A 144,179-nucleotide genomic window follows, 5' to 3' on the forward strand; every position below is an offset into this window, starting at 1 on the left:
TGGTAAAAAAAAGTCTTACAGGAATTTCTGATAATTATTATGCTTGTTTGTTTGTTTATTCTTAACGCCATTATATGGCTACATTCATGGTGAGAACTTGTTAAGTAAGTTAATCCATAGATAATTATTATGCAAAGAATGCACAGTTACTGAATAATACGAATCATATCTTGATTTCTGATTCTCATTGTGATAATATTTCCTTTGATAAATTTGGTAACATTTATTGTGCAAGGTGCACCTGTATTGATGGCTTTTGCCTTTTGTTATCCTGTACTTAAATTTTGGGTGTAGCTTACGAGTGACACAATTTAAGAACAAATGATAACTTGTGGTGGAAGTCATCACAAAGTTTAATTTCTGAAACTAGGAAAGATTTGATTGTTTTTATTTATTTTAATGATATATATATATTCATGATGCATATTAGAGGTTAGTCAGGTCTAAAGTAGTCATACAAGAAAAATACAATACATTAACTTGATGTTTTCCTTTTAAAAGAACACGTCAACCTGAAACACAATGAAAAAGTATTTTAACCCGTTCTCCAGTTAACCGAATATGTTGCATAACTAACTTGATTCATTGGAGTTAGGACTACTTGTTGGATTAAACCTGTATTGCTGAAACTGGGTGCGGATTTCTAGTTCCCAACGTACTTTTTGCATGCATGAGACTGAAAGTAGTTGTCGAAATAAAGTGTTATTTTATGCTATTTTTAATACGATGAAAACAGGATGAGACATTTTAATATTCAGTGTTGTGTTCTGTTAGTATTTTAAAGTGTCTTTTTTGTTGGTGTTTTTAAAAGGTAGCTACTGTGGTGAAGAAAAGAGGAACAGCCTCAATAAAACCAAAACATGTATATTGCTTTGATCCAATGCTATCTCATGGCAACATGTATATTTTTGTATTTGTATTAACTTGTACAAGCACATTCGTACATTTATTACACAATTTGCATTTGCCCCTGTGATGTTGGGCTTAAGAGTGGAGACTGTTTTAAATCATATGTTTTAATATGATTCATTGCATAAGAATTAGCCACCTCATAAAATACATAAAAATTCTTCATGATGTAAAAAAAAAGATCATGATGTTTGATCAGAAGGCATTTGTTAATGGCTTTGATGTCAGAAGACATTACTTATATATTTCATTCCTAAATTATGTCTATATTCTAGAGACTATGACAAATATCCCAAAATATTTATCAGACATCACTTATGTAAGAAAGGCTGTTGGGTTCTTGTGCAAGCATGCCAAAAGTCTGAACCATTCACATGTTTAAAACTGTGTCAGCAGCTCCAGCTAGTGGTAAATAAAAGAAATGATACTGACATTAGTGTTTATCTTACATTATAATTATCCTTGTAATTTGCCTACTAATTATTTCTCATTTGACATAATAATAATGACATTCCAGGTATGGCAAGTTTTTGATAGGAAAACTGTTACAAATTTGGAAACACATGCAACAAAGCACTGACACATTAGTTTTTGTACAAGCAAGTGTAAAAAATGGGCAGTTTTCCAGACAGGGCTTAAACCTATTTTCATGTTTAAAACGCCTTGGCAGCTTAACTTAAAATCAGTGGTGGCTCGTGACTGCTCATCCGACGAACACAAATTTAAAATGTGTTCGGAGTGTCATGTGTATTACTTGTGTTTTCGAAATATGTGTTTGTTGCGTCATGTGAACCATGTGCATCACGTGTTTTGTCAAAATAAGTGCCTGCTGCACACACGTCAAAATAGTTTATGATAAAAGAGACGCTCACGTTCACAAAATACACACAAGACACTCCCTTAACAGTAAACTCTGATTACGCATGAGATTATTTGAGTATCTGGCAACCCCGAGCGTCTCTTTTATCATAAACTCTTTAGACGCATCTGCAGCAGGCACTTATTTTGACAAAACACGTGATGCACATAGGGTGACTCGACGCACCGAACACATATTTTGAAACGATGAACCACACACATGATGGGCTACATAAATGTTGTGACGAACTTCGCATTGTGCGCCCTCTAAAAAAGAAATCACCGGCCACCACTGCTTAAATTATACACTCTTAGAACAAATGTGTTAAAAACAACACATTAGTGTTGATTCTGGGACAACACACTAAATGCATTGTCCCAATCTTTGTGTTATTATTGAAACAACACGTTTTGTGTAACTTTTAACACAACTTGTGTTATATTTTAACACAAAATGACACATAATGTGTTAAAAGCTTAACGCACAAAGATGTGTAAAAAAATTAACACATCCTTCCTAAGAGTGTATCAGTGCCATTGTTTTATATCAAGATGCACACCAGTAATGTTTTTGTAAGGTATGTTTGTAAAAACTAAACGTGTCCTGTCTTAATCTAAACCCTGTCAGGGAAACCACCCCCTAAAAGGCATAAAGAGGATGGGCATCAGATAAAAAAGGCCACACTGCTGATATGAGGAACGTGAATGTGAGACATTTTTTAATTATCAAAGCGCCCCAACCTTCATTGTGAAATTCTAGTAACATGGCGGACTAGTTATGCTTGATATTAAACACACATACAAAACACACAAAACGAATTCTGAACATGAAAAGTGAGTAAACAGACAGTCAAAATGATAAATTCAATTGTTTTTATTTTTTACTTATTTGCATTAGTGCATACAGGTTATTTCAATTTTCCAATATCAAAAAAAAAAAAAAAACAATTTCACAGAGAATTATCTCCTCAACACAACTGATAAAATTTTATATCTGATCATCTTAATAAACAATGCAAATAGAAATAGCTGGTTCTCAAAACATAATATGTCAAATTATATTATACAGTTTGAAAATGGACTTTAAAGCATTTTTAGAAAATCTGTACAATTCATAAGAACAATGAACTGTAGGCAACAGTTTACATTTAAGTATAACAATTCTAAATCTACAATTCTAAAACAAAGTATAATAAAAAATATTAGAAAACAATACAAAAGAGAAATATAAATGTATGAAGAAAAAATATGAATTTCAGTAACAAACTGTACCTTAAATCTGGCTGAAGTATAGTCCATTTTTTACTTGTACGCCGAGGTATGTGACACACTTTTCTTTATCAGAAAAGTGCACGTGTACTGTACGCGCACAATTGGATTTTTCAAACCCTACGTAAATTGTACACTAAGGTTGCATATATGTCTACAGGGCAATGTAGTATGTAGCCCAGGAGATGCATTGCATTTTGTTGCTTTCACATGCGTTGAACGTATGCTACACATAGCAGTCAAACTATACTTTGCGTCTGTGTTACACATAGGAAAAATAAAAAAAGAGAGACTATACTCCACGCTTTATATTTTATCAAGCACAACTGAATGCATACGCATGACAGTACATTTACACAGCAGTGGCAGAATCCACACAATGCAATGCTGGTCACAAAGCATGGTATAGTTACAGGGTATGAGTACACTTTTCTCCATGCCACTATCCACCTTGAGGGCATTGCATAGAAATGAGTAAAACACTCATCAGTGGAAACGTACCAAGCGGCATGGACTCGCACATATGCAAGCATTCAATTGTACGCAGACATACACGCCAAACAACAGCATGTTCTTATTGGTGGCTAGAAATGAGTCATTGACCGAACACAGAAACTGGCCAAAACAAACAGTTCACAGTTACAGGCAGTTCTGTCTGTTTTGTATGCAAGTTCCTTTTTACTAAATTGGAAATTAATTTATTTGATAAAATATTACTAAATTGACCCTTTTACAAAGCTAAGAATATAAATGCTGTATATTATTCACAAAGTAACACAAGGAGTTTTGCTACCTTCCTCCAAATGGTTTAGTCATTGGACTTAAACCTCTGTGATATCTGTGTCAAGTAGTAGAACCATTTTATGAATGACAGTCCAAAGAAAGCACCGTTAACTTGCCAACACACTCACTGATAAAAATGTACCTTTACCTGTACCTTAGGTGTTAAAGCACTTATGGCTCAAAAACACCTAAACATTTTTGTACCATATAAACATGAGATTTTGAAGAGCATTAATCCCCCGTTCAGACCACCAGCAACAAGGAGTAGCAGAGCGACATGATCTCATTCATTTCAAGCTTGTCAACTTCCAACGGCACGAGCGACAGTGACCGTTTGCGACCGGATGGGGGGTGTCCAGCAACGTGAAAAGAAAAGTTTAACTTTATGCAAATAACAAACGACTTTGGGAGCGACTACCAATGAGTGGACTTCACATTATCTGTCTCACGTTAGTTACTGCAGAGGACGGTACTCATTTATGATAAAGAAACGCCTAACAACCTCACTGAAAGAGACAAGTGACACACAGTCGTCTGAATGGAACATTCTTCCTCCTAAAGCACTCACAAATCTGACAAACAATTAATCATGCTTTGTGTAGACCAGCAAAAACGACTTAAAACTCATCTTTGAGCATCATAATAGTATATGTAAACGTTTTTTCATAAAAGTATTTTCTTCATGCTGTTTAGCTTAAATGTAACTTTACACCTTTACCTCAGTTAGGGCCAGATTTACCGCTCACGCCAGCACAAAAATCAAGATCCAAGAATGCCCACCTCTGCTTTAGATACAACATTTATGGGAGGAAAGTATTTAAAATAATCACGCATCCCGGTTTACTACGTTTTTACTGGTATTTGCGTCAAAATTTTTTTGTGATTAATTTTTTTAAATGAAGTGATGAAAATTATTATTCAATTATTGCATAACTTTGTCAAACAAGTACAACAAGGTACACCAGGGTTTGTTTTACTTTGTATTTGCGTCATTATTTATTTACTTAAAAAACATATCTTAGACCCTATGCTAATTTGTGCTGCTCTTGGTAAGGGCTCGTTAAAGTTGTGCGTAGGACCTACGGTGTAGCCGCGATGGCGTAGGTTCTGCGTCGGTTTTCATTTATACTTTTGCGCCATCGTACACATGCGCAGACCATCAATAAAGAAGTTATCCCACAAACGAAGAAGAAACAGCAACTTGTTGTGTATTATTTGAGAAGACCAGCAGTGATAGAAGTAAATTAAAGCAACACTATGTAGTTTTATTTACTTTTAAATAATGTCTCTAAAATTATTTAAGTGATAGAACAACTTTTAACTGGACAAATTGTACTGTTGCTGCAACCTGAGCAGCCTCCTAGCTGCTACAAGCACACTCTGAAAGTGGCGGTGGAGGGTAGGAAACACAGCCTCGCCCCTCCCCCTGCCTGCAGAAGAGTGTCTGATACCAGGCACTGTTGCGCTTTTCAACCACATGGGGGAGCTGTAGTTCATTTGTACATGGAAACTACATAGTGTTGCTTTAACAGCGACTTTTGTTGCAGTTTGAGTTAAATCATTCCTCAACTTGGCTCATCTTTGTTTTCACCGTCGCAAACAGAAATACCTATGACGCAATTTTTTACCTGACGGGAGGGGTTCTGATGGACCAATCACAGCGCTTGCAGTCCGCGTAGAACTGACGCGATTTTAAAAATTTTGCGGGGTACACATCAGGCTACGGACAACCTACGCTGTAGAGCTTACACACGACTAAAAATTGGGCTGTAGACTGCATGGGTCATTATAGAAATTAGATTTTTGCGCCTGTGTTCTTTATCGTGCGCCTTGCCAGAAAATCACCTGCAGAAATGTCCACTCCCATCTGCACTTTTTTGAAATTGCGCTTTCACACATTTGCCCTTTTTAGTAAATCTGGCCCTTAGTATACGTGGATCCATGACTATGCAAATTAGTCCCCGCCTCTACTCAATCAGACCAGCTCAGACCATAGATATACATCTATATAGATTCTACATTCAAGAGTTTTAAGAGACATAGCTGCTAAGTCCTGTTTCACAATGCATACATATAAATATATATCATGATGTCATGATGTGATTGGTTACATGTTTGCGAGGTAGGAGGCGGTTTTAACCTGCATATGTTTTGTCTGTCTTTGGAAAAATAGTCAGCATTTGTGTTGAATAATGAATATGCAGATGGTTTGTCTTAAAGCACATTTAAAACACCATTCAGACATATTAACAACAATAAAAACTTGATTTTCACCACATGGGGACTTTAAATGAAGATAACCTCAAAAGCATTACTCTGACTGACTGAACTTTGAATTTTATCCACAATCATCATATAAAAATAGAAGTTCAGAAAATCTAAGCTTGGATACATATGGATGCAAGTTGTGTGTGTAGTATAATCACAGTAGTACATTCATAAAACATTTAGTATGCAAATTGCATTGGTTCTAGGAAACAGAATACATCCACGCTAGCAATGTTTTGACAACTTTCACAATTTCTTACTTTAACATAGCTTAAGCAAACAAAACTTGCTGTTTTTGACAGATACTTTCTTGACCCTTTTATTTTCTACCTCACAAGTCCCCTCCACCTTCCATTTTTCCTTCTCACACAGATTCCTTTCTTTACTCTCATCCTTTAAACCTCCATATTCCATCTTTAACCAAACTTCTTTACCATTAACCAAACATTATTACCATTGGGTGTTACTTTTTGCCAAAAGCACACAGTATTGAGATTTTATCTCATACTGATTCAATAGCACTCCATCTACTATCGCTCAAGCCTTCCAACTCCCATTGGGTTCCTGTCTTTTCTGTCCTGCTCATCCTCACTGCTGTTGTACCTCATCTTCATTGACGCCCTGGGCTTTTATCTCCTCAAGTACATTGTCAAGATAGCAGGGGTCTGGATAGCCATGTCCAGTAAGATTGGAGCCAAATTCTGTCTTGTGATGGATCTCATTCCAGATGACAGTTTCCGATTCTCCTGTGGTGCTGGAGGAGCCCACCGAGAAGATCAGCCTGCGATCCCACGCCACCAACAACATGCTTAACACCTAAGAATATGGTAGAATCAAATGGATATCATTAGAAATGTGAAATAACATAAATATAAACTGGTCAAGCATGAAGAAGCTAATTTTGTCAAGTTTACATGTCCTAGAATTAACATCTAAATCAACTGGCTCCAATGATCAGTGTGTTTTTCTTCTGCTGATCTAATGGAAAAACCCTGAAGGCATCTGTGATTAAATGCAGTAGAAACTGTACAGGAACTGTTTGTTGAGAGATCATACCTTGCGTCCTTTTTCATTATCTGGGATATAGCAATGACGAGGAAATCCTCTTGAATTGAAAGGCTTCCCTGGGTTTGGATGCCCAGGGCCCTAGAGAAAGAAAATGCTATTAAATATAACAACAAATACAAGTTTCGTCAAGTGGCCCAGTCAATGTTAAAGATATGAAGGTTATATTTGGATGATTTTATGTATAAAACAGCAAATTAAAAAAATATCTTAAGCAGGGTTTTCACAGACTGGGTCACATTCAATAATTGCAATTCTTACATGATTAAGTTAATGACACATGTACTAATCATACCTGTATGCCGGGCGGTATGTTGTAGATGATCCGGATGGTTTTGCAGTCTGGGTGTCCTGGCAGCGAATGAGGTATAACATGGTACTCCATCTTACCGGGTGGCTGGTTGCCTGTTTTTACTCCATAAATGGTCTTGCACGTGGGACACTGCATGCTGCCATCTTTATTGCCATTGGTGTACATGGCCACAAGGCACTGCTGATGATAAACATGCCCACATTTTGTCAGTCTTCCTACTGACTCTGTACGTGAAGCACTCGTCACACCTGGACCCTTGTAACCCGACGGCCCTCCCAGAGCTTCCATGCATATAGTGCAATCCTGAAAGAATAGACACAATGCTTATACAACACAACCAATAGCCTAAATTTTTTGTATTACTGCAGGAAGAGAGCAAAATGCAACTTTCATGTAAAGGGACCCGAGGCGTATGTAGATAAAACGGCTCATTCTAAGGTAATAAATACACCACTGATAGTATAGTTGTATAAAGTACATTATATTGCATTTCTGTCAAGAGATCCTTCTAAAAGTTACACAATGCATCTTTAAGAGAAATGAAGAAATGTTCAAAGTAAATAAATAGGCAGTGTATCCTTTATATTAGCCGCCTACTCGCAAATCACCTAGTTTTAAGGCCAGTTACATACAGTATAAATCACAGAGGAAGTTCTAGATCGCATAGAAATAATGAGGATGTCTTACTTCTTCTGGTGGATTCCTGACCTTCTGCAAATAACTTTTCACCACCTCCTCTGGTGTTCCACCTGAAAAAACACCAACTAGGTTTAACTGCATAACATCCATATTTGAGTATGTCTGTAAGATGATGTACCCAAGGATTCTTACCTTGGCGGGCTTGTTTCTTGGTGGTCTTGCGGCAAAAGTGTCCAATGCCAGGAACTGGTTTGATGTCACTCTTACTGACAGGTGGGGGATGTAAAACTTGTTTAGGTAAGCGTGTCAAGCATACGGGTAGTCCAGCTGCACTCATCAGAATGCCAGTAATACCTGTAATACATCATAATGTCTATGTTTTAAAGCAAAACTTGTGAATAATGTAGTTTCATGTTGTCAGTTTAATAATTAATTATTGTTCATTAAGGGTGGCTCTGATTTTCCTACCAGCTAGAGCCAGATGAACAGGACCGGAGTCATTAAGGTTCTTCACGGGAACTGTTGGCACCCTAGGAAATCAACAACAACAATATAACTCATCCTACAAGTTTTACTAATTAGTTCAGACATGTATTTTGTAGTATTTTTAAGTGGTATAATGGTTGAAGTGGCACACCTAGAGTTATTATGAATTAGAGAGAGACTGTTACACATTACAGACAAATTATAATCACATGTCATTTTGACAACATGAATCATAACATGAACGTAAAGTGTTTTGCTTTTATAATGTAACTAAACTGTGCATTTATTATATTACTTGGGCATACAAATCATAAACGCGAACAATTCCTTAATAATTTTCTTCCCAATATTTCTTTATACTCTACTTGCTGTCCCAGTGACAGGGGACTTTACATTACAGCTTTGCCTTTTGTAAATCTTGAGTCAGCTTGAGCTTTGCTCGTTCAGTGCAATAGATTTTGGAAAATATATGGTTTATTAATAATTATAGAAAAGAGCCAGTTGTTATCGCAATAGAAACCGCAGGCACGCTGAAACTGCACGCGAGCTTTAGCGCGGTAGCGCTCACGGCCATTCTCCGTTCGACTCGGGTTTTACACACAATCAGGGCATGAAATTAACACCCGACCACGCGCCAAATGCGGGTGGATTTTGCAATTGGCGGGTAACACTGTCAATCTACCAGCCACATTGGCGGGTAGCCAATGCGAATCAGTGATGCGCGGGTCATTTTATAAACAACCCACTCCCGACAGACATTTTCAACTAACGCGCCCGCAATTGTTCAAAATAGTTTTTAAACTCGACCGAATGACCGCGGCCAGAATATCATTAAAATATTTTTGAATGACTCGTAACCGGCACCCGCTCATTTCTTATCAACCTGCGCATATCACCGATGCAAATTGAGTGATTCATTGAGAGGATGCGACTGCTGTTTCGCAACGTTCATGCGATTGGAAAGAAGATGAGGCACTTCTCTGACTACGTTTGGATGTGCGAGTAAGTATTAAACTGTTGGTGAGATGGGATGAGAATGTAATGCTGACATAGGCTACAGTATAATCACAGTTCCACAGATGTGTAGTGCTACTGTGGCGGATCAGAACTCTTGATGTGTAAACTTTAGAGAGAGTTGCGCTACTGTGCTTTATACTGTAGTACATTAACATACATTTTGCGAATAGAGTAATGAAAAACAACGTATGTGCGGCGTTTATGTGCGCAGTTTGTGCCCCCTCCGTCTCTGTATGCGTGCGCGGGTTTTAGGGCACTCAATAGGGCACATCGGAGAGACGCGTTCCTAAAAGCAAGCGTACATAAACTCTTTCTGCTCTTGACAGGGCACATATAAACAAAATTATTTCATCAGTATTCTTTTTCTAATAAAATATTTCTTTATGTCTTAAGTGTATGTATTAGAGAGTCAAAAACCAGTCTGTGCTGGTCTTAAAGAGACAGTAACCTCAATTAACCTACTTAAGTCTGTGTCATTAATTTTAATCAAACAACCTAAGACAAAGAGAAATTCACTTTTGTATCTCTAAAAATATATATATATTGAATTCATACAAAAAAGACAGTGTTATCATTCACTATTCAGGCAAAAAAAAAAAAATGGCTGGTAAAGTGTCTCTGTGGCAGGTGGATTTCTAAATCCACCTGCCACAGTGGCTGGTGGTCAAAAATGTAAACTTCAGGCCCTGCACACAATATTAATCAGACTTGGTACCCGAAGTAATTTAACTTTGACTGACCCGGACCCGACTGACCATTTCAAATACAAACCCGGAACCATACGGTCCGCGGGTGCTCCGTGAAGTCCTTTAATGTTAAAACTCTGCTCAAGTTCAGAAACATGAAGGATACAATGTGACACGAGCTTGTTCGCGTCGCATCCCAATTCATTGTGAAACAGAGAGCACGTGAACTTATACACCGAACTCATCATTTCGCACACAAAATGTCATTATTAAAGAGTGTCATTATCACAGAAAAACAAAAAAGATAAAATTTGATGCCAGATATACTTTACTGTATACGTTACATTATTAATATGCTCGCTTACACGGTTTTTTATCCTTAGCCGCTATATTCTACTTCTTATACTATGTATTGATTTTCAATGTTCTCCTCTACATCTACTCATGTAAAGCTGCTTTGCAACAATTAACAATTGTGAAAAGCGCTATATAAATAAAATTGAATTGAATTGAATTGAATTGAATACTTGGGCACTTGTTAATATAACTGGGCAGCGCGCCCATAAAGTCAATGTGTGGTAAAGACTGACAAGAGTGTGCAGGCGTCAGAGTGAATACGACTGAGATAAACTCATTTCAGGACAATAGTAACACGGCATTACAAAAAAAATGTATGAATCGATTTTTATTATGCTATGAATCGATTCGGAATCGGCAAAGCTTGAATCGCGATTCACATGTGAATCGATTTTTTTGCACACCCCTAGTTGCAGACGCCTACTTTAAATGATTATCTATGGATAGTGTTGTGCGTTATGCAAGCTGTTTATGCTCGCAGAACCCCATTGCCCACATGCCACAGCATGCGTTTATGAGGGAGATTTTAAATGGAAATCGATCAAAATTGAGTCACAACCTCGAATAAAAAAATGGAATCGTCGATGCTGCTACAGCCAGTCAAAAGATAGCATGGCAGATGCAGGAGACACACCACGCAAGCTGCTCATTACATGGGAAACAAAAAAACAGCCAGCGCCTCCCGCCTTCAGCTGAACTCAATCAGAACAGAGCATGCACTAGTGCAGAACGGCGTTGTTAAAGTTTCAAAACACTTATTTCAGTTGCTTAAGAGTTATGAAAACAGAATTTAAACATGACTTATAGTGGTATAGTCTCACAATCTCATCTGACGGTAACAAAGCATGTTTTTTTATCACATATGTGCGTGTACCATATTTTTCCACTGGCAGCACGACTACAGATGCAGGGCATCTCTGGGTTTAAGGTCAGATATTATATTTCATAAAAGTCTAGTCTAAAAATGGCATAGCAATTTTTGTGCTTTCAAAAAAATGTAAAAAACAAGAATCGCAGCGGATCATGACCTTAGAATCGTGACACCCCTAGTAACATATAACTGTACCTGTGCATATACATGCACTCAATGTAAAGGGCTCCAGACTAACTTTTTTCACTAGGAGCACAGTGGCCCCAACTGAAAATTTTAGGGGCGCAACCAAAAAAAATGTAGAGGCACACAACGTAAATCAAATAATGACATTTCTACAAATTTCCACTGTATTACTAATAAATACTTTGATGATAGATGCAGAAAGTACAATGTGCTGTTTCAAATTCAGTGTCACATCACAAAAAAAAGGTCAAATTTACTGGTTGCACATGTGCGACGATGTAAAATTCAGTGGCACACTCTCAAATTTTGGTGGCAAATTGCTACCATTTGGTTGTCAGTCTAGAGCCCTGATGTACATTGTAAATTGTAACATATTTTCTAGGGATGCACCGATAGGATTTTTTGGGCCCATACCGATTTAAACAGACAACTTCTGGCCGATACCGATGCCGATACCGATATTAACCACTTGTATACAACACTATAAAGCTGGTCTATAAGCTAGTTTATTTCTGCATCAAATTATTTTTACTGAACATGGATTGGATCAAATTAACATTTAACTGACCAACATAATAAGAGAGGCACAAATTAAGCAAAAACTAATATAATAAGACAGCATGACAACCTTCAAAGGTGGTTTTTGCTATTCAGCATTTATTTTATTAACAACATTAACTCATTTTTTTTTTTACATATAATGGATTTCTTTATGCAGTTAATTAATAAACAATCGGTATCGGCCTTTCCTGTGCTATTGCCGATGGTTTCAAATTCATCAAAAATCGGCCGATAAATATCGGCGGCCGATACATCGGTGCATCACTAATATTTTCTCCTAACATTGTACACTTTGGGGCTGTTTACACTTGGTATTAAGATGTGTTTTCCTCGATAAGATCACAAGTGGACGAGAGAGACACATCACATTTACACCTGGTATTTAAATCCGTCTCTTTTGTCCACTTTTGACCGCTTCTGCCCTGAATACTGTGAGGGGGTGGTCTGTCGAGACTGTGGGCGAGTCCCTCTTGTCATTTAAACGCGAGCAGGAGTAATGACGAGTTTATATGGACGCAAACTAATATTATGTCAGAATCCGCTGCTTGTGTTGTAAGTAAACATGCTGCACAGTGTTTTCTACATGTATATGTTAGAGCTTTCTCTGATATTTCAGCGCAATTGATGAAATAAGATCGCACAACTTTCACACGCTTGCAAAATGAAACTACGCAGAGATCAGCCACTTTCGTTTTATTAATGAAATGCTAAAATTACTGTACACCGTGTGTTTGTGCCAGAAGTCAGAAATGACGTAAAACATTGTGCTCAGTACCTCAGATTAGATAAATGGGTGGAGAGAAGGCAGTCTCCTGTGGCTATTCAAACACATTCAACCACATGTGGGTTTACACTACAAAAGCAATCTGATCGAAAGGATTTTCGACTACCTCTGAATATGGTTGAAAGTGGTCGAAAGTGGACAAGCTCAAAAAGTTTTGAACACCTGGCATTAATGTCGTCCACTTGTGATCCATTCGACGAAAAAGCATGTCAATGCCAAGTGTAAACAGCCTCTTTGTCTTCAACAAATGTTATTTTCACATGAAAGTGAGAACTGAAAGTATGATTAAGTGGTTAAGAGGTTAAAAAAGGGGACATGCTTAAAATGATGACATGATTGTTACTAATGCATTTTGGTCAATAACCGCTATCACTGCACTAGTTTTAATTTCTTTGCTTGTTTTGTTCTGCTTTCCATTGAAATGCTAAGAGTTTGTAAGGGTGTCTGATATGGGAGGGTAGAAGGTTGCTCAGCTAATGGGGAAGCTTTTGACCTTTAATGACCCTTGATCTTACCACTACAACAGACTTGTCTTTTTCTTTACTCTCACACACATGCTCAGCAACTGCTGCTCTCTCTCTCTCTCTCTCTCTCTCTCTTTCCAGATGGCTTTAAGACACAATGTACTATTAGATAGGCTTGCAGCAGACAAACCATTTAATATGCTCTTTTGAATCTGAAACACACATGTGTGCCACAACACCTTTAATAGACTAAAGCTGCTTGCTAAACATTCGAATCACATCTATCATTACAAATCTGCATGTAAATTACTTATAAAAAATACAAAAGGGCATGTTCCTGTTAAAAAAACAGAATTAACATGAATGAAATTTGACAAAATGTTGCAATCGTTGCGTAAGACACCAAAAACTGTGTCTGTATTAATGCTATGTCAAGCCCTAACTATGCATACAGCTCAAACAATTTCTACACCGCACACCTCATAAAACGGACAGAATTTTACAACTGAAATCGTCAAAACCTTCTGCTTATAATTTCAATCAATTCTTAGACTCTCACGCAGACACAAACACACACAGTCTACTAGGGTAAATGCTTCAGATGGGGCAGCATTGTGTTGCTAATGCAGACGAGTCCTTGTCATTTCAACAAAGGTTGCTGCAGAAGCCCAGTGTGAACGCAAGATTACCACTGAGAGCTTAGGGGAAAAAACACAGAAACGGCTATATGCACGAGAGGGGGGCATTCTGTCCCCAGATGGCCATCAAATAGCGCAGACGGGGGTAATTTAGCGGAGTAAGAAACGTGAGAAACACACTCCCACGCAACGAAGAAATAAAACAAGCACACAAAGATTAAGGAGGTTAGATGTTGTGGTCCAAAAGAACTTCACATTGAAAATCTGTCATTTAGTACCAGATTAAACTTAAACTGAGAAAAAAGTGAAATGAATGAATCTGGGACAAGAGGAATGATCTGGTTTTGAGCAAGCTTGTATATCTTATCCTGACCAAAAGGGAAGCATTCAAAATTGAATACGATAAATTACTATATTAAATTCACTCTTTCGTTCATATTGCATTGCTGATATCAAAGAAAAATGGTAAACAGAAAAGGTAAATAGAAGTCTGGATTATTAAGTGACAAAATTTAGTAATTTTTTTTAAGTAATAGTAAACTCTGTATGTTGAGTAGTAGGGCTGTAACGATTAATCGTCCAAAATCGCGCTTTGTAAATGAATGAATTTTAATAAATTACAGTGAAATCCCAGCACATCCAAAAGCCAGAGGGCGCTCTCGAGAAGAAACTCCATTTGTGCCACAGAAGTACCACCATACGCTATTCCAGGAAATGTCTATAAGAATTTTTATATCACCGTTCTTCAAATTGTTTCAGGTATTTTCATGATAATAAAGGATATGTTGAATGATTTTGTTTAACGAGTGTTGCTTTTTTAAATGCACGTTTATGAACGACTCAGACTCGAAATGATTTTAGATTGAAACGCCGTAGTAGGCCTACATGCACAAGCTGCGCATGAAACACAGAATCGCAGCCTTGTGATTCAGAATCGATTTTAGACAGATTTGTGTTTTTGTCGAACACATTTTTACGAAGTCTGTGTGTTCAGGACCTTGAGATATCATTGTTGTGTGTAAACAAAATGAATCAAGATTACAATTGCAGGTGAAACAAATACATAATCGCCCAAAACCTCTATCACAACTGTCCAATTGTACTTATTTCTGTACATTTCGGCAGTATGTTTGGGTATCATATACAGTGACGTATCAGAGATTTTTAAAATTAATAAGTTGAGGTGGCGTTTAGCAATTCGTTTTAAATTTTTTACTGAAAACATAACTCCCATAATTATTTGTCATTATTACACGGCTCTCTGGAATGCTTGATTCTGATTGGTCAGTTGAGACATTTGCAGGTTCGTTCTTTTCAAATAATAACCGCTCCAAAATAATAACGCATAGCCGGACTACTTGCACGAGTAAAATCGCTCCGCGCCAATAAAGATTACTGTCTGTTTGGCGCCATCTTGTGACAAACACGACAAGACACAGACAGCTTACTGAGACTGAACTTGACAAAATAGAGCATGACAGCTACAAAGCCAACACACAAAAAAATACAGAATGGGCATTAAAACTTCTCAAAGACTGGTTAAAGATAAAAAAATGGAGACAGACAAGTATGAAGCAGAGGATCTTAATAAGGTATTCGCGTCGGGTCCTGATCACACTGTCGGGGCTTATTTCCCAATAACTAACGGCTGCCTCTACATTATCCCTTACTTAACATTATTTTACTTAGTATATTACTATACCACGCGCATCACGTCAGTAATGCTGGTTCCTTGATTAGTATTAAATTGCCAACAGCTGCTTTCAGATTGCGCGACATTAACTGCACAGAGCCGTTGTTCCCTGACAAGCTGGGCCATATCGCAGGCGATACGTCCGCGATAATTAATGTGAAATTGCCCTGATTGTCAGTGAACTACGGCTCTGTGTAGTTAAAGCTGCTCCATCTGAAAACAGCTGATGGCAATTTAACACTTATTAGGGATGCTCATATCAGTTAATTTTCCCGACCGACAACCGTAGCTTCTAAACCGAACATTAACCGTTAACTGATAAGATTTTAATATGAAATTGTCATTGAGTAAAAATACAGTTGACGGTTGTCTGTGAACTAGTAAAAACAAAACATTTAATTTGAACATGCAAACAGCAGCCACAGATCAACAACAGAACCAGGTTTCTTACATTATCAGATATTCACGCAACATTACCTTATTAAAAAGCACGCGATCGGTCCAGTAGATTAATATCCAAAGGACAGATTGTCTCCGTTTCATCTACCACAGTGGTCATTTCTAAAGCAGGACGCTTTTCAGAAAGTTTTGGTTTTGCATCGTCTTTGGTTTTGCGTCGTGCAAACAGCAGCCACAGATCAACAACAGAACCAGGATTCATACATTATCAGATATTCACGCAACATACCTTGTTAAAAAGCACGCGATCGGTCCAGTGGATTAATATCCAAATGGCAGATTGTCTCCGTTTCATCTACCACAGTGGTCATTTCTAAAGCAGGACGCTTTTCAGAAAGTTTTGGTTTTGCGTCGTCTTTCTCCGTTTGTCCAAAAAGAGCTAGATGTTTATGGTTAGGGTCAGAGGCCATCAGCCAACGTCTGTCCGGATGTGCGCAGACGGACCGCGTCATCTTGCGCGGACACGCGCGCGTCTCCGTTCAGCTTCCAAACACGCATACAAATGATTTCTCATACAAATGATTACTTTATCAGACCGTCAGGGCAGCAATCATTTGTGTCATTTACAGGACATTCACAAATTAAAGATAGAAAAGTGGCGAAATGTCTGTCGGCTCATGACGACACACACCATGTATTAACAAATATTTTTTATTTTAACTGATAATGTTAATCGGTCATAATGTCTTACCTTCGGTTAACGGTTAAACGGTCAATGTGAACATCCCTAACACTTATCATCAAGGAACCGGCATTACTGACGAGATGCGCGTGACAAACACATGCGATTTATCATGCAGCCCTAATCCAGTCGCACATGTGCGACCAGTAAATTTGACCTTTTTTTGTGATGTGACACTGAATTTAAAACAGCACATTGTACTTTCTGCATCTATCATCAAAGTATTTATTAGTAATACAGTGTATTACTTAGTAGAAATGTGAATATTTGGTTAGCATGTTGATTTACGATATGTGCCCCTAAATTTTCTGGTTGTGCCCCTAAAATTTTCAGTTGGGGGCCACTGTGCTCCTAGTGAAAAAAGTTAGTCTGGAGCCCTAAATATCACTGTGAATAATCGACAATTATGATTTTTCATAATCGTGCACCCCTAAACAGCATAAAAAGTTTTGCTGCACTACTCTAGACGCTATCCAAATTATCAGAGAGTTAGATAAAAAGCAAAAAAAGTCTTAACAAAACAACACAATTGTATTTACACATTAGTCTTGATATTGAGGAACTTTCCAAGAAAAAGTGAAAATAGCTTTTCTCACCCAGAAGCAATAAGCGCCTGTGACTGTGCCCTTGCGATTTTTTGCAAAGCAGGCTGGCTAAGCCCTGCCAGACTGGCACGAGATGGTATAGGGGCAGCATAGGCAGCAGAGCGTTGTTGGGGTAACGTTGAAGAAGTTGTGGACGATGTGGTACTTGACACGTTGACGAGTGTGGCAGTTGGCACCAATGCTACTGAAGACGCTGTGTTTTGTGTGGATGAAGAATGCTGATTGGAAAATGACAAAGCAGGAGTCGAGGCTAAAGGTGGAGGCAAATGGCAGCTAGATGACATTGAGAGAGTGGCAGTGTCCGGAGTAAGATGGGAAAATGAATGGGAAAAATCGCTAGACTTCTTGGTTTTTCCAGAAGGGGAGTAGCTTAATGGCAAACCATCTGGTAGTGCATGAGAATACGAATTTAAAACAGACAAAGATTTTGAGTTTTTTGGAAGCGTCCCAAAACTGGGTTTAGGTTTCGTTGCATGAGGTTTGCGTCCTAGCGTTTGTGTTGCTGTGGCATTCGCCTTTATACTCATCACCAGCATGCACTGCTGGCACGCACACGGTTGTCCAACAGGGGCGAGGGATGACACTGAAAGTGTCCCGCTAGGGTAAACCATACTTCCTTTTCTACTCAGGGTAGACCCAGAAATGCCTATCCCAAGAAGGGCACCGGTAGAGCCCCCACCTGATGTAACTCCTCTAAGCGTCCTTTCAGTTTTTGAGCCAGTACTCCAAGCCTGTGTAGATTTGGGCAGTGTCCCACAGATAAATGGATATGGCATGTCAGAGCGTTTCTGGATGCGCCGTTTCCGTTGCGTTTGCTTGTTAAACTGGGTCATGTTCTGAAAGTCCACGAGGTAGCAATAGCCCAAAGTTGTCAGGTCCAACCAGGGTTTCTGTTGATCTTGTGCTGCTTGCAAGGCAATGTTTACCTCCATGTCATACATGGTCCAGGAACCAGAGTCATTTTCCCACTCCCATATCCAACCTTGGCCTGGTGCTGTGGTGGGGTCATAGAAACTCCTTCGCACTGGTCTTATTGTACCTGAAGGAGGTAAACAGAAACATTATTAACTAAATAATAAATAACGTGTGCAGATACATTCCAAAGAAATATGTCACCCTGCCAGTAAAATCCAGGTTAAAGTCTCATAATCTAAATATGTGATAAGGAGCATCAAAGTTTGATTCACAGAATGTTCTTTACATTATTATTTGACAAAGAGTAGTCTTAATCACACTTTCTAGTTTATAATGTAACAAATCAATCCTACTGGTATTACTGGTTTAATAATCACGTGTACTCATGTACTCTGATGAATCCATTCACATTGTTTGTGATACTTAGCCTCCCTTAAACAAGCCGAATGACTATTGTTATGCATACTTTGAACTGAATCTATTCATCAGAATAGACATTTAGTTCACTCTTAGACACAGAAAAGACATTAAGTTCATTCTTCCCATGAGAATGAATCTGCTGGGTCCAGATCAAGTTCTGAAGCTATTTAGGGAAGCACTTTTCAATCAAACTGGGTGTACCTGGGTGCAACATACACAACATTCACTTAGCTTAAGGCATAGCAGCAGTGCACATAATACAAGTAGAAATTATTAGTTACAAAGTATTCGATACACACACAAATAATCCAAAGGCATACTTAAGACAAATTGCTGACAAAAATGCCATCATGTTATCCTCTTATATGGGCTTCCAAATGGAAAAGCCCCCAAAAGCACATACAATTATCATTAAAGTAATCCCAATGACTCGAGGTTATCTTCTAATAACTAATTTTTAGCTTATTAAGCAAATTAACACATATGGAGGTATGCTGATAACTTTAACACTCGGTTGTTTCTGTGACGAAGCGCATACATTATAATTAGTCATGAGACATGCGAGAATAAATACGACAAAATTATTGTTTATATTTTTGAAAATAACTCAATGCTAAACGTTTCATGTCACAAACATAACATGTAGCTTCAGAAAACATGTATTAACTCATTGGAGTCGTGGATGTAGCAGCTATTTTTTTAAGCTTTACCATTTTAAGCAAATTACGGCAATTTAACATTAAATTATAAATCATATTCATATGGAATGGCATGAGGGTGAGTAATTTATGAAAGAATCTTCATGTTTGTATGAATTTGCATGATGTTAATAAAATTAAAATGAAATGTATTCAAATTATAAAGGGTGTTCCAAAAAAATAGGTGAAAGAAATTGTTTCGTGTGCTTTAATTACTCTTCAACTGTGTCTCACCTTATTTGCCCTGCCCCATACCAGAAACAACTGTCTCCGCCCAGCTTTTTGTATCCATACTGACGTTCTTTTATGAATAGACAACAATAATGCATGCTTGCCTCCCTTCCTTGCACTCTAAAAAATGCTGGGTTGTTCCAACCCATTTTCGGGTCAAGTACGGGCAAACCCAACCCGTTTGGTCAAATTAACCTTGATTTTTCTAGGTTATTTTTAGTCCAGTGGATAGGGTTGTGTATATTTAAAGGGAAAGTTCACCCAAAAATAAAATTAGCTGTTTATTTACTCACCTGCAGACTGTCCGATGTTTGCCACAACCACCAAACACCACAAGAACATCATGCTGTACAATGTTCAATTAAGAAAAATCAATCGATTGGCTTCACAAGATGTCAATATGTCACCATTATGTCACCAGGAGTCATGGGGATTGCTTTTGCATTGGATTTATATACTTTTTGAACTAAATATAAATGCATTATATGAATTACAGAGCACTGTGGGTTTCTGCAAATGATATTCTTTATTGTGCTATTGAAGAAAAAGGCCAATATATCAGATGGCCTGAGGGTAAATAAACAGCATTTTTATTTGTGGGTGAACAATCCCTTTAAGAGATGAGTTAGTTGTTGAGTTAGGGTGATCTTAAAAAGGATGTGGAAATCAAATTTAGCTATTTTGACATAAAACGGGTCACTGCACAAAAGGACATTAGTTCTTTGGTAGAGATTCTGGTTTTCGTGGCTGCTGAAGTCACAAAATAAAGTTTGTATAGATAAAACTAAATAATATTTTGACTCCTCTGCACACTGCAGACACAGCAACAGATGGCCATGTCCACAATCACATGCCAGCCATTTAGGTTTGCATGCTTGTGCAAGTATGTGTGGGAGTAAAAGTTGTCCCTCAGTAGATCATAAACTGTGAAACTGGGTTAAGGATCCCAGGACCTCTGCAACAGCAGCACAAAGCCCTACAGCAGGTGAACGGGGTCTATCCATCTGCTCTATTGTCGCTGGCTCTTTGCCTCCATTGAGGCCCCCGTTTTTATTTCCCTTTCCTTCCCAAAGGAAAAAAATTGCTTTTTCTATTTTTCCTGTTTAAACATTTTAATTTTTTAAATATACCACAGAAAGAGTTAAGATCACACAATATTGCATTAAAGTAGGTTACCAAAATTATCTAATCATTGACTTCAATTACCAATGGTGGATGCATATAATGTAACTAGTCATCATGAGACATACAAAAACCAATGCAATCTGAAGTTTTCTCATTGTGACACAGTTTTTGGTTTCAATTTTGATGAGATGCGCTTAAAATATTGTTTTTTTTCTCAATACATTTAATAAACGTATGGTGGTGAGGGGATTGCTTAAATAATGGACTTAATGATGGATGGATAATCTTCTGTATTGTCTTTAACATGTTGGTTCCCATGAAAAGACAGTGACTGCATATTTTTTATAAAATATTTTTTGTTGTTAGATGAAGAATATACTTCATTTTGGCTCTATTATAACTTCAAAAATGAGAATGAATTAACTGTTAGACCAGCGCTTTAGTTACTAGATAATCCGCCTCTGTAGAAAATGTATGCTATGTATTTTATACTTGCATACTTTTAGACTAATTATTAGGGATGCACCGATAGGATTTTTTTGGGCCGATACCGATTTAAACAGACAACTTCTGGCCGATACCGATATTAAACACTTGTATACAATACTATACAGTTGGTCTATTAGCTAGTTTATTTCTGCATCAAATAATTTTTAGTGAACATGGATTTGATCTAATTAACATTCAACTGACCAACATAATTAGAGAGGCACAAATTAAGCTAAAACAAATATAATAAGACAGCATGACAACCTTCAAAGGTGGTTTTTGCTATTCAGCATTTATTTTATTAACAACATTAACTCATTTTTTACATATAATGGAAAAAAAATTATGCAGTTAATTAATAAACAAAATCTGTATCGGCCTCTCTCGTGCTATTGCCGATTTCAAATTCATCAAAAATCGGCGGATAAATATCGGCGGCCGATACATCGGTGCATTACTACTTATTATAATTAATGTCATTTCAACTGTCTTTGTTTATTTTTTATTTTCTAAGGTTATGGCCTTTCATAAACAATTTAAACAGTGCACTGCAAAAGGGAAAATTTAGCAAAATGAGCAACAATAAAAACTGCAGTTTATGTGAGTGTTTATGAAAGTGAGCGAAACCACCAGAAACCATTCACAAAATGGTGAGCCAGAGGCAATACAACAAATCTGAACATTCCCTTTACTCTTTAGCCCAACCATGTGAGAGTCATTGGATCAGGAGAAACACAATCCAGCCTTGTATGTGTGTGTGTGTCCAGTCTGAAAACAGAATAACTGACGGCCCCAGGGGCCAGAGTGGATGAAACTTCACAGCCTGTTGCACAATCACAACCACTCCCCTTTCCCTAACTCCTCTATCCATCTTAACAGTTTCGTTCTTTCACCTAGAAGTGTGCTTAATTCCCTGAGTAGTACATAATGGAATGTGAGTTTGTGTAAAAAGTAACTTTGCAGGTTCCTGGGACAAGTCCTGACAAAGTAGGGTTGTCACAAACATCCCTAAAACCTTACTGTCAGTGTGTCATAAACACAGTTCTAGTAGTTCAAGCTTTGCCCTAAAGGATTCATTTTCCCAAACATAAAAATCCAGTTTTTTTTCTAACCCTGACGTCATTCCACTACTCTGTATGTGATCAACGCATCAGGGTGGATCTGTCTTGTACATTGACATGACAGTTAGAAGTACATCCTAGACGTCATACAAATGTCTTCTGAACAAGTAATATACGGCAGGTAAAATAAGTATTGAACGTGTCACTGTTTTTTTAGTATATTTATTTCTAAAGCTGCTATTGACATGACATATTCACCAGATGTTGGTAACAACCATCAAGAAATCAACCCATAGATGTCCAAAAGTTATGTGTAATCATGTAAAATGACACAAGCAGAAGTAATTAGACCCTGAAGGATAAGGTCTAAAAAGCCATGGAAAGCCAAGGCAGTCAGTAATAAAAAAGCAATCCTGACCCTTGTCAGTGTAAATAGTAACAGCTGGTTCAGTCACTGATGGTCTATAAAACAGTGTCTAATTACCAGGGTGTCATGCAAGAAACATCTCATGATGAGTTAACAAGGGCTGCAGGATTCTTGCTAAACGTGAATTCTCTATGGACAATGAGATCATGATTCTCTCACACGATTCTCATTTTTTCAACAACAATGTTTTTTTAATGTCTTAAAAGTCTCTTTTCCTTATTTTAGACAACTTAAGATTAAGATATGGGGCTCTATCATACACCCGGCGCAATGCAGCGCAATGCGCGACGCAAGTGTCTTTTGCTAGTTTCCACCCTGCGCAATTATCATTTTCATGTTTAGCGACACATTGTTTAAATAGCAAATGCAGTTGCGCCCCCTTTTGCGCCCATGGGCATTCGGGTCTGAAAATGAGGTGTGATCAGGTGCATTGTTGGCGCCTTGCTATTTTGAGGCAACTAAAATAGACTACGCCATTGAACAACAAAAACCTGCTCTAAAGTCTAAAGTCAATGGCGCAATATGTTTTTTGTTATTTAAAGAGCGCATTAGTAATATGCGCCTATAAACGGGACGACAACGCGGGTTTACTTATCACATACATGAATGCGCAGCAGCACAAACACGCTTTTAAATATGAAAGATTAAAGGATTTAATGTAAAAGATTATTATTGAGTCTCTTGGATATAAATGAGGACTAATTATGAGACGTTAGAAGACGCCAAGAGCTGCTTCACCTGTAGCCTGGTAAGTAAATAAATGCTTTGCTTTAAACAAATGCATCTGTTTTTAAATGCTTTTTTTAAATGCTACCTCATGGATTTATTGTATATGATGACTCTGTACCTGTGGATATGGTGAGATGAGAAACATTTTTAAGTAATGCTTAAAAAAACTCATGAAGCTGTCAGAGTGCTGAAACGTGCGGAGAACTGTTTGTAAATTCTTTATCTCCTGTTTGTTACAAATAAAGTATTTTTAGAGTACAAACCTTTTCTTACATACATTATTTTTTGATGATATTGGATAGCCATATATTTAAAGCAATTAAAAGCCTGCTTTTTACTTGCATGACTAAAAGAAAACAATTTCAATACAAGTGAAAAACAACATAATTATTTAACATTAATCTTAAACTGGGGATCTTCTTCCTCAGCTTAATTTTTCAGTTTACAAAGTCCGTCATCTAAATAGGGATTAGACATAGCACCAGCGCAAGTGGCTTTTAAAGGGGATGAGAGCTGAGACTCTAATTGGTTTATTGCACGTTATGCCCAAAAATACTCCCATTACTCATTGAAAAATAGGACCAACCCTTTTCGACCATGCGCTTGGCGCACAAACCATTTTTCCCGTCGTTAAATTAGCAAAAGTGGATTCGGACACGCCCATTTAGATGTTGCGCTGTGCGCTTTAGACTAAGCGCTTAGATTGTTAAAATAGGGCCCTTGCTGTTAAACATAAACAATGTTGACATTAATGAATAAAAATAATTAAAATAAATAGCACCAGTGCTTTTGTACACTCAAACTGGCCAACCATAAAACTTTAAAAACACGAACCCTTTAAACACTTAACGATCAATATTTTGAGGCATCAGAGAGAAACACTGGGCATGTTACAATGTTCCCCTCATGCTAAAACCCTTTCTGATGGGGAACTTGTGGCAGTGATACAGAGGGCATTTGGGTTTATTTTTTGAAGAATTGATGCACATTTTTTGAACTTGAAGGAGTGGACCCTGTAACTTTACATTTGCTTAACTTAACCTCCAATTTTTTAGTTGCTTGCACCATAATACTTAATTCTATGTAACTTGAACCTGCGGTACACAAATGTGGACAATTACAGTGCTTCATGTCCAATTAAAAATATTTGGTTATTATATTTATTTTTTCAAAACCAATATTGTTACATCTTCACTCTCTCCCCACCAGGATTTTCTGCAATGGTGCTTGTTTTTCCTCTTTTGTGTGAAAATTGCTGCTCCAAATCCACCAAGTAAACCGACTGTGTTTAGGTCTGCCGCAAAACGCAAATGAGGAAGAGAGAGGAGAAAAACGATCGGGTCTGATTAGTGAATGAATAGGGTTTGGGCTTACGCTGTGTGAATGTGAGCAAGTTTGACTGAAATAGCATCCTGGATTGTAATGTAAATACGTAAACATGTGAATGGAGCATCTGTATACAGGGTATAAATATATGCAAGTGAATCACCATCATTTAGAAAGAAGATCTCATTTATGTATAAATTGAGATCGTTATTCTTTTTTTTTTCAATTAATCGTGCAGCCTAGAGTAAACCCAAATCCAAACACACAGCCAGGAAAACTCAACTGGTTTCAGAGAAAGAAAATAAAGCTGCTAGAATGGCACAGCCAATCACATGACTTGAATCCAACTGAAAATCTATGGAAAAAAACTAAAGATCAGAGTTCATAGAAGAGGCCCACAGAACCTTGAAGATTTGAAGATTGTTTGTGTGAAGAATGGGTCAAAATCACACCCGAGCAATGCATGCAACTAGTTTCTCCATAAAGAAGGTTAGCGCTGGGCGGTTCACCGTTTCATACCGAATACCGTTTTTTTTTTTTGTTATAATATTAAATTTTACTATACCCCAATACTAGTGGTAGCTACTTAGGGCAGCATTTTGGGGGGGTGGCAAAAATTGGAATGTGCCACTGTATTTTTATCACTCATTTGCACGACTCGACTCGTCAATAGTTTTATGTTACCATGCGCTTAGTTAATCTACCGATGGGTTTACACAGCCCTGCATTAAGTCGAACACAGAGTCAACCATAAGAAGATAATTTTACATGTTTCTCAGTCACACTAACTCTAACATGCGGGAGGGTAGAGTTAGCCACTAGGGGTGGACATCGCTTGGACCCTCATGAATCGATCCAGAATCGATTCTTAGGGTCCTGATTCGATTCAGAATCGATTCTTGACATACTAATTTGCATATCTGTGACGTCATTAGTAATCATTACATCACATTTGCTCTCAAAGCCAGGTTAATGTTTGTGCTTTTGCTTCTAGTCTCTGAACTGTCATATACTGTACTTTAATGCAACTAAGGGATAAATAATGTCATTCTTATATACATATACGCCCACGTCCGAATCGCGATTCATGTAAGAATCGATTTTTTTGTCCCACCCCTATTAGCCACGCCCACTTATTTGCATTCCGCGAATAGAAAAACTGTTACGTCTGACATTTTATTCCGCGATAACGGAATATACCGTCATACCGCCCAGCCCTAATGGTTACTACATTTTTACTATAGTAAAAGCATGGTTCATTTTCATTGGGGTATTTTTTGAGTACAAAATACGTTAAACAATAGTTATACTATAAACTTTAAATATTTTGACTTTAAAATAAGTAGCTTTCGTTACACATATTGCACATGAACGTCAGAACCAGCTGCCTCACAAACGACCTGCGTTTGGTTCTACGACGACGCCTGTTCACTCCTCTATTTGGTAGAACACATTGTAAAATGTATTGTTAAAAAAAACAATGAGAAAAAAAGATGGGAATGGTAAATAAAATTATATTGGACATAAGAATGAATGAAATATTGTTAACAGTCGTGGTGTGCGTAACTAGGCAACCACGTTTTCGTTCACGTTTCATGACTTCATTTGAAGTATGTCCCAGAACGTGCATACTCTTTTGCTACACACTCAAAAGTATGTACGTTTTCCTCACAAAAACAGTACATACTTTTAGGTCGTAGTATAAGTAGGCGAATTGGGACTCAGCAGTAGTCTACGCCATCGCAGCTACACTGTAGGACCTTCGCACAACTATAATGAGCCCTAATTATGAATGGTTTTGTGGTCCAAGGTCACATGAGTGATACTTGCAGATGTAAACACTTCATTCAAAACTGCTGAATGCTTGCTACAAAACTATGTTTACAGAACATACTGACTAAACACTTTTACAAAACTTGCCTGTTAACTTGTTTACCACTGAGTGGTTAATAAATAGTTCTTATACATATAAGATCTTTATTTCTTCATTTTCTGCCTTAAATTGCACCGTTACTTTGCTACGACTGACCAACATATTCATTGTTAAATCATTGTTTAAATAGTTAAATCTCATTTTTTGTTAAGGTTTTACTGACCATCAATTGATTTGTTATATCAGGTTAAGCACTGGTCACAAAATATTCACACATGAAAAACACTACAGTACGGAATTTACTATATTAAAATATTGTACATTGACGTATACTGTTGTATACAGCAATTTTAAAACTTTGTCTCTTAAATATTTAATTGCTTAGTAATTAACTACTGTAGTATATTTATTATACATCTAGTGTTCTTGAACCTCACCACAGTATTAGGATTTTTTTCACTTTTCTAGTTTAATATCGTTAACTATTCATTGTACTACAGTCACTTGTTATATGTTCATCTTACCCGTGTCTTGTCTGAACTGATGCATGGACTGTAAATCGATGATGTAGGGCGACAGGCGGTTGTCAGCTTGGCCTAGGACGATGCTGCCGCCGCGGGGATCGCTTCGTATCACCTCCTCTATGTGACGAGACACCGCCGGGCTGTACGGCTGCCAGCGCCCGTGCTCGCTGAGCCATTCCCACACGACCACAGCTGAGGCCAGTAACATCGCGTCCCTGGAAGTACAGAAAACTATTACTTTTCTCTTCGCAACCGGACTTTTGAGATGGCTGAAGATGAGAGTAGCTTATGTTAACACGGTACCACAAACAATACTCATACTGGTATGCAAGACATCGCTAGCTAACTACAAACCATCGATACATTAAGCCAAAGTACTTAAGTCATGCATGAAAGTATAAAAAGTAGTATACTCACATTTATTTAGAGAAAATATGACGGGAGAGATCGCGGCATCAGGGCAGAAATCTCCGTATCGCTTCCATGACTGGGCACAAGAAGTCCCAACAACTCCGTACGAGTAAAACTCTCAGACGGTCTTAATTATTTAAATAATCGGCGTTTACATATCTATCTTGTACTTCTTAACTCTCGGCTTAGTATCGTTACTTTATTGCGAAATGAGGTGTGATTTATCCAAAATCATGTAAGCTTCGAGTCAATGTGTTTTCGCGAAGCGCTCGTGGTTTGCCGTGCATCGCTCTGAATTGAAAAGTGACACGCAACACCCCCCGCGACCAAAACCTGTTGGATTGGTCATGTTATTTCATGTAGTTTGGATGGTGAACAAATAACGACAGTTAAACGATGAAATCTGTGTATTGCCCACAAAGAAATTCAAGTTGACTCTCACTTGTTGAATAAAACTTGTAATCATTTGTCAAAGCTGGATTACATACAACAATGCAAACCAGAAATGTGGAGTTTTATTTATTTTATTTTAGTCCTATACATTTTAATAAAAGAACATGCCTGATCATAAATCCCATGTACGATTCAAGTCGTGTTAAAATAAGGCACAAACATGCAGTGATTGTAAACAATATGTAGAGATGAGAAAAATATATTACAATCCCATGAGTTTTTAAGATAACGCCCCAAGGTGACACTGATGATCATCTGTCAGTACATATTTTATATTCCTTCAGCGCCATCTATCGTCTTTAGAGATAAAGGCCTCTCCAAGGGGTTTTGCGCTGACGTCATCATTCGAAGGAGTGCCACTCACCCAAAGATCCTCTTTGTAATAAAAATAAAAAAAACGATCCTCTTGTAATCGACGCCTTCACGTACTGTGTTCTGTTTTTCAGACAAGAGTTTTAAAGGGCACTGGCTGATGTAATAATTTAAAAAATACAATTGCAAACTATAAAACGCATCTTTTATGTCTCACTACAGTATATATCAAAACATTAGGTTGTAAATTATTAAAACTAAGCGGTATACTATTTAACAGAAACATAAATAAACGCCCTTATGTTTTTATGTATTTTTGTCTTGTTAAAATGTATGGTATATGTAGCATGATATGCACGCTGCGTGGTCAAGTTGAGTTGTTGGTTTCTATCAAGTGGAATTGAATAAGACAAAACGGATGTCAGGCCCCAGCGAGATTTGAACTCGCGACCCCTGGTTTACAAGACCAGTGCTCTAACCCCTGAGCTATGGAGCCGTGTACAGTAAACCCTGACATGTGGTTTTTTACAGTTACAAACTGTACAGTAACAAATATTTATCTTCTACTCTTTTCTGCTTCTTATTGTAACCTGCTCATGGTTAACATAATAATTAAATGAATAGATTTCTCTACTACTTTACTTGGTTACTTTTACTATACCCAACCTATAATGAGATTGTCTGTTTTTGTTGCAAATTTATAATGTTTACACGCAAACTCATTTTCGAAGCCCGGATAGCTCAGTCGGTAGAGCATCAGACTTTTAATCTGAGGGTCCAGGGTTCAAGTCCCTGTTCGGGCGGATTGTTCTTTTCTTTTTGAAATGCTTGCCTTAGCTCGCATTATGCATAATGCGCCGTGCATTCCTTATAACAAAATGGCAAAAGAGGATTCCCAAAATGTAAAAAGAACTCAATAAAACGATGGCGGCACGAAACCTCATCATTTGATAAAGAGCAAATATAGTAAATCATTTTACAATTATGCACTGGCACACTGATTAAAAACATGATTATCTGCTATATGTTAACACTGATATATCTAAAACAAACAAAATAATACAGATGAAGACATGTCATCCTGCGTGGTGAAAAAAATGGCCTGTTACTGTAATAATTGTAAGTGAAACTATTGTTGTCACCGCTTGTCATACCTCACTATGTCCAGTAGGGAGCAGAAATAGGTCGTACTGCGAGCAGTAGTCCAATAATAGTCAACCGGAAGCAGATAGACTCGAGGTCTAGTGGAAGATTCTGGAAGTCTCTTCTTTCTATACGGAGACATAGGACGAGAAGAGACTTCACAAAATTTCACGGTAATCAGCGATTTAAAATAATATACGTGGATAACGTGGTGTGCTCTATAACCATTTGCTTGGTTTTGTCTTGTTTTAAAAAAAAATACAATACATATCTAGAGATGTAACGTTAATTCAGCACTATTGTAAAACAAAAATAAGTTTATGATCTTGTAACATAAGTAAGGTCTATAATTTTGACATTTTTAAAGTATTTTTGTTTTAATAAAGCGTGTTATTTTACCAAACCGATTTGAATCATTGTTTCTAATAATCATCACTGTTAGTTGTCCCATATGTGACTGATGATGTGTAATAGATGAATAGTAATTAACGTCACTTATTAACTAAGGGTCACAGTGTACCATGTTTCTTTTCAATTAATTTTAAGCCTTTTTCATTTGCCTAGATTGACCTGTTTTGTGGCAACTATGGTAAAGGAGACTGGTTTTTATGATATGCTGGGTGTAAAGCCCAATGCCAGCCCTGAAGAGTTGAAGAAGGCCTATCGTAAATTGGCATTGAAATATCACCCAGATAAAAATCCAACAGAAGGAGAAAAGGTAAGACTCCAGTCCTCACCCATTTACATTCATCCATTTGGCAGATGCTTTTGTTCAAATGTAAACCTGGTGTATTTAAACTATACATCTGTATGTGCTCCATGGGGGTGCAAACCCATTACCTTTGCATTGCTAACACAATGCTTTACCTATTGAGCTACAGGAGGAACACTCCACCCTTGGTTTCTTATTAAAAGTCAGTTATTTTGCTTGTACAGTGGTAACCACAGACATTGCTCTGGTGGTTATTTTAAAACTAATTAAAAATAATGCATACACGTGGAACATTTCTTTAAGGAAACACCAACTTCTATGTAAGAACATAGTAAAATATTGAAAAACGGTGGTGTTTTCCTTTAACCAATCAGAATAAAGCATTCAACAGCCCCGTGGCCGTGGTATAATGTTTAATAACCCACTTTTTCTTATTCCCAGTTCAAACAGATTTCCCAAGCATATGAAGTTTTGTCAGATGCCAAGAAGAGGGAAGTGTATGACAGAGGGGGCGAGAAGGCCATTAAAGAGGGAGGAAATGGAGGGCCAAGTTTTGGTTCACCCATGGACATTTTTGACATGTTCTTTGGAGGAGGGGGGATTCACAGGGAAAGGAGAGGTATGTCACATTTCTGTTATAGCTAGCTACAGGTTAGATATGCTAAAAATATGAGGCAAAAATACATACCCTTTTCTGGCATTACTGGCACTGTATTTGTCATACAATAATATATGAAGAGTTTGGTTCCAAAACGCAATAAATCCATTTTGACTAATTTCGGTAAAAACATGTTTGCAGGTTTCTTTTTTCAATGCCATCAAAAGTATTATTTTGTTTTTGTTTGTTTGTTGATCGTTGAGTAAAAAGTAGACGAGGAAAACTAGGATTCCGTGTGTATTCAGCGTGCCGCCATTGTTGTTTACAATGCGCGGAATGGTGCGCTGTGATTTGTTGAGCGGATTTATTGCGTTCTGCAGAGAAGGGGGACTGGCGTTTATCACGTTTTGGGAAAAAGGGAGAAAAGATGACAGAATAACACCGCAATTATTAGATTTTGCGTAAAATGAAGAATTAACTTTTTAAGAAAAAACAATAAAACCATTAATCATTAGAAAATTCTAATGGTTTTATTGGGAATTTTACTGGTTCTAATGGAATATAGCCCAAAACACACTACAGTGTATTGTTTTTGTTGGTCTCTAATGGTATGTATTGGTTCTATGTATTGGTTCTAATGGAAAATGTATTGGTTCTAATGGAATATGGCCCAAAACACTCTACAGTGTAGTGGTTTTAATGGTAAAAGCTAATGGTTCCTATTGGTATTTTAATTAGAATTTTCTGTAATGGTTTTATTGATTTTTTTCAGCAGGGCTTATACAAACTGATTTTGGCGGTAACTCATTTTTAAAAAAAAATGCAGTTTGTCGTGCTTTGGAACCAAACTCTTCATATGTTCAAATTGAAATTTAAGGCAAACTTGATATTATAGTATGTATATCCAGACCTGTCTTGATTCTACGTAGGTAAAAATGTGGTGCATCAGATGTCAGTGACTTTGGAAGACCTTTATAATGGAACCACAAGGAAACTGGCTGTCCAAAAGAATGTCATCTGTGGAAAATGTGAAGGTAAAACTTTTAATAATCTTATATTTAAATGCTAAAATAAAAAACAAATCGTATCCTGATGGTTTTTACATTTTTTAAATGTTTGGATTTGAACAAAATGTTTACAGGTCGTGGAGGCCGTAAAGGAGTGATTGAAGTGTGTCCCTTATGCCGTGGGGTGGGTGTACAGGTCAGGTTACATCACTTAGCACCTGGCATGGTACAGCAGATATCAACAGTCTGCGCTGGTTGTCAAGGGCAAGGCCAGCGCCTCAGTCATCGTGACCGCTGCAAAACATGCGCTGGTCGCAAGATACTACGACAGAAGAAAATTCTCGAGGTGCACATTGATAAAGGTAAGGAAAAGGATTTGAAAAGCACAGTTTAGTCCAATAAATTCTTGTTAGTAGGAGTTTTTTAATTTTGTTTATACTTGATGTGTTAATGCAGGTATGAAAGATGGACAGAAAATAGTATTTCATGGGGAGGGGGATCAGGAACCTGGCCTTGAACCTGGAGACATCATCATTGTCTTAGACCAAAAGGCACATTTATTGTTTACCAGGTAAGAGCAGTCTGGATATGTGAACGTAGAGCTAGGTTAAAGTAAAGTATGCATTGTTTTGTAATAGAAATGTGGTCTGTTCTGTTTCTGTTATTGAATAACTGCAGTATTTTAAGAAATGGGACCCAGTCTATGAAAACCCAACTAAATTATTTCTTACAATTTACTGTTATCTACATAAAGTCATCCTACATAATATAAAGAACATTCTGTGAGAATATAACCTTGATATCTTGAATATTGACTGAGTAAGGCCAAGTCAAGGATTGGAATTAATTTGAAGTCAATGAATGAAATCAAAATGCTCCAAATCACACAATCTATGCCTGGATTTCACAGACAGGGACAGGGTCTTATTTTCATACCAGCTTTAGCCTCCTAGAGAGGGCAGCACAGTCTGGTTAATTTTTTTTAGCACTGTATATATCACATCTAGCCTGGTCCAACCAGACTCTCGTACATTCATTTCATTTGTACAGAGAGTCTGGCCACGCTCCATTGCAAAGCGTTACTTCCGTTAAGGAGGGTCCATTGTTGAAGTTTAAAACTATTGGATCTGCCCAGAGTCACTCAGGATCTGCCAAAGCCAATCGCTAACGTGTGGTCGTGACGTATATCATGCACCGAAACCGTCTGGAAACAACAAGTCAGAATAATCAGACAAACAAAACTTAGCAAACCTGGTTGTTGCTCCGGCTTTAACTTCTGTATATTCGTCAGTTTTGCAACAACAGACCGAATAGCTTTTCTCACGTCTTTCTCCGCTGCCATTACTGAACTACAACTCAAACTGACGCACGACCTCTATGTCATCGTTCTTAGCCACCCCCATCTGTTCGCTGATTGGTCCTGCAGATTTTTGCAGGAGAAAACGAAACTCTATAGAGAAATCCCAGACGTACTGCTGAAGCGAAAGGAAAATTAAGCGGAAGCACGTAGGAGGGCGGAGCCAGGCTATATCACATCATGATTCAATGCTTAAATTATTTATTTAGGCAATGTGCTTAAAAAAAAGATACTAACATGCTTGGCATTCCTCCTCTCAGACAAAGAGAGGACCTCTACGTGACCATGGAGATACAGTTGGTAGAGTCATTATGTGGTTTTCAAAAACCCCTTAAGACACTGGACAACAGAACTCTACTTATCACATCCCATCCAGGTAAATGCTTCTTCATACTGGTGTGAAAGCATTACATGCAGGTTTCCATAACATCAAAACAATGAGGAGTCATCAATAAGGAATCAGTATATCATAGCATGATGTTGTCTTGAATCATTATCCACTTTTACTATCTAGCCCGGTGGGACAAGGACAGCGTGAATAGCACGTCACCCTGGCAGATGGCACGCCTTATGGTCGTTTTCATAATTGGAATATATTGTTTCCATATATTGCCTTCTGCAGAGACCAATTGAGTTCCTGATGGGCATTGATGGTGGCATGTATAGTACCAGACATTGAAGGATTAAGCTGTTTGTTGCAGTTTTTTTAAGCAGTAGCTGGTCCTTTGATGTCATTTCTAATTCTGAGCCTTTCTTTTGTAATTTTACATTGTGGCTAAGACTTCTGCCAGGTGTTTGCTCTGTCATGTTAGTCTGGTGCTAGATTTTGTTTATGCTTCTCAAACCTTTTTGTGAGCAAGGGCTACCACAATGGATATGGATGTGTAGAGCAAATATTCTCTTGTTCTTTCCCGTTTTAATAGGGGAGCTGATCAGACCTGGAGATAAGAAATCTGTTCTGAACGAGGGAATGCCTATGTACCGCCGACCATTTGAAAAAGGCAGACTCATCATTCTTTTCAATGTAAGCATTACTTTTTGATTAACAACGTTAATTATTACATTACTTATGAACCAGTCGTCATTTGTAGTGATTTACTGTTTTCTACATAGAATCATCGGTAACACTTTACTTGAAAGGGTGTTCATAAGACTGACATGAAACCTTCATAATCTTGTCATGACACGTGTCATGAACATGAAGGAAATTTTCTGCATGTTTATGACAACTGTCATTAAGTGTCATTTGTTCAATTATGTCATTTTTAAAGCAAAAACGACATTGTCTTTATGACAACTTGACAAAAATCAATACATCATAACTTCTCATGACAACTTGACATTACCAAGACAACATAGCTGACCACTTTTTACCAGTTATACAAATTGAATTTGTCATTAAAATGTCATTAAGTGTTAATACTCTGTCATATAGTTTTACAACAGCATCATGAATTTTTTTCTTGACCTCAACTAAAGTGGTATAAATATGATTTGGCATTAAAATGTCATTAAGTGTTAATACTCTGTCAAATAGTTTCATAACAGCATCATGAATGTTCTTAAGTCCATATTGTTGTTTTAAAGGAATAGTCTACTCATTTTCAATATTAAAATATGTTATTACCTTAACTAAGAAGAGTTGATACATCCCTCTCTCATCTTAGTGCGTGCACGTAAGCGCTGGGGCACGCTGCGACACTTCGATAGCATTTAGCTTAGCCCCATTCATTCAATGGTACAACTCAGAGATAAAGTTAGAAGTGACCAAACACATCAACGTTTTTCCTATTTAAGACGAGTAGTTATACGAGCAAGTTTGTTGGTACAAAATAAAACATAGCGCTTTTCTAAGCGGATTTAAAAGAGGAACTATATTGTATGGCGGAACAGCACTTTTGGGAGTTAAAAATAACATTACACAAATGAGACTTAATGACATGTCATGATTATGAAGGTGTCATGTCAGTCTTATGAACACCCCTTCAAGTAAAGTGTTACCTCATCATCTTACATAGCGTAAAGAGAATTTTGTGAAACTATAACTTTGATATCTTTAATATTGACTGAATTAAGGTCATGGCAAAGATTGAATTTAAAGTGAAATCTCATAATTCGATTATGATACTTTAGCCTGACTTTCATAGACCGGGTCTTCATTTTTGCAGTTTATTGATTTTGTTATCAAAATCAAATCAAATATTGTCACATTAAAGTTTAAATGTTTCTTTATACTAAACATGAATATATATTTTAGAACAGGGGTTCCTCGCTAAAGGTTCATCATATGTAGGGGTCATCATAAAGTTTAAAACCCCTGACCTAGACCATATGCTGTCTTCTCCAGGTTGTTTTTCCTGAGGAGAACTTCCTCCCGATGAACAAGCTGAAGGAACTAGAAAGGTATCTACCAGAAAAACAGGCGAACACTGAGCCCGATGGCATGGATGATGACCTCTATATCTATGCTGACCTTGAGGACTGTGACCTAACCCAGGAGCGCCATCATTACCAATTTATTGAGGAGGAAGACTTTAACCCCCCTGGAGGTGTACAGTGTCAAACCTCATAAAGGTTCTTATGCCTTTATCCTCTCACATACACAAAAGCTACTTCTGATGCAACAAAAGATGACATACTAGACCAAAAGGAAGAAATGTCATCGCCTCTCAACTACAACTGTGCCTGAAATAAGACCTTATACTGCCGGGCTCTTGTAGCTACGTTTACATGGACAGTTTTTAAACCTGAATGGGATCTTTCAGGTTGTTGATTATATATGTACTGTTTTCATGAAGGATAAATAAAATTGTGTATGTTTTTATATGTCCCAAACATACTTCAGATTAGATCTTCTGACATGGTACACTAAACAAATCCTCAAGCATCCCAGTGGACCATTACCCAACCGTTTACCTCTGCCATTTTCTGTTCCTGTGGATGGTTTATCAAAAGGTTATATCAGGGTTATATACCCTTTTATCCGCGCTGATAGTTTTTCCCACGGGAACATGTTTTTTTTTTTTTTTTTGACTGAGCTACCGTCCATGTAAACGCTGCTATTGTTTGGAAATAATATTTCGTCCAAAACGTGTGCACGCAGTTAAAACGAAGAGGATATCATGGCACAAAAAACCTTGGAGGGTGAGTAAACAATTTTTGGGGTGATCTGTGCTTTTAAAGTTTTGAGACTTGGTGCCATAGAGTTTCCAAAAAGAGGGTTTGTGGAAAGGATGTAGCAATTGAAATTGATAATTTAGAGGTTAGGAAGGTTGTGCCATAAACAAAAAAAAAATAATCTTTTTGATTTACTTTGAAGATCAAATTTTCATCACTGGTTTGACAAAACATTTGTCGTAGTTTTTTATGTTTTATTTGCTGGTTAATTGTGTGGTACATGTAAGATAATTTGTTGATATTGATGTTATTTTGCTAATTATTGCCAGTTTGTAAAACGTTTTTGTCAAACTTTAACTAATGAAAGCTGAAGTACCTCCTCAATTGCATTAAAATGCATTCAAATTGGAGGTGGTTGTAATATAAAATAAAAATGGTAGACTGCAATGTTTCTTCTGCTGTTAACCCACTGGATTGTATTTTTAACCTGGACAAATACCAACAATTTACGTTACAACTCTTACCATGACTTATAAAGTGCGTGTGAAGTCTGATGTGAAGTGTTCTCAGTTGGTCACACCACAGAAAATGTGTTAACCACCCAGCCAAATTTGAATGATAAATAACCGGCAAGTGAAAAAAACAAGTTATTAAAATCTTGCCGTCTTTTTCAACTTTCAAATACCGCTACAACCTAAATGGGTGATTGTGTTGGGACGGAGCCATGCTCGGTGGCTCCAGTGCGTCATCGAGTCATGATTTTAAGACCACGTACAATCCTGAACTCCGAAAATCAATACAGTCTTTGTAATGTGTTTCAGAAATCCATAATTTCTAAAATTTTTAGGGGTAGTTTCCTGGACAGGGCTTATCTTAGTCTCAGACTAAAATGCATGTAAGAACAGCCCAATCCCCTGTTTAAACGAAGGAAAGACGCAGATATTTCCCTGCGGTTTGGCCTCTAATTTACACGAAAACCCCTTTTATCACAGAAAACGATTATTTCTAAAACCTCCGGCCAAAGTGGAGATTTCTGATAACCCTGATTATGTGTTGCCATGTAAACTGGGAGAAACTGGGTTTTAGGTTCTGAAACGTCACATTATGCGCCAGAAAATGTGCTCGTTTTATTAATTGGTGTCGATTCTGAGGATTTTGATTGGCTTGCATGGCTTTATTCCTCACCCTACACTGCCGCCCATAGGTTTGGCAGAGTAATTATGGCGCTCGATGGCGTATTTATGCGGGTTGATGTAAATGACACGTTTTTGAATACGATGTTGTGTGCACGATGTTATTATTGAAAACGGAGGCGGGGAAACATTTGTTTCTCTAAATACCCGGCTATGTGTAAATGTGGCTTTAATTTAAAAACACGTTGCACTGACATATTTTAACATATAAGTTACAATGAAAAAAAAAGATTCATTGAATTTTATTACATTTTTTAAGGTAAGTGGTTGCAATCAAGCTACATTTAAACAAAAGTTTTATAGTTTATTTTACTTTACTAATCTTTTTTTTTTATATGTATCTTAAATGAATTGATCAAATTAAATGAATCATTTTTTTCAGTGTATAGTGTAGGGTTTGTGTGTAAAAACTACTTAATGTCCTAAAATAACTAAGGCCTAGTCCTGGATAATTTAAACCCTTTCCTTTCTGGGAAACCACTCCAATCATATATTTAGAAACAGTTCTTTGAATAAACTTCACACAAACTTTAATTATGGTAACACGTAATAGCCAAGGATTATTAAAGCCTTATGTTGCTTTTTTGTGCAATCCACGGCATAAATAATCGAACCCTATTTATTTTAGATTTGGAAATGACAATTAATGGCGATGCACATTTTAGGCAAACTATGCTATAAAGTGTTTTGCAGAATATCTTTGTATAATGTTTTTCCGAATCTTCTTCTTCTGATCAGCTGTGTTCTGGTCTACATTTCAAAAACCTTTTTGAAGATGGCAAATGCACTTTTAACCCTATTATTGTTATTGCATTGTTTTATTTCTGTTATGTCTGCCAGCAGAAAAGCCTTTGTTTATAATTTGTGTTAAAATGAATTGCAAATATTAAGTATAACCATAATCATTTACATTTGTAGTTCTATTTATAAAAATAAATGTAACAATGTTATTTAATCATTTGTGTATTTTTGGGCTCCAGAGGAATTGTTTGTGGGGCAATTAAGTTAAATAGTAGTATGTAATCCTTTGCCTGCAAAATAACCTTTGTGTGTTTGAATAGTCAAAGGTCCAAGCCTAGTGGTTAGAGAGTCAGGATTGTAACCCGAGAGTTAATGGTTCGAGTCTCATGGCTGGCGGGTTGCGACTGCCCACTGCTCTGGGTGTTTGTGTGTTTACTACTCACTGGGATGGGATAAATGCAGAGGTCACATTTCGGGTATGCATTATGTCTTTACCAGATGTCTACTTATTGGACAGTGTTTGCTGAAAATCTACAGCAAAAATCAAGCAATTAACACCTGACCACTTAATGATGCAATCTTTTCAAGTTTGTCATGGATTATTCATGCTTGAAATTTAATAAAATTGAACGGCAGCAATATTACTACGTAATTTACCAACACGGTAGGATACTCAGATTTACACTGTAAAGCAATCTTATACCAATATTCGAAGAAGTTTGAGAATATCCTTGATAAAAATAATTAGTTATTTTCATAATATAAACCACACAGGTAACCCATACAGTATTGCAATAACTGCATAAGATGTTGTTTTGCATGCAGTACAAGTACCACAATGTGCTCGGTCAAGTGTTAAAACACACTAAACCAATATAATCAAAACAATATTGTTTCACATGAATTCTAAGCACATCAGAATTCTAAATGTACACAAGTACAAATATGTGAAAATGTCCTCGATGAGTCTCAATACAACATGTCCTTGACATTCAAGGTCACATTCTGAGAAAGTACACACTGAATATTTGCCTTTGGTCAAATGATGAATATGAACACAGACAAGATGTTAAACTGCAAGAATGGTGAGGAATGAAAACTGGTACATAATATATCACGTTAGTTTCGATAGGATTAAATCTTGCATGCAGGTATCATCATATACAATACTATAAAGCCCTTAATAATATTAATAGACCAGTACATTCATGCAGTTTTTAAAGGGGAAAGTTAGCGTTCTAAAATCCGATGCTGTTAGTTTTAGATTTTGAAGATGTCCTGCATCTTATCCATGATGATTCCAGGCCAGATATGCACCGAATCCAGGCCAAAGTAATCAGATCCGGTGCGAATCCGTTGCAGCTCTGGCCTGGAGTCGTCTGCCGTCTTTCAACACACAGGCATATTTTGGCTCAGGGAGCAAAGATTCAATTAAAAGGTAATTGCGACTTTTCTTTGCAAAATGTTCAATGGAAGATCAATTTCATAGCAGGCTTATAAACCCAAAGACATAAGTGTATGCAGGGGTACCACAAATCCAGTACACAGTAACACAAGGCAAGTGTTGAGAGTCCATAGTATGAAGAAAGGAAGTCAGGGCTTCCAGAGTTTGAGCAGACCATCCTCACTGTATGTGGCAATAAGATTTTGATGGGGGTGGTGAGTTATGCCAATCACATCTTTTTCATGTACCTGTGTAGAATGAACACATCAAATGATTATTTTTGTCACAAATTTAGTATTATGTTAACATAATTAGCATGTACTAATACTACACCAAAACATATGTAAAATAGGGGCTCTTTAAGCAGATTTGAGAGCATTCGGTCAATGTCATTATTTTATTTTTGACAGAGGTGGCGACGTTTAGCAACTCTTACATCTGAGCTCTTTAATTTCAATATCCTGGTTTGTTAAAACGTTGCAGCTTCCTCCTACTGAACTTACAGTTCACCTAACTAAAAGTAAAAACTCTGGAGGCTGAATATCTCTTATCTATGCAGCACATGGTATGTGGGCGGACGGTACCGTGAGGGTTCTCTCTAGTTTGCCAGTGATGGCGCTAAAGCAGTACAGCAGATAGTCTTCTCCCACGCAATATATCCACTCTCCACGCGGAGACAACGTGCAGCAGACAAAGTCTGCCCCCTCTCTCACGCCTGAACAGAAACTTCTCATTACCTGAAAGAGAAGGGGGGTGAGAGCATGCGCATTGCAGTGGAGCCTACATGAAGAGGTTAAAGGCATGCTTCAGAGAGAGACAAAATACATGTGACTGAGTCAAGAAAAGAGTGGGTGAGGCTGCTGAATATGGCTGGATATGGTTTAAGTGCCTATACATTATATATGTGTTAAGTTTACATCACAACACACATTACATACTTTAACAAAGCCAACAGTAGTGGTAATTATTAACAAGCCTTACTATCAAGTAGCAAATCACAGCCAATTTTAAGTTTAAAGGTGCCAAAGAATGCTATGAAATATTATGTTAAATTGTTCTTTGATATTTACATAAACGTTTTTACATGTCCATTTACAACCTTAGAATTTGTTCTTTGAATTCAATTGTCTATTTTTTCCCTATTTGGAAAGGTCATGAATAACAATATTGAGGTCTGCTCTGCTCTGAGGCTAATGCCAGTAGCTCACATTAGTAAACATATGTTTACTTATATGTTTGAGTCTGTATCAGACGAAAATACAGATTTTGATGAACAACTAATTGTTTGGAGATTGTTAATGGACGTTTCTAAATGGTAAGTTTGTGTTTTTTTAGGGCCGTCAAAATTAACACGTTAATAACGCGTTAACACAAATTCATTTTAACGGCACTAATTTATTTACGTGCGATTAACGCAACACACAATTTCTGTTTGACCCTTGGTCTAGCCCAGTGGTTTTCAAACGGGGGGCCGCGAGATGGTGCCAGGGGGGCCCCAGTTTTATGACATTTTATAAAATACATCAATTTATCATGAATTCTGTGTAATTAAACCTAAAAAATAATAAGCCAACTAACCAACAGCACTACTAGGTATAATTTTATATGTTTTGTTTAATTAAAATATTACATTTTAAAACTGTTTTTGTCATAAATTTTCTTTTGGGGGACCACTGGTCTAGCCCACAGCTGGATGAATTGAGACGCAGCAAGTGACCCGCGCTGTCTAGACAAGTTGGAGGTTTTTCTAAAAAAAAATAAGAACATTAAAAGTGTAGCGGAGGATTTTCACGAATTTAAGAAAAGAACCGCCTCTTCACTTTTTTTAAAAATGCAATTGCGCAACACTCCTGATTGACAACTAGGAGGAGCAATAGTCTTGATGATCCACCCGGAAAAAGAAAATCCTCCGCAATACCTTTAAACTCTCGTCTAGCGAATCCAATGCTCTAAATGGTCATTAAACATCTAAAATGATCTTTATCTGTACGTTTCCTGAGAGGTGTACCGTCCCAAATCCATAATCTAAAGCAAAGATGTGTCTTCATACACTTTTGGTTTCGTTTTAAAGCATGCAGAAATTATAGAAAATAGACTGCAGGACTTGCTTGATGTTAAAATAATTATTAAGAGAGATAAAGTTTGCGACCTGTTTGATGTTAAACGAGTTATTAAGAGTGACAAGACTCAAAAGCGATCTTCCTGACGCTGACGTCTGAACCGCATGCATACAAACGTGCGAGATATCTACACAAAATTACTGTTTTAAAAATATCTGTTTTGACAAGAATTCACGCAGGTAGTAGGATCTATAATCTGTTATATGTGAAGTGAATGTTTGGTTAACTGTTAAGGAATCAGTTAAGTATCAGTTTTGTAACATTATATGAAACCCTTGCATTCTGTCTTAATGTCAAAATGAAACAATAAAAGAAAAACATATATTTAATACATCATGCATTGTTTTTAAGTTTTTTTAATAGAGAATGTAAAATATAAATATCTAATTTTTAAAAATTTGCTCATCCCAACTCAATTTGCCCGCACATTTCACAAATGATGCAGCAGGAAACACATATGGAGAAAGAACAAGGTCTTCTAAAGGGAAAATCATACATAAAACTATGACTGACGGTTCTGTTAAAGATGTAAACAGGTTGTTGTAAACATACATTTGCATATAGCATATTTATTTGTCCAAATCCATTTGCGATTAATCGCGAGTTAACTCATGAAATCGTGTGATTAATCTAGATTAAATATTTTAATCTATTGACAGCCCTAATTTTTTATTTTTGGTATGGACCTGCAAAACACAACTAAAGTCAATAGCAGAACTTCAGCCTAAACGCTAGCATATAGCATTAATTAGCATGTAACGCTAACTCAGCAGCCACAACTAGATTTTTCTTTTTTTACAACTTTGTAATTTAATGTTGGGGCGTACATCTTGACTGTGACATCACAGTCGGTGTTGTGTTGAGATTGGCCTGTTTTCCAGCAGTCTTTTGCATGCACAAGGTTTACATAAAAATTAGGAACGTTTTTTTTATTCTATGGTGGCACATTTAATCAATTAGGATTAACAAGTAATTTTAACTTTTCATTCTTTACTCATTCTTGAGTTGCTGTAACTTATTAAATTAAGTTAAATTTGCTTTAGTTATGTCAACTTAAATGAAATTAAGTTACAGCAACTCATCACTAGTCAGTACAGTTTAAATGACTTTTAAATCCAATTTGATTAAACTTAAAAATTGTGCAAAAATATTTTTTACAGTCTACTTAATATAGTATTTTTCTTTATGTCAGTAATGTAGCATCGCATAACTGTAACTTGTTCTTACCTGGCCATGAATGTTCGTAACTACAACCGTGTTGGTCCTGTTACACACCACAAAATGCTCAGGAGTTTTCGGGATGAGCATAACATTGTTAACAGTGATGTGCATACCCTCAGGAATATCGGGGGTTTTAATTGTGCAGGTGCAGTCCATTGTCTTCATGGTCCAAATCTGATAGACAAGCCATTAGGAGAGGTGATTCAAGAGTATAAAGAAATATAAATGCGATATAAAAAACAACACTTACCTTTACTGTTCCATCTGCTGATGCACTAATGACATGCTGGCCATCGTGTGAGAAGATAACATCATTTACATGAGCAGTGTGACCTCTAAACTCCTTCAATGTCTTTCCTGATTTCAAGCCATGAAGTCTAATCAAACAAACCAGAATAAAAATCAGTGATGGGTGTAATAATCACTACTAAATAATTACTGTAATTCAATTCTATTTCTGTTGAAATAATCAAGCAAGAGATTAGTCCTCAGTCTTCTACAATATTAAATTTAAAATGCCTTTATGTGAGTTTGATTTAAAATGCATTCAAAACTTCAAAACGGAAAAGTATAATATTCGCAGCTTGTTACAGGATATTTACAGTTTTTCTCAATTGCTAAAACACTAAACCCTATTGTCTGAACCAAATGCTCAGTTGCCTGAACCCACTGATTGAATCAATCACTCTTTTGGCAAAACCATAAGCACTTTTCACTTGTTTAGACACAACTTGCCAACACATTTTCATTGTGATGCACCCGTGCTGCAAAATGGTGAGCACAAGTGACAAAAGTCAAACACAATGAAAGCACAAGTGTCATCACTTGAACACACCAACGCAAAAATTGATCACACTTGTGCCTAATGATGTGAGGGAACATATACAGTAAGCCAGGTCGAGGTAATCAGCAAAGACGAAGATCAGTAATATCTGATGAAATCAGAGCTACTGTGATTGACCATTTTCTGCACAAGATTTCTTTTTTGTCTTTTTGTACTAGTGCTAAATGCACAGTTTTTTTTTTTTTTTTGGCAACATGCATTTAGCCTACAGTGAACAATAAACATTTGTTTCTCAAGCTTTATGTCCTGAGCATTGTGTTTTCTATTTCTCTACGTAGTGTTTAGTGACTGTTCCGTAGCGTTTTTAATTTTGATTGACTCGGGGCACAATTTTAGAACATAGTTCAGTTTTGAGCACAAATTGAACTGTTTTGAGGTGAAAGTTTGGTTTTGCAAGAACAGTCTGAGGTTTTGTGAATGTAGCTTAAAAGTTGGGTTTTAACGTTAATGTTTGGTTATAAGAATGTTATTCAAAACGGTTTTTAAAAGGTTCAGTCTGTTGTTATATTAATGTTCTAATTAAAACGTTCCATTCGCCATTATATTGATGTTCTCAGAACGTTATTCTAACGTTCGTAACAGGTTATAAAACATTATGTTTAAACGTTCTTACAACTTTCTTATTAACATTATTTTTTGGTTATAAGAACGTTATTCAAAAAGTTTTTAGAAAGGTTCAGTCTGTTGTTATATTAATGTTCTATAATTTTATTAATGTTCTCAGAACGTTTTTTTTTAAAGTTTGTAACAGGTTATAAAAACATTATGTTTAAACATTCTTAGAACGTTAAAAGCGTCCAGTTTTTTAGACGTAGTATTAACGTTATTGTTTGGTTATAAGAACGTTATTCAAAACGTTTTTAGAAAGGTTCAGTCTGTTGTTATTCTATTGTTCTAATAAAATTTTCAAAAACTTTATTGAAACGTTCCTTTCGGAATTAGAGGGCTGTAATACAAACCGGCTGTTCGCTGTAGGCTTTGAAAAAGGAATTCTATTGAAGAAAATATATCACCTGGCAGTGAACTTTGAGATTTATCATTTTACAGGTATTATTTATACTATTATAGCAACACTACACACTAACTAGAGTTTAAAAATGGGATCAGGAAGAACGTGACCTTTAAGAACGTTACATTACATACACAATAGTAACGTTTTCAATGCTAGGGTATGAAGAACGTTCTGCTAACTATGCAATTATAACGTTTTTAATGTTACCGTTTTAGGAATGTTACAACATACACAATAGTAATGTTTTCAATACTAAGGTGTGTAGAACGTTCCACTAACAATACAATAATAACGTTTCTAATGCTAACTTTTTAAAGCAACACTATGTAGTTTCCATGTAAAAATGACTTACAGCTCCCCCATGTGGTTGAAAAGCGCAACAGTGCCTGGTATCAGACACTCTTCTGCAGGCAGGGGGAGGGGCGGGGCTGTGTTTCCTACCCTCCACTGTCACTTTCAGAGTGTGCTTGTAGCAGCTAGGAGGCTGCTCAGGTTGCAACAACAGAACAATTTGTCCAGTTAAAAGTTGTTCTATCACTGAAATAATTTTAGAGACATTATTTAAAGGTAAAAAAACTACATAGTGTTGCTTTAAGGACTTTTTTTAATTGCAGATAATGTAAGAGAAATGTTCTACTAATGTTATTGCAAGAACGTTTTTCGATAACTTAAGGAGAACCTTTAGAGAATGTTAGCCAAAGTTACAAGAACGTTCCCTGTTAGCTGGGATGCTTGCAAAAAAACACCTCCCTATGTTTTGCTATGCTCGCAAGCAAAACAGCGCCAACCTGATGATAAAAAACATGTTGGATATTTAGGATTTTAAATCAGGATGATTACATGAGTACTTTCACAATAGCCAATGAGAGACTAAGGTGAATGACTAACCTTTTGAAATAACCACAAAACAAGATTAAGAAACGGCTTGTTGGGAAATGTTTAACGTGTCTGTGAAAACATATCATGCATGACAAAAACAAAAAATAAAGACAAATAACCTTGGTTTTAAACACACTTGATGAGTGCAGAAAGAAATGTAATCGGGGCAATTTTGCATTAATCGGGGCAATTTCGCATTCATTATCGCGGACGTATCACCTGCGATATGTATGCGATATGGCCCAGCTTGTAAGTGGACTAAGGCTTGTTGTAGTAAATGCCGCTCCATCTGAAAGCAGATGATGGCGATTTAGGAACCGGCTTTACTGAAGAGATGTGCATGACTATCGCATGCGATTTATCGTGCAGCCCTATTTAAAATTTTGGTAAAGTGCGCGTCAGGCTACGCAAAACTACGCACAGCCTATGGCGTAACCTACACACGAATATAAATTACACTTAGATATTCATTTTCGGGTAAAATGTCTTTTTCATTACAAATGTCTTTGTAAACTTGCACTGGGGAAAGAATGACAACTATAACATTAGATAAGCAAATAAACTAAACCAAACATGATCTCATAAAGACAAAACCAAAACATATCATGAATCCATTATCATCATAACACAAACAAATTGATGTCAAACATCAAGGTCATTACAGAAAACACATAACCTTTGTCTGCAACTTGCAATGTGATTCAAGCGTCTTAAAAACACTGTTTCCACTGCACATAAAAATTCCACCCACATGCACTGACTAGGCACACGATTCCAGCATTGCCGCCCAGCCGCAGAACTGCTGCAGTAAGGACTGAGAGATAAAGCAGGTGTGTGTGTGTGTGTGTGTATGTGAGAGAGTTTGGGTCTTGCCAAGTTACAGAATATTCCTAATGATGCTTAGCCCACGTCATGTTCTTTAGAAATTTGTCTACATCATAAACAATAACAACAATGCAACATGCATGGGTAAATAGAATACATAAATCGTCTTGTGTGATGTGCACATACCGAGGCAATCGTTGATATTAAAACACACAAAATATTTATGCCAACTAAGCCAGACATGAGCAATTATGCACATATTTACACAACACATGAAAAAAAAACTAATTTTTAAAGCTAAAAAATGTATACATCATCTTTAGTCCCAGCCTGGCAAGCACGTGTCTGCCTCACACACTACATAGAGGATAAATCCAATCTATTGCAAAACGGGTGGGGCTAGTGTTTCCCAATAAGGGGCCAATCGCAGTGAAGCTTGCCACTTCACCCTCCCCTTTCCTTTCCGACTAAGAAGCTAAAATTACCAAACGTCCGCCTCAGTCAGCCCCACTTTGCTCCTTGGGTAGCAGAGCATAAAGCAGAAACACATTATCATGCTTTGACTCTCTCTCGCACGTGACCAATCACGCTTCTTTCCACCCACATGAGAACCTAAAACTGACATCCAGCTATACAGGAACTGCAGTCAGGCCTGAGAGAGAAAAAGCAAGAGATACTGAGTCTGGGCTTGCGATGGAATATTCCTGATGATGCTTTGCATCCAGACCACCATTTAATATTTCCTCCCCGCCTTCGCAGTCACAGTCAAAGCGTTTCAAAAGGTAGCCTACAATTTGTCCACATTTCACTTATGATCACAGTGTGAACAGGAGATTCGTTTAATGGCATTAATCTGTTAAACACGCTCGCTGAAAAAGATCAGCGCTAAGCAGCTCAGTCACTTATTCTGAATATCAAAGCAAAATGAATACAATTTGGTCACTATCTGTTTAATGCACCTGCAAACCATGACCAGACTGAATATACAAAAAGATGTAAGGAATTACAAACCATCTTCATACAATCCAGGAAAAATAAGATGGAAACAGTGCAGGGCTTGCAAATGATGAGATTTGCAAATGAAATAAGATTTTTTGCTTAATAATGTAATAATAGTAAATAGACCTGATGACTTGGTCAAAGGAGGCACTTAGCAGTTGACTGCTGTCCTTGTTGAAGCAGACACAGGTTACAGCTTTGCTGTGAGCTCGCTCAAACCTCCGCAGGCACTGGCCATTCATAATCCTCCATACCTGGAACAGCATAGTGATCATATCAGACATCAGGCAAAATGGAGTTGGATTAAACTCTTTTAACTGGGCTGACTATATGATCTATTTGCTAATAACATGAGATTTTTAGAAGGTCATACTGTGCTTGTAGCACTCTTTGTTTTTGCATACTAATGAAGAACTGCAGTCACAACTATACTGTAAGTAGATGCAATGCGATTAGAAAGCTGAACATTTAAGAGATTCGAGGGCTTTAATAAGGTTTGCCTACAGACCTACTGCCATATGAGAATAAGGTCCCTTACAGTGACCTCAAGCTATACAGTAAAAAGTGGTTTTCAGTGAATAGTTCAAATAATGCATTTTGTTATAGACAAATATTATAAATGATATTTATATATATATATATATAGATATATATATATATATATATACAGTCTTGTTCAAAATAATAGCAGTACAATGTGACTAACCAGAATAATCAAGGTTTTTAGTATATTTTTTATTGCTACGTGGCAAACAAGTTACCAGTAGGTTCAGTAGATTCTCAGAAAACAAACAAGACCCAGCATTCATGATATGCACGCTCTTAAGGCTGTGCAATTGGGCAAGTAGTTGAATTAGTTGAAAGGGGTGTGTTCAAAAAAATAGCAGTGTGGCATTCAATCACTGAGGTCATCAATTTTGTGAAGAAACAGGTGTGAATCAGGTGGCCCCTATTTAAGGATGAAGCCAACACTTGTTGAACATGCATTTGAAAGCTGAGGAAAATGGGTTGTTCAAGACATTGTTCAGAAGAATACCGTACTTTGATTAAAAAGTTGATTGGAGAGGGGAAAACCTATAAAGAGGTGCAAAAAATGATAGGCTGTTCAGCTAAAATGATCTCCAATGCCTTAAAATGGAGAGCAAAACCAGAGAGACGTGGAAGAAAACGGAAGACAACCATCAAAATGGATAGAAGAATAACCAGAATGGCAAAGGCTCAGCCAATGATCACCTCCAGGATGATCAAAGAGAGTCTGGAGTTACCTGTAAGTACTGTGACAGTTAGAAGACGTCTGTGTGAAGCTAATCTATTTTCAAGAATCCACCGCAAAGTCCCTCTGTTAAAAAAAGGCATGTGCAGAAGAGGTTACAATTTGCCAAAGAACACATCAACTGGCCTAAAGAGAAATGGAGGAACATTTTGTGGACTGATGAGAGTAAAATTGTTCTTTTTGGGTCCAAGGGCCACAGGCAGTTTGTGAGACGACCCCCAAACTCTGAATTCAAGCCACAGTACACAGTGAAGACAGTGAAGCATGGAGGTGCAAGCATCATGATATGGGCATGTTTCTCCTACTATGGTGTTGGGCCTATTTATCGCATACCAAGGATCATGGATCAGTTTGCATATGTTAAAATACTTGAAGAGGTCATGTTGCCCTATGCTGAAGAGGACATGCCCTTGAAATGGTTGTTTCAACAAGACAATGACCCAAAACACACTAGTAAACGGGCAAAGTCTTGGTTCCAAACCAACAAAATTAATGTTATGGAGTGGCCAGCCCAATCTCCAGACCTTAATCCAATTGAGAACTTGTGGGGTGATATCAAAAATGCTGTTTCTGAAGCAAAACCAAGAAATGTGAATGAATTGTGGAATGTTGTTAAAGAATCATGGAGTGGAATAACAGCTGAGAGGTGCCACAAGTTGGTTGACTCCATGCCACACAGATGTCAAGCAGTTTTAAAAAACTGTGGTCATACAACTAAATATTAGTTTAGTGATTCACAGGATTGCTAAATCCCAGAAAAAAAATGTTTGTACAAAATAGTTTTGAGTTTGTACAGTCAAAGGTAGACACTGCTATTTTTTTGAACACACCCCTTTCAACTAATTGCCCAATTGCACAGCCTTAAGAGCGTGCATATCATGAATGCTGGGTCTTGTTTGTTTTCTGGGAATCTACTGAACCTACTGGTAACTTGTTTGCCACGTAGCAATAAAAAATATACTAAAAACCTTGATTATTCTGGTTAGTCACATTGTACTGCTATTGTTTTGAACAAGACTGTATATATATATATAAACTTTCAGAAAGATCAATATAGTTGCTACGGATTGGTGAGGGGATACCTGTATCTTTCCATCTTGAGCTCCAGAGGCGATCATGTCTGATTCATGACTTACTGCCAGACACAGAACGGCCTCATCCATCATCATGAAATTGTCTTCGGCTTGGTACTTCAGGTCCTACATGCACAAGAAACAACCACAGAAAGGCAAATGATCATAATCTTCCGTCACACATATACTATGGATTGCGTCTAATAATGGAGGGATGATGAATACATTTCAAAATCATTCAAATGTAAGATCCAACACATGATGAAATATACAAACGTGTTATCATTCTCATTGCTAATAGAAGCACATCATCACATATAGCCTTATACAGTAAACTGAAAGATCTAGCAACTCTTACACACTTTAGTGCTGATGTTTGTAAACAGGGCAATAATTATTTTTGGCTTCATCATGCCTTGACTCAACCAGGTTTACATCATAGAAGGTTGCGGTGACCCATATTCTAGACCTGTGAGGTTCAGAAACCAAGGCACTCATGTAAATGAAGATGTAAACTAAATGTAAAACTTTTTTCAGCTCTACAAAATGAGCCTTGGATGGCACACGTGTGTTATCCATTCTATGTGTCAAGGTGATGTCCTTGAGCTGTATGATCGCGAGAATCAGGTTAAATGCATATTAAACAACAATACAGACTATGGTTTATGTCTATATAATCATACATTTCCATTAATAGCTTTCAAAGAAGTCTTTCATTCATTTCTCTCACTAGAGGAGTGGCCACTGTTGTCAAATGAAAGATGCTTGGATGCACTAAAAATTAAACAAAATAGGGAAAGCCAACATCAGGGGTAGTTAAGGTTTATGGTTAGAGCAGGCTGCTTTTTAAACTTTATGATACACACACACACACACACACACACACACACACACAAACACACACACGCACGCACACACACACACACACACACACACACACTCACCTAAAGGATTATTAGGAACACCTTTTCAATTTCTCATTAATGCAATTATCTAATCTACCAATCACATGGCAGTTGCTTCAATGCATTTAGGGGTGTGGTCCTGGTCAAGACAATCTTCTGAACTCCAAACTGAATGTCAGAATGGGAAGGAAAGGTGATTTAAGCAATTTTGAGCGTAGCATGGTTGTTAGTGCCAGACGGGCCGGTCTGAGTATTTCACAATCTGCTCAGTTACTGGGATTTTCACGCACAACCATTTCTAGGGTTTACAAAGAATGGTGTGAAAAGGAAAAAACATCCAGTATGCGGCAGTCCTGTGGGCAAAAATGCCTTGTTGATGCTAGAGGTCAGAGGAGAATGGGCCGACTGATTCAAGCTGATAGAAGAGCAACTTTGACTGAAATAACCACTTGTTACAACCGAGGTATGCAGCAAAGCATTTGAGAAGCCACAACACGCAAAACCTTGGGGCGTATGGGCTACAGCAGCAGAAGACCCCACCGGGTACAATTTGCACAAGCTCACCACAATTGGACAGTTGAAGACTGGAAAAATGTTGCCTGGTCTGATGAGTCTCGATTTCTGTTGAGACATTCAGATGGTAGAGTCAGAATTTGGCGTAAACAGAATGAGAACATGGATCCATCATGCCTTGTTACCACTGTGCAGGCTGGTGGTGGTGGTGTAATGGTGTGGGGTTTTTTTGGCACACTTTAGGCCCCTTAGTGCCAATTGGGCATCATTTAAATGCCACAACCTACCTGAGCATTGTTTCTGACCATGTCCATCCCTTTATGACCACCATGTACCCATCCTCTGATGGCTACTTCCAGCAGGATAATGCACCATGTCACAAAGCTCGAATCATTTCAAATTGGTTTCTTGAACATGACAATGAGTTCACTGTACTAAAATGGCCCCCACAGTCACCAGATCTCAACCCAATAGAGCATCTTTGGGATGTGGTGGAACGGGAGCTTCGTGCCCTGGATGTGCATCCCACAAATCCCCATCAACTGCAAGATGCTATCCTATCAATATGAAATAAAATTTCTAAAGAATGCTTTTAGGACCTTGTTGAATCAATGCCACATAGAATTAAGGCAGTTCTGAAGACGAAAGGGGGTCAAACACATTATTAGTATGGTGTTCCTAATAATCCTTTAGGTGAGTGTGTATATAATAGGATATATATTTGGTAACATTTAGAGTAATGCTGAACTGTAAAAAATTATTTGCTGCCTTAATTGACTAGAGATGAGTTGTTAAAAGTCATCTTGATTTTATAAGTTGTAGCAACTCATCTATTGTCAAGATAAATAATAGTAAGTTGAAATGACATGTGTTTACTACTCACTGCTTTGGTTAAAGGGATAGTTCACCATTTACTCATCATTTACTCATCATTTACTCATCATTTACTCATCCTCATGTTGTCCATTGACTTTCATAGTAGAAATAAAAAATATGATGGTATTTAATCTTCATCATTTATCTCATTAGTTCCAAAATATTTTTTTCCTACTATGGAAGTCAATAGACACTATATGCTGTGTGTTTACAATAATTTCTCAAAATATCTTCTTTTTTGTTCATACAGGTTTAGAACAACATTAGGATGAGTAAATGATGACAGAATTTTCATTTTTGGGTGAACTATCCCTTTAAATGCAGAGTTCACATTTCGAGCATGGGTTACCATACTTGACCATCACGTCACTTTCACTTCAAAACAACAAGAATCAAAGACTTCTCTTTAGCAGCTAGAGATAAATGTTACCATCTCTTATGGTTTCTATTATTCAGAGGAAGGTGATAACCAACTGATTCTCTTTTGTCCACTCTCTGAAAACTAGTTACCTCATGATGTCCAGAAAAAGAGAATTTATGTGAAGCCACCAAACCAACACCTTGCCTACTCTAATGCCCTTTTCACACAGAGATAACAGAATATACACAGAAAATGCGTGGCCAGGATCGTTTAATTTTTGTTCATTCACCCTGATTTTCCGGAATCCATGCTACAAAGACACATGACGTATTTACAGTCCTACACTGGGTAGGTTTTTCCACAGCGTCTGAAGTTTGCTTATTATCCGTGATTTCTCTCTCGAGAAACCACACGTATGCATTTTTCATCATAAAAGAGAGCATGACGTGTTGTTCTTTTATACTGGTGAATGATCTCAGCTTCAGAGCGAATCGTGACAAGCTCCCTGATCTCTGCTTCAGTCCAGTTTAGGGATATTTCTTCTTCTTCTTGATCTATACTTGTCCTCACTACGGCACGCTGCTTATGGCATTGATTCTGCATTTTGTTCACACAGAACGCTTTCCATTAATGTTACGGCGATGTTATAGGTACCCTTTAGGGGAGCGAACGTGTTTGTGTCCACACAGAAGGCTCTCTGAAAATTTTATGGAAGTTTTCTGAGATCAAAGTGTGGTGTGAATATGGTTTAAACCTTCTCTGGTTTATGATAAGATTTTGACAAGATTTGTTTTCATAAAATGCTAAATACTTAAATGCTGGATCCTTTACCTTTAAAAATACTGGATCCTTTCCCCATGCAAAGCTTGGTTTCACAGAAACAAAATGTTATATTTTTTAAAATGAATTGGTTTTATATTTTATGCTGGATATATAATTGTATGTTGTCATGTTTGTATAATTGCTTTTCATCTTGGCCAGAATACTCCTGTAAAAGAGGTTTTACATCTCAGCGAGTTGTTTTTCTCCTGGTTAAATAAAGGACAAATAAAATCAAATTTAAGACAAAAACAATAAGCAGACACAATATATATATATAAAAACATTTAGCAGATGTTTTTTTCCAAAGTGACTAACAGTGCATTACAATGCATACATTTTATCATATGTGTGTTCCCGGGATCGAACCCACTGAGCTACAGGAACACTAATAATTGCAAGTTACTTTCAGTTCTATAAAAGTTACATAAAAAAACATCTGAAATTCCACATACAGTATACCCTGAATATACACTGACCTTGTTGTGAATGCAATCAGTTGGTTATACGCTTCATCGTTTATCATTTATTAGGGTTTCTCACATACTCACCTTCCTAATTTTACCAGTGGTGAAGTTCCAGACCTCAATGAAACCATCAACAGAACCAGTGATAAGGTATTGTCCATCAGGAGAGAACCGAGCACACTCTACATGAGACTTTGGCCCAAACTATATAACAGATGTACACAGATACGCAAACAGAAAATTCAAAACACTGATTAGGTTTCCTTTCACAATATCTCTAAACACTTCAAAGTGATCAAGGTCACCTAAAACATGCCAGCTTTGCCTTGAGTCACTAGTAGCTCCTTAAAATGTTAGCACATTGACATTATTCCAAACGTGCAGTGTCACAGTGAGCAAAGTAGAATTGGAAGAGTACAGGACACAGAGAAACCCCTCAGGTCACAAAAGCAATTAAAATTTGCATATGTTGAGATAGTCACGTATGACCATCTGACATGATGTCTACTTGCTTCTAATGCAGACGGGCATACTGTAATATTCATAACATATTTCTGCTAAAACAGAGATACTACAACATCTCAATGCAATTGTATGAACGAGCCAATTTGAATGAATTCGTAACACTTTACCCCAGATTATACTAAAATGTATGAATCAATATGAAATTCATACAAAAAAGGGCATTACTAGTGATAATTATGACATGACCTGTGTCATAAAATCTCCTTCGTGTTTATGACACAGGTCATGTCATAATTATGACTATGTCATGTCAGTCTTATGAACACCCCTTCAAGTAAAGTGTTACCCAATCTCCTTTTGCGCCAGTGACTTATGCTTAGGGTTGTGACTTTATTATTGCCTTCAAATAATCATACAAGTTCATGCAAATAAGCCATCTTAGTTACGAATTCCCATGTGATCAGCCAGAATATTACACTGTTGTGTTACTGAACCTTTATAAGGCGACTCAGCTGTGTAGGGAAATGCTCTTCCTCCATGTCCTTTAATGCACCTTTGCCGCGGAACAGATCCAATGACATACCCGGAGGTAAAAGTCCCTGGTGTTGTTGCCACTTTAAAGACTAAATTGTAGAAAAAAAACAGATGGATAAACAGATTTTTGACGTACTAATACACTGAATTGGTTTGGGTGGAACAGGGGCTGTATAGTTGGGAAACACTGGTCTAATAAAAGAGATTACTCAAAATAATATACATACCAGCATTGCTAATGACCCAAACTGCCTTAGTGCTTTGGTCTCTTGCAATCTGTAAAGAGCCCCCTCACATATACGGCCCTATTTAAAGCAAACACAGGTGTACAGGCATCAACGTAACCAGTCCAAATATAAAATAATAAAAGATCGAGAACATACCTGGCCCAGCAGAGCCATGAGGCGAGACGGTGGCACCAAACAAACTTCTCCAGCAAAAGCTTGAGCGATGGCCTGTCTGCGTTTCTCTTTGCTACTGCCCGCTGGATATGCCTGACGAGAAACAAGTTCAAATATAGCTGCAAGCAGCGATACCGGGGTCAAGCCAAACATGGCAAAAAATGATTCATACGTGATGACTGCCATGATTTAACATCTAAGTTTGCATTAGTTTTATGAAAAAAGCAATTTATTCGTATCTTGAGACCACTAGGTGGCACTGTGCTGAAAGAATAGATGGTGCCTCAGGTCATGACTGTGATGACACAAACCAAATTTAGTGTAAATACAATAAAGCGATACGGAGATATAGCCTTAAATGACTTGACCACTAGGGGGCACTGCCCAAAAATAAATTGTGACTCAGGTCTTGATTGTGATGACACCCACCAAATTTGGTGTGAATACAATAAAGAGATGCAGAGATATAGCCTTAAATGACTTGACCACTAGGGGGCACTGACCAAAAAATAAATTGTGACTCAGGTCTTGTTTGTGATGACACCCACCAAATTTGGTGTAAATACGATAAAGAGATGCAGAGATATAGCTTCAAATCTCTTGACCACTAGGGGGCACCGAAAAGTTTACAAGTCCTCCCAGAACATGTTGCTGATGAACCATACCAAGTTTCATAACAATACGCAATTGCGTTTCTGAAATACTTAAACTTAAAGAAAAATTCAAAATGGCCGACACACAAAATGGCCGACCAAAAACCATTTGGTATCGTTTGACTCGGCATGCCTCATGAAATCTAACAAGACCAGTCTCATAATTTTACATTCAAATTTGCAGTAGTTATAAGCAAAAATAGACATTTTTTTATATATCGTGGCCAGTAGGGGGCAGTGTGGCGAAATGGTGCATGCACCCTCAGGGCATCACTGTTATGACATTTACCAAGTCTCATATTAATACGCATAAGTTTTGCGAAGATACAGGCTCAAACACATTTTGACGTGCTCGCTCTCGCATTCTTTGATGCGTTATACGACAACGGATAGGTCTACCGAAAATCTTTTGATAACTTTTTGTATAGAGTGTCTATAGACGATGCATACCAAAAATCAAGCCAATCACACGAGCGCTCTAGAAGGAGTTCGAAAAAGTAGCTGTTCAATATAATTCAAAATGGCCGACAGGAAGTAGGTTTGACTCAGACATATTTGGTACAGTCGGACTCAGCATGAGCCAAGGAATCAATAGAGTGAAGTCTTATGTCATAGTGGCAATTTAATCAAATGATATAAAGATTTTAAAAAATTGTTTTACATATCCTGACCACTAGGTGGCGCCGTCCTAAAGATTTATAGGTGCGCTCAGAACATGTCACTGATGAACCATGCCAAATTTCGTAGCGATACGCCATTCTGTTTGTGAAATACTGAGCTTAATGAGAAAATTCAAAATGGCCGACACCCAAAATGGCCGACCGAAAACCGTTTGGTATCGTTTGACTCGGCATGCCTCAAGTAATCTAACAAGACCACCTTCATGATTTTAGACTCAAGTTTGAAGTAGTTATAAGCGAAAATAAGCATTTTTCGAATCTCGTAACCACTAGGTGGCGCTGTGACGAAACGTTACAGGCACCCTCAGGTCATGACTGTTATGACATATACCAATTTTCGTGTCGATACAATAAAGTTTTGCGAAGATAAGGCCTCACGTCCGTTTTGGCGTGCTCGCCGCCATATATTTTGTCAATTTATATGAGAACGCATTGGTCTATCAAAAAGCTTTTGATAACTTTTTGTCTTGGGTGTCTCTAGATGCTACATACCAAAGGACATGCAAATCGGACAAACGGTCTAGGAGGAGTTCGAAAAAGTAGGTTTTTCAAAAAATTCAAAATGGCGGAAAGATGTGCATGACACAAATGACATCAATGTGTGCATTTGAATCACCATGAGTCAAGGATTCAGAGGAAACAAGAATTTTGTTTCTAGGACTCATGGGTCAGAAGTTATGAGCATGAACATAAGTGGATTTTTGGACTGTTGGTGGCGCTAGAGGGTTTGAGTCAGACACACCAATGTTGCTATAGTAACTTCTGAGACTGTCCTCTACATGTGTGCCAAAATTCATAACTTTCCTATGTACGGTTCTATGGGCTGCCATTGACTTTCGGCGGAAGAACGAGGAAGAAAAATAATAATAAATATAGCTGCAAGCAGCGATACCGGGGTCAAGCCAAACATGGCAAAAAATGATTCATATGTGATGACTGTCATGGTTTAAGATCTAAGTTTGCATTATTTTTATGAAAAAAAGCATTTTTTTCGTATCTTGAGACCACTAGGTGGCACTGTGCCGAAAGAATAGATGGTGCCTCAGGTCATGACTGTGATGACACATACCAAATTTAGTGTAAATACAATAAAGCGATACGGAGATATAGCCTTAAATGACTTGACCACTAGGGGGCACTGACCAAAAAATAAATTGTGACTCAGGTCTTGATTGTGATGACACCCACCAAATTTGGTGTAAATACAATAAAGATATGGAGAGATATAGCCTTAAATGACTTGACCACTAGGGGGCACTGACCAAAAAATAAATTGTGACTCAGGTCTTGATTGTGATGACACCCACCAAATTTGGTGTAAATACGATAAAGAGATGCAGAGATATAGCTTCAAATCTCTTGACCACTAGGGGGCACCGGAAAGTTTACAAGTCCTCCCAGAACATGTTGCTGATGAACCATACCAAGTTTCATAACAATACGCAATTGCGTTTCTGAAATACTTGAACTTAAAGAAAAATTCTAAGTGGCCGACACACAAAATGGCCGACCAAAAACCATTTGATATCGTTTGACTCGCCATGCCTCACGAAATCTAACAAGACCAGTCTCATAATTTTACATTCAAATTTGCAGTAGTTATAAGCAAAAATAGACATTTTTTATGTCTCGTGACCAGTAGGGGGCAGTGTGACGAAATGGTGCATGCACCCTCAGGTCATCACTGTTATGACATATACCAAGTCTCATATTAATACGCAAAAGTTTTGCGAAGATACAGGCTCAAACACATTTTGGCGTGCTCGCCCTCGCATTCTTTGATGCGTTATACGACAACGGATAGGTCTCCCGAAAATCTTTTGATAACTTTTTGTCTAGAGTGTCTCTAGATGATGCATACCAAAAATCAAGCCAATCACACAAGCGCTCTAGGAGGAGTTCGAAAAAGTAGGTGTTCAATATAATTCAAAATGGCCGACAGGAAGTAGGTTTGACTCAGACGTATTTGGTACAGTCGGACTCAGCATGAGCCAAGGAATCAATAGAGTGAAGTCTTATGTCATAGTGGCAATTTAATCAAATGATATAAAGATTAAAAAAAATGTTTTACATATCCTGACCACTAGGTGGCGCCGTCCTAAAGATTTATAGGTGCGCTCAGAACATGTCACTGATGAACCATGCCAAATTTCGTAGCGATACGCCATTCTGTTTGTGAAATACTGAACTTAATGAGAAAATTCAAAATGGCCGACACCCAAAATGGCCGACCGAAAACCGTTTGGTATCGTTTGACTCGGCATGCTTCAAGGAATCTAACAAGACCACCTCTATGATTTTAGACTCAAGTTTGAAGTAGTTATAAGCGAAAATAGGCATTTTTCGAATCTCGTGACCACTAGGTGGCGCTGTGACGAAACGTTGCAGGCACCCTCAGGTCATGACTGTTATGACATATACCAAGTTTCGTGTCGATACAATAAAGTTTTGCGAAGATAAGGCCTCACGTCCGTTTTGGCGTTCTCGCCGCCATATATGTTGTCAATTTATACGAGAACGCATTGGTCTATCAAAAAGCTTTTGATAACTTTTTGTCTTGGGTGTCTCTAGATGCTACATACCAAAGGACATGCAAATCAGACAAACGGTCTAGGAGGAGTTCGAAAAAGTAGGTTTTATGAAAAATTCAAAATGGCGGAAAGATGTGCATGACACAAATGACATCAATGTGTGCATTTGAATCATCATGAGCCAAGGATTCAGAGGAAACAAGAATTTAGTTTCTAGGACTCACGGGTCAGAAGTTATGAGCATGAACATAAGTGGATTTTTGGACTGTTGGTGGCGCTAGAGGGTTTGAGTCAGATACACCAATGTTGCTATAGTAACTTCTAAGACCGTCCTCTACATGTGTGCCAAATTTCATAACTTTCCTATGTACGGTTCTATGGGCTGCCATTGACTTCAATGGCGGAAGAACAAGAAGAAGAATAATATATAATAATAATAATAAATATAGCTGCAAGCAGCGATACCGGGGTCAAGCCAAACATGGCAAAAAATGATTCATACGTGATGACTGTCATGATTTAAGAACTAAGTTTGCATTAGTTTTATGAAAAAAAAGCAATTGTTTCGTATCTTGAGACCACTAGGTGGCACTGTGCCGAAAGAATAGATGGTGCCTCAGGTCATGACTGTGATGACACATACCAAATTTAGTGTAAATACAATAAAGCGATACGGAGATATAGCCTTAAATGACTTGACCACTAGGGGGCACTGACCAAAAAAAAATTGTGACTCAGGTCTTGATTGTGATGACACCCACCAAATTTGGTGTAAATACAATAAAGAGATGCAGAGATATAGCCTTAAATGACTTGACCACTAGGGGGCACTGACCAAAAAATAAATTGTGACTCAGGTCTTGATTGTGATGACACCCACCAAATTTGGTGTAAATACGATAAAGAGATGCAGAGATATAGCTTAAAATCTCTTGACCACTAGGGGGCACCGAAAAGTTTACAAGTCCTCCCAGAACATGTTGCTGATGAACCATACCAAGTTTCATAACAATACGCAATTGCGTTTCTGAAATACTTGAACTTAAAGAAAAATTCAAAATGGCCGACACACAAAATGGCCGACCAAAAACCATTTGGTATCGTTTGACTCGGCATGCCTCATGACATCTAACAAGACCAGTCTCATAATTTTACATTCAAATTTGCAGTAGTTATAACCAAAAATAGACATTTTTTATATCTCGTGACCAGTAGGGGGCAGTGTGACGAAATGGTGCATGCACCCTCAAGTCATCACTGTTATGACATATACCAAGTCTCATATTAATACGCAAAAGTTTTGCGAAGATACAGGCTCAAACACATTTTGGCGTGCCCGCCCTCGCATTCTTTGATGCGTTATACGACAACGGATAGGTCTACCGAAAATCTTTTGATAACTTTTTGTCTAGAGTGTCTCTAGATGATGCATACCAAAAATCAAGTCAATCACACGAGCGCTCTAGGAGGAGTTCGAAAAAGTAGCTGTTCAATATAAATCAAAATGGCCGACAGGAAGTAGGTTTGACTCTGACATATTTGGTACAGTCGGACTCAGCATGAGCCAAGGAATCAATAGAGTGAAGTCTTATGTCATAGTGGCAATTTAATCAAATGATATAAAGATTTTAAAAATGTATTTTACATATCCTGACCACTAGGTGGCGCCGTCCTAAAGATTTATAGGTGCGCTCAGAACATGTCACTGATGAACCATGCCAAATTTCGTAGCGATACGCCAATCTGTTTGTGAAATACTGGACTTAATGAGAAAATTCAAAATGGCCGACACCCAAAATGGCCGACCGAAAACCGTTTGGTATCGTTTGACTCGGCATGCCTCAAGGAATCTAACAAGACCACCTTCATGATTTTAGACTCAAGTTTGAAGAAGTTATAAGCAAAAATAGGCATTTTTCGAATCTCGTGACCACTAGGTGGCGCTGCGACGAAACATTGCAGGCACCCTCAGGTCATGACTGTTATGACATATACCAAGTTTCGTGTCGATACAATAAAGTTTTGCGAAGATACGGCCTCACGTCCGTTTTGGCGTGCTCGCCGCCTTATATGTTGTCAATTTATACGAGAACGCATTGGTCTATCAAAAAGCTTTTGATAACTTTTTGTCTGGGGTGTCTCTAGATGCTACATACCAAAGGACATGCAAATCGGACGAACGCTCTAGGAGGAGTTCGAAAAAGTAGGTTTTACGGAAAATTCAAAATGGCGGAAAGATGTGCATGACACAAATGACATCAATGTGTGCAATTGAATCATCATGAGCCAAGGATTCAGAGGAAACAAGAATTTAGTGTCTAGGACTCACGGGTCAGAAGTTATGAGCATGAACATAAGTGGATTTTTGGACTGTTGGTGGCGCTAGAGGGTTTGAGTTAGACACACCAATGTTGCTATAGTAACTTCTAAGACTGTCCTCTACATGTGTGCCAAATTACATAACTTTCCTACGTACGGTTCTATGGGCTGCCATTGACTTCAATGGCGGAAGAACTAGGATGAATAATAATAAGAAAACTAACAATAACAATAGGTGTCTACGCCACTTCGTGGCTTGACCCCTAAATATAGCTGCAAGCAGCAATACCGGGGTCAAGCCGAAAAGGGCACAGAAGGGTGTAAAGTTGAGTTTGGATAAGCAGACTGAAGAACCTAGGTAAACCTAATGATTTCAGATGAAAAAATGCAAAGGTTATCAACAAAAATAATCTATATTCTTGTCTACTGCAACTGTCCTTCGGTTATTGACAATCATGGAACATTAGAGCACTGAAGGACATGTATGTGATGCTTACAGTGGGCAAACATGGGTCACAACATGTTACAACAAGTTAAAAGAGTCAAAAGAGACCATCCCCATGTCTCTGTGATGTTCTGATACAGAGAAAAAGCTCTTGCAAAAACAGTTGATAACGTATTCTCATTGGTTGCTAGAGAGTAAATGGACATCCTCTAGTGATTATAGTCAAAGCCATGAAAGGAATAATCCATGATGACTCATGGTTTTAGATGTGTTGTTGCAGTAGTTTTAGGCAAAAAAGGCCATATTCTATCTCAAAACCAGTAGGTGGCGCAATGACAAAATTCGTGCATGCAACCTCAGGTCATAAATGTGTTACATCTAGCTAGTTTTATGACTATACACTTTAGTTTAGTGAAGAAACAGTTGTATGACCATAGGGTGGCTTGATTTCAAAGGTTTTGTTCAATTATAAGGCCAACTAGTGGTGCAACCATACAATTTTTTTTGTGTAGCCTCAGACTGTGGTCGTACATCAGCGTATCAAATATGGTGAAAAAATCTCTTTGCGTTACGAAGTTATAACCATTTATGTGTAAAAACACAAAATTTAAAGGTAATTTTTCGTTTTTTGCAATTTTCGGCCATTTCTGATGAAAATTTTAATATAGTGCTAATAGAACTTTTTGTTCAGAAGGTAATGCAATATTCTTCCTATGATGTTTTCGAGTCGATCAGAATTACGCTCGCGGAGATATTCGCGCGTGTTTTTTAAGTGCTGTTTTGCTGCGCAGGGCTAACCGTAAGGCGAAATCTGGCATGTTTGGTATCGTTGGACTCGGCGACTATTCAGGACTCCTAAAAATCAAGTCCCGTCAAAATACGTTGATCACAGCCAAAGTTATAGGTGTAAAAAACATCTGTCTGGCCACTAGGTGGCACTGCGACGAAACTGTGCATGCACACTCAGTTCCTGACTGGCATCACAAGTACCAAGTGTCGTGTCAATAGGCCTAAGTTTGACGAAGATACAGCCTAAAATCTGTTTTTTTGCGCTCTATGAAAATTTTGTTGACGCGCTATATGACAACGGATTGGTTTATCGAAATTCTTTTGATAACTTTTTGCCGTGAGGGTCTCTAGATGCTACATACCAATTTTCGCGGCAATCGGGCAAAAGCTCTAGGACGAGTTCGAAAAAGTAGGTTTTACGAATAATTCAAAATGGCGGAAAAATTTTCATGACGGAAAATGACGTCATAGGGTCCAGTCGAATCGGCTTGAGCCAAGGAATCAGAGGAAACAAGAATTTCGTTTCTAGGACCTACGGATCAGAAGTTATAAGCAAAAACATAAGTGCAACTTTGGACTGTTGGTGGCGCTAGAGGGTTAGAGATAGAGACTCCAAATTTGCTGTGGGGACACATTGGACTGTCCTTTATCAGTGTGCCAAAATTCATAACTTTCCTATGTACGGTTCTATGGGCTGCCATTGACTTTCGGCGGAAGAACGAGGAAGAAAAATAATAATAATAATAATAAGAAAACTAACAATAACAATAGGGTTCTACGCCCCTTCGGGGCTTGACCCCTAAATATAGCTGCAAGCAGCGATACCGGGGTCAAGCCAAACATGGCAAAAAATGATTCATACGTGATGACTGCCAAGATTTAACATCTAAGTTTGCATTAGTTTTATGAAATAAAGCACTTTTTTCGTATCTTGAGACCACTAGGTGGCACTGTGCCGAAAGAATAGTTGGTGCCTCAGGTCATGACTGTGATGACACATACCAAATTTAGTGTAAATACAATAAAGCGATACGGAGATATAGCCTTAAATGACTTGACCACTAGGGGGCACTGACCAAAAAATAAATTGTGACTCAGGTCTTGATTGTGATGACACCCACCAAATTTGGTGTGAATACAATAAAGAGATGCAGAGATATAGCCTTAAATGACTTGACCACTAGGGGGCACTGACCAAAAAATTAATTGTGACTCAGGTCTTGATTGTGATGACACCCACCAAATTTGGTGTAAATACGATAAAGAGATGCAGAGATATAGCTTCAAATCTCTTGACCACTAGGGGGCACCGAAAAGTTTACAAGTCCTCCCAACATGTTGCTGATGAACCATGCCAAGTTTCATAACAATACGCAATTGCGTTTCTGAAATACTTGAACTTAAAGAAAAATTCAAAATGGCCGACACACAAAATGGCCGACCAAAAACCATTTGGTATCGTTTGACTCGACATGCCTCACGAATTCTAACAAGACCAGTCTCATAATTTTACATTCAAATTTGCAGTAGTTATAAGCAAAAATAGAATTTTTTTATATCTCGTGACCAGTAGGGGGCAGTGTGACGAAATAGTGCATGCACCCTCAGGTCATCACTGTTATGACATATACCAAGTCTCATATTAATACGCAAAAGTTTTGCGAAGATACAGGCTCAAAGACATTTTGGCGTGCTCGCCCTCGCATTCTTTGATGCGTTATACGACAACGGATAGGTCTACCGAAAATCTTTTGATAACTTTTTGTCTAGAGTGTCTCTAGATGATGCATACCAAAAATCAAGCCAATCACACAAGCGCTCTAGGAGGAGTTCGAAAAAGTAGGTGTTCAATATAATTCAAAATGGCCGACAGGAAGTAGGTTTGACTCAGACATATTTGGTACAGTCGGACTCAGCATGAGCCAAGGAATCAATAGAGTGAAGTCTTATGTCATAGTGGCAATTTAATCAAATGACATAAAGATTTAAAAACATTTTTTTACATATCCTGACCACTAGGTGGCGCCATCCTAAAGATTTATAGGTGCGCTCAGAACATGTCACTGATGAACCATGGCAAATTTCGTAGCGATACGCCATTCTGTTTGTGAAATACTGAACTTAATGAGAAAATTCAAAATGGCCGACACCCAAAATGGCCGAACGAAAACCGTTTGGTATCGTTTGACTCGGCATGCCTCAAGGAATCTAACAAGACCACCTTCATGATTTTAGACTCAAGTTTGAAGTAGTTATAAGCGAAAATAGGCATTTTTCGAATCTCGTGACCACTAGGTGGCGCTGTGACGAAACGTAGCAGGCACCCTCAGGTCATGACTGTAATGACATATACCAAGTTTCGTGTCGATACAATAAAGTTTTGCGAAGATAAGGCCTCACGTCCGTTTTGGCGTGCTCGCCGCCATATATGTTGTCAATTTATATGAGAACGCATTGGTCTATCAAAAAGCTTTTGATAACTTTTTGTCTTGGGTGTCTCTAGATGCTACATACCAAAGGACATGCAAATCGGACAAACGGTCTAGGAGGAGTTCGAAAAAGTAGGTTTTACGAAAAATTCAAAATGGCGGAAAGATGTGCATGACACAAATGACATCAATGTGTGCATTTGAATCATCATGAGCCAAGGATTCAGAGGAAACAAGAATTTAGTTTCTAGGACTCACGGGTCAGAAGTTATGAGCATGAACATAAGTGGATTTTTGGACTGTTGGTGGCGCTAGAGGGTTTGAGTCAGATACACCAATGTTGCTATAGTAACTTCTAAGACCGTCCTCTACATGTGTGCCAAATTTCATAACTTTCCTATGTACGGTTCTATGGGCTGCCATTGACTTCAATGGCGGAAGAACTAGGAAGAATAATAATAAGAAAACTAACAATAACAATAGGTGTCTACGCCACTTCGTGGCTTGACCCCTAATAATAATAAGAAAACTAACAATAACAATAGGTGTCTACGCCACTTCGTGGCTTGACCCCTAATAAATATAGCTGCAAGCAGCGATACCGGGGTCAAGCCAAACATGGCAAAAAATGATTCATACGTGATGACTGTCATGATTTAAGATCTAAGTTTGCATTAGTTTTATGGAAAAAAGCAATTGTTTCGTATCTTGAGACCACTAGGTGGCGCTGTGACGAAACGTTGCAGGCATCCTCAGGTCATGACTGTAATGACATATACCAAGTTTCGTGTCAATACAATAAAGTTTTGCGAAGATACGGTCTTACGTCCGTTTTGGCGTGCTCGCCGCCTTGTATGTTGTCACTGTATACGAGAACGCATTGGTCTATCAAAAAGCTTTTGATAACTTTTTGTCTGGGGTGTCTCTAGATGCTACATAACAAAGGACATGCAAACCGGACGAACGCTCTAGGAGGAGTTCGAAAAAGTAGGTTTTACGGAAAATTCAAAATGGCGGAAAGATTTGCATGACACAAATGGCATCAATGTGTGCATTTGAATCATCATGAGGATTCAGAGGAAACAAGAATTTAGTTTCTAGGACTGACGGGTCAGAAGTTATAAGCATGAACATAAGTGGATTTTTGGACTGTTGGTGGCGCTAGAGAGTTTGAGTCAGACACACCAATGTTGCGATAGTAACTTCTGAGACTGTCCTCTACATGTGTGCCAAATTTCATAACTTTCCTACGTACGGTTATATGGGCTGCCATTGACTTCAATGGCGGACGTCACGCCAGAAGACAGAAGTCTTATGGTTTATTCAATCTTCTTTCATTAGTGATTTTTCCTTTTGTTTTAAAGATGTCTTTTTTGGATTATTTGATTGCTTGAAAGAAAAGACAGGCAAATTTTATATAATTAATTTATGTTTCCTGTTAGCCAAATTTCACATACATAAGCAAAGAAGTATTGGATCCAAACCTCTGTTTTCTTTATTTAAGGATGATCTGGACAGGTATATGGAAACTATTCAGAGCTCTATTAATCCTAAAGCAATGAAAACTATATCTCTCTATTCTTCCTTTGTGTCCTTTAAATTTGTATACTTCCATTATTGTCCTCTATGTATTCCTGGCATTCTCTTTTTTTTCTTGTCTTCCGGCTCCGGGTCTTCATTTACGATCACTGGGATACTTCTTTTTTTTTGGCCAAATTAGCAACTGTAAATGGTTGTGTGTTGGTATGCAATTGTTTGTATCAATTGTTTTTTTTTATATAAAAGCTTTATTTTTTAATGTTTTGTTTGGAAAAAATACACAGATAGCCTAAGCCTAATATTATTTGACATTATGATAAAACTTTAATTAAACAATTGAACAATTAACACAGAATTACAGCAAATAAACCTAATAAATATAGACAAAAGTTCTTCTTTTATGGTTTCACTTATGACTTAACTTTCTTCTTATTTTCGTTAAATGCCTTAACTATCTCCCAACGCGCTTATTAAATCCGGCTTTCCCTCCTCTCTCTATCGCTTTGTGTACTCGGACTGTACCACTACACTGATTTTGCAGCGTCTTTCCCCCTTTCTTCTTTAACATAATGGTATAGTCCTAGTCTGTCTTTCCATTTGATTGGACGCATCGAGTGCCACATGCAAATAGGTCCCGCCTCTGCCTGCGGCTGAAGATGCAGCTCTCTTGTTGATGGGAGCCGGCTCTTCTAGTTGGCTACAAAGAATCGGCTCAGAGCAGGCTCGTTGCAAACGATTCATCACTACTGTACGCAGTAGTGATTGGCAGTCCGGCTATTTCCGTAGATGCGGCTCTCTCGGCTCAAGCTCCGGCTCTACGTTTTAGTGATGGCAGTCCGGCTCTTTTCATAGATACGGATCTTCTGACTCGGCTTTTTAGAAGAGCCGGCTCTTACGGTCCCACCCCTGCCTGCGTCTGAAGATTCGGTTCTGCTCGTTTGCTACAAAGAATCAGCTCTTGGAGCCGGCTCGTTCGCGAACGACCCATCACTAGTACGCATGCGTTGTTTGTTTTGTCGTCGTTGGTGGATAAGCTGTTGTGTCGTGTATCATAAAGTTGCTGGTGTTCTTAAACAAAGGTAAGTTATGTATTTTATCGAAAGTGATATTTAGATAATAAATAATAGCAATTGTTATGCAATGCTTTACACGTATACGACGATGAATGTGTGTATTGAGTAGTTTGAAAACTCCGTCGACCAAATAACTAGGGCCTCCGAAATCATACTGAAAGGCTGCTAAAACACCGAATGTTTTGAACAATAACAGTTTTATAGAAAATTTTAGTTTACGGAGAAATGGAATATGCTGCAAGTAAATAGCTGTTATACTGTTAGAGATCTGTCGCTGCCTTTGATGGTTAAAAACGTTTTTTTCTCCGAGCGAATGCAGCCTCTCCTAAAGTCCGAGCCGGACTCGCGCACGACAACAAAAGTAGAAAACAACTCAGTAAGCGCCAAATAACACCCTGAGACACAGGCGAATGAAATAACTGTAATAAGTCTTATTTATTTATGGCACATAACGAAGTAAGGTAACTGTGAACCTTTGAAACTGTAAGGTGACAACTAACTTAACAGGATTTAAAAAGTTTTGAAAATCACGTGTGTAGGAAACAATGTTGTTTTAAAAAGGTTTTTTTATCTCTTGCTTAGATCACTTGCCCACAGCGGCACCAACTTAAAACATTGGTTTTATATGTTCTTGTAATTAAATCAGTTAGTGTGGTTAGAGAGAGAGCAAAGAGTACAGCTGAATTTATTATGTGCCTGAGTTTACCGGAGTTGAACGCCCGTCACATCACAGAGCAGCAGCCAGGTGTCATATTTCATTTATTACTTTCAGTCTGAGGCAAGCTGACTGGCAGGAAGATGGCTGAAGGCGCGTGCTTACTCCTTTCTGTTATCATGCATACATACTCAGAATAAAAGGTACAAAAGCTGTCACTGGGACATACCCTTTAAATGGGTCCTAATATTTACCATGTTTGTGGTCTAAGTTGTTCTTTTACGTTTTTGCATAAATTTAAAATAAATACAGATATGGGTACATTTGTACCCATTATATGCACTTTTCACAAAGGTGTATTATTTGAAAGGGTACCACCCCAGTGACAGCTTGTGTAAATTATCTTCTGAGAGTGCACATACAGTAAACAACCTAAAATGGAAATCATAGAGCTAAATCATAGGGCAGTTTCCTGACATGGTTTAGAATAATCCAGCACTAGGCCTATTACTATTATTAAGTAGTTGTTTCAAACAAACCTTATAAAAAAGACGTTACTAGTGTGCGTCTTGAGCAAATACAGTGGCACTGATATATGTTAAGATATATCAGTGTGGTTAAATTAAGACAGATCAAACATACATTTTAGTCTTGTACTAGAATAAGCCCGGTCTAGGAAACTGTCTCTTTATCTCTAAAGCAAAACATAAGACCAGTCTAAAATGAAATCATGTATTTTTAGGGCTTTCAAAAATTCAAATTAATCATGCAGATTAAAAAATATCCCATAACAACATTTTAAATCATTGTGTTTGACTTAGCTTTAGAAAATAATAATATTTGTTGATAAACATTTACCTTATTACACACCATATAATGGTATGTGGAAACATAATCAATCAACAAGTGTATTTTTTGTATATAATATAATACAAGTGGTGCAGTGTTTAAAAATGAAAAAGAAAAGATTTTAGGATGTTATTTAATAATTATGACAAGACCATCATGTAATATTAGACACTAAAAACTAAAGCGGAGAAGATGATTACTAATTTTGTGCCTTATATGAACATAATACATTAAAACCTTGAACGTAGTAACAAAAATGAAACGTTTCAGAAGTTTAAATTGTGATTCTGTAAAGCACAAGCAAACATGCTAAAAGAGAAACTACAGGTAGGCTAGCTAGCGGATTATATTACAAACCATCAGGACATTAACATGGCCTTAATTCAATGTATTTGGATTATGGCTGCGCAAAAAATCGCCTGCGATTCTAATGCGTGTCTCATCAGTAAAGATGAAGTAAAATGCCATCATCTGCTTTCAGATGGAGCAGCATTTATTACACAGACCTGTGGTTCACAGAGAAGCTAGCCAAAAGCGCATAGATTATCGGAGTACATTTTTTTTCAATTATGAATCCGATTTTGCCTAATTTCTCTGTGAACTACGGTTCTGTGTAGTAAATGCCGCTCCATCTGAAAGCAGCTAATGGCGATTTAATATTAATCATCGAACCGACTTTACTGATGATACATGCATGAGAATTGAGAGCCAAATACACTAAATTAAGGACATGTAAAAAGGCACTTGCCCATCATTTGCTGATTGGGCGATGCAAGGCGCTGCTGATGACTGCCGCAAGACTAGAAAGCTCTCAGAATATCAGCACAGTAAACTTCGTCTCCGATCGGCGCACAGGGACAAAAATAAATAAATAGCTTAAATTAAACACACAAATTATATAGCCTGTACTTACTGGTGTCATCCTGATTTACTACTTTGTAAAACTTATTCTGGGCAATACCTTCTATTTCTTTTGTTTATAATTCATTAGTAGATATGCGTTATATAGCGAAAGGAATTGTCATGCACGTTTATCAGTGAAGCCGTTTCCTTGTTCAGTATTGTAGTATCCTTTATTGTACAATACTACAATATTGTTTGCCATCATTTCTCAAAAAACCTTCTTTTGTGTTAATCAGAAAAAGAAATTCATACAGGTTAAGAACAACATGAGAATGAGTAAATGATGACAGAATTTTCTTTTTAAAGTGAACTATCCCTTTAAGTACACCAATGTCAATAAATTAAAACAACGTAAAAAAATGAAGAGTATATGCATAATATTTTTGTATTAACAGTTTCTTATTTGTTGTTATGTTTTTGCAGATGCCACGTAAAAAGGGGTTCCGGAGATCTGAGGCGGCTAAGAGGCGCATGGCTGTTGTCAGTCATGTTGAGCCTCTTGTAAAAATACCCGCATATGAGGTTGGGCCTCCTCTCAAAAGTGCTCCAATACCGACAATTTATTGTCCCAAAACTGTCAATGAGAAAGTCCATGTGACTGCCAAAACTGTCAATGAGAAAGTCCATGGGACTGCCAAAACTGTCAATGAGAAAGTCCACGCGACTGCCAATAAAACTGTCATTGAAACTGTCATTGAAACTGTCATTGAGAAAGTCCATGGGACTGCCAATAAAACTGTCATTGAGAAAGTCCATGGGACTGGCAATAAAACTGTCATTGAGAAAGTCCATGGGACTGCCTATAAGACTGTCAATGAGAAAGTGCATGTGATTGACAAGGTATCTGCCAATGAAGCTGATAAAGTACTGGATGGAGCAGTTATAAGAGGATCGTTCAGTCAAGACGATATGCGATTTGGTAGTACAAGAAATAAGCAGTGTGCGGCTATTAGTTTAACATCTGTACTTCAGCACTGTGTAAAAAATGTTTTGACATGGCAAACTGCAGATTTGGATAATGTACTGAATAAGGGAAATGACCTTTATGTTGTTTTAAAAAATACAAGGCAAATAGGAAAAGGCCAGTGTGAATACATATTGATTCCAGAACTTCCCAGAACATGTATGTACTGTGACAAATATTTTGAAATAAAGTTTGGTTCATCTTTCGGTGGCTTTACTGATGTTTTTGAGTATGATGCAGAAGTGGGAGATTTTGCAATGCCATTTCATGTAGCAGTGGAGCGATCGCTGAGTGATTTTGATGCTTGTTTGGTAACTATTGCTGCCAATACATGTGCAATTATAAAACAAGGTAATTTGTATGCCATTGTAGATTCACATGCAACCAGTTTCATTAATGGGCAACAATACAGATCTGCAACAAGCTTTGTAGCTTATTACAGCAACATTGATCATGTTATTGGGTATTTCTATGATTTTGCTAATAGGTATGGCAATGCATATATTCCATTTGAGGTAACCGGAATCAAGCCCAGCTTGTGTGACACAAATGCAGGTGCCTTTACAGTCACTAATAGTCAAATCAGAACAAATGTTAATGGTGTTAAAAGTGCAGCAGATCCAGATAAATTAATGTACCATGACTCAAGACCTGCAGAAGGCATATGCATAAAAGATTGCAATAAGGAACCAAATGCACAGAAACCACTTGGTGATAGTCAGTTGAATAATCAAACTGTTATTGCTGCTGTCTCACTGAACACTGAAAGAAAACCACGCAAGGTGATGGATGTTAAAGCAACAGCAACTGGTAAACCCACAGCTGCTAACACAACTTGTAAGTCTAGTCAATGCAGTGCCACAAGCATTACACCCAAGAGCAAACATAAGCTAAGTAAGTGTACTGATGGTAACAGTAAACAAGAACTATATGTAAGCAAATTGGATACAGAAAAATTGCCTGATAAGAAAAATGCACAAGAAAATGTTGATTTGACAAATACACAAGAAAATTTTGATTTGACAGATGTCCTGTTTAATGAGAATGTACTCACAGATGACATCATTATTGGCAATACTATAAATAATGAGTTCAGTTTTAAGCTGTTAACATCTGCAAATCAAGATGCGTTGTGTGCACGTTTACATTTAACTAATGAAAACCACAGTGTACAGGGTATAAATATAAGTTCTTTAGGAGAACCATGTAAAACAAAGAGCATCAAAGGAGACGGCAACTGCTTTTATCGATGTATAGCACATGCAGTATGTGGCAATGAAGAGAAACACCTGAAAATCAGACGTGAAGTTGTGAAACACCTTAACGCTAACAGTTCTAAATTTATAAGGTATTTAAGAGAAGACTACAGATCAGTTAAAGACTATTTGACACAACGTAAAATGTATTATTCTGGATCGTGGGCCACAGAAATAGACATTTTTTGTACGGCCGATTTGCTGAAAACAAATATTTTTACTTTCAATGATGACAGATGGAATGTACATGCACCAACTGATCAGGTATTTACAGATAATGCTATATATCTGAAGCACTGTAATGAAAATCACTTTGAAATTGTCACGTGTGTTACACATAAAAATCAAATAAATGTTTGTGCAGGAGCATGCAAAGCTGTATTGGGTAATGAAAGCATTACACAGGGTTTACGAAAAAGGAAATTAAATGACACAGCAGACAAGTCCAAATGTAAAAGAGAGCGTGAGAGATACCAAAGCGATAATGCTTTCAGAGAAAGAAAAAAGTTAAGTGTAAAATCAAAATACTTTGAAGACGCAGAATACAGACATAAAAAGATAGCATTGTCCAAAAGGAAATTTAGTGAAGACATTGGATACAGACAGAAAACAAATAAAATGTCCAAAACTAAATATTGTGCTAATATTAAATATAGACAGAAAAAGATTAAAATGTCTAAAAATAAGTATTGTCATGACACTGAATATAAGGAGAGAAAACTTCAACTCCTTCAAAGTAAATATAAGACTGATATTAACATTCGTGAGTCAATACGTAAAAGATCAAAGGACAAGTATTCCACAGATGTTGATTTTCAAGCATATGTTAGGCAATATTCTCATATCAAATACAAAACCAACAAAGTCTTTAAATCTAACTTATGTGACTATTCTAAGCATAAATATAGCACAAATCCCATTTTTAAAGCCAGTGTTCGTGAATATTCTAAGGATAAATATAGCACAAATCCCACTTTTAAAGCCAGTGTTCTTGAATATTCTAAGGATAAATATAGCACAAATCCCACTTTTAAAGCCAGTGTTCGTGAATATTCTAAGGATAAATATAGCACAAATCCCACTTTTAAAGCCAGTGTTTGTGAATATTCTAAGGATAAATATAGCACAAATCCCACTTTTAAAGCCAGTGTTCGTGAATATTCTAAGGATAAATATAGCACAAATCCCACTTTTAAAGCCAGTGTTCGTGAATATTCTAAGGATAAATATAGCACAAATCCCACTTTTAAAGCCAGTGTTCGTGAATATTCTAAGGATAAATATAGCACAAATCCCACTTTTAAAGCCAGTGTTCGTGAATATTCTAAGAATAAATATAACACAAATCCCACTTTTACAGCCAGTGTTCGTGAATATTCTAAGAATAAATATAACACAAATCCCAGTTTCAATGCCAGTGTTCGTGAATATTCTAAGCATAAATATTGCACAAATTCAACTTTTAATTCCAGTGTTCGTGAATATTCTAATAGTAAATATCATAATGATGCAAACTTCCGAATGAGTAAAATACAGAAAGGATGTGAAATTTATGCAAAACAAAGAGAAAGACAAAAAAACATTGATGCTACTATTAGTCAGTTTCAACAAGAAGTCAGCAGAGGTCCAGAATGTGTTTGTTGTGTATGTCATCGGCTATTGTTTAGAAAACAAGTTATTGAGTGTAAATTTGATTGTTATGAACAAAAAGGACAGCACATAGCTGATTTAAGTAAAAGATGCATCACACTAAAGTATTTACATGTATGTGACACTGAATGTGAGCATAATTGTAATTTATCTGGTCATTTAGCCTGTAATTTGTGGATATGTTATACATGCCATCGAAAAATCCTTAGAGGACAACTACCTGAAGAGAGTGTTGCCAACAATATGCATTTGGAGGACATTCCTAAAGAATTAAAATGTCTAAACTCATTGGAACAACATCTAATAGCACTCAATATTCCTTTTCTTAAATTGCTATGTCTTCCCAGAGGTGGGCAGAGGGCGTGCCATGGACCTGTTGTCTGTATTCCGGTTAATACTACAAACATGACCAACATACTTCCACGAAATGAATGTGATGATCATATGATAAAAATCAAACTGAAACGAAAATTGACATACAAAGGTCATTATGAATATAAATATGTCCACACCGATCATGTCAGAAATGCTTTAGTATATTTGGTACAAAACAATAAGTGGTATAAAGATGTGGAGTTTAATGAGCAGTGGATCAACAACTTGAATGAACCTGACGAGACTGATGGTAATGAAATGCAGGAAGATAATGTTTCTGATAACAGTGACGATGAGAAGGTAGCTGATGATGAAACACAGGAAGACCTTACATATATCAAGGAGCAAAATGGACTTTTGTCAGACACATCACTACAGCCTGTTGACATTGGTTCAGAAATAATTGATCAACATTTTCATGATGTACTAAATGTAGCACCAGGTGAAGGTAACAGTCCTGTCAGGTTGTTATCAGATGAAACCAATGAGGCTAAGTGCTTCCCTTTTCTCTATCCGACTGGTGGTCCAACATTTCACGATGACAGACCAGAAAAAATCACATTGTCAAGATACCTGAATGCACGAATATTAAATGCTGATGGACGTTTTGCTCAAAATTCAGACTTCATTTTTTATGCACAGTATATATCAGAAGTTGAACAAATTCTGTCTAATGTCTCAATTGCATTACGAAAAGGTTTTGAAAAAGGTAGTTTATCAGAGGTGACACCAGATATGCTGACAAATCCTGATTCCTTGCAAAAAATACTTAAGTTTGATGAAGGATATAAGTTTTTGAGACCAGTCAGAGGGACCCCTCCCTATTGGATGTCTACACAGAAAGATCTCTTTGCTTTAATTAGACAACTTGGCATACCAACATTCTTTGCATCTTTTAGTTCTGCTGATATGAGATGGCCTGAAATGTTGAACACCATTATTAAACAAGAGGGCAAACAAATCAATTTAGATCAACTTGCCTGGGCTGAGAAATGCGAAATTATACGAAAAAATCCTGTCACTGCAGCAAGAATGTTTGATCACAGATGGCATTGTTTTTTGAAACATGTCATTATGTCACCAGCTGAACCTATCGGTAAAATAAAAGACTATTTTTATCGTGTTGAATTCCAGCAACGTGGTTCTCCTCACGTTCACTGTCTGTTTTGGGTAGAAAATGCTCCAAAGCTTAATGATGATGATAAAGCTAATGATCCTGTGGTTGCTGATTTCATTGACACATATATCACCTGTGAGACACCGCCAGAACAAGACACTGAACTCTTTGAAACCGTAAACAGTGTGCAAAAGCACAGTACAAGACATTCAAAAACATGTCGCAAGAAAAATACAGTATGTCGTTTTAATTTTCCAAGACCTCCATCTAGCCGTACCTTTATTACAAGAGCATCTAATGCAGATGAGTTTAAAGGGAAAAATGAAGATGACACAGCAAATGCAATTTTACAAAAAATCAAAAATGCTTTAAACTCTGACGTGATTTTTGATTCAACTGATGATTTATTCTCTTCTGTGGGTATTTGTCAGGCTGTCTTTGAAAAAGCATACGACAAATGTTCTAAAAAGAAATCCATTGTCTTGAAACGAAATCCAAAAGATATTTGGGTAAACCAGTATAACAGAGATTTACTGCGTGCTTGGCAAGGAAATATGGATATTCAGTATGTCACAGATGCCTTTTCTGTAGTAGTTTATATACTAAGCTACATCACAAAAGCAGAACAAGAAATGGGACTTTTGCTTCAACGTACGCAAAATGAAGCTATGAACGGAAATCTTGAAGCTAAGGCATCTTTAAAGCAATTGGGAAGTGTTTATTTGCACAACAGGGAAATTTCCTCGCAAGAAGCTGTGTACAGACTGACAGGCATGCATTTAAAGGAATGCTCACGTAAAGTACAATTCATTCCAATAGGACCAAATCCTGTAAAGATGAGTTTGCCTTTGCATGTGCTTAAGAATAAAGTGGAGAAAGAACAGTCTGATGATGAAAGCAGTTTTTGGATGACAAGTTTTGTTGATAGGTACAAGAACAGACCACAGAAACAACCACTACTTAATCTTTGTCTTGCCAGTTTTTGTTCTGAGTACAGAGTTTTGACAAAATCAGAAGTTTTGTCACAAAAACAAAATGCAGAAACTGAAGTTATTAAACTCGATAATAACTGTGGTTATGTGAAACGAAGAACACGTACCGAGCCAGCTGTTGTCAGATATCCGAGATTTTCGCCCACAAAAGATCCAGAAAAATACTATCATTCACTATTGCAGCTTTTTCTACCACATTATGATGACTGTCACTTGAAGCCAAGCAACTATGAGACATATGAGGAGTACTACAACAGTGGTGTCATAAAAACTAAATCTGGAATGCAAAATGTGAAATTAATTGTTGATTGCAACAGAGAATTGTTTGAAAAGGACTCTGATAAATTAGAGCGAGCTAAACAGCTTTTGGAGCAGGATATAGATTTAGAGGATGCTTGGGCTGCAATATGTCCTGAAACTGAAAGAGAACGTCACGAATGTATGGAACTGATGCAGAATAAAGTATTGCCTGATGAAGATAACACTCAAAACCTTATTCCAGATCTTACAGGAAACCAACAAACTATTTCTACTGTAGAAACAAACAATACCACACTGCCTAGAAATGAAGCGTTACATTTACTGCGATCACTAAATGAGGAACAATCTGACATATTCTATAAAGTCCGTCAGTGGTGTTTACAAAAAGTACTTGGACAAAACCCTGAACCAATCAGATTATTTATCACTGGTGGAGCAGGCACAGGAAAAAGTCATTTAATTAAGGCAATACACTATGAATCTTGCAGACTGTTATCTCAGCTGTCTGAAAATCCTGATGATGTTACTGTGCTTTTGACAGCTTCGACAGGAGTAGCAGCCTTTAATGTTGGTGCTTCAACTATTCATAATACATTTTCAATTGGTGCAAATGTCAGATTGCCATATCAACCGCTTAGTGATGACAAAATAAATTCTTTACGTATCAAAATGTGTAACCTGCAAATTTTAATTATTGATGAAGTCTCTATGGTTGACCATCGTCTGTTGTCATACATTCATGGAAGGCTGCGGCAAATAAAACAAACTGGTGATTACTCTTTATTTGGAAAAGTCAGCATTATTGCTGTGGGTGATTTCTATCAGTTACCACCTGTGAAAGGAACTGCTCTTTATGCTGATTCAAAAGGAGTCAACCTATGGGAAAACAACTTTGAGCTTGCTGAATTAACTAAAGTTGTTAGACAGCAAGATGCATCTTTTGCTGGAATGTTAAATCGCCTGAGAGTGCATAAGAAAAGTGAAGATCTTACCACTACTGATATTGCTGTGTTGAAAAAATGTGAAACCGGGGAGAGATGTAATGACCTTCACATATTTGCTACAAATAGCGAGGTTGATAAATACAACATTGAAAGACTACACGAGTGTTGTCCAGATGCAATTAGTATAAATGCTCAGGATTATATCAGAAACTCAAAAACTGGAAGAATGGAACGTAAAGTTGGATATCACGCTACAGTTTTTAACTCATGTCTATCTAAATGCATTTCCCTGGGTGTTGGTGCAAGGGTTATGTTAAAGAAAAATATTGATGTTGCTGACGGTCTTGTCAATGGAGCTTTTGGTACAGTTGTCCACATAAGTGAAAGTCAGAAAAAAGGTGAAGATAATGACGATTTCCCATCAGCTATTCATGTGGAGTTTGATAATCCAATTGTTGGGAAAATTCAAAGATGCAAAAAACGTTACATGCCTTTTCCAAATTCAACTGTTATTGAAGTACAAGAAGACCAGGTCACAAATGCTGGTGGCATAAGACGGCAATTTCCACTCAGATTAGCATGGGCTTGTACAGTTCACAAAGTACAAGGACTCACAGTAGATAAAGCTGTCGTTTCACTTAATAAAATCTTTACAGCAGGACAAGCATATGTTGCTTTAAGCCGTGTAAGGTCTCTTAGTGGATTAATCATTGAGGACTTTAAAGAATCTGTCATATTTTGTAATGAAAAAATTGAGCTGTCGTTGAAAGATATGACAAAAATAAATTTGGATAAGTACAGTTTTAGTAAATCCTTTGGTATGTTTAGAATAGCACTGCTCAATGTGCAAAGTCTAAAAGCTCACTTTCAGGATGTCCTGTCCCATACAGTTCTGATGAACGCTGATTGTATTTGTTTGACAGAGACATGGCTAAATGTTAATGACCAAGAACCACAGATACCAGGATATGTGTTCTCACACAACCCAAGGTCTAAGTGTTATGACAACAGCACTGCACTTTATACTGAATTAAAACATCAGAGAGGAGGTGGTGTTGGATTGTATTGTTCTGAGAACATTGAGTGTAATTTGTTTATTCCTGAGTGCTCCAATTTAGAATGCTTATACTTTGTAATTCCATGTGTCAATTTGACTGCAGCACTTTTGTATAGACCTAATTCTTATAATCCTGATTTGTTTCGACAGCAGTTATTACTTGTTATTGCTGAAATGGAGAAGCATCAAGGACAGAAAATAATCATGGGAGATTTTAATGAAGATGTTTTTACTTCATCCACAATTGTAAAATTAATGCAACAACATGGATACAGTCAACAGGTACAAACTCCAACTACAGAAAAGGGTACATTAATAGACCATGTCTACACAAAAGACATTAAATGTATACATGTTGAGGTTGCACAAACCTACTACAGCTTCCATCAGGCTATACTTATGTCACTGTTGTAATAGTACATATAAATACTCCGCTGGCCATTGGGGTGGGAGGTTAGGGAGGAAACAATCACAGCGGCTCCCTGGGTAAGGGCACATAAGGGTAGGGGACACTGGGTGGGAGGTGACAGTGGTTGGTGTATGACAGTTATTTAACAGTACTGTTTGTTTCAGCAGTTCTTTGCTTGTTTTATTTATTTATTTATTTACTTTTATTTGTGTTTTTCTTTGTAATCTGCTGCGTTTTGCAAGTTTTAGTTCTTATTACAACCACACCTATTTTCTACATTTATTGCATTTTAAACAGAGTTGAATAATTTTTTTATTTTTGTTTTATACAAGCCAAACATCATCTTGACTTTATGTACAAAAATGCTTCTTAACCACTGTTAAACAATTACATGTGACTCAATGACATCTAACAAAAATGAACAGTAATATTTCAGCCAATATTTTAAAGCCACACATGACTAAATGACTGAGATAACTACTGTTGGTGATTGAAGAATCGTACATTGAAACTTAAGGTTAGTATTCTTCATATTTTTTATGATTCACATGCTCATCATTAATTTTTTTCTGATTAATCATTACTTACTTTTTATGTTTTAGAATGTATATGCCGAAACCACAGCTCAACCTTTACCTAGCGGTTGAAAAAATTGAATTCTCATCTTAAAGTTTACATGAAACAACAACAACATCTATCTTCAACTAATGTACACCAGAATACAGCAAAAAGAAGACTGTGCATCAGAAATATATTTACCATTTTACATAAAGTAAGTGCATTTTTATTCATAATTTTGTTATTTAAATTTGTTTAGCCTTTATATCTTTCACTTCAAAATACAAAACACCATATTAATATGTTTTCTTTTATTGTAGAAACAAGTACTATGGTGAAAACAACACTGCATCAAGTTGACACTTACCATTTTACAAACAGTAGGTGTATTTTTATTAATAATTTTGTTATATAAATTTGTTTATCCTTTATATCTTTCACTTCAAAATACATAACACCATATTAATATGTTTTCTTTTATTGTAGAAACATGTACTATGGTGAACACAACACTGCATCAAGTTGACACTTACCATTTTACAAACAGTAGGTGTATTTTTATTCATAATTTTGTTATATAAATTTGTTTAGCCTTTATATTTTTCACTTCAAAATACATAACACCATAATAATATGTTTTCTTTTATTGCAAAGAGATGTACTATGGTGAACACACCACTACATCGGGATGACTTCCTTTTTAATGTCATTCACATCAACTGTCGTTAAAACACAACGTATCTACCAATCAACATTTATTCATCTTCAACAGTACTTATCTCAGTCATTTATTCATGTGTGGTGATGAAATAAGCATGTACATTAACACTTAAGGTTAGTATTTTTTTATTCAGTTTTTATTAATTATATACGTGTTTTCTCATCTTTTTAATTACTACACAATCTTTTTATACTTTTTATGTTTTAGAATGTATATGATGACACCACAGCTGAACATTCATCTTATGGTTGACTACAGTCAATTTTCACATGTTCTTGTTTAAATTAAACAATCACATCTCATCATTTTTTTCATCGGATGTCCACCGCACAAAAATACAACAAAAAGAACACTGGACATCAGTTATAAAATTACCATGCTACATGGAGTAAGTGCATTTTATTCATAATTTTTTATGTACAATTATTTATATTTTTCTCTTCATCAAAGCAAATAACAACATAACATTTTTGAAATTTTTTTATTGCAGTAAGGTGTGCTATGTTGGACACAACGCTACATCAGTATGACACACAGTAGTCATCCTGGTCATCCAGGCTATTCCTTTTGAATGTCCAGAGCTGGTTACAACAAGACAGGACTACCAAGCCAAATTAATTCAACATTTTCTATCACATTATGAAGAACTATTTCTTTAGGATTACAAGAAAGACATGATATAGCATCATGCAGATATGTTGTTTATTTACACTTTATTTTTATTTTTTTATTTTGAGAATGTATATTAATTTCACAACAAATACAATGGGTGTGGTTGTGCATATCAAGCAAAGGACTGCTGCAGTTCCTAAAACTTTATTGTAGGGCTGGGTATTGTTAGGAATTTCACAATTCGATTCAATTTCGATTCTTGAGGCTTCGATTCGATTCAATTCAATTTTGCTTTACTTGCTTCGATATCGATTCAATAATAAGTAAATACCCAAGCAATTAAGTACCTGAGTATATTTTTAAACAATGTGTGTAGCATTAATAATGTTTGATCACGTTGATGGTGAAGGCTTGTAAGAAGTGCTGCGGTTTGCCATCTTTGATCTTTCTGTTTTGATAAAGTGCGTCTTGTACAACGCTGAACGCTCTCACTAGAGTGTTGCCCACAGCGGCGCCACTTGCCGTGGGGGCTGAATCGATTCATAAAATTTGATGAATCGATATTGAATTGAGAAACAAATAATTGCAATGCATTGATGAATCGATATTCTTACCCAGCCCTACTTTATAGTTTACACCAGGGATCTCAAAAGTGGGAGCCGTTAACCCCTGGAGGCCCTAAATGTTTAGCCAGAGAATCTGTTAAATAATCTGTTTTATATAATTGCCTTTCATTATTAAGAAGGGCAATCTAAGAACAATGTGGGTCTTGCTATTTTTGAATTTATTAAAACATTTAAGATAATTTAAACAGTATAACTGTCAAATTAAATGTAATTTCAACTTAACAAACATCTAAATAACCTCTTAAATTTAATTACTTTAAAATAAGTCTAAAATATGCTTTAATGTAAGAATATGCTTAGTCATTTTAAGAGGTCTTTGTAAATTTGTCTACCTTATAAGGGGAACATGGGCTCAAAACATTCGAGAACCCCTTGTTTACACTTGATTAAAATTGAACCATAAACATTATATGTCCAAATATATCATATCTGTGGATCATTTCACCTCCGTAATATTAAGTAATTGTACATGACACATGAATTTATTCTGTAAACACTGTATTAATTATTAAACATTTTATTATTAAAGCTTTTTTCTTCCCAGTGTTCTTCTTATCATTACTTTAAATTTATTGACTGCTTTTTATACCAGAAACTGAAGGGAACAACTATTGAAATGGCAGACAAAATAAATATTTCATGAGTAAGAAAGAAATACAGTTATTTTACATATTTTCCCACCAGTAGGTGGCTCTGAGATGACACTATGCATCTACCCTAAAATCTGACCTGTGATTATACAATTCCAGCATCTTAAGTATACACTAAATATATAGACTCATATTCATTTTAATCTTTACTACACACATTTATATCTATTTAGATAACATGTATGCTCTGTCAATTTTTCATTTGATACCTTTCTTATTTAGTATTCCACATTGTACTTACATTTCTATGATTTCATTGTTACACTTGACCACTAGTGGATGATGGTTTCTAACTCAAAAAATGACCAAAAGGTGGGACAATTAAAAAAGAAGAAAAAAATCTCCTGATTTTATGATGTCATAACACCCACCTCTTAATCACTAGAGGGCGCTGACATTCAAAGTGCTTTACACAGAGATGAGAAAACAATATATAAAAAAAGAAAAAGAAAATGTAAAAATAAGATATACACGATAAGATCACAATAAAGACATGAGAATTTTAAATAACAATTAAAAAAAATAAATGTGATTTTAATAAAACAGTTTAAAATAGTAAAAAGAATAAAACAGGAGTAAAAGTGACTTGAGTTAAAAGTGCAGTCAGTGTGAAGCAGCACAGTGCTCATTCAGTAAATGCAGAGTTAAACAGATGTGTTTTTAATCTAGATTTAAAAGTGTTTACTGTTGAAGCACATCTGATCTCTTCTGGAAGTTGATTCCAGCTAGAGGTGGCATAATAACTAAATGCTGACGCACCTTGTTTTGAGTGAACCCTTGGTATTTCTAACTGACCGGATCCTAATGATCTGAGTAATCTTTTAGGTTTATATTCAGTTAGCATATCTGTCATGTATTTGGGTCCTAAGCCATGAAGTGATTTATAAACGGGTAACAATACTTTAAAGTCTATTCTAAATGTAACAGGAATTTAGTGAAATCTCTCCCTCTCTTTCGACGAGCATTGATAACTAGAACACTGAAGTAAAAATAAGTGGTGCTTGCAGTGGCAATACTCAGCTCACAAAATGTTACAGTGGTGTTAGTGAGTCAAAAGAGCCCACCCCCGTGTCTCTACGATGTTCTGACACAGAGATATAGCTCTTGCAAAACGGTTGATAAGGTATTCTCATTGGTTGCTAGGGAGTGAATTGACAACCATCAGTGGATTATAGTCAAAGCCATGAAAGGAATAATCCATGATGACTCATGGTTTTAGATGTGTTGTTGCAGTAGTTTTAGGCAAAAAATGCCATATTTCTATCTCAAAACCAGTAGGTGGCGCAATGACAAAATTGTGCATGCAACCTGAGGTCATAACTGTGTTACATCTAGCTAGTTTTATGAGTATACACTTTAATTTAGTGAAGAAACAGTTGTATGACCATAGGGCTTGCTTCATATGTAAGATTTTGTTCAATTATAGGGCCACCTAGTGGTTCAGGCATACCAATTTTTTTGTGTGGCCTCAGACTCTGCTCATACATCAGCGTATCAAATCTGGTGAAAAAATTTCTTTTCGTTGCGAAGTTATAACCATTTATGTATAAAAACACAAATTGTAAAAGGTAATTTTTCGTTTTTTGCAATTTTCGGCCATTTCTGATGAAAATTTTAATATAACGCCAATAAAACTTTTTGTTCAGAAGGTAATGCAATGTTCTTCCTATGGTGTTTTCGAGTCGATCGGAATAACGCTCGCGGAGATATTCGCGCATGTTTTTTAAGTGCTGTTTTGCTGCGCAGGGCTAACCGTAAGGCGAAATCTGGCATGTTTGGTATCGTTGGACTCGGCGACTATTCAGGACTCCTAAAAATCAAGTCCCGTCAAAATACGTTGATCACAGCCAAAGTTATAGGTGAAAAAAACATCTGTCTGGCCACTAGGTGGCGCTGCGACGAAACTGTGCATGCACACTCAGTTCCTGACTGGCATCACAAGTACCAAGTGTCGTGTCAATAGGCCTAAGTTTGACGAAGATATAGCCTAAATTCAGTTTTTTTGTGCTCTACGTAAAATTTGTTGACGCGCTATACGACAACGGATTGGTTTATCGAAATTCTTTTGATAACTTTTTGCCGTGAGGGTCTCTAGATGCTACATACCAATTTTCGCGGCAATCGGGCAAAAGCTCTAGGACGAGTTCGAAAAAGTAGGTTTTACGAATAATTCAAAATGGCGGAAAAATTTTCATGACGGAAAATGACGTCATAGGGTCCAGTCGAATCGGCTTGAGCCAAGGAATCAGAGGAAACAAGAATTTCGTTTCTAGGACCTACGGATCAGAAGTTATAAGCAAAAACATAAGTGCAACTTTGGACTGTTGGTGGCGCTAGAGGGTTAGAGATAGAGACTCCAAATTTGCTGTGGGGACACATTGGACTGTCCTTTATCAGTGTGCCAAAATTTATAACTTTCCTATGTACGGTTCTATGGGCTGCCATTGACTTTCGGCGGAAGAACGAGGAAGAAAAATAATAATAATAATAATAATAATAATAATAATAATAATAAGAAAACTAACAATAACAATAGGGTTCTACGCCCCTTCGGGGCTTGACCCCTAATAATAAGAAAACTAACAATAACAATAGGGTTCTACGCCCCTTCGGGGCTTGACCCCTAATTATATGTATATGGTTTTATATAGGGGTGCAACGGATCACAAAACTCACGGTTCGGATCACATTACGGATTTTGAGGCACGGATCGGATCATTTTTCGGATCAGCAAAAAAAAGTATGGGAAAATTCTAATAACAAATCAAGAAATTACAAACATTTATAAAAAGAACAAGGTTGCACATTAAGTAAGGTCTAAAATCATTAGTTACAGAAATCAAATGAATAATAACACTGCATTTATTGTATTAATTAAATGTAATTATTATTTTTTTAAAGCTTCAGCAGTGATTTTCTCTTTGTCTTGGATTCTTTGATTAACATTAATGACACAGACTTAAGTAGGTCAATTGAGCTTACTGTCTCTTTAAGACCAAATATGCACAGACTGCATCTCTCCGTTTGTGCACTACCGAGTCCCCTTAAACGAGCGCACAGACACAGACAGAGGGCGAATTACAGACGGCGCAGCATTACAGTCGTCCCACATAAAAACGTTACGTTGTTTTTCATTGCTCTATTAGCCAAATGTATTTTAATACACTACAGTATGAGAGAGAGTAGCGCAACTCTCTGAAATTTAAACATCAAGAGTTCTGATCTTTGAAGGATGATGTCTGACTCGAGCTGGACCGGACGCATTCAACCGCACGCGTGCGTTTGTGCGTAAAGTAAACTGATCACTTTAGCGCCGTTTTGCAGTTAAACTGTTTAAAATCACTTGAATGTTAACATTTGCAAACCTTTATAATACTTACAAATGATAAACTTTCCCTATTTAAATTTGCGTATTAATCCGCGAATCACATGCGAGCCGAACCGTGGGTCGTGATCCGTACGGATCACGGATCAACTGCGATCCGTTGCACCACTAGTTTTATACATCTTACACATCTAATATTATTATCATCCACCCACTTTAGCATTAGATATGCAGCATAAAGTGCAAAAATGTATTCTGAGCCATTAAATACTCTTTATCTCACCAAGCCATTAATCCAGTAATCTTTCATAGTGCATTAACGAATGACCTAATATACAATTTATACTACACCATTAGACTTACCTCTTGTGCGTCAAAGTAAGGCTGGTTGAGAAGATTCTCCATGTGTGAGTAGCGCTCAGGTTGTGTGTGCTTTAACATGATCATGGGATCCGTTTGCATAAGTAAACAATGGGCAGCCCCCAGTTCCCCCAACTCAATCAACTCCAGCACAATCTATGCACAGAGCAACAAAGCCAAATGCATGAAAAGATCTTAAGGTCTGACATCGTTTTAAAAACTACAGACAATGAAGTTAGCTGTCATTACTGTTTGAACACCTAATAAAGTGTCTAACAGTACAGTTGGAGTCAATGCATGGAAATAATTAATAAACCGAAAAATTCTAATAGCTGGGAATGTTATGCTGATCTGTATGAGCATGTTTAGCATTGTAGAATCTGATCTCTGTTGTTTACAGAGAATTTAAGCTATACATTGTATAGGTATGTTTTTTTGGGATTGAACTTATGACTTTTGCACTGCTAGCACAATGCTCTAGCAGCAAGTGAGCTACAGGAACCTGCATGAAAAAGTATTTTAGAATTTACTATAGTAAACTTACTTACTTACGTAAATGACGACGAGGAATTAAATTATTCACACAAAAAAACACAACAATTTATTCATTTTGCAACACATTCTTATGCATTATTTGTTCAAATTAACCCACTTTTTGAGTGGGGTGGTAAAAAGGTTATGTGCACCTACAAATTAATCTAACTCTAGCATTCTTTGGTCTAAAGGCCTAACCTTGGTCTCTTTTTAAAGAAAACACACTACAGTTTTTTACTGAAGTGTCTGTGGTTGTTATTAAAGGAATAGTCTATCCTTTTTCCATATTAAACTATGTTATTACCTTAAATAAGAACAGTTGATACATACCTCTATCATCTTAGTGCGTGCACGTAAGCGCTGTGGCGCGCTGCGACACTTCGATAGCATTTAGCTTAGCCCCATTCATTCAATGGTACCAAACAGAGATAAAGTTAGAAGTGACCAAACACATCAACGTTTTTCCTATTTAAGACGAGTAGTTATATGAGCAAGTATGGTGGCACAAAATAAAACGTAGCGCTTTTCTAAGCGGATTTAAAACTTCACTTCTAACTTTATCTCTGTTTGGTACCATTGAATGAATGGGGCTAAGCTAAATGCTATCAAAGTGTCGCAGCGCGCCACAGCGCTTACGTGCACGCACTAAGATGATAGATGTATCAATCAACTCTTCTTAGTTAAGGTGATAACATAGTTCAATAAGGAAAAAGGATAGACTATTCCTTTAAATTGATAAATAACAATAATGCAGCAAAGTATACAATTTATATATAAAAAATTAAAATGTTTTATGCCCAAAATGCTAAAAATTAAAGTTTAAAGGCGGGGTGCATGATCTCTGAAAGCCAAAGTTGACATTTCAAATCACCTAAACAAAAACGCCCCAATAGAATCTGGGCCTTCTTTAATAGACCGCCCCCACACATACGCAACCCAGGCAACGATGTCGTTTAGTAGATGTCGGCCTGACTCCCTTTTCCACAGTGTTTTTCAAAAATCATGCACCCCGACTTTAAACTAGTTTTCATCCAAATTTCAAGTTAAAATCACAAAAGCTTAATTAGTCACAAATTAATACATAACTGTCACTGCATTATTGTTACTGCAAAAAGATTTGAAATATGAAAACTAGATTCTTACAGTTTTGCAATGATATATAGGTTGTCAAGATTTCCAAAGATTTATAATAGATATTAGTGCTATAAATATGTAATAACAAGTGAGCCCACCTGAGGGCCCGTGCCATTTTAGAAAATTGCTCTCACCATCCCATTACTTTTGCTAAATGGGGATGAAATATGAAAACTACAGTTCTAAAGCTTTTCACAATATATAAAGTTTGTCATTATTTTAGTTTAGAATAAGCTTCTATCGGTTTGATAGTTATGTAAACAATGTGGGCCCACATATGGGCCTGTGACAGTTAAAGGTTAAATAAACCCATTATTTCAAGTTAAACTTGGCATAGTGATATGGAAGTTTAATGCGGTCGACAGACCTGGAACTACTTCATAGCTGTGCATTTACTGAAAAATAATGTACACCTTCAGAACGTCAACCAATCAGAATGAAGAATGGATTTAGTTTCATGTGGAAACTAAAAGAAAACAGGTTAAACCTATGTGTAACCAACCTGTTCATAGAGATCAATGAGCAGCTTGTCGGGAAGTTTCAGATACTGGATTGCGAGCAACACAATATCCCAGTGTCCGCTGTTGATGTCTGTGATGAAGCTGTCAATGCTGTCCACTGTATGCAGAGATACGGTCGTCTCCTCCTGAAGCATCGCCAGTGTGCGGTGCAGATTATTCTCCTTCAGATACTGCATGATCAGACGAATCACGCTGCGAAACGCGACACACAAAAATTAACGCGGCTCTTTCCATTGTGTGCGCGCGATCATCTTGCTTTACAGACGTTTACTAGTATTAGGATTGTTTCCGATTGTAAACAAACATCCCATAACGTTGACGCGAGAGATTTTAATAAATTAATGTTCTCCATACATTTTTCACATTTAATGTTTAAGTACTTTATTAATTATAGCACTCTGTAAGACTGCCGTACTACCGTGTTTTTAAATCTTACAATAATAATTAAAATATACTAGAATATTTGCTACAGTCCATCAGTTTATATAATAATACAGTGATGCAGGGACGTGCACAGACATTTTGAGGGGCAGGGGCTCAAGTGAAATAAAGGGCACTTCTCATAATTATGTATAAAAAAAGTATATATATTAATGCAATTCTGACTTCCTTTTTAAAAAAATATTAAAAAGTTAATTAATTTTATCTTCCTCAAACTCACGCAATTGTTTACTTTTCAAAAGATGTCTACAAAATAATCAGTTGTTCACACAGACACCATGGTCTCCTTAGTAGTCTAGGTTTATAGAGCAGGAAAGGAAGCCATTACACAATGTGCATGTTTTGAAAACATTAAATTACACATTAATTACAAATTTGTTAAAATGCTAAAAACAAAGTTGTGACTGCTGAGTTAGCGCTACATGCCAATAAATGCTATATCATATGCTAGCGTTTAGCTGATTAGTTGTTACTCAAAATGTATTTTTGTCTGATAAGGGCTCAAAATATAAGGTCTGTTTACTAATGTGAGCTTCTGGCATGAGCCTCAGAGCAGAGCTCAACATTATTATTCATGACCCTTTCAAATAGGGCAAAAATAGACCATTTCATTCAAATGACAAATTCTAGGGTTGTAAATGGACATGTAAAAACGTTTCTGGATAATTTTTGCACTTAATAAATTATCAAATAACAATTTAACATATAATGACAACACATCCTATGGCACCTTTAATCTTAGGTTTCATATTTATTAGGGTTACACATGTCAGAAACAACAAATATAGATTAGGCCTATCTTATTTGTATTTTATATTTTACTTTTTTGTGATGTCAGTGAAAATTCAGACTGGGCAAGTAAAATACTGAACCATCAGATTTCTTCCCAATCTACTCCAGCACTCCAGTAAAACACATTATACTTATTTAACAGCCATTACAAAAAACGCAAACAAAAAAGCTTACTACTGTAGTTAGCAATTGTATTATTGTTTGTGCTTTATTATTTTATGAGCAGTCTGTTTAAACTACATACACTACACTGTTACAAGTTTGCAACTCTTCAGGTTAATATGGGATTGCCATGGAAAACAATGTCCCTGAATCGTTATGTGTAACAACGTGTCCCATATTTTGTGCATAAAACTGTTAATATAAGAATGCTTTCTTCCTCACACACTTACCGGTAGCTGCCTGCATAATCATGCACATGATCGCGTCTCGTTCGGGCTGAGCTTTGGCGCTTGAAGCGCGAATGATGCAGCACGAGTGTAGACAAACCAATCATAAAGCGTAGTAAGTTAGAGAGGCGGGACTAAGGAAAGGTAAAGCCAATCATATTAGCGATGTGAATTTTGGAGGCGGGACTCATCTGTTAACCGTTTGTGTGCCACAAATAGCGCTATTTTTCTTTATATAAGAGTTTAAATCTCATTTAAATGATTTCTGAATAAATTCATGTTAAATTAAATAAGCAACAAGTAAAAAACACAAGAAACAGACAGACATCAGTTGTTATATGAATAAAGATCATATTATTTTTTTTTTTAAAAAGCACCCCAGAAAAAAAGGGCACTTTCTCTCCAGGAATAAAAAGGGCAGGTGCTCAAGCCCCCTTTGATGTCTATGTGTGCACGTGCCTGCAGTGATGTACAACACTATACCATAATTTACTACAGTTTACTAAAGTAAATACTAATATTTTAGTCGTAGAGTTTTATTGTGGGTTATGCCTGAAGATTAAAAACATAAAAATTCTGGTGTTTTATTATGATAGCTTTAGTATACCATTCGCCAAACAGGAGTTAATTTGCTCTCGGTTCCCTTACATGCACAATAATTCATTTAGGAAATGCCTAAACAAAGCGATTTAAATGATGGACTGTTCAACCTCGTCAGAGCCAAGCACCACAACGCTTTACGTTTAAGTGGGAACATTAATAGAGCCAGGGGTGAATAATATGTATAATACATAAAAATGAAATAATGGCAACTTACTCTGCAGATTCCACTTCAAGGTCCATGGCTGCGTGGTTATGTATGAATTCAGCGTCTGGATACAAATGTGTTACATTCAGCGCTTCGTGCTGTTTTGGTTGTCCTAATAGCCACGTGAATACCGTGTGGCAGTGACCGCCCAATACACGTGCTGTTGTATTTATTGCTCAGACGTCTGAAAGCACAGCAACCACTCGCAAATTGTTGCGGATCCTTGGTGATGGTGGTGTAATGACGCGTGTGGAATAATTATTAGAAACCCCGCATCAAGTTTAGAAGCATTGCTTTGTGCGCCAAAGCTTTCTAGGTAACGCACTACGAGTATCATTCTAGAATACAGCATTGTGGATGGTTAGTTGTATAGAAATTTGTTGAGTTCTCGTGTTATGTGAATACCAAACGCTTCTGCATCAGGTGTTGGAATGTTGTCGTGTCGCCCCCATCTGGTCACACAAATTTGTTTGCTTTTTCGGACAGCTAAACAGGACAAAACATGTATTAAAGTTTAAATAAATGAATACATTTAAACTTTTTAAAGTTAGCTATTGAGTTACTGGGTGGAAAATTAAGCACCTGTAAACAAGTGGTTACAGGATCCTTTGAGCCTCTCAGCAGTTGTTTTCCATTAAACTTATACTGGTTAAATTTGTTTAAGGGGACAATACATATCATGAAAATCTGACTTTTTCCATTTTTAAGTGCTATAATTGGAAAAAAAGCCAAACCCAGTAACTTTGATAAAGCATTCTCTGCAAGTATGTGAAAAAATAGGTCATTGAAATTTGCCTCCCCTTGTGATGTCAAAAGGGGATAATACAGCCCCTTAATCTGCACTATCCAACCACGGCACTGTTATTTAGTGCAGAGATCAGCTCATTTGCATTTAACAGGACACACCCAAAATGCTAAATTTTTGCTCACACCTACAAATTGGCAATTTTAACATGATAAAATAAATAATCTATATGGTATTTTAAGATAGAACTTTGCATATGTACTCTGGGGACACCAAAGATTTATTTCACATCTTAAAAAACCCTTGTAAAATGTCCTCTTTAAGCTTTGAGTACACTTAACCTTTAAGAGGTAAGTTTCCCAGAAAGGCTTTAGGTAAATCCATGACTAGGCCTTAGTATTATTAGTACATTTAAGTAGTTTTAACAAACAAACCTTACAAAAAAATACTGGTGTGCATCTTGAGACAAAATAATGGAACTGATATATGTTAAGATATGCAAGTACAAGGTGTTTTTATATGAAGGCAGTTCAAAAATGCATTTTAGTCTGGGATAGGAATATTAGACTAGTCATAGACTAAAATAAAAATGTAAGCGTTGTCCAAACTGAAAACAACCTTTACTGACATATCTTAAAATACTTGAGTGCCCTTTGTTTTGCCTCAAAATGCACACAAGTAACATTTTTAGTAAGGCATGATTGTCAAAACTAGTTATATTTACTTATTACACTAAGGTCTAGTGCTGGCTTAAGATAATCCCTGATACAATCACACACACACCTGAAAATCTAAATTGCTCGAGAAATATATAATTTGTGAAAAGGCACATTTATCTAAAAAAAATGTGGGGAAAAGCCACAATTATAAATTTTGGTTTATCAAGTGTAAAAAAAAAAAAAAGGTAACCATTGCCTCTAAAGAAACATTTCCCAGTTCAGATAATCATTTCAGGATTTTAGTCAGTGAGCTGAGGCCTACTAAACTTCTTGGCCTGGTTTCAAAGAGAAGGCTTAGCTAAAGCCAGGACCAGGCCTTAGTTAAATTAAGATGTTTAAGCATCTTTATACCACGGTCTGTTTAAATACTCGATTCTGATTGGCTGGAAGGTTTGCATTAAAACCGTTTAACGCACAGGTAGTTCCAGTCAGTTTGATTAAAGTTAGAAATTAATCCGCTACTATAAACATTGGTAACCATAGTAACACAGTTACACTTGCAGAGAGAACGAGAGAGATCGCTCTCTCTGGTTCTTCTCTTTCAGTTCTCTGTCTCTCTCTTTTAATAATGAATTTAAATAAATGTGATAATTCATTTAAATAAAAGCAATACAATGGCACTACTTTATTTAAAGCGGACGGAGTGCGAGCCTTAACTTAAGATGACCGTCATCTTTACCTGTCTGTTAAAATTTACACTGTAAACATTAATTACAGCTTTAACTTGGCAAATAACCAAGGTACAAGATAATCCACGGCTATCCATGCATTAAAGGGTTTTAATGCACTTTGCAGAGGCAACCGCTACACGACGGGTGGTTCTTCGCCTCTACGTCGTGCATTAAAACCCTTTAATGCATGGCTAGCCGTGGATAATCCCTTACTTAATAAACATGCCATAGAAAAATAATTTACTGGTGTGTATCTCAAACAAATCAGTGGCACTGGTATATTTTAACATTTTCATTTGAGACTGCTCAAACATGTGTTTTAGTCTAGAGAAGACTTTACGCTAGTTCTGTGAAACAAGATGCTAGTCTCCAATCACCCTCAGAGTAGTGCTTAAAGTAATGCTAGACTTGTATAAAGCACTAGTACTGTACCTGCTTCTATACAAAATTAAGACATAGCGCTAGCCTGGGAAAACCCAGACTACTTTCGGCAAATTTAGATTTGCTCTGCAAGTAGTTTGGCAAAGAGGCCATTCAAGCCCATTTCTAATACAAAGAAATCACGGCACCAATCAGAAACGTTGGGGCAGGCTTTACACTATGACGACAGCGCAGCAGCAACGGTAAAGCAGGTTATGTACATTACTGGATTCAGCAAAAGTCTGATATACCAGCTTGCAACTTTGGTGGTTAAACGAATGGGTCTGAGCGAGAGCCCTCTGGTAGTGGTGCATATGTCATCACCTTCATCACTCTGATTGGTTTTAGGTCTATCCCAATTGCACCCAGAGGCATTTGAGCGTTGTCCGTTGGTGACGCCCCTTTGGAGATGATTAGTCTATGAAGCTTTGCCAGACCATAACTCAGTTACTACTGAGAACGGTCTGGTTTTAACCAGGCTAACATATTGCTTCAAAAACTCAAGAGCTCAACACAGACGAGCTGAGTCATGTAAATAGACCTATACATACTTTTCAAGTCAACTCTACCCTGAAATTGTGACTTATATAGAAATAGTTTATAGCCATAAAAAAAACATTCCAACATTATCTAATTCAACTCCGTAAAAACAACCACATTACAGCGAAATGAAAATAGTGACGACACCGATTGTTCATCAAAAACTTTGCGCTTTATTTGTGAGGTACATGTCTCACTTCTGGCTAGACTCTGACTTAGATGTTGAGGCCCTCAGAGAGGAGAGACGACGTCTCTTAGCAATCTGTTCTTGACGTTTCTCCTTAGCCTCCTGCAAAACAGACAGAGCAAAAACCATAAGCAAACTTAACATAGCTCAAGTGCTTTATTGCTTAAAGATCCCATCCACACATCACTAAGCATTTCTTCATTCTAGTAAATGTGTTGCTTTATGCACACTGCTATGCCAAACTCTTGTAAGAAAACAAACAAAATCAAACTCCGCATTAATGAGAAACGGTAGATGAATACCTTCATCCTCTTGGCCAGCAGCTTGGCGTAATCAGAGGCCTCCTCCTTGTTCTTCAGTGTGCGCTGCTTCTTGAGAGCGATACGTCTGCGTTTGTGCTGGAGCACACGGGGTGTAACCAGACGCTGAATCTTAGGGGCCTTAGTTCTCGGCTTCTTGCCTATCAAAAAGAGCATTTGCATGACATTGATTAGAAAAGCTTCTAGCTTACCCAGCCATGTATCTTGTAAATAAGAAGCAAACGATTACTTTTCATAAAACGATCTTAATTGAGATGCACAATAAAGCATTCGCACCCTCCCATTCATCAAAGCCTTAATTCAAGGTTGATAATGACTATTTTAATACTTGCAAAGCCCTATTCAAAAGCATAATACGTTGCAAAACGTTTGACAGAGCAAAGCAGTACAACCAGCCACTGAAAATATGATCAGGTTGCTATCCGATAGCAGCTCCACTGTTGCTTTGGCACCACACTGTCCCCCCTTCGAGGCTACTGATCAGCCAAAAGGGTTTGCTAAGTGGTGCATAAACGAATGCACTTTATGATATCAAGATATATTCAGGCAATAATTAAAGTTCTTCTTAGGCTTAACAACCAATTGGAAAATACAATGCGCTTCTTAAAGTCAAACCTTCTTTAGTGAGGGGTCTCCTGACCACATACTGCCTGACATCATCCTCTTTGGACAAGTTGAACAGCTTGCGGATCCTGCTAGCCCTCTTGGGTCCAAGTCGGCGAGGGACAGTGCTATCAGTCAGTCCGGGAATGTCCTTCTCACCTGCAGAAAATAAAAATAGATGTGAGACCATGTAAATAAAAAACACCGTAATATCAAAATCAACTTTATACAGGCAGTACATTTTTGTATTCATGAATTATAAGCAGGTATTGGAGAAGGGTAGAACCTACACGCTAAAAGACTGCATAGATTTACTGCACTACAACCGAATTAAACTGCTGTACCTAACATGATTTGACAGAGCAATACAGTACAACTAGCATCTGAAAATATGATGTGGTTGTTATCCGGTACCAGCTCCACTGTTGCTTTAGCACTACGATGTCCCCCCTTTAAAGCTATTGATCAAGCGAAAAGGGTTTGCTTGTGTGCCTACATCCACAGCTACGTACAACCAGGATGAATTCTCAAATTAACCATTTTCACTTACCCTTCCTGACAATGACCAAGTTGAGGACACTCAGGTTGGCGTCCACGATGCAGCCACGGACAGACTTGCGTTTACGCTCACCAGTACGGCGAGGGCGGTAACAGGAGTGTCCCTTGCTGAGGAGGAGACGCACACGGCCATGGGTCAGCACACCCTGTTTCATGGGGAAGCCCTGTTTGTCATTGCCTCCACTGATGCGCACAACATAGCCCTACAAAAAGAGAGAAAAAACACATTGTGATGATTTCAATCGGAGTTTGATTGCATTTTTCATCAGAAATAAAACACTAATTGCAAGTTCACATGCAGTAAAGTTAAGCATGTTGTATGCCAAAAAATTGTAAAGTGTAAATCCTGGCAGACCAGAGCACAAAACCAATAAAGAAACATTCACAAGTTTTAAAGACCTGATAAAAAATATCTAGGTAACAATTTAGTGGGAGCCTGAACAAAACCTATTCGGGAAAGAATATTAAAAGGTCCAACCAAGAGTCTTCTTCATTTACAATCTTGCGTAAAAAGCTTGGAACACAAAAAACTGTTAAAATGTTTAGATGTGTACAGGACTTACCTTCCACTCATCTCCCAGAGAGTCTGCAGCCACCTCTGTGGCCATTCGCTTCTCATAGAAGATCCTCAGTTTGCGCTCATCATCAACTTCTATCAGCTTTTGACAGCCAGTGGCGGGGAACGAGATGTTGAGCTATTGGGATGAATAAAAGAAAATCTATTAATACTTCTGAGAAGGACAAGAACACTTCTGTCATACAATTATTACAACACGTTTCTGCTAGCAGAGCAGCTGCTAATGCTAAAGCAAAGAAGACGTTAGCTTCACACTCCTTACCCATGTCCTTCAACGGCGTCCTAACATTGTAAATACATTTACAATATCGGTGACAAAGGTGGTCAATTCCCCGCTAACTGCGACTGTTCAAAACTAAAAGTAACGTGCTTTTTACATGGCAATGCCGGGCGCTGCCATGTTGCTGCGTTTACACGGCAGCATTCGTAAGCAAAGAAAATCAACATCCATCCGTCATATTAATTATGCTTTGCTCGTCTAACAATAACACATCGGATTGTTTAGACACCGTAAGGTGCAACACATTAAATATTATAAGCACTTTACGTGGAATTAAACTACAAAATAACTATTTCTCTTCGCCTACCTTCATTATGGAGGACTTTCTCGCTTGGAGTCCACCACCGAAAAGAGAGCGGATATCCGACTCGAACTCTCACATAGACATCCAAGTTATCGCGAGAATACGTTTTGTTCGAAACCGCATACAAAACGTATATTTAAAACATATAAATTAAGAATATATGAAAGTATTATTTTTTTTTATCTATTACTTACGTTTAACACTTTTGATACGTATGAATTAAATATTAATTTTAAATGTTTCAATGTGTTCCCTTTCACCCAGAATCGTTGATTTTTAACTATCGTGCTCTAAGTTAAATCATAAAATATAAACTACACCTCTTCCAAAATTCCAAATGATTTATTCCAGTTTTAAAGGAAATTGTTTTTTTTTTTGTACCGAATATCATGGTCTGATAGTATATAAAGTGGACAGCAGGAATATACTTTTTATAACTTATAACTTTTATATAACTTCAATACACTAAACTGTATTCATAGATTACTGTCTGGCACTATCCAGCCAATGACAAACTGCCAAAGTTTCCTAGAAACTTTGACTTACCTAATGTTAAGAAAGCGAAATTAAAACTTCACTCAAGCGTTTTAAAAACTTACGAAGCTTTTAATTAATGTCATAACCTCACATTATTTTCATAGTTCAATCAAATTTTAAAAGATCACAAGAAAGATATTTCATGTTTGTTGCAAGTTGGCATATAATATAATGTAATTTGACATTATATAGACAATTTTAGAAAATGCATACGGAAACAGAGGTGGTTTTATGTAATTGTTGTGAACACTTTTTTTAATGCAGGGACACAAAATGACAGTGTTTTATTTCTACTCTAAATGCAATTATAAATGATAACACAATAATCAAATAACAAAAATCTTTTTACTTTTTATTTTAGGGATATTGATCAACGCTTGGATCAACCAGGACTGGGCCTTTGTGATGTGACTGATGTCCTTCTTTTGTTTCGCATCGACAGTCCTCTATTAAATTTACAACTTTAAGAACCTCTGTGTTGTCGATGCATGTTAGTTTTACAGTCTTGAAACCGAAATTAACCGGTGAGCAGACAGGACAGGAACTTTCGTCTTCACCACTAGAGGGCGCCATGGCGCATGTCCCGAAACAAACGTTGTTCTTGAGCTCCAAGGTTTCACAGTTTTCATGGGAGATCCTCTGCGAAATAGAAAAATAATCAATGTGCCGATTTTAAAATTGGTATACGTTTAATTTAAATTGTTATATGAATGGGGTAGTTTTTTTTCCCTTTGTGACATAAAACAATCTTAAACTTAGATTTTTTATTAAACAAAAACATATTTAAAATATACAATGCGGACTTATTTGATGTTTTATTACCCAGAATTTAGGCTATAACAAATGTATATATTTCATAAAATGTTATAAAACTATGCCCCCTGGCGCCAACTGTCGGTCCAAAGTTTAAGAACTGTGCTGAATGAAAGAAATTCATAAAAAAAGAAACACAGAACCCTTCCTTTAATTTAACTATGCACACAGTTATTTTCAACATGTCACAGTCTGATGAAATCCAGCCTTACTTGAGTGAATGCAAGCGCACGACACTTTTCCTGACGCACCTCGATGTTCCTGATTGGCAGGATGTATCTAAAGTCAGATTTCCCGCGAAATAAGAATTCATTCCAGAATCCTTTGGCGTTTCTGGAGGACGACCTCATGTGAGCAAATTTTACGCCTGGATTGGCGATCTTGTCACTAGAACGGTCCACCAAGCTCGCATGCAACGGTTTATTTGAGTCTCGAGTAAGGTTTCCCATCTTCTCCGTTCTCAGGTTTTCAATCATGCTGCCGGACAGTGAAATCTCACGAGATTCGCTTGTGCTGTGTGACTCTTTTTCATCGGAAGGAATTTTAAATATTTTTCCAAAAACCTGCATTTGTAGAGTTAAAAGGAAAAGGAAATGAACGGAAAGCATGTTGTCCAGACACAGAGGCGCAGACCAAATGCTAGTTTAGTGTATGCGTTTGCTTTAAACGTGTGAAAACTTACCAAATGTTACAGTGTTGCATGTACCTTACATGCGCATACATAGCCTACATCAAAGAAGCAACATAAAGACCTGAAATCTTTATTTTCTTTTTCACATTTAACGCATTTGACAGACACATTTATAATCAGATGTGTGTGTTATATGGTGGGACCAAATCAAACTCGTGATAATTACGTTGCTTACGCAATGCTTTATCAACTGAAGCAACACATTTATTTTTTATTTTTTTTAAAGCAACACATTGTAGAGACCCCGTGTTACAATAACCAATAATTTATGTTACCGTAACCAATAATTATTAACCTTTAAAAGGCAAGTGAACTTATTAAAGCTTTTCAGATTTTTTTCCCTTTAATCAGCACCAACGGTTAAAACCACACCCCTGGTATTAATGTAGCAATACAAAACTCTTTTTTATTCTTCATTTTGATCCTCCCCATTTCACATTTTGTTGACTATAAGTAGGGAGTAGGGATCAGTAAAAAGGTAACTTGCAAAGTTACCTAACACATAGGGGTGGTTTCCCGGACAGGGATTATATTAGTCCTGGACTAAAATAAATGTAAGAGCTGTCCAAACTGAAAACATCTTGCACTGACATATCTTAAAATACATCAGTGCCCTTAGTTTTGCCTCAAAATGCACACAAGTAATGTTTTTAGTAAGACATGTTTGTTAAAACTAGTTATATTTCCTAATTAAACTAAGGTCTAGTCCTTGCTTAAGCTAATCTCTGTCCGGGAAACCACCCCATAAAGTATTAAGCAGACAGTCTAATACTCTAATGACATTTTTAGGTGTAACGTTCCTCTTAAAGGGATAGTTCACCCAAAATGAAAATTATGTAATGTACTTACTCTCATGTTGGTACAAACCTGTAAATGTCTTTGTTCTGATGAACAAGGAAGATATTTGGAGGAATGTTTGTAAACAAACTGTTCATGATCCCCATTCACTTCCTTCTTTTTTCCTACTATGGAAGTGAATGGTGCTCATGATCGGTTTGGTTACAAACATTCCTCAAAATTTCTTCATTCGTGTTCCTTAGAACAAAGACATTTATACAGGTTTGTAACAACATGAGAGTGAGTAAATGATGAAAGAATTTTAATTTTGGGGGGAACTATCCCTTTACATGGGACCATCAAAATGATACTTTTATGAAATAAAATATAAATAGTAATCACTTTATACTTTACTAATATTAATCTTTATTCATTTTTTCTTTCTTAAAAAATGTCATTGATCAAATGAAAAAATATAAAACAGAGGATGTTAGTGGCATTTGCTACCGGTTTTAGGTTTTATGCATTGACAAATCCCGCTTTGGAGAGCTGACACCTCATTATTAAGAGATGGTGTGCGTGTCAGTTTTAACAAGCATGTGAAATGTGAATAGAAGAGAGAGTTTGAGAAATAAAAGTCTGCACCTGTCTGACTGGTTGGATCGGCATCCAGGTGTGTGCACTGACTGTGTGTTTGTCTGTTGGTATGCAGACACACCGGTTTGCAGGAGGTTACAACTTAGCAGAACAGAACCAACATAACAAACTGCCGGGAAGAGAAAAGAACAAACCCAAGTAAATTTTGTGAGTATCTATGCAGGCAAATATTCCTCTTTTTGATTGTTTTTCCATGTAATCAAACGTGTGAATGTGAAAATGTTCATGGCAAGTTTGGACGCGTGCCATTACCGTAAATGAACTGTGATTTCCTTAACTTGAAGTCGTTACTGGATTTTTTTTACAGTTAAGTGGATTGCTTAACCATAACTTTTAATGTATATATTTGTATTGTTACTGTTATAATTGTTATTAACAAAGGCTTATAAACAACAGGCTTAATACAGAGCACAGAAAGTCGCATAAAACATGTCTGCTATGTCTGGTATTTTACATTTCAGAAAAATGCACTGATAGCCACCATAATCTTTCTTGGCTGTTAGGTTTTATTTTAACTTTCTGAAAGCTTGCTTTTTACATTATTTATTAAAGCGTCCACTTTAAAAGCCGACAACATGAGTTTAGTTAGCTAGCTGCTCCTAGATCCGGTTTACAGACAATTTACTATAGCCGTGCAGCTGGTCTGACTTTATTCCACCAATTCAGTTACTGCAAATAGTTTTTTAACCATTTTAAGCCAATTCTTGACTTTAATGATTGAGTACATTCACGTTTTAAAGTACACATATGTCAGTATACTGTTATGTGGGAGACATTGGTGCAGTGTTTATAACAGCTAAAACATATGTGTCTGTGGTTAAGGTGGACTATGAGTATTGATAGAAGACAATACAATACTTTTAAATACTGATAAGGGTAATGGATGATGCTAAAACAGATTCGTAGAGCGGTGGTTCTCAAACTTTTTCAACATGCGGCCCCTATTGAATACAGTGCATCCTTTCGTTGCCCCCCAAAGAAAATCTATGGAACAAAACATTGTAAAACTTAACATTTTAATTAAACAAAACATTAAGTTAATCAATGTAGTGCTGTTGGTTAGTAGCAGTATGTTTCTGAGATTTAAGTACACAGAATTTATGATAAATTAATTTATTTTATAAAAATTGGGGCCCCCCTGCCCTCGCTCAGGGCCCCCAAGGGGCCACGGTCCCAAGTTTGAGAACCACTTTCCTAGAGAGCAGTGTGGCTGATGACAAAAGCCTGCTTTCTTAAGGATTATGCTAATATAGACTGTACAATAATTTAAAGAATTGTTCAATCGAAATAACAGTATTCAGTCAAATTTTACAAAATATTTTTAGGAATAAATGTGCATTAGTATAACAGATATTTGAAATTTTTATATGAATAAACCATTTAAATTCTATCTTTAATTCTTGTGTCCAAACAGACACACCATGTCACTTCCTGCTGAATTCCTGTCAGAGGAGCAGTTGTCCTGCTCTATCTGCTTAGACATCTTCACCAATCCTGTCTCCACACCCTGCGGGCACAGCTTTTGCTTAGCGTGCATCACCTCCTATTGGGAGGGCCAGGCAAAATCATGCCTCTGCCCTCTGTGCAAGGAGAACTTTCGAAAGCGCCCTGAGCTCCACATTAATCACACGCTCAAAGAGATCACTGAGCAGTTTAAACGGATGGCGGAGACCCCTGAGAGTCCTAGGAATGCGACTGGAGACTCCGTGGCCAACTCTTTCTCTGCGCCGAAGCATGTAGGCCAGTTTAGACCACCAGAGCTGTCCGACCAGCTTGTAAAAGAAATCAAGAGCCGCTTTCGAAGATCTGCATCCAGTGAGCTTTTGACATCTCCGCAGCCATCGGCATCAAATGATTCTCCCTCCCCTTCTGCCTTATTGACACCTAAAAGATCTTATAGTGTGAGTGTAACCGATGGAGGAGGTTCCGGCGGGCCACAGTGTCCCAGACATGGACAGTCAATGGAGATGTTCTGCAAGACAGACCAGGCATGTATTTGCCCATTGTGTGCACAGACAGAGCATCAGGGCCATTCTGTGGGGCCTGCTCAAAGAGAGATGAATATTAAGAAGGTAAGTCTGAGTAAATAAGAGTGTTTGTCTGCAATGACAGTGTTACTGTCAAAAGATGATCAAAATAATGTTTAAAAAAATAAAGTACACAGGTCATATTAGTACCTCAAATGGAAAAATATTGGTACCAAAGAGTGCATATTAGTACTATATGTTACATATTAGGACATTTTTAGGGGATACTGCACAGCTGTGACAGCTTGGGACATTTTTCTGACAGTGCAGTCATAGATATATCAGGCCTCTGTGTCTGATTGTGTGTGAGAAAGTGTGTGTTAATATTTGTGTCTCTGATCAGTCCCAGTTGCGTATCATGGAAGTGGAGCTTCAAGGTTTGATCACAGTCAGAGAGAGGAAGATAGAGGAGATCCTCAAATCACTCGGAGAAATTCAAGTATGTGCAACGTCGTACTATTGAGATAAATATTATATAGATTGTAAGTGTTATATTATTATTATTATTTAAATAATGCTCACTTGCTTGTTTTAAGTCAAATGCAGATCAAGAGATAGCAGGTACTGTGGGTAAGTTCAGTGAGTTGATAAGTGCTGTGGAGAGGTCCCAGGCTGAGCTTTTGGAGGTGGTGGAGATGGGACGCCGAGCCGCAGAGCATCGCTCTAATGCCCTCATACGAGACCTGGAGACTGAGATCTCTGACCTAAAAAAAAGAAGCAGCAACCTCAATCAACTTGTTCAGTTCCAAGATTATTTCAACTTTTTTAAGGTTCGAATTTTCCTTATTCTTCACCGCACCCTCTTTTATATTAAGAAACTGTAACCTTAACATAATTGTTATGTTATTTTCAAAAACATCCACAAGCTGAGAATCAAGAAAAACACAATTTATTCGATATGCGCTATTGTGCTTTTGTTTGTGTCATGTTTACGATTGTTTGTGCCGAACTATGCGGTAATCCACTTCAAAACGGTATTAAACTGCAGTGGAAAAGCAAACCAATTTAAGCTAACTTGTACCGAGCAAAGTTAGGCCATACTCAGTCAATATTAAAGATGTCAAGGCTACATTTTTAAACAATGTTCTTAACATTATGCATAGATACACTAGATGTCGTCTTGGCTTTGGCAGTTCATTGGAATGAATGCTTCAAATGGAGCCGTCATCTTGAAACAGGGGAGCCCTGCATCAGCATAATTGTAGGCAAAGATGTAACGGAATAAAATCACCATAAATCGTCATGAATGCGATTTACTCGTTTTTTTTTTTTTTTTTTTTGTTCCAATGGTCAGACATGTATTAAGCATTGAGTCCAGAGAAAATGTAAAGTTTTGATATTAAGAAAATCTACTTTTTCTAAATATAATGCATAGTGCTAGTAGGCCTAACATCCATACGCAGCACAAAAGTCCGGCATCGTCCATGAATTCGAAGTACAGGCGGAGATAGTAGCATTACTATGACAAGACCCCTGTTCCAAGATGGCGGCGGTTTTGACGCATGCTTAGAACCCCAAGGATACATCTTGTGTATATATCTATCAACATGATCTCACAAAGTTCCGTGGGATAGTCACGGAATTTTGTGCTCATTTTTCCGTGGCATTCTCACGGATCTCCGCATTTTTCCGTGGCCCTGCTACGGACTGTCTTTTTCCGTGGCATTCTCACGGATTGGTTACTCAACTGCTTTTTCCTATTTTCAAACCATTTTCGCTTCGGTTTAGGGTTAGATTTGGTGTTTGCATTAGTATGTCACTTTAACTATTGGTTTATATAATTTTTTCTGATTTATTCTTTTATATTTTCTAAACTTAAAACAATTGTCGCCTGGCGTTGGGGTTAGAGTTGGGTTTGGGTAGGGATGTCATTTCATGTAAATCTAACCCTAAACCGAAGCGAAAATGGTAAGAAAATAGGACAAAACAGTTGAGTAACCAATCCGTGAGAATGCCACGGAAAAAGACAGTCCGTAGCAGGGCCACGGAAAAATGCGGAGATCCGTGAGAATGCCACGGAAAAATGAGCACAAAATTCCGTGACTATGCCACGGAAATTCGTGAGATCTATGTACATTATGTAGAATATATTTATGTAGAAAACAGTGATGTACTATAAAACTGATCTTACCTGCATTTTTACAGGCGGGTTTACGTATTTTATTTATTGGTATATTCATTTTTTCTGCACCTTTATTAATGTATTGTTTTTTTTCAGACATATCCAGCATATAGTAGTTTACCTGTGACAAAGAACTGGAATGACGTGTCTTTGACCCCTGACCCCACAGCAGGGGCAGTCCTGAGAAATGTCACTCAGATGGTGAAGGAAGTGCAGGAAAATCTGAAGAAACTGTCTGGAAACTGTAAGAGAAAGTTATTCTCTTATACTGTGTACATGAATCAATCAGACATTTTTAAATGAACACAAGCTTTGAATAGGTTTAACATGTAAAAAGATTTTGCAACTAAACCAGCAGCTTCTTCACCTAAATATTTCAAAAGCCTAACTCGCAATTCTTTGTTAAACTGTTCAAGTACTGCACATTTTTTTTTAACCTAATTCTGACATTTTATCTGGTATGTTGTTTTGTCAGGTTTGCACTCAGAAAACTCACTGGAAACAAGTATGTTTTTTTATGCTTACCCTAACTGTTTTCATTGAATCTTTAACAATGCATCACAGCTCTATATTGTTAAAACATGCGGCAAAGTTACACTCAGCATATACGGTTATGCTGACTTTAAAATGGTCTAGAGATGTAGGTCTTTTCCAAGGGTAAAATACATTATTAACAATAGTATTCTGAAAAATCTTTAAAAAGCTTAATAGTTTTCATAATTTGATAACCATAATGCTTTGGTTAAATTTGGAAAAAGTATGTTCAGATAAGTGTTGTAGTTGTACTACTAAGTCACCAAAATGAGGCAATTGTTTTACATCATATATACTTTTTCTGTCTGCAGAAAATTGGAGAGTGCAGGAATATGCCAGTATGTGATCATTTTTACTATGCAAATTAGCTAAGATACTCCAAATATTTGGCATTCTGTGTCACATTCCTGGCACACATTGCAAATGCTGTCTTCTATTTCTCTCTTTAGTGGATGTGACCCTAGATCGAGATTCAGCCCATCCACGACTAATCATCTCTGAGGATGGTAAGCAGGTGCACTGCAGTGACCGCTACCAAAATGTGCCCGACACACTGGAGCGGTTCGACCGTGTGGTGTGTGTTCTTGGTCGTGAAGGTTTTTACTCTGGCCGCCATTACTGGGAGGTCCAAGTAGGTGACAAGACAGACTGGGATCTGGGAGTGGCCAGCAATTCTATTAACAGGAAAGGAAAAATAGCTGCCACTCCAGCTAATGGATATTGGTTTCTAAGTTTGCGTGACAAGAATGACTATATCTTTCGCACAGAACAATCAGCTACTATAACGCTGCAACCAAAACCCCAAATCATTGGTGTGTTTGTGGACTATGAAAAAGGTCAAGTGTCTTTTTATAATGCAGATACAAAGTCACTGATTTATACCTTCACTGGCACATTTACAGGCGTTTTATATCCTTTTTTTAGCCCATGCACCAACAAATCTGGCAAAAATGAGGAACCACTTACCATATGTTCTACTTACCCAGCTGACAGAAGCTGGCTGACTTAAAAAAAAAAAAACAAATTATTGCTTACATTTTAATAAACTTAACATAGTGGTATGCCATAACATGTAAATATACTATTTTAAATGGGTTGGGGGCTAACTATTAATGTATTATTATATATATTAATGACTATGTATCTATCAAAAAATAATCTTATTTTAAAGTCAGACAAATGGTCTAAGAATGATTTGGGGTGATGATTGTAAAATAATGTCCAATTACGTTCAAATGTGTATTTTTGTGTATATGCTCAAAAAATAAAAAAATAAATGTGACTCTGTAGTCTAAAGATGACTTCAGTTTTTCATTTTTTTTGGGGGGGGGGTCCTTTACACTCTCTTGTCCTTGATGTTTTCTTATTGTATTATATATAGTATTGTTTTTGTGTCAGTCTGAATCAAGACCTATATGCTTTTCTTGGGATCTTCTTAAAACCATTATAATAAAATGAACCCTGGTGAAAAACAAATATACTTTATTGTATTTCAAGTATATTTAACTTTGCAATAGTACATTACAAATATACTTACAAAGGAATGTACTTTCTTTAAACATATTTAAAGTATGCTTACAACATATTTGCGCGTATTTTTTACAATTAAACTTTTAACATACTTCAAAATAATTATACTTTAGTATATTTTCTAAAAGTATACTTTAGAAAAATATACTTAAAGTTAAAGTTTTGTGCAATTTTTAAAGTATACTAAATTTAAACTTATTTTAAAATGTATTTTAGGTATACTTTATCGGTATGCTTAAAGTTATCATTATAATAATGCACTGACAGTATATTTCTAAAATACATTATTTAGTAATCTTTAGAAACAGTATATTTTAAGTACATTTTGAAAGTATATGGGGTGTACAAATGTATATTATTTTATGGAGAAATAACGTGGGCTTAAAATTACGAGAGAGCAGTATGTTCAGTTACATTTTATATTGTAGATGTATACATTTGTAATATACTATTAACATAATAAGGTACACTTTAACTTCACTATAGTCAAGCATTGGATAAACCAATTAACTGTGTTTTACCACAAAATAACCGTGGTTTTGCTAATAATAATCAATACATCAAAAAAACATGGTTACTAAACTTTTACCACAAAAAAAAAAACATTCATTTTCGTAAGGGATCTCTGTGAAGTTGGCACCCCATATTATTAAACAATTTCCAAAACTATACCATTCGTTTGTGCTGTGTTTGTGCTGATTTGTGCAGCAGAAATGAACATTTGTGCTGGTTTGGTGTTTGAGATATTAAACATTACTTTTTTGGCTGTGTGACGTCATTCTCCACCCCATGTTGTCCAAATCCCTCCAAAACGGCGGCGTTCGTTTGTGCTCGATTTGTGCCGGTTTGTGCCGTGGCAACAAACGCTGTAATAACTTCCCTTCGTGAGATATAAGAAGAATATATTCGGTAGCCGTGACGTCACTCTCCACCCCATATCGTCCAAATCGAATCAAAACGGCGCTGTTCGTTTGTGCTCGATTTGTGCTGGTTTGTGCCGTTAAAATGACCAGTGTATCTATTTCCGTTGCCTAGAAATAACACATTTGTTTCTGGGCAGTGACGTCATTCTCCACCCCAGGTCGTCTAAATCATGCCAAACAGGCGCCGTTCGTTTGTGCTCAATTTGTGCCGGTTTGTGCAGTTAAAAGAAATCCGGCAATATATTCATTCTCTATTATAACAAGCATCCAAATTTGATGATTAAGTTACGTCACTCTCCACCCCATGTTGTCCAAATAGCCCCAAATCTACGCCGTTCGTTTGTGCTCGAATTGTGCCCGTTTGTGCCGTTTAAACAAATGCTCTAACTGCTTACCATCCTGAGATACGACGAGAATATTTTCGGGAGCGCTGACGTCACTCTCCACCCCACGTCGTCCAAATCCATTCAAACCGGCGCAGTTCGTTTGTGCTCGATTTGTGCTGGTTTGTGCCGTTATAAGGACAAGCGTATCTATTTCCGTTGCTTAGAAATAACAATTTTGATTCAGGGCAGTGACGTCACTCTCCACCCCACGTCGTCCAAATCGACCCAAACCAGCGCCGTTCGTTTGTGCTCAATTTGTGCTGGTTTGTGCAGTAGAAAGAAACAACATAACTTACTCCCATCCTCGACATCACAGTGTTTAACTTTGTGAAACTTTGCGCAGACTCTACAGCATATGACATCAAACTGTCGCGAGAGGGTTTCGATGGCAAACAGATCTGCATGCTTTCGAGAAGCTCTCGCGCTATGCTCTGCTCGGTCTGTTTTACTCTGGAAAGTAATAACGAGAAAAGGTTAGCAAAATGTTTTTATATAGTTTATCAAATAGAAAATGGGATTTCTGCTCAATTTTTCCCCACAGAAAAAACTTTATAATTTCATATAGTAAAACAGCCGTTCAAGCTCAACAATATGAGAGTGCATTTAATTTACACGCAGCTGTGCGCGCGTGCCTGCGTGAGAGAGTTTGTTTTACACTCCGTATGAAGAGAAAGATAAACGTATTTTGTATGATTTGTCACAAATGTACTATTTCTACCTACGTAGAATGTGCAAAACCTGCACTGAAATTCACATAGGCTATATACAGGATGATTTATTTATTTATACATTGATTTCATCATAAAAATGATTATTAATTAAATAATAATTATTATTAAAAATCATTATACTACACAGCTTAAATATGATGAATTGTGTGCTTTATATACACTACACACTACTTAAAATACTACAGTTAGATACTTATTAAATAGCCTACTTATATAATTATGTTAATATTTGATTATTTGAAATTACAATGTTGGCGTTTTTGGTGTTAAGATTAATTTCTCTTCAGTGATCTAGATCTTTCACGATTTTTATTTTTAGTAAGCTACTTCGTTTGAACTTGAAAGGTCAAAGTTCAGTATCCATGGAGAAGTTCCTCTGCGTGTCCGGTTAAGGTTTTAATATCGTAAACTCTAAGGGCGAGGCTATTAATATTCAAATGACGATTGTTTTCAGCCGCCTCATTTATGAACATCCGTTCATTCGTGCGACAGAATTGGCCGCATAAGTTTAATCAATCACACGTGAGAGGATTTTTTTTCTCGTTTGATAAATGAGGGCCAATGTATTTTGTAGATGATTGAATGATATTCAATAATCAGAGCACTTAACAATTCCAGAGGCTACTAAGATCTTTCTCAGAGGAACCTAACAATTAGAACAGTGTCAGGTGAGGTGTGTATCGTTTTTATATTTTTTATTTTATATGTGTATCGTTTATATATATATATATATGTTTATATATATATATATATATATATATAGCCTATTTTTAGTAACGTTAATCATTGGACTACTCGCCATTCTCTTAGTTCTCAGGAACTCCAAAAAAATATACTTTTGAGATTTATATATTTTAATTAATTGTTTTGCTCTGCTGTTTTTCTCAGCTTGGTAACCATGTAAATTAATATCAAATAAATATAAGAACAATATAGATATCATACAGAATGCAACATTATCTTTTAAAACTGGAACAAGTCTCTTAAACACAGAACAAATCTAGTTGTCAAAGCTGGTGTAAGTAAGTTATGTTGTTTCTTTCTACTGCACAAACCAGCACAAATTGAGCACAAACGAACGGCGCTGGTTTGGGTCGATTTGGACGACGTGGGGTGGAGAGTGACGTCAGCGCTCCCGAAAATATTCTCGTCGTATCTCAGGATGGTAAGCAGTTAGAGCATTTGTTTAAACGGCACAAACGGGCACAATTCGAGCACAAACGAACGGCGTAGATTTGGGGCTATTTGGACAACATGGGGTGGAGAGTGACGTAACTTAATCATCAAATTTGGATGCTTGTTATAATAGAGAATGAATATATTGCCGGATTTCTTTTAACTGCACAAACCGGCACAAATTGAGCACAAACGAACGGCGCCTGTTTGGCATGATTTAGACGACCTGGGGTGGAGAATGACGTCACTGCCCAGAAACAAATGTGTTATTTCTAGGCAACGGAAATAGATACACTGGTCATTTTAACGGCACAAACCAGCACAAATCGAGCACAAACGAACAGCGCCGTTTTGATTCGATTTGGACGATATGGGGTGGAGAGTGACGTCACGGCTACCGAATATATTCTTCTTATATCTCACGAAGGGAAGTTATTACAGCGTTTGTTGCCACGGCACAAACCGGCACAAATCGAGCACAAACGAACGCCGCCGTTTTGGAGGGATTTGGACAACATGGGGTGGAGAATGACGTCACACAGCCAAAAAAGTAATGTTTAATATCTCAAACACCAAACCAGCACAAATGTTCATTTCTGCTGCACAAATCAGCACAAACACAGCACAAACGAATGGTATAGTTTTGGAAATTGTTTAATAATATGGGGTGCCAACTTCACAGAGATGTCGTACAAGGCGGACGGATTCAGTCCCAAGGTACGTTAAAATATCATAAAAATTAATTATATTTGATTATCGTTTGACCATTCTGACGTTTATCAGTAGACTATCATATTTCGAATGCGAAATGTTGTCAATAACGCGGTGTCTAACTCGCTATTAGTGATAAGCTGCTGTGTAGCTTAGCTTAGCTTATAGCTAATGTTAAAGGTTTGAAAGATAGCACTGTCAGCCTGTTATATCGAATTAGTACACCCAATTGTTTTGTTAAATATATGTATTGGTGTGTATGTATATGTTAATGAAAAAAGGTAGCGTCAGAAAATCTGTTTTTTAAATGTAGCGTGAACGTTAACCATTTATTGACTGTTTAGAGGTTGTAAGGCTTTTACATAACTTAACTGTATTTAGTATTAATGATGCTGCATTCTTTCCTCAGAAGGTAAAGTTTTTCAAAGAAATTTGTAGGGAGGACTTTGCAGCTAATGGTAAGTCATTTTAAACTCTTAAGATATAATAATTCATTCGTAGTAGTAAATCAAGCTTCAGTTTAGATAACGTTATACATATTGAGGCGGTTTCCCGGACAGGGATTAGACTAGTCCTAGACTAAAATAAATGTAAGAGCTGTCCAAACTGAAAACAACTTGCACTGACATATCTTAAAATACACCAGTGTCCTTTGTTTTGCCTCAAAATGCACACAGGTAATGTTTTTATTAAAGGAATATTCAATTTTCTTAAAAGAAAAATCCAGATAATTTACTCACCACAATGTCATCCAAAATGTTGATGTCTTTCTTTGTTCAGTCGAGATGAAATTATGTTTTTTGAGGAAAACATTGCAGGATTTTTCTCATTTTAATGGACTTTAATAGACACCAACAATTAACACTTAATTTAACACTTAACATTTTTTTTCAACGGAGTTTCAAAGGACTAAAAACGATCCCAAACGAGGCAAAAGGGTCTTATCTAGCAAAACGATTGTCTTTTTTGACAAGAAAAATAACAAATATACACTTTTAAAGCACAACTTTTCGTTTAGGTCCGGTCCAGCGCGACCTAACGTAAATGCGTAGTGACGTAGGGAGGTCACGTGTTACAAATATAAAACTCACGTTTGCTGACTATTTTAAACAATAAACTGACACAAAGACATTAATTAGTATCAGTTGACATACAACAACGTAGGAACGGTCCTCTTTCACCACATTTGTAAACACTGGGGCGGAGTTTCGCGGTCGTCCTCTGTGACCTCTTGACGTGATGACGTATTGCGTCGGGTCACGCTTGCGCATGACGACCGGATTTAAACGAGAAGTTGTGCTTTAAAAGTGGATATTTGTTATTTTTATTGTCAAAAATGAAAATCGTTTTGCTAGATAAGACCCTTATGCCTCGTTTGGGATCGTTTATAGTCCTTTGAAACTCTATTGAAAAAAAATGTTAAGTGTTGAGTTAAGTGTTAAGTGGTGGTGTCCATTAAAGTCCATTAAAATGAGAAAAATCCTGCAATGTTTTCCTCAAAAAACATTATTTCTTCTCGACTGATCAAAGAAAGACATCAACATTTTGGATGACATGGTGGTGAGTGAATTATCTGGATTTTTCTTTTAAGAAAATGGAATATTCCTTTAAGGCATGTTTTTTGAAACTGGTTATATTTCTTAATTAAACTAAGGCCTAGTCCTGTTTTAAGATAATCCCTTTCCAGGAAACACCCAAATGTCTGCTTGTTGCATTTTCTTTCTGACAATTTTTACATTTAAATTTAATACAATAAAATCTTTCTTTAGGAGCTGAAGTATTTTATGTAAGGAGGATTTTGCAGCCCATATAGGCAAGACATTATAATGAAAACTCTTAGGGGTGGTTTCCCGGACAGGGATTAGCTTTATCCAGGACTAGACCTTAGTTTAATTAGGATAGTTTTAACAAACATGCCTTACTAAAAACATTACTTATGTGCATAACGATGTAAAACAATGGGCACTGATGTATTTTAAGATATGTCAGAGCAAGTTGTTTTCAGTTTGGACAGCTCTTACATTTATTTTAGTCTAGGACTAGTCTAATTCCTGTCTGGGAAACCGCCCCTTAATATATATGATGACATTTAAGTCAAGCTCTAGTTTAGGTAAAAATATATCTGCTATACAATCTCTGCCAGTAAACTATAGATTTAATACAGTAAGTCTTAAATAAATGTAATGTTTTAATATTAAACACTTTTTAATTGAGCTTATTGTCTCTCTTTTTCAGATTTCCTTAGGCTGAACCAAAACCTGCCAGACTAAAGTTGATTTGGGAGAGAAAGACGTTGTAAACTCAATCATCTTGACATTCTTCAATGAGTAATTGTTCAATTTTTAGGCAAATACTGTACACTTTGAATGCTGTGAATAAAACTATATTTTAAATATATTTAAAATGAATTGTTTTTGACTGTTTTAATCAGCTTTTATTTATTTGGAAAAAATTATTTTGGTTATGTTACCAGCTAAAGTAATCTATTCCCAAAATAGCACTCTTTAAGTTAACTAATTATTAACGCACTTGAAGTATACTCATTACTAATCTAGCTGCAGGTATGTAAAAGTATACAAAATGTAATGTACTTGGCATATTCATTTTTCACCAGGGCAGTTTTTAGAATTTTGGATTGGCCAAAAATATATAGAATGTACGCAAACAGTCTATTTAAGATATGCTGATTGTATGTTTGCAAGACACTCATAATACATTTGTAATGTACTCCTAACATAAATAAAACACACACTAAATCCACTTATCAAGCATGAATTAAGCACAAAAACAGTCATGTACTTAAATTGTACTAAATACACTTAAAGTTGTTCCACTTTAGCACACAAAAGTACACTAAATACACTTAAAGTTGTACTTTGTTACAATTAATATACAACTAAAATATATTAAGTACAAAATTAGTTGTTCCAAAATAGCACTCTTTAAATAAACTAATCAATAGCACACTTTAAGTATACTGGTCATTAGTGTGACTGCAAGTATACTTAAGTATATCAAAATTAAATATATTTAGCATACTATTTTTTCACCAGGGAAGTGCTTAAACAAAGGTTGGAGAGGAACATCTCAACCTAACCACCAGAATAAAGAAAATCTGGTGGCAGTAAATTTTGAAGAGAGAGCGAGAGGGGGGAGAGAGATATTAAGTAACCATCACTAACCAATGGCTGCCACTCCTTTTCTGTGACCGCTGCTCTGCGTCATAACTGCACGCTGCGTTCACGCGGACTGGCACGGCGCGCATCCAGCATCGCCACAAACGGTTTCCACATTTCCAGGTAAACAACGTTTTTCGTGTATTTTTCCATTTTATTTGGTTAAATATTCCTTTCTGTGCAGGTAAACCTGATATTCTATGCGTTGCTTCCATAATGTTGAATTTGTTGATTGACAGTCTGTCATACTTCTGTCATAATTTAAACATGCTTGCATAACCTGCATCGAAATCTTTATGAAGACTTTTCTCCGCATTAATATAAAATCTTTAAGGTAAAGACACGAAACGTTACAGTAGATTACTTGTGTTATTGTTATACAATATGTTACGCATATCTTGCGCATGCTGCTTTTAATGTATAGTGACGTTGTATCGGACGGACACGCGCACAGTTTACAGAGAACATACAGTAGCGTGCTGCACTTTTAATAAATAATAAAGGAGAGATGCTGTTTTGTCGGATGCTGTCTTGTTTATTTGTGCTCGCTGGGGAGAGCCATGCTAAATCTCTCCTCTGTGACATCTCCAGGAACTTACAACGATTTCTTACCGATTTAAGAACGATTATCGTTGCATAAACAGCTTTTCTTGACATTATATGTGACGTGGTTTGGAAAGGTAGGGCTGGTGTTGAGTTAAGAGACAGACGGTAGAACTGTCTGTGAAATAACCTTGCCTGAAAAATTTTTAAGTGAACCTGCTTTATGGGTCAATATTAATCAGGATGGGCCTGAAATCTCATTTGCGTGCATGATCCGCAAATAGATTTACCAGGAGAAAGTGGGGGCAGGTTTAACACTGACTCGCACACACACATCTTATTCTTCACTTAAAACGATTATAGCTTGCAGTGTAGTTGTTTACACTAATTTTGTCTAATGAAATGTATCCTGTACACTGTACACTTGCTATTACTTTGACTTTAGACCTCATGATGATTTACTGACATGATTAACCAACATATTTACCTCAGATGCAACTAATGATGAATATAACGCATTACAGGTGTAGGGGATCTCCTTCCTGTGGATTTTAATCCTGTACTGCAAGGACTATGAAATGCAAATCAAGAATACCTATTGAGATGAGCAATAAATAATTTAGGTGTTGGGAAAATAACCTGCATGGATTTCAAAGCACTTTATAAGACCCATGTTTAGACCTATATTGCGAAAGCTTATTTTTTTACCATGACAAACGTAATCAGATCACATAGAAGTATTGCATGTGAGAATAAAATCTGATTTGAATTTCACTTTTTTTAGTTAATGCAGGCTTCTTAGTGAATTAAAAAAGTAGAAGTAGGATTAAATGAATTAGATAATCTTTTCTTTAACTACATTTTCAGCTTTTTTCCGTTACAGGACCACGGATGTCTTTTCTGTGTCACTCCCACGGATTTCTTGTGTCATTTTGTGTATTCTTTTCTCATTGTTTTTTCCTATTTTTTTTACCTTTGTCGCCTTGGGGTAAGGGTTAGAATCACTTTCTGTTACATTTTTAGACACCCTAACCCCAACTCTAACCCCAACTCCAGGCGAGAATAGTTTTGAAAGCGGAAGACAAACATGTAGAAACCAATACATAAAAGTACATCTTAACATAAAAGTACATCCTAATGCAAACCCCAAATCTAACTCTAACCCCAAGTGGCAATGATTTGAAAATAGGAAAAAACAATGAGAAAACAATACATAAAATGACACAAGAAATCCTTGGGAGTGATACGGAAAAGACATCCGTGGTCCCGTCACGGAAAAAAGCTGAATTCCGTGACATGGTCACGGATAAAGTGGTAAAATTTTCCGTGACTATAACACTGATTTCCATGAGATCATGTTGTAACGGCAAATGTCTCTGTGGTGTAACTGTGTTAAATTATAAATCATAACATTAATCAAATTTCAATTTAACATCTACACTGTAAAAAAAGTGAACATTGAATTAAATGTTTAATTACTTCATTTGGTAACACCTAAAAATGTTCGATGTAAAGTAAAAAAAAATTGACAAAAGTTGACAAAACACATATTTTTTTAAGTGTTACTAACTGAAGTATTTTTTAAGTAGATCAAACTTTCTTTAAAAGCCAATTCAATCTCATAAATTTCCATTTTTCAATTTTTTTCAAGTTTCAAATCATATATATTTCTATCTAATACTCTTAAAAAAATGCTGGGTTATTTTCAATCCAAGGTTGGTTCAAAAAGGGTTCAATTAACCCAGCAAATGTTTATATTTTACCCAAAAAGGGGTTAAAAAAGCCCAGCATAGGATTAATTACCAACGGGTTGAATGTGTCTCTTTTTGACCCATTGCAGGGTTGAAAATAAGCCAGTATTTTTTTTTTTGAAGACCCCTGCTGGATGCTGTGTTTCCATTAGCTTTGTTTGACTCATAGTTTAGAAGGGCCTGGAAAATCATAATTCCGTAATGTATTTTTAAGGGCTGTATATTGCATGTAATAATGGTTGTACAAATTATTTCTTTGATGTTGTTTCTAAAAATAAAGCAATAAAGAGGTCAGATGCAACTTTTGTAGTCATCTTGGGTAAAAAAATATGTCATTAACACTAATTTTCAGTTAATCATCCAGTAATCATCTTCCAGTAATCATCAGTTTTTGTGCTTGTAGCACAGGATATTAGATTGTGTAACAAGACTCAGAGGCGTCTGTTTTCTGTCTACCACAGGGATCTGTCTTTTAGTGTCTGTTATTAAGAGATGATATCTCATTGACGTCAGTCACCCCTGGATTTCCCTGGCCTTATGTCAACATGGCAACAGGAAGGAAAAGTCAGTATTTCATATGCTTTTCTGAATATGTATGTATATTAGTACGCAAAGCTTGCAAACATACATGCAGCTTGTTGGACATTTAACATTACAATCTCATATAAATGTGCTTTTTGTATTTATACATTAGTGATGTCGAGACTCTTTCAATTTGGCTGCATTTAAAGTGACTCAATTTCGATTTGTTTTCCCCCATATGGCTCAGATCGGATATGAGCCACGAACATGTAAACAGGAAAAAAGCACATAGATTCCGACTTTCTCCGATTGGTTTCAGGCCTCATTCATATGTGGAAATCAATCGGATATGAATCAGATAAATGCATTCACGTCCACAATATAAGCAGACAGACGGGATATTGCAGCCTGATCTCACAATAATTTGTACATATGAAGAGTTTCGTTGCAAAACGTTTTTATTTTTTATTTTTCAGAAATCTCGTTTTTTGGTTGTGCATTCCAATCAATATCAATTCAACTGCAGTTGGTTTGTTTTGATTTAAACCTCCATAACTTAAGAAATACAGCTAAGTATAGTACCATAAACAAAATAATAACATGATTACATAATAATAAACATGTTTTGACAAAAATGTTAAAAACGGAGTTATCTCGTTTTGCAACGAAACTCTTCATATATATTTTACGAGTTGGATAATTCGGATGAACTCATACAAAGTAATGAAGTGCAAAAAGGTAGGATTTTCATAAATAAAGCAACAACAAAATCGAATCCCTAACTCCGCACCTAACCCCAACGTCACAGGGGTCAAGGCAAATCGTACAAAACCTTACGAAGGTGGTCGTATGAATTAATACAAATTAGCCAACTCGTAAAATATGTCTGAATTCTCGTGAGATAACCTTGGATATTCCCATCTCAAGACGTATTGCGAAAAATGTGATGCTGGCAAATGAGCCGACCTGACCCGGTCGTCAAAGAAATCGGATAACAAATCGGAATTGGGCATCAATATTTGAAGTGTAAATCTAGCCTTTGTCTCCTATTTTAACACTTACAGTATTGTGTTTGTTCCAACAACTCTCCCACACTGTCGGCTGTTTGTAGATTTATCATCTCAGCATGTAACTTCTTGTCCAGTATCTATCTCTGTGATCTCACCTCCTCCCTTGCTGTCCCTCCACCAGGCTCCACTTCAAAAGGTGGAGTAGTTCGTTTCCCTGACCATGAGGAAGATGCCCCCATTAATAACAGTTGTGATGGAAAGACTCAGGAAAAAATCATCACTGCTTTGCCAGAGCCTGATGGTGCATATCTTGTAAAGGTGAAGGGGGCACTTGTTCAAATTTTGAGTTAAAAACAGATTATATTATATACAATCTTATATTGTAAGATAATATGCATCCTAGAAATCTGGAATAATGTGAATTTTAATTACAGGTGGGATTCTTAAGGAGCCATCACAAATATGAAATTATCTTCTCTTTACCGCAAGTCCCTACTATGGGCAAAGATGTCACTCTTTCCCCCGCACTTCGTACTTCGGCACGACCACGCCTTCGTGCAACGTGCATCACACCGCAGCCTGAGGGTATGCATTTTTTGCGGAGGTCTTTTGTCATCTGTGACTAAGGTTTTGAATAGCCTTACTTATTCTACTGAGAGATGTTTTAATCACAGAAGTCACTGAAGCATAAAAAATGATTTGCATACTATAGCTAGGCACTTTGTACATTTATTACATAGAGACTTTCACCGCAGCAAGCAGGGTTTATCGCTTTGCTCAAGAGTACAAAGGTTATGAACAGATTGGAACTGTCGGGTCTCCCAGGTGTTTGAAATTGAATTAGCCACCTTTGTGATAGCAGTTAGGATCTGTAGGCTTTTGTGACTCAATTAGGAAGAAGAAATTACCTTGATTTAATGTGAACTAGAAAATTGCAGCTAGAAAGGAAGCAATAAAAAACAATTAATTTGAAAAAGGCAGTAAAATCACCAAAGCTATCAAAGTGGTTCATCGGATTTAAATTTATTTGTAACTATGACTGGTAGTAAGACATCATACTACAATCAATAGTCACACACTCGTATTTCAGCCACTCATCGATCTCTCCATTAGCCGATACTCACTTAGCATGTTTATAGTGGTGTCATTTTCCCCCCAGTTGAATCTCACTGCAGATTTACTATATCTGGGTTTATAATAGGGGATCTAATAGGGTATGCATGCACTCTGCCATCAATAAAAATTATCCTTTAAAATCATATGATGCTTTTAAACCTTTTATCCATGTTACCAACCCTATCCATATGCCCTTTCCAAAACCTCTTTCCTCTTCCCTGCTGTTTTAAGGAGGCGTGAGGGTGGTTTGTGAGTACATTGCCAAGCAGGAAGGAGTGGTACAGGAGGAGCTCACGCTGGTCAACCGGAGCAGAAGGGATAGCAGTGTCAAAGTTAGATTACAAGCCAGAGTCATGGGTGAGATATTACACACTCCAGCTGGTGACAGATTACATGTCTTTCATATTTTAGGTGAAGTATGCAATATATATATATATATATACACACCACTTGCATCAATAAACAGAATTGAAATAATAATGACTGTTCTCAAATATGATTTTGAAACAAAGTGGCATGAGGTCAAGTATGGTAGCCCTTACTAAAAATGTTACTTGTGGATTTAAAGCAAGGGATGGCATTCCTGTTCCTGAAGGGCCACTATCCTGCAAATTTAGCTCCAACCCTAATCAAAACACCTGAACAATTTTTTGATTAGAGTTAAAGCTAAACTTGACAGGACAGTGCCCCTACATGACCAGGAAAGCCCACCCATGATTCAAAGGGTACAGAGTATGAAGACTTATATACTTAAATACAAGTATTTGGCTTCTACTACTAAAATGCATTGATAGAAAAACATTAAATATTTTAATTGCTGCCATTATGTTTTGCGCATAGTGCTTTCTGGGTAGACAACGGTTGTCGTAAAATATTATAACAGTTTACTATAATACGGTATCTACTATAGTTTTCCATGTGATAATGTTTTAATCACCATATTCTTGCCTCTCAGATCGTTTTTATCTTGATCATCTTTTATTTGTATGTTTTCTGTATTGTTCATTATTTATGTTACGTTCCTGTTCATATTTGAACAGACATTGATGTTCTTTCATTTTTAATGTCATGCAGATGTGAAGACCACATACCGCCACCTACGGTCTGCATGCATTTATAAATCTCATCTTTTGTTTCACATCATTTTACAATCTACTGATTAAAGACTTCATTATCTTTACCTTTATTATTAAGTATAATGGTTGGAAGGAGACGGGCCTTAAACCTTCTGGGGTGGTTTCCTGGACAGAGATTAGCTTAACCCTTATGGGTTGTTGAGGGTATTTTGGCCATTTTTTTTATGTGTTAATTTGGCCACAATTTTCTCTGTGTTTCATCAAATGGAATGATTTTTGGTGACAAATCTTGACAAATATTGACACATATTTTGAGAAAATGCTTTGAAATATTTCAAAAACTTAACAATATACGGTGGGCAAATTTACTACTCTTTCGGGTTGTTCGTGAACAAAAAAGCCCCTAAATTAAACGGCTGTAAAAATGTATCAGATGAATATTTTTCAATTTTTTATTTCACAAATCTGTTAAAGCTATGGTCTACGATTTCAAAGATTGTTCATTATTAATAACCTCGTTTAGATGCTGGTTATGGTTCTACAGTAAAATCCTAACAATATGAAGAGAAAAAAGAATTTTAAAAATCCATTCAGTCTATTGGGTGTGTGGTAGCAGATAAGTTGACCAATGTAAACTGTCCGGCCGGACAGCTTACATTGGTTAACTGCTCTCGTCCAATCCCTGCTACATTTGAAAATCCACCTCGTGCTCGCGTCTCCACCCCATCGCACACCACCCCGCCCCTCTCCTGCCTGCGACATGAAATTTGTGTCAGTGTGTGGTAGCTAGCGGAGCAGCAACATCTCACTAATGGAAAAAAAACTAAACGACAGCAGCAAGCAGCCCCTGCTTGTCCCTACAATAAAGGTTGGAAGAAAAAGGAAGTCTGTTGAAGAAAGAGCAGAGGTTAAAAAATTTGAAAAACGCCGGACTCTAAGTAGAATCAATATAGGGTTGACCGTTGGACGAAGCTTCAGGGAGATTTGGGGCTGAAAACCGACTCCGACACGGCAGACTTTTTGTTGAACAGGTACGCACTTATTTATGCTTTTATTGTGTGAGGTGTTACATAAATATCTTTTTATCAGTCTGACAACATGTTCATGCTGCCGGTCGTCATTGGAATGTTACCCGTTTAGCATCGCATATCACGGGTCAAAGTAATTATATTTACAAAGATTGTGTGAGGTGTTACATAAATATAGTATTATCAATCTGACAACATGCTCATGCTGCCGGTCGTCATTGGAATGTTACCCGTTTAGCATCGCATATCACGGGTCAAAGTAATTATATTTACAAAGATTGTGTGAGGTGTTACATAAATATAGTATTATCAATCCGACAACATGCTCATGCTGCCGGTCGGCATTGGAATGTTAGCCGTTTAGCATCGCGTATCACGGGTCAAAATAATAATATTTACAAAGATTGTGTGAGGTGTTACATAAATATAGTATTATCAATCTGACAACATGCTCATGCTGCCGGTCGTCATTGGAATGTTACCCGTTTAGCATCGCATATCACGGGTCAAAGTAATTATATTTACAAAGATTGTGTGAGGTGTTACATGAATATAGTATTATCAATCTGACAACATGCTCATGCTGCCGGTCGGCATTGGAATGTTAGCCGTTTAGCATCGCGTATCACGGGTCAAAATAATAATATTTACAAAGATTGTGTGAGGTGTTACATAAATATAGTATTATCAATCTGACAACATGCTCATGCTGCCGGTCGGCATTGGAATGTTAGCCGTTTAGCATTGCGTATCACGGGTCAAAATAATTATATTTACGAAGATTGTGTGAGGTGTTACATAAATATATTATTATCAATCTGACAACATGCTCATGCTGCCGGTCGGCATCGGATTGTTAGCCGTTTAGCATCGCGTATCACGGGTCAAAGTAATTATATTTACAAAGATTGTGTGAGGTGTTGCATAAATATAGTATTATCAATCTGACAACATGCTCATGCTGCCGGTCGGCATTGGAATGTTAGCCGTTTAGCATCGCGTATCACGGGTCAAAATAATAATATTTACAAAGATTGTGTGAGGTGTTACATAAATATATTATTATCAATCTGACAACATGCTCATGCTGCCGGTCGGCATTGGATTGTTAGCCGTTTAGCATCGCGTATCACGGGTCAAAATAATTATATTTACGAAGATTGTGTGAGGTGTTACATAAATATAGTATTATCAATCTGACAACATGCTCATGCTGCCGGTCGGCATTGGAATGTTAGCAGTTTAGCATCGCGTATCACGGGTCAAAATAATTATATTTACGAAGATTGTGTGAGGTGTTACATAAATATAGTATTATCAATCTGACAACATGCTCATGCTGCCGGTCGGCATTGGAATGTTAGCCATTTAGCATCGCGTATCACGGGTCAAAATAATTATATTTACGAAGATTGTGTGAGGTGTTACATAAATATATTATTATCAATCTGACAACATGCTCATGCTGCCGGTCGGCATCGGATTGTTAGCCGTTTAGCATCGCGTATCACGGGTCAAAATAATTATATTTACGAAGATTGTGTGAGGTGTTACATAAATATATTATTATCAATCTGACAACATGCTCATGCTGCCGGTCGGCATCGGATTGTTAGCCGTTTAGCATCGCGTATCACGGGTCAAAGTAATTATATTTACAAAGATTGTGTGAGGTGTTACATAAATATATTATTATCAATCTGACAACATGCTCATGCTGCCGGTCGGCATCGGATTGTTAGCCGTTTAGCATCGCGTATCACGGGTCAAAATAATTATATTTACGAAGATTGTGTGAGGTGTTACATAAATATTTTATTATCAATCTGACAACATGCTCATGCTGCCGGTCGGCATCGGATTGTTAGCCGTTTAGCATCGCGTATCACGGGTCAAAATAATAATATTTACAAAGATTGTGTGAGGTGTTACATAAATATAGTATTATCAATCTGACAACATGCTCATGCTGCCGGTCGGCATTGGAATGTTAGCCGTTTAGCATCGTGTATCACGGGTCAAAATAATTATATTTACGAAGATTGTGTGAGGTGTTACATAAATATAGTATTATCAATCTGACAACATGCTCATGCTGCCGGTCGGCATTGGAATGTTAGCCATTTAGCATCGCGTATCACGGGTCAAAATAATTATATTTACGAAGATTGTGTGAGGTGTTACATAAATATATTATTATCAATCTGACAACATGCTCATGCTGCCGGTCGGCATCGGATTGTTAGCCGTTTAGCATCGCGTATCACGGGTCAAAATAATTATATTTACGAAGATTGTGTGAGGTGTTACATAAATATATTATTATCAATCTGACAACATGCTCATGCTGCCGGTCGGCATCGGATTGTTAGCCGTTTAGCATCGCGTATCACGGGTCAAAATAATTATATTTACGAAGATTGTGTGAGGTGTTACATAAATATAGTATTATCAATCTGACAACATGCTCATGCTGCCGGTCGGCATCGGATTGTTAGCCGTTTAGCATCGCGTATCACGGGTCAAAATAATTATATTTACGAAGATTGTGTGAGGTGTTACATAAATATAGTATTATCAATCTGACAACATGCTCATGCTGCCGGTCGGCATCGGAATGTTAGCCGTTTAGCATCGCGTATCACGGGTCAAAATAATTATATTTACGAAGATTGTGTGAGGTGTTACATAAATATATTATTATCAATCTGACAACATGCTCATGCTGCCGGTCGGCATTGGAATGTTAGCCGTTTAGCATCGCGTATCACGGGTCAAAATAATTATATTTACGAAGATTGTGTGAGGTGTTACATAAATATAGTATTATCAATCTGACAACATGCTCATGCTGCCGGTCGGCATTGGAATGTTAGCCATTTAGCATCGCGTATCACGGGTCAAAATAATTATATTTACGAAGATTGTGTGAGGTGTTACATAAATATATTATTATCAATCTGACAACATGCTCATGCTGCCGGTCGGCATCGGATTGTTAGCCGTTTAGCATCGCGTATCACGGGTCAAAATAATTATATTTACGAAGATTGTGTGAGGTGTTACATAAATATAGTATTATCAATCTGACAACATGCTCATGCTGCCGGTCGGCATCGGATTGTTAGCCGTTTAGCATCGCGTATCACGGGTCAAAATAATTATATTTACGAAGATTGTGTGAGGTGTTACATAAATATAGTATTATCAATCTGACAACATGCTCATGCTGCCGGTCGGCATCGGAATGTTAGCCGTTTAGCATCGCGTATCACGGGTCAAAATAATTATATTTACGAAGATTGTGTGAGGTGTTACATAAATATATTATTATCAATCTGACAACATGCTCATGCTGCCGGTCGGCATTGGAATGTTAGCCGTTTAGCATCGCGTATCACGGGTCAAAATAATTATATTTACGAAGATTGTGTGAGGTGTTACATAAATATAGTATTATCAATCTGACAACATGCTCATGCTGCCGGTCGGCATTGGAATGTTAGCCATTTAGCATCGCGTATCACGGGTCAAAATAATTATATTTACGAAGATTGTGTGAGGTGTTATATAAATATATTATTATCAATCTGACAACATGCTCATGCTGCCGGTCGGCATCGGATTGTTAGCCGTTTAGCATCGCGTATCACGGGTCAAAATAATAATATTTACAAAGATTGTGTGAGGTGTTACATAAATATAGTATTATCAATCTGACAACATGCTCATGCTGCCGGTCGGCATTGGAATGTTAGCCGTTTAGCATCGCGTATCACGGGTCAAAATAATTATATTTACGAAGATTGTGTGAGGTGTTACATAAATATAGTATTATCAATCTGACAACATGCTCATGCTGCCGGTCGGCATTGGAATGTTAGCCATTTAGCATCGCGTATCACGGGTCAAAATAATTATATTTACGAAGATTGTGTGAGGTGTTACATAAATATATTATTATCAATCTGACAACATGCTCATGCTGCCGGTCGGCATCGGATTGTTAGCCGTTTAGCATCGCGTATCACGGGTCAAAATAATTATATTTACGAAGATTGTGTGAGGTGTTACATAAATATATTATTATCAATCTGACAACATGCTCATGCTGCCGGTCGGCATCGGATTGTTAGCCGTTTAGCATCGCGTATCACGGGTCAAAATAATTATATTTACGAAGATTGTGTGAGGTGTTACATAAATATATTATTATCAATCTGACAACATGCTCATGCTGCCGGTCGGCATCGGATTGTTAGCCGTTTAGCATCGCGTATCACGGGTCAAAATAATTATATTTACGAAGATTGTGTGAGGTGTTACATAAATATAGTATTATCAATCTGACAACATGCTCATGCTGCCGGTCGGCATCGGATTGTTAGCCGTTTAGCATCGCGTATCACGGGTCAAAATAATTATATTTACGAAGATTGTGTGAGGTGTTACATAAATATAGTATTATCAATCTGACAACATGCTCATGCTGCCGGTCGGCATTGGAATGTTAGCCGTTTAGCATCGCGTATCACGGGTCAAAATAATTATATTTACGAAGATTGTGTGAGGTGTTACATAAATATATTATTATCAATCTGACAACATGCTCATGCTGCCGGTCGGCATCGGATTGTTAGCCGTTTAGCATCGCGTATCACGGGTCAAAATAATAATATTTACAAAGATTGTGTGAGGTGTTACATAAATATATTATTATCAATCTGACAACATGCTCATGCTGCCGGTCGGCATTGGAATGTTAGCCGTTTAGCATCGCGTATCACGGGTCAAAGTAATTATATAAAGTCATTTCTTGAAGCTCAGGAGGGGAAACGTTGTTGTGAAAGTAAATAACGTCAATTACATTTACATTTACATTTAGTCATTTAGCAGACGCTTTTGTCCAAAGCGACTTACAAGTGAGGTAAACAATAGAAGCAATTATGGCAACATAAGAACAGCAATACATAAGTGCCGGCAGACACGACCGGCAGATCATTCCACAGTTGTGGGACAGTTCCTGAGAAGGTACGCGTTAGTGTTTTCTTCCCTTTTTGAGATTACAATCATAATTGTAATTGTTCATTCCTTAAAGGCTTTATGTGTTTACTGCTCGGTAAATCTCTGTTCGGATGTTTACTACCAGTGATCACAGCTTGAATGAGTGACGTTGTTCAGGTCTTTCCCGGTGGGAGGGATCAGGTAGCACAGAGGGGCGGGATGAGTTTTTTAAAACTTACTAACCGTCTCAGGCTTTCTCGACCGATTTTCAACATCGTAGACTACAGCTTTAATCACCCTCAGTACTAATCAAAACTACCAAATGCTTACAAAATTTCCATGATTTTAACTCTTCAATTGCCAAGTTCATAAGTGGTGTCACTGATTTGATGAAAAAACACACACAAAATTACAGATTTTCAATATAAAAAGTGATTGTGGACTGGATTTTGTTTTAACCTTTTTCACAGTCTTGGGCTTGTCAAAGATGGGTAAAAACATTGGCTTTGAAGTTTTTGTGCAGCATCAGTTTTAATTTTTTCTCCCTAATTAGTTGTTCGTGGCTTTTTTGCCCCATTGCCTTCCATTATAACAACATTTTTTGATTGCAAAGCCATGCCACCTTATTATCATGTATTCTTGACTGTTGACGGTTTTTCCTTTAACCCTTTTGTAGGCCTGTGCAAAAAAAGACCTTAATATCTGGCTTGTACATTGAGTTATATGGACTATAACAGCATATTAGCGAGAGAGAGCGAGAGAGAGAGAGAGAGAGAGAGAGCACAAAAACTAAAAATGCATCAAAGCCAATGTTTTTACCAATCTTTGGCATGCCCAAGACTGTGAAAAAGGAAAAAAAACAGTCTACATTCACTTTTTGTTTTGAAAATATGTTAATTTGTGTGTTTTTTCCCCAAATCAATGACATCACTTATGAACTTGGCAATTAAAGAGTTAAAATCATGGAAATTTTGTCTAATCCCTGTCCGGGAAACCACCCCTCTATGTTAGACAGCAAGTCAAATCTTTAAACAGGTGAATTCTTGAAATGTCCTCATTTTGACACAGAATTTTTATTATTAAGAAGTTTTTGAAGAGGTAAAAACCATCACTTGTCGTACAATACAACTACATGTACCGCTTTTCTTTTACAGAGCGTCACCATGGGACCCCAATGTTACTTGACGGTGTGCACTGTATTGGAGAAGAAAAGCAAGTGGCCTCCAAAAATAATGACACCAAGAAGATGTGACTGAAGCTGTTTACTTTCTGTGGGAATGAAAATAAACAGAAATTAATGGACTTGTGATTGTGCATTAGATATGGAGAAACCGACTCATCCCCAGCCCCTCCTGCAAGATCACAGGATCTACTGATGGCTTTCTGCACAAACACAAAAATAAAGCATTAATCACTGGCCACATATTCAGTCCAAACTTATAGCTTTCAGCAAAGTTGTGAAACTCATTGTTTTTTATGGGAATGTATGGGAAAGTAAGAGATAATGAGAAGTGCAATGCCAAAGGCAGGTTTGTTGTCTTGTGTCATGTCTGTCCTCACATTGACTATGCTTTTACAGTACATAGACAATCGGAAACCTAAAGGGGACATATCATGAAAATCTTTGAAGTTGCTATAATTGTGTCCCCAGTGCTTCTACTAACATAGAAAATGTGAAAGCGAGTCTTACAATAATACTGCCCCTTAATCTGCACTATCCAAAAATTATTGAGAGCACAGTTGAATTTCAATGTCAACAACCACTATTATGGCGATCAGTGTTTGCATTTTTTTTCAGCATATTTGCATTTAAAATGACACACCCAAAACAGCACATTTTGCTCGCTTTTAGTGGCAATTTTAACATGTTATAATAAATTATCTGTGTGGTATTTTGAGCTATAACTTTACATATACACCCTGGGGACACCAAAGACGTATTTTACATCTTTAAAAAGTGTCATAATATGCCCTCTTTAAGTGACTTTAAAATGAAATAGACAAAGAAAAACTGTGCACTTTTTATGCTTCTAACCCAACTCACAATAAAGCTTAGCAGGATTTCCCCCTCCCACTTAAATGCCCATTAATGTCAACATTATGACATACTTAACAATGGTTACATTTTTTTTGCTATCAACATGTGTATTAAATATGTGACTCAATCTGTAAAGACCCAGCTAAAGCAATTTTTTTATGATTTAATGTTTCTTACATATCATCCTACATAATGTACAGAACATTAATATAATATTGATATTGATATCAAGCTTTGATGCTTTTTTGTATAGTTAGATTAAGACTTTGACCTGGGTTTCATAGATGGGGCCACATATGTCGTCCTTATCCTGAAATGCTCTTTAAAATTATTTTCCACTAACACATTTCTGCACATCACATGCTTAAAGGTGCAGTGTGTAATATTTAGAAGATCTCTTGACAGAAATGCTAAATAATATACAAAACTATATTATCAGGGGTGTATAAAGACCTTTGATAATGAACCGTTAAGTTTTTATTACCTCAGAATGAGATATTTTTATCTACATACACCGAGGGTCCCCTTACATGGAATTCGCCATTTTGTGCCGCCATGTTTCTACAGAAGCTCTTAACGGACAAACTTTTTTATTAAGTTGTCTCCAACAATGACATGATTGTCCTGTGTCGACTACCATGCGTTTCAAAAGCAAGGGGTGAGCTGTGAAATGAGCTGTTGGTTGCAATTTGATGGCGCTAAAATTTACAAACTGCACCTTTAAGTGTCCTATACATAAACTATTTTGATGAATGCTTGGCACACCAGTAATTATCAACATAGAAGAAAGTGTAAAATCACAAATATGTATGTATCATTCTTCTTCGCTTGTTATTTATGATACCCATTTAGCATACCAAGACAGTAGAGTAGTGCACAAAATAAAATGATCCTGGCCTATAGTACCGTACAGGATAATTCACACCAATATGGTTAAGCTTAAAGCAATTAAAGGAGGGGTGCATGATTTTTGAAAAACACTTTGGAAAAGGGGGTCGGGCCAACTACCAAAACACACTTGTAGCCAATCAGCACTAAGGGGCGTGTCTACTAACCAACACCATTGCCTGGGTTGCGTATGTGTGGGGCGGGTCTATCTAAAGAAGGTCCAGATTCTATTGGGGTAGGGGTGTGTATGTTTAGGTGATTTCAAATGTCAACATTGGCGTTCAGAGATCATGCACCCTGCCTTTAATATATGACAAGAGAACAAGTATCTAAATGTGCTGGCATAGCAGCTCTTAACATAGTCTTTTTTCTCATCAATAGTTTAGTATACTCTAAAAAGGGTTAATTTTAACCCATCAGTGTGTTCTGTCCAATATTTACCCATTATGGGTCAAAAATAACCCAGCCATTTTTAGAGTGTAGTTTTCTTGTGAACATGGGTACAAGCAATTTGGACCAATCAGTTTAGTCCAAAGTAAATACTGGAACTGATAATAATACATAAAAGATAACAACAAATACAAACACTATCTTTTTAAAATGTTGTCACAGTCTCATTTATTTCCTTTCAAGAAAACATAATGGCTTTGGAAAGAAATGGATTTTAGGAGTGTAATAAGGCTTTACTGAAAGTGAACATGAAAATTCATCCTCAGAGATTTTTCAAAGAACCCAATCTAAAAATAATTCACATGAAAGGTAGAAATCCTTATCTTTTAAAGATAACACTGACATTCTGACAGTTGCAGAGAAAGGGCCTCTCTTTATTAGAGGAATATGATGAAGTTACAGTAAATGCAAGGCACAATAAGATCTTTTTACTCAAGATAAATCTTAAGTAAATATTGAGATGTTGTAAGATAAATGTAAAAACTTTTAAAAATGAATAGCCTACATTAAAATGAATATAGGCATTATATTGTGTGGATGTGTGATTTACTCTCCAGTTTCTAAATCCGTCTTCCTCGTGCAAACCTTTACCAATTGGCTACAGTGACAAGTTAAAGTAAGTAACACAAATTTTTATGTGTGGAAATATTATTTTGCCTAGTCTTTGTCTTTAAATAGAAAGCAGCAATGATACAAGCACCATATATCAACACTAAGTGGAGCTGTTGCCTATATTTCCACAAAATACACAACAGAGAAGGATGATGTTGCTGATGAGTTGAAAATGTTCAACATATGGTGTGTAAGCTGGATTTACTTGTTTCTTTATTTAAATAATGGATTTCATTGATAACAACAGACGTCTTCTATGAAAACTTCTGCAAAATCGGTTAATCGGGTCACTGTAAAAAATGCTGTTTGCATGTAACTTACTGTAGATTTAAATGTATGTTCTTTACTGGCTACAGTCTGTTCAAAGTTAAATGAACATTAAACATTAACAAGTTTTTATCTTTACAGAATAAAACTATAAAATTACAGCCTCATGCAAAGCATTCTAGGGACCAGAAATTCTCATCAGTCTATTTCTGTTTTTCCTTCTGATTTTGGTTCCCAGAATGTTAATGCTGTTATTTTAGCTTTTCTGCAAGGATAAAGACTTGTTCTTCTTCTTTTTTCCTTTTTAATGGCAGAAAAATAAAGACTTGTTAATGTTTAATGTTCATTTAACTTCTAAACAAACTGTTGCCAGTAAGTAACATACACTCACCTAAAGGATTATTAGGAACACCTGTTCAATTTCTCATTAATGCAATTATCTAATCAACCAATCACATGGCAGTTGCTTCAATGCATTTAGGGGTGTGCTCCTGGTCAATACAATCTCCTGAACTCCAAACTGAATGGCAGAATGGTAAAGAAAGGTGATTTAAGCAATTTTGAGCCTGGCATGGTTGTTAGTGCCAGACGGGCCGAATGGTGTGGAAAGGGAAAAACATCCAGTATGTGGCAGTCCTGTGGGCGAAAATGCCTTGTTGATGCTAGAGGTCAGAGGAGAATGGGCCGACTGATTTAAGCTGATAGAAGAGCTATTGTACTGAAATAACCACTCTTTTCACAACCGAGGTATGCAGCAAAGCATTTGTGAAGCCATAACGCGCACAACCTTGAGGCGGATGGGCTACAACAGCGGAAGACCCCACCGTGTACCACTCATCTCCACTACAAATAGGAAAAAGAGGCTACAATTTGCACAAGCTCACCACAATTGGACAGTTGAAGACTGGAAAAATGTTGCCTGGTCTGATAAGTCTCGATTTCTGTTTAGACATTCAGATGGTAGAGTCAGAATTTGGCATAATGAGAACATGGATCCATCATGCCTTGTTACCACTGTGCAGGCTGGTGGTGTAATGGTGTAATGGTGTGGGGGATGTTTTCTTGGCACACTTTAGGCACCTTAGTGCCAATTGGGTATCGTTTAAATGCCATGGCCTACCTGAGCATTGTTTCTGACCATGTCCATCCCTTTATGACCACCATATACCCATCCTCTGATGGCTACTTCCAGCAGGATAATGCACCATGTCACAAAGCTCGAATCATTTCAAATTGGTTTCTTGAACATGAAAATGAGTTCACTATACTGAAATGGCCCCCACAATCACCCGATCTCAACCCAATAGAGCATCTTTGGGATGTGGTGGAACGGGAGCTTCGTGCCCTGGATGTGCATCCCACAAATCTCCATCAACTGCAAGATACTATCCTATCGACATGGGCCAACATTTCTAAAGAATGCTTTCAGCACCTTGTTGAATCAATGCCACATAGGATTAAGGCAGTTCTGAAGGTGAAAGGGGGTCAAACAAAGTATTAGCATGGTGTTCCTAATAATCCTTTAGGTGAGTGTAAATCTACAGCAAGTTACTGGCAAACAGCTGGCAGTTATACTGTAATTTCTACAGTATTCTACTTTTTACTGCAATTTCATAAATAGCTTTGTAATTCTGCCAAAAGAAAATACATTGCATTACCATCTTGATATAAAGGATGAAAACGTGTTTGGCCATTTCATTACCTTTTAAAACCTTAAAGGTCTACATTTTGCCACTATAGCAGTTCATAATTTATGCCACTAGCAGTCGTCTTGGACTTAAATACTAACACCTAAAGGCTCAAATGTTACATTACTTCACAAGCAAATGTTTTTAGCATCCAATGCAAGTGCATAAATGCTTAGCAGTTCACTACATGAACAAAATTGTCCAAAAAACACAGGTATTACAGAGATAACCAAATATAGTTCAGCTGGTTTTGTGCCTTTTAATATTTAGGCTCTCATTACTTGACTCACTCTGTGAAATACAAACCTGATTTCAAAATATTTTCCAAATGTACTTATTTCCTCGTTCTTTAGAAACATTTCATGCAAAAAAATTTTAACTGACTGCACCACCCTTACGAAAATTAACCATGGTTTTATTGTGGTAAAAGTGTATGTTTTTTTGGTGTATTGATTACTATCAGCAAAACCATGGTTTTACTAAACTAACTATGGTTTAACTATGGTTTTTGAAAACCATGATTGTCAAAACCATGGTTATTTTGTAGTTACTATGGTTTTACTACAGTAACCATGGTTTTTTGGTTTTAACTGTAGTAAAACCATGGTTGATTTTCGTAAGGGCACCACTGTAAATACAGAAAAAATAAGGAACCTAGTTTCTGTAAAACTTAAACATGTAAATTCATATTATGTTATTGTATATGTTAAATGCCCTATTTTCTATAACCAAGCATAAATAATCAAAATATTCAGGCGGATGGGCTTACTGGTATTGCATTTTACAGCAATGTCTACTGATAAGCTTATTTTAATATCAACATACTGGCTAGGTCAGCTTTAATCATTTCAAATTGGTTTCTTGAACATGACAATGAGTTCACTGTACTGAAATGGCCCCCACAGTCACCAGATCTCAACCCAATAGAGCATCTTTGGGATGTGGTGGAATGGGAGCTTCGTGCCCTGCATGTGCATCCCACAAATCTCCATCAACTGCAAGATGCTATCCTATCGACATGGGCCAACATTTCTAAAGAATGCTTTCAGCACCTTGTTGAATCAATGCCACATAGGATTAAGGCAGTTCTGAAGGTGAAAGGGGATCAAACAAAGTATTAGTATGGTGTTCCTAATAATCCTTTAGGTGAGTGTAAATCTACAGCAAGTTACTGGCAAACAGCTGGCAGTTATACTGTAATTTCTACAGTATTTTACTTTTTTTACTGCAAGGAACCTAGTTTCTGTAAAACCCAAAACATGTAAATTCATATTATGTTATTGTATATGTTAAATGCCATATTTTCTATAACCAAGCATAAATAATATAAATATTGAGGCGGATGGGCTTACTGGTATTGCATTTTACAGCAATGTCTACTGATAAGCTTATTTTAATATCATAGTATCAAAATACTGGCTATGTCAGCTTTATGTGCATGGCCAAACAATGAAAGTCAATTATTTTAAGGAAACTTCCTTGTGTCATGGTGGTGTCATTGTTTTTTTTTTTTGCGTGCAACCTTACAAAGCTGTTGAGCTTCAGGGCAGGATGCAAAAAGGGCAGGGTGTTTTTTGAAGTGACTTGAGTAATTTTAACTCATTATCCCACTTAAGCATTATCAATATAATTTAAGCGAATTCACTTGAATACTTTCTTTAATCTGAGATAATAACTCTATTATATTTAATGACTTAATTACCATTTTCTATATTTAGACTTTAACATTTTAGGGTACTTATTCATGTCATCATGAATTAAATACTGAAATGAACAAGAACGAATAATACATCTAAAAATAAAGATCTATACGTATATGAATGGTAGTAACTCATGTAGTTAACCAATGTTACTGAATGGTTTGCATTATTAATAATATTTTTACATCACAGCAAGAACACAATAAAAAAAAATAGCAATACAGTTACAACAGTTTGTACAGATAGACCCAAGAAACTACATTATACACAGCACCACATTAGTTTAATTTCGAGCATGAGTTCAACATTCCTTTATCAGTACATAAGGGATTAGACTAGTCCTAGACTAAAATAAATGTAAGAGCTGTCCAAACTGAAAACAACTTGCACTGACATAACTTAAAATACACCAGTGTCCTTGCCTCAAAATGCACACAAGTAATGTTTTTATTAAGGCATGTTTGTTAAAACTAGTTATATTTCCCAATTAAACTAAGGCCTAGTCCTGGCCAAAATAATCCCTGTCCGGAAAACCACCCCAATATCAGATTACTACAACAATTATTTTGAAAAGCGTTGGTTATAACATCTAATGGCTGCTGGTAAAAAAGACATTATCTTTTATACAACAAAGAATTTTTGGAGATTCTTTAAATTATATAAAAAATTTGATTTATAAAAAGTAAATAAAAATGGCTCCAAAACGTCACTTGAGGTACACTACTGCTACTCATAACTATTAGAGACACAGTTTGTTCCCCCTTACATATTGTGGTCTATTTATGACCACAATACTGACCATACCGTGGTGTAATCCAGCCTTCTCTAGCTTATTTCTAGGTACAGCAGGTTGAATGGTGTTGAAAATCAAAACCAGTCATTACAATAGCGTAAGATAAACGAGACCAGACAACAATAAGATGAAGGAAAACAGATAAAGTATACTGTATAAGGGAGCTGATGAGGGTAATGGCTGACAGATTTGAGGATTGAACAGATAATGAACAGGTGAGGGAGTGTGGAGGATTATGGGTAATGGAGTCCGTAGGGATGATGAACAGTTAATTATATCCATTTATAGTGTAACCATTTCACTTGTAACTTTTAGTCTGTACTGTTATTAAACCTTTTAAATCTGCTAACTAGTTTTTATTTATTGTTAATATTTAAGGGCTATCCATCACAATAGCCTACAATATATTAATTTTCTAGCTATGCTCTCCTACATATTTTGCAATCATAACTGCACTTATGTCTGTCATTGGGTACAAGAAATACACAATAGTGCTGTTTACATTTCTTTAGTCATTAAGGTATTCCTACAGCCTGAAACACTGTTTTAAATCCACCCTTACAAAGCTGTTTAGGTCTTCTTTTAGGTAGGCATTGGGAACTCTGCTGAGAACAGAAAACATTTAAACATCTTTAATTTAAACATCTCTTATTTCCATGGAGACTAGCAGCCATGCTCCTTCTTATTGGCTATGATGTTGCAGTCGCTCTGCTTCATGCTCACTGGTATGTCCAAGATGAATATATTGTCAAAATATGTGATCATTATCTTAAGGAAATGTTGAACTTCCCCCCCAGATGCATTTAGAAAATGGCATTCATTTGGTGTGCTGAACTTTATGAAAATGAACTTGACAGGACACAAAAGAAATTCCTCGAATGATTAAAAACAAACAAAACTTAAGGTGGCTCTACATTGCAACTATTCATATTATTCATAACTTTTACAAGAGGTGCAGTTCCCGTGCATCACTGTACCTTGCTGCTAAACCTGTAGTGTGAAGCAATGTTGGAAAACCCAATTGGCTAGTCATGACTGTTTCCCTAAAACATGATAACTTTATCATACATCCTTGGATCCTTATTTTCCCCACACATTGGCATCTCTCAGGAGCCAGGGCAATTATCGGACAGGTCTGCTGTATAAAGTCTTCCCATGATTTCCTTGCCATCTATTAAGAATACCGTCATAATGTCATACCCTCCTGACTCCTTGGCGGATCACATCTGTCAGGCTTGAAAGCTGTAGTTTCGAAACCTACAAGTTTGCAATGCAGTTTGTGAATGTTCGCTAGAACAATGGTTTCAGGAAATACTCGGTTCATTAACTTTGCTGCTGACAACAGAACTTGCTACCATAGTCTAAAGATCCATTGCATTACAAGCATTCTATCAAAAATCATTGTACAACATTTCATAATCAACATGTTTAAGACTATTTTAAACAATTTGACAATATTTAAGCTTTTTTAAAAAAAATAAGACCAACAGCAGATAGAAAAGAAGACACGCCATTTGCATTTTAGACAAAATTGGTCGATCAGAAGTGGTTTAAAGATTATTGGTCAGTTTCCCGGACACGGCTTATCCTAAACCCACATCTTACCCTGGCATATCTTATCATATATCAGTGCCATTGTTTTGTCTGCACACCAGTATTGTTTTCTGTAAGGTATGTTTGTAAAAATTACATAATATGTCCTAACATAACTAAGGCCTAATCCTGGATTGATTTAAACCCTGTTTGGGATATTGCCCCTAAAAGTATAAGGTGAGATCTGCAATACTTTTTTTGTTTGTTTTTCTTTTGCAAATGAACAAATTATATTTACATTTTGACAAGGTTGAGCTCGCCGAGTATTAAAGACAACACTTTTCACCATGACACATTATGTAATAAACAAACATAACAAAATAGCTATTTGACTTTAGGCTATTTTCTCTCTTGATTGTTTTTAAGTTATCACACACACGCACGCACACGCACAAGCACACGCACACACATGCACACACGCATGCACACACACACATACTATTTTTCAGTACCAACATATGAAAACACTGTATACAGTTTGCATACAGTGCTAAGTAAAAGAGTAAAGAGTCCATTGAATTAATATCATGGTATTTAGCCTATATTTAATCAATATCATAAAAAGGGCACCTATTATTCAAAATCCACTTTTGCAAGGTGTTTGGACATAATGTGTGTTAAACCGTGTGTGAACACAACCACCCTACAATAAAACAGTTAACCCTGCGTTTTTTTATCACCATTTAACCAAAGCATTCTCATTAGACATGCAATTTTGATTCACGTATCAATTTGAGGTCACATTGATAAAGCCCCGCCCACTAACAGTCCTGCATTATCATAGTTTCCACCTTCAGTATATTTTACTCTGTCCACTAGATACGTTTGTCTCAGACTGCATTAATCAGATTAAAACTTTAACACAAAATTTAACTAAAAGCGCTTACTGTCTGTTTGTAAGGAAGTGAGGAGCTGTAGCTCATTTGCATTTAAAGGTACAGACATTAAAACTTTAATATCATGTCCATGGTGGATTTTTTTAAGGTTTAGAGCAGTGATACAAATTCAGTAAACATTTGGACAAAATAAGTGAAGTATTAGTGCTAATAACTACACAGTAGGGCACTATGTTTCAGGTAATAAATGTATGGATTGTTATGTGAGTAAAAGCAAATCCGAAAGAGATAGGTGGTTGCAAAATTCATTGTTTGTAACTTTGTTTGTAACTTTCTAATGCAAATCACTTTACTGCAATGAACTCATGTTTAAGGTCATGTTCAAGTTATACTGACTTCAGTTAACTCCAAACATGAGCAATGAAGCATGTGGAAGTAAAACATTTCTCCTTAAACCTTTACTTTGAGTTTTTATGTACAGAAATATACTCAGTCTTTTGAGAGTCTAAATATTACCTTATCTGATAAGATTTTGGTGATTAAAATCATTCCTGATTTGAAATGCATCTGTGATACTCTCACACTTTTACCTGACCATAATAACAATAGTTAAGAGTACTCATTGAGAAATGTTGTGATTGGAGGTGATGATGATTACAAAACTGTTATGTGCAGTTTGACTTTGGCTTCATTTTGAGAATTTTTGCAAATTAAAGCAGGTTGGTCTCTTAAATGGCAGTAAAAATGAGGGCTGTCTTTGGACTTCTGAAAAAGAATAAAGGAAAAATAGAAAATGTATTTAAAAACTTTAGTCATAACTAATTTAGGTCTTGAACATGACCATCACTTAACCAGCACTCACCAGCATAAATCATTTTTTTTTCCAGTAGAGAGACAGGACACAGCACATAGCAGTTGCACAGCATTTTTCACGGTTTATTACGCAGACCACAAAAAAGCAAATGCCAGGAACCTCAGCTTAGCTTCCTTAAAGTAAACATGAATAACTATACAAGGATGCAATGTTGAAATTCAGGTTGTCATCTATGATTTTAGACACGTGTTTGACATTACAAAGACGGCAAAGTGCAGCTCCACCCTTTACGGCAGAAATGAAAACTACAATGCTACAAAGTTTCATTTGTTTTGACGTATACCGAAAGAAAAACCTGGCTAATTTTCACGCAAAAATGAAAAAGTGGATAACCCTTAAATCAAACAATGACCTGTCTTCATTGGATCTATGGTAGCCTACAAAACGGAGACAAAGGACAAATAGGTAAGGATATGTGGTTGTTAAATGATTTAGAAATTATGTTACCATTATGTTTATTTTTTTTAAATGATCAACTATTTAATCTTATCATCAACTATCAACATTTAAAAGTTTTTAATACTATAGCACTATGTTATAATATTATTAGATACTAATATTTAATCGTCATCTACGATTAAAGCACAGAAGATGCATGTGCAATGTTCTGGATCTAGCACAGCCATAACATAATACTATAATATTCATTTACAGCTGTGTTACTTAACTGATTGTTAAGCTTTAATGAAGAAAATTCATTTTTTAGGTTAGATCCTCTGAAAGTGTAGCATTTGTGTTGTTTTGCTGCAGGTGCCATAATGGTTCCTAAGTGATTAGGATTTGCATGTGTAAATAGGCCTGCAGATATATTTTCAGCACTGTAGACCTCCCTTTACAGGTTTAAGCATTAGTACCAGTGGGCTTTTGAAATGGTTTCGTTGTGTTGTTTTTTGTAGTATTTATTTACAGTACAGTATGTCATTCAAACTAGTATCTCATTTAAACACACCTTAATCATATGTTTCTAATAATAGGGGTCATCTGGGTTAAGTGCTCCCTCAAGGTCAAATTAGATTGTTTTGTGTGATCCCCAAGCATTTTTGTGGTTTTAGTATATAAGCAGTACACATCTTAGAGCAATATAATGCAGATATATTATTTTTTATAACACTTCACAATAAGGCTGTATTTGTTAACAATTAGTTATTGCATTATATGAACTATCAATGAACAATACTTCTACAGTATTTATTAATCTTTGTTCATTTTAATTTCGGCATTTACTTATAAATTTTTAAAATCAAACATTGTAATTTTTAACATTAGAGAATGCATTATAAACGACTATGAATACTGACATAAACTAACATTAACAAGAATTAGTACATCTTGAAAACGATAGTTTACTAATGTTTACTAATACAACCTTATTGTAAAGTGTTACCTTATTTTTTAACAATGCATATTTATTGAATACACCTAAGATACGTGCAGGAAATTTGCCAACATTTTATCATTACTATTACACCCAATTTCTTTACTAATAGCTTTTATACACAACAGGACATTTCACACTTACAAGACTCTTTAAACTCGTGTGGATTAGTAGTTCAAGTTACAGTATAGATATTTTGTACAGTATGAAGGCCGCATAGACTCTGAAACGATTGCATCACAGGCGCTTCGGCTCTGTTTCTGTGATGCAAGGTCAGTGCTGTAGCCTGTTAAGGCTTAAAGCACTTAAAGATTAGTGCTGCACACCCAGGTCAAGTATATATTGTGGTTAACCAAACTTAGCAGTTATGAGTCTGTATGTGTCGAATGTAGCATCATTTACATATATATATATATATATATATCGCATCCCTGTAACACAAAATGATGTACCTATAGTCACGTAAATTTGTGAGTCTTTTGCGTGACACTGACACGGTTTTCTGTGTTTTTGCGTGAACATGTCACGTATTTTTTACTCAACTGTTTTGTCCTATTTTCAAGTCATTGATGCTTCGGTTTAGGGTTAGTGTTGTTTGAGTTAGGATGTCACTTTAAGTATTGGTTTATACCTTTTTTCATTATTTATTTTTTATAATTATTTATATTTTATGATTTTTAAACCATTGTCGCCTGGCATTAGGGTTAGAGTTGGGTCTGGGTAAGAATGTCATTTTATTTAAATCTAACCCTAAACCGAAGTGACAATGGTAAGAAAATAGGACAAAACAGTTGAGTAACAAATACGTGACAATGACATGTACACATAAATATGTGACATGTTCACACAAAAAGGCGGAAAATCGTGTCAGTGTCAGGCAAAAGACTCACAAATTTATGTGAATATAGGTACTTAATTTCGTGATACTGGATTGATATATCTATATATCTAGTTATCTATATATGGTTCAAACTGTGTGATTAAGTTGAGGCACTAAGGGTGTTTTCACACCTAGTTCGTTTAAGCCCTCCAAACACTCTCAGGGGCTGTTTACACTTGGTATTAAGATGTGTTTTCATCGATCGGATCACAAGTGGACGAGAGAGACACATTGCATTTACACCTGGTATTTAAATCCGTCTCTTTTGTCCACTTTCGACCGCATCTGTCCTGAATACTGTGAGGGGGTAGTCTGTGAGACGGTGGGCGAGTCTCTCTGCTGTCATTCAAACGCGAGCGGGAGTAATTATGAGTTTATATGGACGCAAACTAATATTATGTCAGGGCCAGCTGCTTGTTTAGCAAGTATACATGCTGCACAGTGTTTTGTACGTTTATTTGTTGGAGCTTTCTCTGAATTTTCAGCGCAATTGATGAAATAGGATCGCGCAACTTTCACGCTTTCAAAACGAAACTACGGAGAACACCCCGCAGTAGTTTTATCAATGAAAGGCTAAAAATAGCGCTGTTCACCGTATGTTCACGGTAGAAGTCAAAAAAGACGTAAAATTAGTGTTTAATGCCTCAGATTAGATAAATGGGCGGAGAGAAGGCGGTCGCATGTGGCTGTTCGAACGCATTCAACCACATTGCGTTCCGCAACTCCAAAGCGATCCGATCGAAAGTGGTTTCGACTACCTCTGAATGTGGTTGAAAGTGGTCGAAAGTGGACGCGTTCAAAACATTTGAACACCGTTTACACCTGGCATTAACGTCGTCCACTTGTGATCCGATCGACGAAAACGCATGTTAATGCCAAGTGTAAACAGCCTCTCAGAGCAGTTCAGGGTGTATATGTGAACAAACAAGTGATCTCAGACCCCCCTAAAAGGACCCAAAAGCGAACCGAATGGGCGTCAGAAGCAAATGAAAAGTGGGTGGGTTTCCATGAGCTGCCTTTAAGAACAGCAAGTTAAGTTTGTTTACCGTTAATTATTAAGACTAAATGGGCAGGCAAACTCGTGAAACAGTGAAAGTAAAAAAATCCGCCATAATATGGTTTTCCACGTCTATAGAAAATATACTATAAATAAAGCAGTTGTTAATTTTCCTAATGCATGGTTGTTTGACCTTTACTTCTGTTTAAAACATTATACATTTCGCAAAGGAGGTTGTTCAGAACTTTGTTCGAAGAGCAACTCAGCGACACCCCCCTCCGCAATTTTTTTTTTAAAGCTGAAACAAAGCTGAAGCAAAGGTTGGGGATCCCTGCTCTAGTGAAATGGATTTTGACTAACAGCGCTTTGATAAGTGAACGGACAAATGCGCTAAATTAGAGAAAAAGTGGGTGGGTCCATTATCATTGGTCTTAAAAAGTGGGTGGGTCCTGTCCCACCCACGTATAATGGTTCCGACGCCCATGTGAGTACGGTTCGCTTTTGGGTTCTTTTGTGGTTTAATTTCTTTTTGAGATGTGAAATCAATGAGGTCCCGGTCCGCTTCACGTGTCGTTTTGACATTGTATCAAAAGGCACAGAAAGCAGGGGTTTGAGTTCTTATGAAGTTGTGATGTAAACAAGAAAGGGTCTGAGATCAATTCAGTTTTGAAAAGGACCAAAAAAAGAACTGGGTCCTCTTTTGAGTCCACTATATTGTGAACACCAAAAGGACTGAGGTCACATTCGGCTAGTTCCTTTTCTGGTTTACTTTAAGTGAACTGGGTTTGGTTCTTTAAAAATAAACTATATGTGAAAGCACCCTAAATCGCATATTCATAGATCCACATATACTAAATGAAGCAAGGGTTACATATATTTTAGCATGAAGAAACTTTTATATATGCTATTAAGATGCTCAAAGATAAGTTTTGATTACAGGGAGACTTTAATATCTTTTAAAGATTCAGTGGCATGAACTTTGCAAATTTCGGCACATCCAAAACTATGACTAGTTCTTCGTAGGTGCATGGGTGCATTAAAACAAGCTACCTGATTGAAACCTGTGCTTTGTACAAAGTTTGGCTTTAGTAAGCAGTTATTTACAATGGACATTGTGTGCAGTATGCATCAAGTGGCTGAGACAAAATTTTGCTACTTGTGACAAATTTTACACCACTCAATATTTTTAGAGCTTATTTTTGAAAGTTTAATGTCTGCACATATTGAACACTTCTACCTTTATTGTGCAGAGAAAATGAAGAGTTTGGTTCCAAAACGCAATAAATCCATTTTGAGAAATTTCGGTAAAAACATGCTTTCTATACCAAGAAAGCAACAAGATGAAAACCACTATTTTCTGTTACAAACTTTCACATAGCATTTTTAGGTTATAAAAACATAAAAAATTCAAATCCAGAACTTGATTTTCAAAGATTTATTATAAAAACGGATAATTTTTTTCCACGAAATGCAATAAATCCATGACAAGTTTTTTTCAAAATGCTATAAATCTATTGAATCAATAGCCTATATAAATGTGCATTCATCTTTGCCATTTTATATTCATTAAGTTGTCTAGTGGTATACACTGCTAAAAAAATAAACAATAACGGCATTAATCAAAACACTTACTTTGTCATATTAAGTACACCGTCATTGCTGCGGTTATACTTGACGTCGTCGCTTGACATTTTTCACAGCGATCAGCTGTAAAATGTTTTGGTCCTGCTCGATTTTCGTTGACTTTGAGTAAAATTATGGAAAGTTTTTCATAAGATCCCCTGGGGTCAATGTGTTAGCATGACAGACGCTTGATGCTGTCGGGAGAACAAGCACCCGTCTCCGAGGGGCCTCTCGCGTAAATTATTAGATGTTGATGGCTTACGTTTCTTTCCCGTTACAGAAAACCATCACAGGTTTATCAATGCCATTAAAGTAATATTTTGTTATTGTTTGTTTGTTGATCAAGAAGTACAAAATAGATGAGGAAAACTAGGATTCCGTGTTCTCAACGAGCCGCCATTGTTTGTTTACATTGCGTGGAATGGTGCGCTGTAATTTGTGGAGCGGATTTATTGCATTCTGTAGAAAAGGGGAGTGGCGTTTATTGCGTTTTGGGAAAAAAGGGAGAAAAGATGACAGAATAACTGGATTTTGTGTAAAATTAAGAATTTACTTTTAAATACTGACCTGATATAATACTGATTCTGGCAGTATTTGAAAGTTTCAATGCCGACAGTGGACACGACCCCACAGCTTGAGAGTAGAGAATGCTGCCTATCTTTCCAAGATTTTAATAAATCATTTTATTTACTTGTCGGTTTATTTCCATCATTTAAATTTGGTTGGGTGGTTTAGAAGACATTTTTCTTTGGTTTTACAAAGAACACAATATCTGACTTTACAGGGACTTACATTTCTTTGTCTTATTTTGAGTTTTATTTTATTTTAAGTTATCTTAAAGTCATCTTATTTTCACTTGGAAGCCTTTAAAACGTCTCTATCAGAGCCAAAACTGTACCTTTTTTTTTACCTCTTTTACTAGAGTCAGAGTCAGGGTAGCTTTATTGTCATTTTAACCATATACAGCTCAGAAATGTTTCTCCAAGGCAAAGGTGTGACATAAGACAAAGACAAGACAAGACAAACACATTATTAAATTATCTGAAATAGACAAAAACATTTAATTAAGATAAGAACTAAACCTTAGAGAAATACCTAAACATTATACACAGATTATAAACAAGACTACATTAAAGTGCAAATGTTCAAACATGACCCTTTAGCCTGAATTCCATTGCTTTTCCCAGTTCCTCTACTATGCTAGTCTTTATACATATTTGTACATTGTACATTTTACAAGGACTGTGATTTGAAAAGAATCGAAACTATAGAAAAACCAGCTTGTTCAGTATGCTTTGCCTTTGTTACATTCTATTTTAAATATGATTTGCCTTAGTCTATAACCTTTCTGAATATTGTCTAAAGTTCAAGTGAACAAATAAAGCTATAAAATACAATTCACTATACAGTCAGAACAAAAGAAATTGTCTTTAGTTGTCACTAGGGTAGTATACTAGGATATCTTTGTGAGGTGAAAAACTTTTTGCCCAGAAAGTGCTTTGAAATACTACATGCATTTTTTTTCTTTTGTGACTGGATTACTGTAACTCACTTTACTATGGCTTGCCGGTCTCATCTATACATCGACTTCAGCTGGCGAAAAATACAGCCGCCCGCTCACTTTACGGGGAGTCGCAAATGGGTTCATATTACATCTATACTACGGTCACTTCATTGGCTACCTTTGCAATGTAGCATTGAGTTTAAAATTTTGCTATTTGTGTATAAAGCTGTAAATTGTCTTGTTCCTCAATATCTTTCTGAGTTGTAAACTGTCCATTCCTAGAACTCGACTGAAATGCAATGTTGCTGGTCCTAAATTATGTAACGCTTTACCTCTAGGCTACCTATCAGATCTACTCATCCTACAGTGTCTGAATTCAAATTTCTGTTAACTCATCTTTTCTCATGTGCCTTCGATGACACAAGATAAGATGGACTACATAGTTTTGT

At 36.8% G+C, this 144,179-nt stretch overlaps 7 protein-coding genes, 2 long non-coding RNA genes and 2 other non-coding genes across 13 annotated transcripts in view; 7 read left to right on the top strand and 4 right to left on the bottom strand.

Moving 5' to 3' along the window:
• Positions 1-4,730: 4,730 nt before the first annotated feature.
• LOC135785890 (E3 ubiquitin-protein ligase DTX4-like) lies at positions 4,731-28,126 on the bottom strand. Its single transcript, XM_065295520.2, has 9 exons — positions 27,829-28,126; positions 27,412-27,626; positions 17,585-18,632; positions 8,573-8,634; positions 8,297-8,458; positions 8,153-8,214; positions 7,448-7,768; positions 7,144-7,233; positions 4,731-6,903 (listed from the first exon to the last, which is right to left on the bottom strand). Coding segments are annotated over exons 1-9 (2,190 nt in total). The 5' UTR covers positions 27,831-28,126; the 3' UTR covers positions 4,731-6,675.
• Positions 28,127-29,010: 884 nt separating this feature from the next.
• On the bottom strand, positions 29,011-29,083 carry trnat-ugu (transfer RNA threonine (anticodon UGU)). Its single transcript has one exon. It is a non-coding gene; the product is annotated as a tRNA-Thr (tRNA).
• A 234-nt stretch (positions 29,084-29,317) lies between these two features.
• trnak-uuu (transfer RNA lysine (anticodon UUU)) lies at positions 29,318-29,390 on the top strand. The gene has a single exon. It is a non-coding gene; the product is annotated as a tRNA-Lys (tRNA).
• A 399-nt stretch (positions 29,391-29,789) lies between these two features.
• LOC135785892 (dnaJ homolog subfamily A member 1-like) lies at positions 29,790-36,709 on the top strand. The gene is made up of 9 exons (XM_065295522.1): positions 29,790-29,903; positions 30,295-30,448; positions 30,884-31,061; positions 31,970-32,074; positions 32,182-32,409; positions 32,504-32,618; positions 33,665-33,780; positions 34,328-34,428; positions 35,752-36,709. The coding sequence occupies exons 2-9, from the start codon at positions 30,317-30,319 to the stop codon at positions 35,974-35,976; spliced, it is 1,200 nt and encodes a 399-aa protein (XP_065151594.1). The 5' UTR covers positions 29,790-29,903; positions 30,295-30,316; the 3' UTR covers positions 35,977-36,709.
• A 1,280-nt stretch (positions 36,710-37,989) lies between these two features.
• Positions 37,990-91,194, bottom strand: LOC135785891 (WD40 repeat-containing protein SMU1-like). The gene is made up of 13 exons (XM_065295521.2): positions 90,857-91,194; positions 88,399-88,609; positions 86,232-86,384; positions 55,469-55,579; positions 55,313-55,390; positions 55,046-55,174; positions 54,171-54,290; positions 50,155-50,271; positions 47,926-48,053; positions 43,491-43,617; positions 43,247-43,414; positions 40,484-40,636; positions 37,990-40,147 (listed from the first exon to the last, which is right to left on the bottom strand). Exons 1-13 carry the CDS (start codon positions 90,880-90,882, stop codon positions 40,049-40,051), a joined length of 1,620 nt encoding a protein of 539 aa, XP_065151593.1. The 5' UTR covers positions 90,883-91,194; the 3' UTR covers positions 37,990-40,048.
• Positions 67,529-71,520, top strand: LOC135785889 (uncharacterized). Its single transcript, XR_010546729.1, has 2 exons — positions 67,529-67,950; positions 70,775-71,520. It is a non-coding gene; the product is annotated as an uncharacterized lncRNA (long non-coding RNA).
• A 2,898-nt stretch (positions 91,195-94,092) lies between the features above and the next one.
• On the bottom strand, positions 94,093-96,850 carry LOC135785888 (small ribosomal subunit protein eS6). The gene is made up of 6 exons (XM_065295519.1): positions 96,775-96,850; positions 96,174-96,305; positions 95,603-95,813; positions 95,065-95,211; positions 94,432-94,589; positions 94,093-94,231 (listed from the first exon to the last, which is right to left on the bottom strand). Exons 1-6 carry the CDS (start codon positions 96,778-96,780, stop codon positions 94,136-94,138), a joined length of 750 nt encoding a protein of 249 aa, XP_065151591.1. The 5' UTR covers positions 96,781-96,850; the 3' UTR covers positions 94,093-94,135.
• Positions 96,851-100,093: 3,243 nt separating this feature from the next.
• On the top strand, positions 100,094-106,182 carry LOC135786162 (E3 ubiquitin-protein ligase TRIM39-like). The gene is made up of 8 exons (XM_065295851.2): positions 100,094-100,393; positions 101,661-102,318; positions 102,617-102,712; positions 102,810-103,043; positions 104,492-104,639; positions 104,871-104,900; positions 105,241-105,267; positions 105,379-106,182. The coding sequence occupies exons 2-8, from the start codon at positions 101,668-101,670 to the stop codon at positions 105,936-105,938; spliced, it is 1,746 nt and encodes a 581-aa protein (XP_065151923.1). The 5' UTR covers positions 100,094-100,393; positions 101,661-101,667; the 3' UTR covers positions 105,939-106,182.
• Positions 106,183-111,933: 5,751 nt separating this feature from the next.
• LOC135786161 (uncharacterized) lies at positions 111,934-112,794 on the top strand. The gene is made up of 2 exons (XR_010546875.2): positions 111,934-112,199; positions 112,622-112,794. It is a non-coding gene; the product is annotated as an uncharacterized lncRNA (long non-coding RNA).
• An 838-nt stretch (positions 112,795-113,632) lies between these two features.
• LOC135785885 (adipose-secreted signaling protein-like) overlaps positions 113,633-144,179 on the top strand; it is a 260,005-nt gene continuing 229,458 nt past the window's right edge. Inside the window, exons 1-6 of one of the 2 annotated variants that reach the window (XR_010546728.2) lie at positions 113,633-113,685; positions 116,318-116,420; positions 117,570-117,706; positions 117,823-117,973; positions 118,736-118,861; positions 126,767-128,020. Coding sequence is in view for 1 of the 2 variants with exons in the window: in XM_065295513.2 (XP_065151585.1) it covers positions 116,402-116,420; positions 117,570-117,706; positions 117,823-117,973; positions 118,736-118,861; positions 126,767-126,864 (531 nt within the window). In the remaining variant the exon portion in view is untranslated. Of the gene's footprint in view, positions 113,686-116,317; positions 116,421-117,569; positions 117,707-117,822; positions 117,974-118,735; positions 118,862-126,766; positions 129,461-144,179 lie in introns of those variants that run through there. The other variant, XM_065295513.2, reaches the window with a different exon arrangement.
• Positions 137,597-144,179, top strand: part of LOC135785882 (uncharacterized) — a 38,758-nt gene continuing 32,175 nt past the window's right edge. For both annotated transcript variants that reach the window (XM_065295509.2, XM_065295510.2), the window contains exon 1: positions 137,597-137,756. The gene's annotated coding sequence lies outside the window, so the exon portion shown is untranslated. The remainder of the gene's footprint in view (positions 137,757-144,179) is intronic.

Source organism: Paramisgurnus dabryanus, chromosome 4 (genome assembly GCF_030506205.2).
Source record: "Paramisgurnus dabryanus chromosome 4, PD_genome_1.1, whole genome shotgun sequence".
NCBI lineage: Eukaryota > Metazoa > Chordata > Actinopteri > Cypriniformes > Cobitidae > Paramisgurnus > Paramisgurnus dabryanus.

Bases quoted from the DNA above. Each gene is read 5' to 3' on its own strand.
- LOC135785890 (XM_065295520.2), bottom strand. The intron at 8,215-8,296 runs GTAAGAATCCTT...GTGTTTTTTCAG, and splicing joins CAAGAAACAAGCCCGCCAAG to GTGGAACACCAGAGGAGGTG. The intron at 6,904-7,143 runs GTATGATCTCTC...CCATATTCTTAG, and splicing joins ATAATGAAAAAGGACGCAAG to GTGTTAAGCATGTTGTTGGT.
- LOC135785892 (XM_065295522.1), top strand. From the start codon at position 30,317: ATGGTAAAGGAGACTGGTTTTTATGATATGCTGGGTGTAAAGCCCAAT. The intron at 30,449-30,883 runs GTAAGACTCCAG...TCTTATTCCCAG, and splicing joins ATCCAACAGAAGGAGAAAAG to TTCAAACAGATTTCCCAAGC. The intron at 31,062-31,969 runs GTATGTCACATT...GATTCTACGTAG, and splicing joins GATTCACAGGGAAAGGAGAG to GTAAAAATGTGGTGCATCAG.
- LOC135785891 (XM_065295521.2), bottom strand. From the start codon at position 90,882: ATGGACCTTGAAGTGGAATCTGCAGA. The intron at 43,415-43,490 runs GTAAGTGTTGTT...CTTGTCTATCAG, and splicing joins CAGCAGATGGAACAGTAAAG to ATTTGGACCATGAAGACAAT. The intron at 40,148-40,483 runs GTACCGTCCGCC...CATTCTACACAG, and splicing joins AACTAGAGAGAACCCTCACG to GTACATGAAAAAGATGTGAT.
- LOC135785888 (XM_065295519.1), bottom strand. The intron at 95,212-95,602 runs GTAAGTGAAAAT...TATTTTCTGCAG, and splicing joins CTTGGTCATTGTCAGGAAGG to GTGAGAAGGACATTCCCGGA. The intron at 94,232-94,431 runs GTATTCATCTAC...TCTGTTTTGCAG, and splicing joins TGCTGGCCAAGAGGATGAAG to GAGGCTAAGGAGAAACGTCA.
- LOC135786162 (XM_065295851.2), top strand. From the start codon at position 101,668: ATGTCACTTCCTGCTGAATTCCTGTCAGAGGAGCAGTTGTCCTGCTCT. The intron at 102,319-102,616 runs GTAAGTCTGAGT...GTCTCTGATCAG, and splicing joins GAGAGATGAATATTAAGAAG to TCCCAGTTGCGTATCATGGA. The intron at 102,713-102,809 runs GTATGTGCAACG...GCTTGTTTTAAG, and splicing joins AATCACTCGGAGAAATTCAA to TCAAATGCAGATCAAGAGAT.